General features: G+C 42.2%; 4 protein-coding genes across 9 annotated transcripts; all 4 read left to right on the plus strand.

Annotated features, from left to right (window-relative positions):
- Positions 1-3640: 3640 nt before the first annotated feature.
- LOC120064161 (follistatin-related protein 1-like) lies at positions 3641-48294 on the plus strand. Its single transcript, XM_039014539.1, has 11 exons — positions 3641-3746; positions 3868-3924; positions 27612-27713; positions 35200-35329; positions 38169-38201; positions 38660-38790; positions 40964-41082; positions 42678-42790; positions 45612-45722; positions 45879-45973; positions 46829-48294. Exons 1-11 carry the CDS (start codon positions 3744-3746, stop codon positions 46868-46870), a joined length of 936 nt encoding a protein of 311 aa, XP_038870467.1. The 5' UTR covers positions 3641-3743; the 3' UTR covers positions 46871-48294.
- Positions 48295-49574: 1280 nt separating this feature from the next.
- LOC120064162 (leucine-rich repeat-containing protein 58-like) lies at positions 49575-68655 on the plus strand. Of its 2 annotated transcripts, XR_005478576.1 has the most exons (5): positions 49575-50144; positions 64644-64772; positions 65927-66204; positions 66359-66777; positions 67156-68655. XR_005478576.1 is itself a non-coding variant. In XM_039014540.1 (4 exons), the coding sequence occupies exons 1-4, from the start codon at positions 49684-49686 to the stop codon at positions 66550-66552; spliced, it is 1062 nt and encodes a 353-aa protein (XP_038870468.1). In that variant the 5' UTR covers positions 49575-49683; the 3' UTR covers positions 66553-68655. The 2 variants fall into 2 exon arrangements, 1 of the variants encoding a protein (XP_038870468.1); XM_039014540.1 differs by having other exon boundaries at positions 66359-68655.
- An 8287-nt stretch (positions 68656-76942) lies between these two features.
- LOC120064164 (zinc finger protein RFP-like) lies at positions 76943-106312 on the plus strand. Of its 5 annotated transcripts, none has more exons than XM_039014544.1 (5): positions 76943-77259; positions 83771-83923; positions 101366-101597; positions 101820-104013; positions 104500-106311. In XM_039014544.1, the coding sequence occupies exon 5, from the start codon at positions 104502-104504 to the stop codon at positions 106170-106172; it is 1671 nt and encodes a 556-aa protein (XP_038870472.1). In that variant the 5' UTR covers positions 76943-77259; positions 83771-83923; positions 101366-101597; positions 101820-104013; positions 104500-104501; the 3' UTR covers positions 106173-106311. The 5 variants fall into 5 exon arrangements, with proteins under 5 accessions (XP_038870472.1, XP_038870474.1, XP_038870473.1 ...); XM_039014546.1 differs by having other exon boundaries at positions 101371-101597; XM_039014545.1 differs by having other exon boundaries at positions 101820-106311.
- Positions 106313-106411: 99 nt separating this feature from the next.
- Positions 106412-111549, plus strand: gpr156 (G protein-coupled receptor 156). The gene is made up of 7 exons (XM_039014541.1): positions 106412-106714; positions 107254-107389; positions 107481-107591; positions 107690-107911; positions 108044-108280; positions 108696-108854; positions 109175-111549. Exons 1-7 carry the CDS (start codon positions 106587-106589, stop codon positions 110654-110656), a joined length of 2475 nt encoding a protein of 824 aa, XP_038870469.1. The 5' UTR covers positions 106412-106586; the 3' UTR covers positions 110657-111549.
- Positions 111550-113844: the final 2295 nt, after the last annotated feature.

Raw genomic sequence — 113844 nt, forward strand, 5'->3', positions numbered from 1 at the left:
CTCTTTATGACAGCCCTGTCGATGTGAATGGGGGCGTGCTCGGCCTTCTGTTTCCTGTAGTCCATGATCAGCTCCTTTGTCTGCTGACATTGAGGGAGAAGTTGTTAGCCTGGCACCACACTGCCAGGCCTCTGAACTCCCTATAGGCTGTCTCAAAGCCATGTTACAACCTATGTGTTATGATAATTGCGTTGTTTGCGATATAACCTGTTAGTTCATATGCCTTGACACTGTGATATACTGTATAGGCCTAAGGTCGAGACAATAAGAAGACACAGTGGCAGAATAAATTCAACCACACCTTTGTTTCAACACCAAAGAGCAACCTCGGTGAAGTCCACAAAACATATTGGATGTAACAAACAGTTACATGAACTACAGCATGGTCTATCTAGCAAGTTAATGTTTCCGAAATGTTTTGGACTACTAAACAACTATTGATGTAGAGCCACCGAGAGTTACCACAAGTTGCAAAGAAAACAGGTGCTGCCTCCACTATTCCAGCACCATTTAAACTTCCAGCACCATTTAAACTTCAACATAATCTAATACTAATCACCTATGCTTAGTCTAATATAGTGACAGCTAAAAGAGAAACACCAATGGCAGCTTTCTCTTTCATGTTGTCTAAACGGTCTATGATTTTGTCATGATACAATACGTGCTTTTAGTTTTTGTTGTCCTAGGCTAATTGGCTAAAATTAACATTAGCCTACTACATCTAGCCTAATCTTGAACGTCCATACTTTCAGGCCAGGGGCACAATGTATGAATTTATGGTTGGATCAGAATCACTGTTCTAATCATTGGCCAGTACGGAGAATTACTTAAAACCGCAAGTCCAAATCCCTATCTCCATCCATGGCTAATAAAGGAAAGGGCCCAATAATCAAAGTGAAATGTGTACCATGAACATTGTGCTGATATATTAAAACAAATGCCTGTGCAGGGAAGTCTAATGTATTATCGTTTTTTTCCAGACAATAAAGCTCGATGGCAGACATATTTTTCCTGAAGTATACTACATGCGGAGCCAGCTTGTGTTGTAAGGGCTGTCTATCCCTCTCTCAATGAACAATATGCTGTATAAAGACGTTGATGACTCCAAAGAGGAATTTCACATTTACTGAAATATCATATTTACAGTACCAGTCAAAGGTTTGGACACACCTACTCAGTCAAGAGTTTTTCTTTATTTTTACTATTTTCTACATAGTAGAATAATAGTGAAGGCATGAAAACGATGAAATAACACATATGGAATCATGTAGTAACCAAAAAAGTGTTAAACAAGTCAAACTATATTTTATGGTTTAGATTCTTCATAGTAGCCACCCGTTGCCTTGATATGTTCTTGTTATTATACCTTAGTTTAGTGAAGTAACTGTAAGTCACTCAGGATAAGATTGTCTGCTAAATAACCAACATGTAAATGTAAAAATTAACACTTGCAAAGCACACTGCTGGGTATTATTCTAATGAGCTCCACCCCCAAACAAGACCAAATTTGATCAAAATATGAATTGTTTTTGAGGGTGGATCTCATTAGAATAATAGTCGGTAGTGTGCTTTGCAAGTGTTCATTTTTACATTTACATTTTGGTAATTTACCATACGCTTTTGACCAGAGTGATGTACAGTCAGTGCATTAAACTAAGGTTGATGAAAAGAAACACCACAGTCATATCAGGTAAAACGTTTCTGTAACTGTTCCTGAGCATGTTGTTGTAGTTAAAGAAACACTGGTCTTCAAGGTATATTGTATTTGTTAGAAGATACCTTTTGATGTATCTATGCCCATCTCTGGTTTGTTCCAAGTACATTACTGTAATATTCAGTAACTTGCTACCAGTTTCCTGTAAGTTACTGTAATATCAGAGCAATGATACAGCACAATACTGTAAAATGTACCTACTATACTGTGAGAAAGTAAATGCTACTGTCATTTAAATATTGGCATTTCACTGTACGTACATGTGATTGGTGCAAGCAGGTTGGCTGCTAGTTATTTGTATGTTGCAGTACTACAAATATTGTATTTGGTGTTTATTTAATGTAGTAAATATAGTCACAATAAAGGCACACCTCTAAATATATTAATGAGCCAGCGATTATTTCCCAGCCCACAACATTTGACCGTAATTTATAGAACACTGCAGTAAATAAACAGAAAAACAGTAATACAGTACTTTATTGTTAAATTGTATGGTAATAAAATTACAGCAATTGCTAACAGTTAGTATGTAATTATATATTACATTATACCAATGAATATTTGGGGTTTTATATCACTTGCACTTGTAGAGGCCTTAACAAAGGCTTCTCAACTGGCAGTGGCTAAAGGGCAAAACAGTTCAAAAGGACATAGCTGAACACTCAACCATTAAAGGTTTGAGACTAGCTGCCACTCTGATCAGTCCCCTAAACACATTCAATTGTTTGGGAACTACTTCCACATTTCAGTTACGGATGCAACAAATATAACCTCTTACAAGGCATGCCTCAAAATATATAAATGAGACAGAAACAACACTACCATGGACCCATTAGTGTTGAAAAGTTTTTTGGCACTCCAAAAAAACAGTATGTTACTGTATTCTGTGGGGTTGGAATGGAATTACAGTGAAGTACTGGCAGCACAGTAGCTAGTAAATTACTGTAGATTTACAGGAAAATGTTTTTAGATTCCAAAAATACAGTATGTTATTGCATTACAGTAAATTACTGGCTGCACAGTAGTCAGTAAGTTACTTTAGTTTTACAGGACAAGGTTTTTAGATTCCAAACTTACGGTATGGTGCTATTTTCTTTGGGGTACAGCATTCTGAGTAACGGGTGCAACAAATATAGCCTCTTACACGGCACGCCTCAAAATGTGTTAATGAGCTACAGATTTGTTCCTCGCCCATTTCCCACAATGCAACATTTCCCACAATGCAATCATATTATGCTGCCATAAATATACAGCAAAACAGGTAATACAATGTCTTATTGTAAAATTACATTGTGAAATTACAGAAATTGCAATTTTACAGCATTGTAGAGGAATTGTAGCGGAATACCATTTAGCCCTGATAATGCATTCCTCTTCACAGTACTGTACGATAATATAGAATTATAAGAGCAAAGGTAAGTGTTTTGCTGTAAATGTACAGCAATTTGTTTCAGTGTGGGTACAGTAAGCCATGAGACCATAACCTGCTTTGGTGCGCTCTGCCAGCTGTTGTTTGTCAAGTGTGCTAAGCTGTATCATACAAACCCTGCTAAAAAATAACATTACTCCAATTTGTATAATGATTATATAGATTTACGTCTATTAATTGAGTAGCATTTAGATAACTGTTCAGTAACAACTAGATATCAGCCGAAATAAGACAGGGGAAATAAAAATCATGTAAAATACATCTTAATCTGCTTGTGATCTGGTTATAAGAAGTCCCGACCATATTTCAACCAATAAATACGTCTTCGTCACGTTGTATGTCCACTGGGTACAACCATTTAGCAAGTAGGACATTTCTGAGTTTCGTAGTTCCGACTAATACATGAACGCTCCATAACGTTCCTGCGCTCCGGAGATTTTCATTGGTCACGCCATATCGGGGGCAAGACTCTAGACCAGGAATTCCTCAGCGCTCCTCAAATTTCCTGAAATCACAGACCTCTCGTTCGCCTCGGTTACCGATACATTCTGCGCCCACCTCCTCCTCGCTACAGACGTCTGAACAGAGCCGCTTTTCAAAATGGTAATTTTGTAATATTGCTCTTTATTTCTTTGACAATTTTACTTGACATTAACCAATAACATGCGTTTTTAAACTTTCGTATATTTTCATATTTTTCTCTTCCTTGCCTCTGTCTTCCCAGATGTTGCAAAGTGTCCCCTTCCTCCTATTGCTGGCCATAGCGCTCTGTCAAACCGAGGTAAGTTGGACTTCAGATTGTTTTGTTAAATGGTAATCAATGCAAAACCAAACAACATATTATGATTGACATAGGTTACTTCTATATTAAACGTGAAAGGCTCTGCTCCCTTTACTGGCTTTATGGTTTTATATGGTGCATTTAGGCAGGGCCAGATTATTGCCGGGGCTTACAGGGGCTGAAGCCCCAGGGCCTAAGCCCGTAAGGGGGCCCTTGAGGCAGAGAAAACATTTTCACAGTTAAATTACGTGTTTAATATTGGGCTCATCAAAAAATATCCAAGCCCCTTTAAAATATCTATGATTTTTTAATCCAGCCCTGCTTTTCGTGGCACAGCTGGAGCGCTTAGAATGTAGACTAGTCTAGTTATATTTGTGACAAACATAGGGCCTAATAATTAAAAGCCTGGATTTATTCTAGATTTTTATTTTTCATGATGGACGGAAAGTTTTCTTTTCAACGGAGAAACGATTAACATGGCATTATCCAAGGGACATTGCGCACTAGACTTCATTATGGAGACAATTAGAAAATTGCATTTTAATTGGAAGATCTTCTTCCAAATCCGTTTGTAGATTATGATGGCCACACAGCATATTATTTTATAATCATGGTTTGTAGGACTATCCTAGAAAAGCACAGATATTTATCTTTGATAATTTAGTTTAGCTATGTTCACAGGATGTGAATGTGTCCTCTATATCTCTGATGGAAATAGGGCAAGGATTGATATTTTTGACAGTGTTTTGGACCACACAGATGGAACAGAAAAACACTCAAACACTCAAACACACACAAACACACACACTATCCTGTGAATTTCCTCTTTCAGTGTTTGTTAAGGATACTCTTTATTATCTTTGGCTCCATGGGTATCAAACAGAGTTAACTCCTTACACTCGTGGGAATTGGCCTATATGGATAGGGCTAAATTTAAATGTATTTTGCAGAAGAAATATGGAAATGCATAACAATGGTAGCAATTACACTAAACAAAAATATAAACGCAACATGCAACAATTTTGAAGATTTTACTGAGTTATAGTTCATATAAGGAAATCAGTCAATTGAAATAAATTCATTAGACCCTAATCTATGGATTTCACATGACTGGGAATACTGATATGCATCTGTTTGTCACAGATACCTTAAAAAACGGTAGGGGGCGTCGATCATCTGGATGTGGAGGTCCTGGGCTGGCGTGGTTACATGTGGTCTGCGATTGTAAGGCCGGTTGGACGTACTGCCAAATTCTCTAAAACAACGTTGGAGGTGGCTTATGGTAGAGAAATTAACATTCAATTCTCTGGCAACAGCTTTGGTGGACAGTCCTGGAGTCTGCATGCCAAATGCACGCTCCTCAAAACATCTGTGGCATTGTGTTGTGTGACAATACTGCACATTTTAGAGTGGCCCAGCACTCAAGGTGCACCTGTGTAATGATCATGCTGTTTAATCAGCTTCTTGATGTGCCTCACCTGTCAGGTGGATGGATTATCTTTTCAAAGGAGAAATGCTTACTAACAGGGATGTAAACAAATGTGTCCATAGAATATGAGAGAAATATGCTTTTTGTGAATATGGAACACTTCTGGGATCTTTTATTTCAGATCATGAAACATGGGACCAACAATTTACATGTCATGTTTATATTTTTATTCAGTGTAAAGGGGAACAGTTTGGAGTAATGTTATGTGCATTTACATTGACTATACATTCAGTAACATGATACGAATATTCACAAGGCAATTCGGAGAAGCAGATGGTAATTTTGGTACGCATAGAATGGAGTCATGAGTGCATTCAGATGCGTGGTCCGTGGCAAATTTTCTTCACAATACAGGACAACCCAGCGTATGACGTCATGTCGTCTTGTAACTGAGTGATCATAAACGTTGACACTGTATATTACATGAGTTTTATGATATGGAAATGTGAAGTGCACTTTTGGACTCACGGGTGTTTGACTTGCTTGTATGACATCAAAGCGGTATTTATTATAATCCTCAATGTCTCATCTTTCAAAATACATATAGTCCTCATAATTTACAGCAATTCCCTCACTCAGAAAAAAGTTGCACAATTATCGGGAGGGAGGGTGCAACTTCTTGTCGCGTGAGGGGCTCAAGTTCAGAATGTCTATCAGTCAAAACTCCAGACCAGTGAAGCGGAGACCCTGAGCTCTGACGGCATTTTTAGCATGTTACTATACAGCCACTGCATTCCAATTTAGGCACTTATCAGTGTCCAAATCTGCAACTTTCAACCCGTATATGGGTATGAGTGTAAAGGGTTAATAGACAGCTGAGCTAACTATACAGGGATCAGGAAGACATTTTGCTGTGCTGGGGTTGTGTTTGGGTGGTCAGTGTGTGTGTGTGTGTGTGTGTGTGTGTGTGTGTGTGTGTGTGTGTGTGTGTGTGTGTGTGTGTGTGTGTGTGTGTGTGTGTGTGTGTGTGTGTGTGTGTGTGTGTGTGTGTGTCACTCACCCGGGTGGGTCTCACACACTGTGGTGCTAAGTAATGCCTGAGTAAACACTGAACCTAAAGCGGTTGGAGATGAGGTCTCTTGAAACCACACACGGTTAGAACTGTCACACACACATACACACAGGTTGTCTATTTTCAATGACATCTCAATAAACTGAAAATATATTTATTTATGTAAAAAAGAAAGAAAAAAATTCTGAGTTGACACCAATTAGAATTGTCACCAACCCTGACACACACTTGTAGGCTTCGGGGTTAGATTGTGGAAAACACTTTGGAATTTCCAAATATGTTCAGGATTTACTGTGGAATTCCAAGGATTTTCAGGAATTAGGCTACTTAGGCTACAGGATTACCCTCATTTCTGGATTAAGATTATAGGTCAAGGTTTGGGAGAGGTTAGTTTTTGGGTTGAGGTTTAGCATGGTTGTAGTTCTGTCTCTAGACTTGCGGGAGATTGCAGGGTGAACTAAGTCAGCCTCTACTCATTGTCATTACATGTCCAGACAGTCATCACTATCAGTACCAACAGTACTACCTCCAGGCCCTCTGCTGACCTCTGAGTGCTGCCCCTGTCATTGCCTGCTGAAAAAAGGCCCTTTGTGTGGGTCTTTATTGGATCTGTGACCTCTCTCATTGGTGACATCTGGCACTGAGAAGACTGAGTACAGGCCAGAGTTTGTGGAATGTGGCTGTGGAATATGTGGGAGAGGCATTATAAAGACATATATAATTTAAGGGTAATTACCCTGCTAATATACAGCCTATTGACAGACCCAGTAGGAACGTTAAAGTGGCCTGCTAGTACACCGTCTTAAGGCGGTCTTGGGGATTGTTTAGTTATACAATGTGTTGGTATACAGTTTAAAGTTTACGACAGGCCAATTTATGCTTGATCCGAAAATGTGATCGGAGGCTCTGTATAGAGGGTGAGACACAATTGAGGCGCCTCCGGAGGCATGCAGAGGCCAAATTGAGCTCCGTACCGCATTGCCTTGCGCCTCCCAAATGTTTTAACAATGCAGAGGGCTCCGTATAGCTCCGCATTGACATGATTGGTTGTTGGTAGGTGGGGGCGGTTTGTATAAACACAAATTCATTTCCTTGACAACTTCCTTCACAACAGCTGTACGCTGCTCCGTGAAGCGCAATTAGTATGAATGCAGATGTCAGATTGACCATGCAGCGCCTTTAAGGCAGACTAAAATGTTGCACTGCATGGCGGTCTTCAGTGATTATTTCAAGTCTCAATCACTATTGTTTAGTTAGTTTAGCTGCGGATACTGTACCTCAGGTGTATGTGTTTTGTGTGTGTGTTGCTGTTTGATGGCTCTTTATATTGCTGACATATGAATGTTAAGTTATTAAAATGTGAAAGCTGGCTCCAGATTTATTATGAAGGAGAGAATGCCTGGGTACTTCCTGAGGCAAGACATTGCTGTGTTTGCAGATAGTAGGGCTGGGCTCACGGCTATTCTGTCTGGCTGTGTGAAGACTGAGGAGAGAGATGCATCTGGTGAATAAGATGTGGACGTTTCCCACTTTTCGCTCACACTTTTCTGTTCTCCAGGCATCCTGTGTTATTGCATTACCCATGGTGGCCGGTGTAATAACACAGTAGATCATTCAGTTATTAGAACCACGGCTGGATCTGGCTTTGAAAATACAGGAAAGAAACCGAACAATGGCCCTCAACGCCACGCACAGTATACAACCTCTCTACTCACACACAGTGGATATACTACCTCCCTATACACACACAGTGGATAGACAACCTCCCTATACACACACAGTGGATAGACAACCTCCCTATACACACACAGTGGATATACTACCTCCCTATACACACACAGTGGATAGACAACCTCCCTATACACACACAGTGGATATACTACCTCCCTATACACACACAGTGGATAGACAACCTCCCTATACACACACAGTGGATATACTACCTCCCTATACACACACAGTGGATAGACAACCTCCCTATACACACACAGTGGATAGACAACCTCCCTATACACACACACAGTGGATATACTACCTCCCTATACACACAGTGGATAGACAACCTCCCTATACACACACGGTGGATAGACAACCTCCCTATACACACACAGTGGATAGACAACCTCTCTACTCACACACAGTGGATATACAACCGCTCTACCCACACACAGTGGATAGACAACCTCTGTACTCACACACAGTCGATATACAGTGCATTCGGAAAAGTATTCAGACCCCTTGACTTTTTCCACATTACAGCCTTTTTCTAAAATGTATGAAATAAAGTTTTCCTCATCAATCCACACACAATAACCCATAATGACAAAGCGAAAACAAGTGTTTAGAAATGTTTGTAAATTTACTTAAAAAAACAAACAGATATAACTTATTTCCATACGTATTCAAACCCTTTGCTATAAGACTCGAAATTGAGCTCAAGTGCATCCTGTTTCCATTGATCATCCTTGAGATGTTTCGATAACTTGATTGGAGTCCACCTGTGGTAAATTCAATTGATTGGAAATGATTTGGAAAGGCACACACCTGTCTATATAAGGTCTCTGTCACGCCCTGACCTTAGTTATCTCTGTTTTCTTTATTAATTTGGTTAGGTCAGGGTGTGACGAGGGTGGGTATGCTTGTTTTGTATTGTCTAGGGTTTTTGTAAGTCTAGGGGTTTAGTAGGTCTAGGTATTTGTATGTCTATGGTGGCCTTATTATGGTTCCCAACCAGAGGCAGCTGTTTATCGTTGTCTCTGATTGGGGACCATATTTAGGTTGCTATTTTCCCTTGGGTATTGGTGGGTTTTTGTCTATGTGTAGTTGCCTGTTCAGCACTCATTTGTATAGCTTCACGGTTAGTTTTGTTATCTTCTTATGGCTGCAGGGGCAGTATTGAGAAGCTTGGATGAAAGGTGCCCAGAGGTGCCCATAGTAAACTGCCTGCTCCTCAGTCGCAGTTGCTAATATATGCATATTATTATTAGTATTAGAAAACACTCTGAAGATTCTAAAACTGTTTGAATGATGTCTGTGAGTATAACAGAACTCATATGGCAGGCAAAAACCTGAGAAGAAATCCAAACAGGAAGTGGGAAATCTGAGGTTGGTCGATTTTCAACCCAGCCCCTATTGAATACACAGTGGGATATGGATCTGTTTGCACTTCCTACGGCTTCCACTAGATGGCAACAGTCTGTAGAACCTTGTCTGATGCCTCTACTGTGAAGTGGGGCCGAAGGAGACAGAAATTAGTCAGGTCTGCCATGAGGTGACCATGCTCTGACCAAGCGCGTTCACATGAGAGGGAGCTCTGTTCCATCCCACATCTGAAGTCAATGGTATTCTCCGGTTGAAACGTTATTCAAGATTTATGTTAAAAACATTCTAAAGATTGATTCAGTACATCGTTTGACATGTTTCTACTGAATGTTACGAAACTTTTTGACATTTCGTCTGCTTTTAGTGAACGCGCTTCCTGACTTTGGATTTGTTTACCAAACACGCTAACAAAAATATCTATTTGGACATAAATGATGGACATTACCAAACAAAACAAACATTTCTTGTGGGAGTCCTGGGAGTGCATTCTGACGAAGATCATCAAAGGTAAATGAAGATTTATAATACTATTTATGAGTTTTGTTGACTGCACAATTTGTGAATTGTGAGTGTAGAGAGAAGTGTAGAGAGATCCTTGATGAAAACCTGCTCCAGAGTGCTCAGAACCTCAGACTGGGGCGAAGCTTCACCTTCCAACAGGACAATGACCCTAAGCACACAGACAAGACAACGCAGGAGTGGCTTCGGGACAAGTTTCTGAATGTCCTTGAGTGGCCCAGCCAGAACCCGGACTTGAACCTGATCGAACATCTCTGATCTCTGTAGAGACCTGAAAACAGTTGTGCAACAATGCTCCCCATCCAACCTGACAGAGCTTGAAAGGATCTGCAGAGAAGATTGGAAGAAACTCCCCAGATACTGGTGTGCCAAGCTTGTAGTGTTATACCCCAAAATACTCGAGGCTGTAATCGCTGCCAAAGGTGCTCCAACTGAGGAAAGGGTCTGAATACTTATGTAAATGTGATATTTCAGTTTTTTTCTTTATATACATTTGCAAACATTTCAAAACAGTTTTTGCTTTGTCATTATGGGGTATTGTGTTTAGATTGAGGGGGAAAAACAATTTCATCCATTTTTAGAATAAGGTTGTAATGTAACAAAGTGGAAAAAGTCAAGGGATCTGAATACTTTCCGAATGCACTGAATATTCACAAAAAACAAATGGTTCTGTATAATGCCAAATAAGGGCTATTTGACTTGTAACCACAGTGAATCCCTTTTTGGTGCTATATATATATAACATGTTTTTGAAGGTTCTATAAAGAACCATTCTCATAAGGTTCTAAATGGAACAGGTATGGTGCTATAAAGAACCATTAAAAAAGGTTCTAAACTCAGCAAAAAAAATGAAACGTCCTCTCACTGTCAACTGAGTTTATTTTCAGCAAACTTAGCATGTGTAAATATTTGTATGAACATAACAAGATTCAACAACTGAGACATAAACTGAACAAGTTCCACAGACATGTGACTAACAGAAATGGAATAATGTGTTCCTGAACAAATGGGGGGTCAAAATCAAAAGTAACAGTCAGTATCTGGTGTGGCCACCAGCTGCATTAAGTACTGCAGTGCATCTCCTCCTCATGGACTTCACCAGATTTGCCATTTCTTGCTGTGAGATGTTACCCCACTCTTCCACCAAGGCACCTGCAAGTTCCCGGACATTTCTGAATGGCCCTAGCCCTCACCCTCCGATTCAACAGGTCCCAGACGTGCTCAATGGGATTGAGATCCGGGCTCTTCGCTGGCCATGGCAGAACACTGACATTCCTGTCTTGCAGGAAATCACGCACAGAACGAGCAGTATGGCATGTCAGGATGAGCCTGCAGGAAGGGTACCACATGAGGGAGGAGGATGTCTTCTCTGTAACGCACAGCATTGAGATTGCCTGCAATGACGACAAGCTCAGTCCGATGATGCTGTGACGCACCTCCCCAGACCATGAGGGCCCTCCAGCTCCAAATCGATCCCGCTCCAGAGTACAGGCCTCGGTGTAACGCTCATTCCTTCGACGATAAACGCGAATCCGACCATCACCCCTGGTGAGACAAAACTGCGACTCGTCAGTGAAGAGCACTTTTTGCCAATCCTGTCTGGTCCATCGACGGTGTGTTTTTGCCGGTGATGTCTGGTGAGGACCTGCCTTACAACAGGCCTACAAGCCCTCATTCCAGCCTCTCTCAGCCTATTGTGGACAGTCTGAGCACTGATGGAGGGATTGTGCTTTCCTGGTGTAACTCGGGCAGTTGTTGTTGCCATCCTGTACCTGTCCCGCAGGTGTGATGTTCGGATGTACCGATCCTGTGCAGGTGTTGTTACACGTGGTCTGCCACTGCGAGGATGATCAGTTGTCCGTCCTGTCTCCTTTTAGCGCCTAAGGCACATTCACGCAGATGATCAGGTACCCTGGGCATCTTTCTTTTGGTGTTTTTCAGAGTCAGTAGAAAGGCCTCTTTAGTGTCCTAAGTGTTCATAACTGTGACCTTAATTGCCTACCGTTTGTAAGCTGTTAGTGTCTTAACGACCGTTCCACAGGTGCATGTTCATTAATTGTTTATGGTTCATTGAACAAGCATGGAAAACAGTGTTTAAACCCTTTACAATGAAGAGCTGTGAAGTTATTTGGATTTTTACGAATTATCTTTGAAAGACAGGGTCCTGAAAAAGGGACACTTCTTTTTTTGCTGAGTTTATATAGCACCAATAAGGGTTCCGCTATGGTTACAACCCTTTTTGGGTTCTTTAGCAAGAAAAGTTCTTTATAGAACCATTCTCAATATCAAAGGTTCTTTATAGATCCTTTTGAAGATCCCACATTTTTTTGGTCTGGTTATCCATATTATGTTGTCAAAATTCCATAGGTATTGTTATGTCAATGTACAAGTTCAATCAGGTGTGCTAAATCTTGAACTGCTGGAGATCCCCAAGGAGAGAATTGAGAACCATTGATATTGTCAACCATTCTCAATTAACACAAGGCCATACATGAGTATTACCCAAGACACCATCACTATATATTGTCATATATAACATGCAATCACATAACATAACAGATTAGTTCAACTGGAATGATACTCGCAATTACGGTTGCACAAAAAGCTTTTTTAGCTTTGTGCTAAACACGGCTCAAATTATTCTAATGAGCAGCCGTCCCTATATTTTAATTATCACTAAAAGAGCAAAGAACCCTTTTGTGAACTGCAAAGAACCATTGAAGGGCTGAAATTCCCAAAGAACCCTTGAGGAATCCTCTTTTCTTAGTGTGTACTCTCAAAGCTGAAGGACATGATGTAGGACATAGGATCAAAATGTTAGAATACTGATTGTTTGCAATGAGTTTTTCACTTGATCTACTGTATAAACAAATACATGTTCTTGTGTTTATTGGTCATAGAATCACATAACTAATGTTAGCGACTAGCAATGCACAAAACTACATTTAGCAGGCTACTTTAGAGTTGTAGTAGAGGAACTGCCTCCCAAGCTGATGTGTAATATCCTAACTAGAGCTGACAGTGACAGAGTCGCTGCCTCCAAGTCACCATGCTGTGTAGCTGTTGATGACTGTTCTCTCATTGGAAGGTGCTGCCTGGGCTATAAATACCATGCCAAGGAGGAGTGAACAGAGCTGGAACATGGGGTACAGTACAGCCTGTCCTCTGTCATTTTTACTCAGGAATGCTCTAATTGTTCTAGTTCTACATTCACACGCACGCACGCACGCACGCACGCACGCACGCACGCACGCACGCACGCACGCACGCACGCACACACACACACACACACACACACACACACACACACACACACACACACACACACACACACAGGCAGGCAGGCACGCAAAGACACACACATGGAGAGAGAGAGCTGCACTTCCTAACCTCCTGCCAAATCAAATCAAATGTATTGGTCACATACACATGTTTAGCAGATGTTATTGCGGGTGTAGCGAAATGCTTGTGCTTCAAGCTCCGACAGTGCAGTAATATCTAACAAGTAATATCTAACAGTTTCACAACATATACCCAAAATACACGTAAATCTAAGTAAGGAATGGATTAAGAATATATACATATGGCAGAGCGGCATTGGACTAAGATACAGTGGCATAGTATAGAATACAGTATATTCAGTTGAAGTCGGAAGTTTACATACACCTTAGCCAAATTTATTTAAACTCAGTTTTTCACAATTCCTGACATTTAATCCTGGTAAAAATTCCCTGTCTTAGGTCAGTTAGGATCACCACTTTATTTTAAGCATGTGAAATGTCAGAATAATAGTAGAGAATTATTTATTTCAGCTTTTGTTTCTTTCATCACATTCCCAGTGGTTCAGAAGTTTACATACACTCAATTAGTATTTGGTATCATTTGGAAGTATGCTTGAGGTCATTGTCCATTTGGAAGACCCATTTGCGACCAAGCTTTAACTTCCTGACTGATGTCTTGAGATGTTTCTTCAATATATCCACATAATTTCCCCTCATTATGCCATCTATTTTGTGAAGTGCACCAGTCCCTCCTGCAGCAAAGCACCCCCCACAACATGATGCTGCCACCCCCGTGCTTCACGGTTGGGATGGTGTTCTTCAGCTTGCAAGCGTCCCCCTTTTTCCTCCAAACAAAACGATGGTCAATATGGCCAAACAGTTATATTTTTGTATTTTGTCATCAGACCAGAGGACATTTCTCCAAAAAGTACGATCTTTGTCCCCATGTGCAGTTGCAAACCGTAGTCTGGCTTTTTTATGGTGGTTTTGGAGCAGTGACTTCTTTCTTGCTTAGCGGCCTTTCAGGTTATGTCGATATAGGACTCGTTTTACTGTGGATATAGATACTTTTGTACCTGTTTCCTCCAGCATCTTCACGCGGTCCTTTGCTGTTGTTCTGGGATTGATTTGCACCAAAGTACATTCATCTCTAGGAGACAGAACGCATCTTCTTCCTGAGCGGTATGACGGCTGCGTGGTCTCATAGTGTTTATACTTGCATACTATTGTTTGTACAGATGAATGTGGTACCTTCAGGCATTTGGAAATTGATCCCAAGGATGAACCAGACTTGTGGAGGTCTACAATTTTTGTTGATAGAAATTCAGGAGCCTTTTCCTCCAATTTGCTTTGTTTAAATCCCCAGGTACAATAAATGCAGCCTCAGGATATGTGGTTTCCAATTTGCAAAAAGTCCAGTGAAGATCTTTGAGGGCCGTTGTGGTATTGGCTTGAGGGGAGATATAGACCACTGTGGCTATTTTTGACAAATTTAGGCTGTTACGGTATGTTATCCAGAGCGTTGGTACCTGCAACTGTGCTGTCAGATTGTCCGTTCGTAAATTCAGAGTGTTTCGCGTTCAGAGCGCACGCTGGACGCTCTGGCCAATAAGTAGGGTTGTTCCGAAAGCTCTGACCTCACAACCACAGTCAAGGACCCAAGCTAACTGGCTAACATTGGCTAGCTACTTCCAGACACATAATGAGAGAACACCCCACTCTGACCATTTTACTCACCCTAGCAGAGCTGGTTAAGCAGTTTATGTTATCCAGAGCATTGGTGACTGTAACAGTGCTGCTGGCAACAATTGAATTATGCTTTGTTGCCGACGTTTACTGACACCGGACATATTCAACGGGTGTTGAGAGTTCAAAAATGCATGGAGTCTTTTGTTAAGACATGTAGCTAGCTAGCTAAACAATGGACCATAATCTCAACTCATGACGTTACTACCCTGCATGAATCTGCAGGTAGGTTCTATGGCTATAACTAGTCAAGCAAATGTGTCTGAGATACGAAGAATAAGATCATACACAGCGTTACCTAGCGACCCAGCCAGCTAACGTTAGCTAGCTAACAGTACACTTGAAATGAAACCACGTTCTGTCAAAATTAGAAATGTGTAATATCTGAAACTAAACAAACTAGGCCCGTAGTTTAACAATTGTATTTGTATTTACAGATGGAATACAAGTTTGATATTAAGGCACATGAACTTCACATGTTCGAGAAGGCATTTCTGCCAAGAAACACATTTTGATAAAAATACATGTTTTACGTTCAAACAGTCGTGACTTGCGACATACGCCTAGTTTCCTGAATCGGGTCACATTAGCACATCGTTACAACACTGTATATAGACATAATATGACATTTGAAATGTCTCTATTCCTTTGAAACTTTTGTGAGTGTAATGTTTACTGTTCATTTTTTATTGTTTATTTCCCTTTTGTTTGTTATCTATTTCACTTGCTTTGGCAATGTAAACGTATGTTTCCCATGCCAATAAAGCCCTTTGAATTGAGACAGACAGAGTGTGTGCCAGTGTTTTATGGCCATGTTGTGTGATCTCCTCACTCTTGTCTAGTCATGAAAGGAATCCTCATTAACCAGCTGTACTGCTCTCTTATCCTCATCAGAGACACAGAGACACGGAAACACACGCACACGCGGACACACAGTACAAAGACGTCATGCCTCACTGCCTTCTATGGTTGCTTTATAACACCATCCTCTCTCTCTCTAGCCTCTCTTTTCTGTAGCTAGCTCCATCTCTCTTCATCTCGTGTGTGTGTGTGTGTGTGTGTGTGTGTGTGTGTGTGTGTGTGTCATGGGATAGGACCAGGCACAAAGATAGCACTTGGCAGCATGCCCAAACATCGGGCCCAAATTGGCGGGCAATTAATACCAAGCAGAGCCTTGGGAGACACACAAAATACACACACACACACAGCCTAATTTCAGTGCAGCTTCAATATGAAATGGTTTATGACACAATACTTCAATGTAGAAAATGGACACGGACCTATCCGACTCGGCGGAACACTTGAATTGACACAGTGTATTGAACTTTGATGATAACAGTGGTCTCCAACATGCATCTGAACATTCCAGTCCCCAAAATGTCTGTCCATTCTACATATCCCATCCTATACTGTAGAGGTCTGCAAACAGGCCCACTTCCTTTGCCAAACACACTTCCAGCCATTAGCCCTGACTATGGCCCCATGGAGGGAGTAGTGTCTGGGGCAGGGAAACTACCAATTCCTCTGGTCTGGGCCTGGGTCTGAGCCCTCCCACCCAGACAGACTGGAGGGCTGCCAAGAACAGGCAGGGAGAGAAGTGGGGTGGAGAGAGAGGGAGAGAGAGAGAGGGATTGAGAAGGGAGGATAAGGGAGAGAGGGGCAGGTTGGTGAGCTGGGAAGGAGAGAAAGGATCATTTACAACAGAAAGAAGAGATTTTCACATAAAGAGGGATACAGGAAAGAAGGAAAGGTGAGGGTATGGATAATGAAAGTGGAACACAAAATCAGCACGAGAGAGATGGACAGAGAAAGAAAGAGAAGCCTCCTCCTTGGATTTAGCAATGGAAATGGAGGCAACAGGACAGAGGTGTTATGGCCTGAGCCTATAAGCTCAGGCCATGACAACTTCCTGACTAACACTCTTCTCACTATTTCCTTTGCTATTTCTTTTTCTCTATCCCTTTCTACAGCTCTCTCCCCCTGCTTTTATTTCTCTCGCATTCTCTCTCCCTCCCTCTTTCTCCCTCCCTCTTTCTCTCGCTCTCTCACCCTACCTCTCTCTCTCTCTCCCTACCCCTTTCTCACCCTTTCTCTCTTTCACCCTTGCTCTCTTTCTCTCTCTCAACCAATTATTTTCTCTCTTTCCCCCTTCTCACCCTCTCTCTCCATTTGTCTTTGTTTTCCATTCCTTTTTGACATGATCTTGAATCTCATGGACTTACGGGATATGGAATGTGCAGCTTTATAATGACATCACAAAGGATTCCATTCCAGATACGTATATAAGAAAACGACATCTCCAAGAAACAAATACAGATCAATACAAGATGGTATTTTCTCTCCCTCCATTTGGCTAGAGAACCAGACACAAACACCGGTCTGTGGCCTTGTCCGAAGTCTGTCTTGCCTACTACTTCCTAAAATGACATACTATGTACTAATCGTACTGCATACTATTTAGAACATATTGTTTAGTAAAAATGAATGCAGTAAGCAAAACAATTCAACATACTGTCTCATACATACTGAGATGTGTAGTCTAATGTGCAATTGCGTTGATTCCCGGCATTCTGTTTTAAAAAAGAAAAATTACAGCTTGTCACCTCTGATAATCAGCTGTTGTCAAACATGTGGGTCTGGAAAGACAATTCTTTTCCTCAATAATGTCCAGTGAATTCTACTAGCTGAAAAGCCTAAATGAGTATGACATCCTGGTATTTAAAGCATATTGTAATGAAGACGCTAAGAGTCGAGAAGCAGGTGGCACATTTAATAAACCAACAAACATGGACCAAAACAACATAGTAGTGGCGTCTTAACCTAGACACAGACACAATACTGAATGGGGAAAGAACATAAGGGTGTGCCAGAAATAGGGAAGGTAATAAGTGAGGTAATGGAGTCCAGGTGTGCCTCATGATGACGTGCAGGTGCGCGTAATGATGGATGCCAATACTGATGGTTAGTATACCGGCGACATCTACTGCCAGCGGGGAGGAGCGGGAGTAGACGTGACACATACTGAAAAAAATGTATTTCATTTAAAATGTTTTATTTCATATACCCAAAATGCCTACTATTTAGAACGCAAGTACAAATATTCGGACACGGCCAATGTGTATGGAACAAAGACTACCAGAGAGCCTGTGTGTATGGATGTCGTTTTTCTCTGTAACTGTTCCTTATATCATCCTGTTTCCTCATCACAGCTACATACTGGTCACTCCTCTCTCACTCCAATATAAATGCATGGAATAGGAACCAGGCATTTCATCTCAGAGGAGGATGAGAAATCCCTGTCATGCTGTAGTGTGGTGTCTAATCCACTGCAGGTCATTTCAGTTCACTACTGGTTGCTCAGCAGGGGTTCCCTCCATAACTCCCATAACTCCTTTAAATTGAACTCAGTGGAGTAAAGGGATGATGGAAGCCTGATTAGTTGGAACTTAGGCTGAAAAGTGTGAAGATCCATATGCAGTCTTTGTAGGATACAGGTCTGTTTCAGGATAATTAAAAGTAGACATTTAGAAATTAAGGAGCTGGCATTGAAAAAAAAATATTCCTCCAAATTATTATAAAACGTTCTAATTAAAACTGCTGTAAAGTATTTTTTCCTCTGGGCTATCCTCCAATGTGTCCCTTAGCCGAGGAGAGAGGTGCTCTGCTCTCTTCTCTCTCTCTTTCTCTCTGGCCTGGTTTGGACTGGCCTTTGGACTGGGTCTGAGTTGTGTGCATAGGCTAGGACAACCCTGGGGAGGCTGGGAGTTGTGTAGAGAAGCAGGAAGGGGAGGGATATAGGAAACGGGGACAGAGGAGGGAGTTTGGGGGAACGTCCCTCTTACCCAGATACCCTCTTACCCAGATATTTATGAGATTTTGGCTCCGGAGAAACCCCAGTAGACCTTGACAGAGGCACAGTTGAGCACCCAACCAATCTCTACTTGTTATCTCTTCCCCTCTTGGTCTGACTCTTTTCCTCCCTCCCTTCCTCTTTCTCCCTCTCTCTTCAGATTATTTTGTCACGCTCCCTTTTATTCATATTCTTACCCTCTCTTGTTCCCTACAGTATGTACAGTACCTTTCCTTCATGCTCTTTTTTCCCTCGCTCTCCTTTTTCCACCCCTCCCCTGTTGGAGTTTAATAAGAAACATGTGTCTGAGAGCTATGAATGTTTCATTGGGAGGGGTGTATAGGCATGATGTCATCCATGGTGAGTTGCAGAGAGTCTGTGAGCCATTACGTTTAAACTCCCCTTACACATTTCTGTAAAGGGGTGTATGTGTATGGGCATTGGTTTGTTAATTCAAATTATAAACTGGGTGGTTCAAGCACTGAATGCTGATTTGGCTGACAGCCGTGGTATATCAGACCGTATACCACGGGTATGACAAAACATTTATTTTTACTGCTCTAATTACGATGGTAACCAGTTTATAATAGCAATAAGGCACCTTGGGGGTTTGTGGTATATGGCCAATAAACAGTACCACGACTAACGGCTGTATCCAGGCACTCCGCGTTGCATTGTTCGTAAGAACAGCCTTTAGCCCTGGTATATTGGCCATATATACCACACTCCGTCATGCCTTATTGCTTAAGTATAGCATTGATTATTAACACTAATCTCACTGACCTTTTACTGTGGTTGCTGTTAGCAATACTGTTGTTTAAAAGGTAGTTACAGATTCTGTTGCAGGTGAAAAGAGAGGGAGCAGAGAAGGAGTCGGGGGATGGGTTTTATCCTTGCTTTAAACTGGCTATCAATGTTCTGTATGCTAATGAGTGCAGTGGTGCATCCTGGGATGGGACTAATGGAGGTTGTAAAGTGACCCCACAACAGGAAGCATCAATCCAACTGCTGACTCAGTGGATCATTACACACAAATACGCACACGTGGATGCACATGCATATATACACGCAACGAGAAAGTAAACCAGTCGCAGAAGTAATCCCATTTTATGAAATTAAACCCCCACTTTGAAGTGTGGGTGTACACTGGTTTCTTCTTACTACGTCACCTCCCATTCCATATGCGGTGCTATTATGGTGCTACATTATATCATACTTCCTGCTCTAATGATCTGGGTTTGCATGCACGCAGGCTACCAGGGTTTCCGTTAGCCGGCAATTGCTGATTTTAGAGATTTTTTTTTTAAGCCGATAAATAAAACTGTTGCCGGCCAAAAAATGACCGGGTGAAAAATAAATCCCATTGCAAAATAATGCTTTTTATTCATTGTTGTAAATACCAGTCGATGTAAATACATTTGACCATCATGCTTATCGATCTATAGGTCAATTTGCATAATTTTGTGGAATAAAATTGGCCTGTGTGTATTTTCATCATGTATCATTTATCCAACACAACTATCACACAGGTGCAGCATACAGAGCCTATTTTGAGCTGGATTTCTCCTGCAGATCCTCAGCTTGTTGCTGCTGGAATAGAACATGTGCTTTTAGTGCTTCACCCACCACTTTACAATGTGAGCTTGAGGCAAAATGCATTTTGAAAACACACTTAATTGTTTGAAACCTGAATGGTTGTTTTTTTCATATTATTTTTAAATAGCTTACCGTGAGGAACTATAATTATAATATATTATAATTCGCAATGGATGTTAAAAAAACACTTTGCTACATTTCCGAGCAGTTGGCCAGGTACTGCTATGCGTGCTAAGGAGCGCGCTCCCTCAACATTATCAGGACAGAGAAACCAGACACATGCTCAGGAGTGCGCTCCCTCAACATTATCAGGACAGAGAAACCAGACACATGCTCAGGAGTGCACTCCCTCAACATTATCAGGACAGAGAAACCAGACACATGCTCAGGAGTGCGCTCCCTCAACATTATCAGGACAGAGAAACCAGACACATGCTCAGGAGTGCGCTCCCTCAACATTATCAGGACAGAGAAACCAGACACATGCTCAGGAGTGCACTCCCTCAACATTATCAGGACAGAGAAACCAGACACATGCTCAGGAGCGCGCTCCCTCAACATTATCAGGACAGAGAAACCAGACAGTCTCATTGCTCACACTGAGCACTCCAAATATAAGACAATGAAAAAATGATGGTTATTTATTAAATAAACCAAAACTTGTTTCTCACAAGTGTAGTAGGTTGTGAACTCTGCAAAAAAAGAAAGAAAATCCACTCCTGGAGTGAGAACGGTAAATGTTCATATTAATCATTAATTCATACTTGCATTAACATTACTACAGAGATCACCTCTTCACACATCACGTTTCGTCAATGAACATTATTATGAAGACTGATGCCCCACAAAGCGTGGCTCCTTTGAAGAATCTCAAATATAAAATATATTTAGATTTGTTTAACATTTTTTGGGTTACTACATGATTCCATATGTGTTATTTCATAGTTTTGATGTATTCACTAATATTCTACAATGTAGAAAATAGTAAAAATAAAGAAAAACTCTGGAATGAGTAGGTGTTTCCAAACTTTGACTGGTACTGTATGTATATTACTTATATATTTTATATGGGCATACGGTGCCTTCAGAAAGTATTCATACCCCTCGACTTATTCCACATTTTATTACATGACAACCTGAATTCAAAATGTATTCAATATTTTTTTTCTCACACATCTGCACACAATAACCCATAATGACGAAGTGAAAACATGTTTTTAGACATTTCTGCAAATGTATTTAAAATTAAATACAGCAATATCTAATTTACATAAGTATTCACACCCCTGAGTCCGTACATGTTAGAATCCCCTTTGGCAGTGAATACAGCTGTGAGTCTTTCTGGATAAGTCTCTAAGAGCTTTCCACACCTGTATTGTACAATATTTGCATATTATTATTTTAAAATTCTTCAAGATCTGTCAAGTTGATTGTTGATCATTGCTAGACAGCCATTTTCAAGTCTTGCATTGGGTTTCAGTATAAGTCCAAACTGTAACTAGGCCACCCGGTAACATTCAATGTCGTCTTGGTAAGCAACTCCAGTGTATATTTAGCCTTGTGTTTTAAGTTATTGTTTTTGTCCTGCTGAAAGGTGAATTTGTCTCCCAGTGTCTGTTGAAAAGCCGACTGTACCAGGTTTTCCTCTAGGATTTTACCTGTGCTTAGCTCTATTCTGTTTATTTTTATCCTAAAAAACTCCCCATTCCTTGCCGAAGACAAGCATGGGGTGGCAGGTAGCCTAGTGGTTAGAGTGTTGGACTAGTAACCCGAAAAGTTGCAAGATCAAATCCCTGAGTTGACAAGGTAAAAATCTGTCATTCTGCCCCTGAACAAGGCAGTGAACCCACTGTTCCCTGCTGTCATTGAAAACAAGAATTTATTCTTAACAGACTTGCCTAGTTAAATTTAAAAAAAATACCCATAATATGATGCAGCCACCACCATGCTTGAAAATATGAAGAGTGGTACTCTGTGACATGTTGTATTGGATTTGCCCCAAACATAACTCTTTGTGTTCAGGACGTAAAGTTCAGACCTCTTACCCATCCCCACTTTTTCTTCCAGTTTCTGACTCTTTTTCTGCTGCTCAATTCCTATCACTTCTCCCTCTCTGTCCTCTCCTCCCATCACTCTTTTTCTTCCTATGAAGAGTGGCACTCAGTGATGTGTTGTGTTGGATTTGTCCTAAACATAACACTTTGTATTTTGTATTCAAGACATAAAGTACATTTCTTTGCCACATTGTTTTATAGTTTTACTTTGGTGTTTATTGCAAACAGGATGCATGTTTTGGAATATTCTTATTCTGTACAGGCGTCATTTTTTTCACTCTGTCAATTAGGTTAGTATTGTGAAGTAACTACAATGTTGTTGATCCATCCTCAGTTTTCTCCTATCACAGGCATTATATTTTTAAGTCACCATTGGCCTCATGGTGAAATCCCTGAGAGGTATTCTTCCTCTCCAGCAACTGAGTTAGGAAGGATGCCTGTATCTTTGTAGTGATTGGGTGTATTGGTACACCATGCAAGGTGTAATTAATAACTTCAACATGTTCAAAGGAATATTCAATGCCTGATTTATTTTGTATTTTTACCCATCTACCAATAGGTACCCTTCTTTGCGAGGCATTGGAAAACCTCCAGGGTCTTCGTGGTTGAAACTGTGTCCGATCCCGGGCAGTGTCACAATCGGTCATGACCGAGAGTCCCATAGGGCGGCACACAATTGGCCCAGCGCCGTCCGGGTTAGGGTTTGGCTGTGGGGACTTTACTTGGCTCATCGCGCTCTAGCGACTCCTTGTGGCGGGCCTGCGCCTTCAGGCTGATATCAGTCATCAGTTGAACAGTGTTTCCTCCGACACATTGGTGCGGCTGGCTTCCGGGTTAAGCGAGCGGGTGTTAAAAAGAGCGGTTTGGTGTTTCGAGGGATGCTTGACTCGACCTTCGCCTCTCCTGAGCCCGTTGGGGAGTTGCAGCAATGAGACAAGATCGTGATTGGATATCACGAAATTGGGGAGAAAAATATTTAAAAATCCACTGCTCGACTGAGGGACCTTACACATAAATGTACATGTTGGGTACAAAGATGAGGTAGTCATTCAAAAATCAGGATAGGTAGGTGTGAGTTATTATTTGACTTATTAAGCAAATATTTAGTCCTGAATTTATTTAGGCTTGCCATAACAAAGGGGTTGAATACTTACTGACTCCAGACATTTCATCTTTTCATTTTTAATAAAAATGTATTACATGGCTTATAGAGTGACAGAGAATGGTAGAGAAGAGCTGTGATGTATGAATATACTTCCCTCACCTGGAGATAGAGAGAGATATGAAGGAAAGGATTTGTGAGATTGTAGTGCCTCAAAATGTTTAAAGGCTGATCAATACACATTCATAAGCAAATCATTAATCACACTCAGACAGCTCTGGTTTCCGATTGGCTCAGTTGGGGTTTAATATTGGCCAATCATTAATCCCACCCAGACAGCTCTTGGCTGCTATTGGCTCAGTTTGGACAGATTATGTTTTACGTTATCAGTTCAAATTAACAAAGGCCATTACTTAACCCAATATTTTAAGAGCCTCAGTGTGTGTGTGCATGCTTGCATGTGTATGCTAGTTGTGTACATGAATGTATTTCTTTCTGGTATGACTGTAATCCTAGGTGATGCTTGACCTTCTCCCTGTCAATAGTACAGTAAAACATGCGTCTCTCTGAACCTCGCATCCCCAGTCACCATAGAAACTCCCCATTCAGAGCTGGTAGAACAAAAACTGTTCTCTCTTAGCTAAAATGAAAGGTGGTCCTGCAGGTGATATTTGGAGAGGTGTAGCTGGAGCTAGACTAAACTAAGCAACAGCAGCACATCCATTACTCTGCTAGGGTTATCAGAGAGAAAGACTGCAGGTTTCAACAGGCTCCTCTCTCTGGTCTCTGGCCATCTGTAGCTAACTGTTTGAATGGACCACTACTCCACCAACCCTCAGGGAGGCATTTGAAGAAGTATTATAGTATGACCTCAGCTGTGGTTTGTGTGGAAGGGGGGATGTGTGAGTGTGTTTTAACTTTTACACCAAACAGGGTTGTGTGTTAGTGTATATTTGTGTGTGTGTGTGTGTGTGTGTGTGTGTGTGTGTGCGTGCGTGCGTGTGTGTGTGTGTGTGTGTGTGTGTGTGTGTGTGTGTGTGTGTGTGTGTGTGTGTGTGTGTGTGTGTGTGTGTGTGTGTGTGTGTGTGTGTGTGTGTGTATGCCTTTCCACCAAACGAACAGACTGGTTGTCTCTCAGGTAAGGGTCAGTAGTTGGTACACTACAATAGGCTGTTTAGCCCCCTCCTCTCTCTCTCGGGTAAGGGTCAGTAGTTGGTACACTACAACAGGCTGTATTGCCCCCATATGACCTCCATGTTAGCCTGTCATTAGCTTCCTGAAAGCTGATTGGAGAGATGGCAGGTCACAGGAGCCTTCAGGGATTTCTCCCACATTCCATGACTCACTCACACGCACGCGCTAACACAACACACAGGGGAGGGAGGAGAGCGAAGAACAGGGGACCCGAGGAAGGGGTGGGGTAAGAATTACATAGACCATGGGAACGGGCCCAAAGGAAAACACAGCTCAGACTCCAGATGTGGATACACCCTGTTTTAAACACACACACACTCACACACACAGTGAAAATGAGGAGGGAGGGGGTAGTTGGGAGGGCTGTAAAGCTACTCCCAGAGCTGTGCTTGGCAGCTGGTGATTGGCTGGCCTGTTGCTCATGTGAACTGGACTTGGCAAGTATACTGCCCTTGTTTCAGGAGAGACAAAGGCACAGAAATAGAGAAACAACGGAAAGAAAGAGCAAGAGAAACATTTAAAAGTATAAAGAGAATGAACAAAACCAAAGACTGTTAGTGTGTGTTCTGTATGAGGTCATATCTTCTCCACAGATACATATACAGTTAGTATTTTCCTACTATTCACACACACACACACACACACAGCTCTTCTATCCTTGTGGTGACCTAGAATGTATTTACATTAAGGATCATATTGTCCCTAACCCCTAACCCTTAACTTAACCCTAACTGTAACCCAAACCTAAGCACTAACCCCTTACCCTTATGTTATTTCTAACCCTAATTGTAAACCTAAGCCTAACCCATCAGCTTAAAATTGCCTTTGTCCTCATGGGGATGTGGGAAATGTCCCCACAAGGGAGACATTTTCCTTGTTTAACTATCCTTGTGGGGACTTTTGGAGATTTTCGGTCCCCACAGGGATAGAAGAACCAACCCCCACACACACACTTTTAATGATGCCATCACGAATCAGTACACTACACTCAAGTTTCCGAGTAGCGCAGCGGTCTAAGGCACTGCATCTCAGTGCTAGAGGTGTCACTACAGACACCCTGGTTCAAATCCAGGATGTATCACAACCGGCTGTGATTGGGAGTCCCGTAGGGTGGCACACAATTGGTCCAGGTTTGGCTGTTGTAGGCTGTCATTGTAAATAAGAATTTGTTCTTAACTGACTTATTACTAATATAAGAATTGTCCCTATCGCCACATTGTGTTGGCTAAGGTTTTTACAGCAGGCCACTTCCTGTTTACACTATGTCGTTTCTTGAGGTGAGCATGACGTAGTTGACTAACAGCTGCCACAGCTGTTAACTAACAAACACGAATGATGTGAGAGACCTTCACTCAGGTAGAGTTGGAGAGAACCTGTCTGTGCTCTGTTGGAAGGGAACTGCCTTGGCCCCATTTAAGGACAATTACCCGTTGTCATGGCAATGAGATAGCCACTGTGTCTTCTGGGAGTTTGTAACAAAAACTGTGCCCCTCTAGTAAGGCAGTCATCAGCATGCATGTTTGTATATTTGTTTGCCCCTATTAGGCCAGTAATACCACATATCAGTTAAATTAGTACAGTATTCTCACTAACAGGTGCAACAAATATAGCCCCTTACAAGGCACGGCTCTATATATGTTAAGGAGCCAGCGATTCTTTCCCTTCCCACAACATTTTACCATAATGCACCATAATTCACAGTATGTTGCTGTGAATATACAGCAGAACAGGTAATACAGTGCTTTACTGTAAAATTGTACAGCAGTGTAGTGGAATGCCGTTGAGCCCCCATAATGCGTTGCTCTTTACAGTACTGTACGTTAATATATAATTCCAGTAGATGGCTGTACATTTTTAGCTGTAAATTCACAAGCAATTTGTTACAGTGTGTGTGTGTGTGTGTGTGCTGAATGTTTTGTTGTGGTTCCTGAGGGGTTCTGAGTTATGCTGTCTCTTTCATGTGATTGCGTCAGCGAAACTGATAGTATCCTGATAGGGAGTGTGATAGGAGTCCACTGAACCTCACCCTACATGTGAAACCACTAATTCTATTCTGAAGAACACTGGCTCTTCTGAGAATGGGGCAACAGTGGCGCCTTGTGTCTGAGACATGTAAATGCTGCATTTTGTCCTGTGTGTGCATATATTACAAAATACAACTGCAAATGACCCTAAAGACCAATGTATAATATACTTTTGCAAAGTATTGTACTTAATTACTATACATGTATTTTGTAGAACAGCAACAACATTCTCATTAACGGTTTCAGAAACTTCTTACTTTCTATGACTGTGATATGTTGTTGTTTATATACCTTGGTTGAATGAGTTTTCACTCTGGATAAGAGCATCTGCTAAATTACCAAAATGTATATGTGAAAATGAACAACTACAAAGCACACTGGGTATTGTCATTGGCCTTGTTTCGGGGTGGACATCATTCGAGTAATACACAGCATTCTTTGAAATTATACATTTATACATTTATATTTAGTTAGCTATAAAGAAATAGGATACAAATTACAGCTTTCCAAGGTATCTTCTTACAAAATACATTGGAATGTAGTTCAGCCCAGTGCAATACAACATACAGAATACTCAGAAGTAATTATAATACCTATTTAAATACATGTAACAGAAATACTACCCATCTGTGTGTGTGTTTGTGCTGACAGCGTGCTCATGTGCCAAAGCTGTGTGTTTGTTTTCAGCACTAACAATGTGTGTTTTCTCTTTCCTCAGGAGGTGCAGAGTAAGAGTAAAGTGTGTGCCAATGTGTTTTGTGGAGCAGGAAGAGAGTGTGTCGTCACTGAGAAGGGAGAGCCCAGCTGCTTGTGTATAGAGGTGAGGCGTGTGTGTGTGTTCATTATCAGGACCACAAGTCACCAGAATGTCCTGACAAGGTCGGAAACCAAGAACATTTTTGAAAAGTCAGGACCTTTTTCATGTGACTCGCATCAACAGTGGCGCTCAGCTCAGCGTTTTTTTTAAAGGGTTAGATCAGCTTTAATATTGCAGATAGATTGTGGCTTCTATCAGTGTAATTGTCTGCATATTTTCCAATCCCCCATATATTATTTTAAATATAAACAGTACCAGTAAAAAGTTTGGACACACCTACTCATTCAAGGGTTTTTCTTTATTTTACTATTTTCTACATTGTATCATAATAGTGAAGACATCAAAACTATGAAATAACACATATGGAATCATGTAGTAACCAAAAAAGTGTTAAACAAATCAAAATATATTTTATATTTGAGATTCTTCAAAGTAGCCACCCTTTGCCTTGATGACAGCTTTGCACACTCTTGGCATTCTCTCAACCAGTTTCATGTGGTATTCACCTGGGATGCATTTCAATTAACAGTAATTAACAGCCTTCTTAAAAGTTAATTTGTGGAATTTTTTTCTTTCTTAATGCGTTTGAGCCAATCAGTTGTGTTGTGACAAGGTAGGGATGGTATACAGAAGATAGCCCTATTATGGCAAGAACAGCTCAAATAAGCAAAGAGAAACGACAGTCCATCATTATTTTAAGACATGAAGGTCAGTCAATCCAGAAAATTTCAAGAACTTTTAAAGTTTCTACAAGTGCAGTGGCAAATACCATCAAGCGCTGTGATGAAACTGGCTCTCATGAGGACCGCCACAGGAAAGGAAGACCCAGAGTTACCTCTGCTTCAGAGGATAAGTTCATTAGAGTTACCAGCCTCAGAAATTGCAGCCCAAATAAATGCTTCACAGAGTTCAAGTAACAGACACATCTCAACATCAACTGTTCAGAGGAGACTGCGTGAATCAGGCCTTATTACTGAAAAGAAACAAAAGGCAAGATGGCGGCGACAGAGAGGGCCTCCTCACTTCTAATCGTTCGGAAACTTTGCAGTATTTAGTTTTTTAAATGTATTATTTCTTACATTGTTAGCCCATAAAATCTTAAGTGTTATTACATATAGCCGGGAAGAACTATTGGATATCAAAGCGGTGCCAACTTACCAGCACTACGACCAGGAATACGACATTCCCGAAGCGGATCCTTTGTCCGAACCACTCAGGGCATTTGAACTGATTCCAGAGGCTGACCCAAAACAACGTTGCCGCAGAAGAGGAAAATGGAGTGGCCTTCTTTGTTTATTTATCCACTGGATATCATAAGGTGAATGCACCAATTTGTAAGTCGCTCTGGATAAGAGCGTCTGCTAAATGACTTAAATGTACATTTTTTATTTCACCTTTATTTTACCAGGTAGGCTAGTTGAGAACAAGTTCTCATTTGCAAATGCGACCTGGCCAAGATAAAGCAAAGCAGTTCGACACATACAACAACACAGAGTTACACATGGAATAAACAAACATACAATCAATAATACAGTAAAAAAGTCTATATACAGCATGTGCAAATGAGGTAGGATAAGAGAGGTAAGGCAATAAATAGGCTATGGTGGCAAATTAATTACAATATAGCAATTAAACACTGGAATGGTAGGATGTGCAGAAGATGAATGTGCAAGTTGAGATACTGGGGTGCAAAGGAGCAAGATAAATAAATAAATACAGTATGGGGATATGGTAGATTGGATGGGCTGTTTACAGATGAGCTATGTACAGGTGCAGTGATCTTCTGGTCAGACTTCGGAGGCGCGCATACCACCCACTGCTTAGGAGTATATTACTCGCTAATGTCCAGTCTCTAGATAACAAGGTAAACGAAATTAGGGCAAGGGTTGCTTTCCAGAGAGACATCAGGTATTGTAACATACTCTGTTTCACGTAAACATGGCTCTCTCGGGATATGCTGTCGGAGTCAGTACAGACCTGTGATTTTTTGTGCGTCTCGCCGACAGAAATAAACATATCTCCGGGAAGAAGAAGGGCGGAGGTGTATGTTTCATGATTAACTCATGGTGTAATTGTAACAACAAAAAAGGAACTCTAAGTTTTTTTGTTCACCTGACCTAGAATTCCTCACAATCAAATGCCGACCGTATTATCTCCCAAGAGAATTCTCGTTGGTTATTGTCACAGCCGTGTATATCCCACCTCAAGCCGATACCACAATGGCCCTCAAGGAATTTCACTGGACTTTATGCAAACTGGAAACCATATATCCTGAGGCTGCATTTATTGTAGCTGGGGATTTTAACAAAGCAAATTTGAGAACAAGGCTACCTAAATTCTATCAGCATATTGATTGGAGCACTCGCGCTGGCAAAACACTGGATCACTGCTACTCTGCTACTTCCACGATGCATACAAGGCCCTCCCTTGCTCTCCTTTCAGCAAATCTGACCACGACTCCATTTTGCTTCTCCCTTCCTATTGGCAGAAACTCAAACAGGATGTACCCATGATGAGGACTATTCAACGCTGGTCTGACCAATCGGAATCCACGCTTCAAGATTATTTTGATCACGCAGACTGGGACATGTTCCGAGTAGCCTCAGAGAATAATATTGATTTATACGCTGATTCGGTGAGTGAGTTTATAAGGAAGTGCATAGGAGATGTACCCACTGTGACTATTAAAACCTGCCCTAACCAGAAACTGTGGAAAGATGGCGGCATTCGAGCAAAACTGAAATTGCGAACCACCGCATTTAACCATGGAAAGGTGACTGGGAATATGACCGAATACAAACAGTGTAGTTATTCCCTCCGCAAGGCAATCAAAAAAGCAAAATGTCAGTATAGAGACAAAGTGGAGTCGCAATTCAACGGCTCAGACACAAGACATATGTGGTAGAGTCTACAGACAATCACGGACTACAAAAAGAAAACCAGCCATGTCACGGACACCGACGTCTTGCTTGCAGACAAACTAAACACCTTCTTTGCCATCTTTGAGGATAATACAGTGCCACCGACGCGGCCCGCTACCAAGGACTGTGGGCTCTCCTTCTCCGTGGCCGATGTGAGTAAGACGCTTAAACGTGTTAACCCTCGCAAGGCTGCCGGCCCAGACGGCATTCCTAGCCGCGTCCTCAGAGCATGTGCAGACCAGCTGGCTGGTGTGTTTACAGACGTATTCAATCTCTTTCTATCCCAGTCTGCTGTCCCCACATGCTTCATGATTGCCACCATTGTTGCTGTACCCAAGAAGGCAAAGGTAACTGAACTAAATGACTATCGCCCCGTAGCACTCACTTCTGTCATCATGAAGTACTTTGAGAGACTAGTCAAGGATCATATCACCTCCACCTTACCTGTCACCCTAAACCCACTTCAATTTGCATACCGCCCCAATGGGTCCACAGATCATGCAATTGCCTTCACAATGCACACTGCCCTATCCCATCTGGACAAGAGAAATACTTATGTAAGAATGCTGTTCATTGACGACAGATCAGCATTCAACACCATAGTACCCTCTAAGCTCATCATTAGGCTTGAGGCCCTGGGTCTCAACCTCGCCCTGTGCAATTGGGTCCTGGACTTCCTGACGGGCCGCCCCAAGGTGGTGAAAGTAGGAAACAACATCTCCACTTTGCTGAACCTCAACACAGGGGCCCCACAAGGGTGCGTTCTCAGCCCCCTCCTGTACTCCCTGTTCACCCATGCTGCGTGGCCAACTCGATCATCAAGTTTGCAGACAACACAACAGTAGTATGCTTCATTACCAACAACGATGAGACAGCCTACAGGGAGGAGGTGAGGGCTCTGGGAGTGTGGTGCAGGAAATAACCTCTCACTCAAAGTCAACAAAACTAAGGCGATGATCGTGGACTTCAGGAAACAGCAGAGGGAGCACCCCCTATCCACATTGATGGGACCGCAGTGGAGGTGGAAATTGTTAAGTTCCTCTGCGTACAAATCACGGGACAAACTGAAATGGTCCAACCACTCAGACAGCGTTGTGAAGAAAACGCAAAAGCGCTCTTCAACCTCAAAATGCTGAAGAAATGTGGCTTGTCACCTAAAACCCTCACAAACTTTTACAGATGCACAATTGAGAGCATCCTGTCAGGATGTATCACTGCCTGGTACGGCAACTGCACCACCCACAACCACAGGGCTCTCCAGAGGGTGGTGCGGTCTGCACAACGCCACACCGGGGGCAAACTACCTGCCACTCCTTTGTTGTCTCCACAGAGGAACTCTAGAGCCCTGTCTGAGTCTTGGTGGTTCCAAACTTATTCCATTTAAGACTGATGGAAGCCACTGTGTTCTTGGGGACCATCAATGCTGCAGAAGTGTTTTGGTACCCCTCCCCAGATCTGTGCCTAGACACAATCCTGTATCAGAGCTCCACGGACAATTTCTTCGACCTCATGGCTTGGTTTTTGCTCTGACATGCACAGTCAACTGTGGAACCTTATATACAGTTGAAGTCGGAAGTTTACATACACTTAGGTTGGAGTCATTAAAACTCGTTTTTCAACCTCTCCACAAATTTCTTGTTAATTTGGCAAGTTTGTTAGGACATCTACTTTGTGCATGACACAAGTAATTTTTCCAACAATTGTTTACAGACAGATTATTTCACTTACAATTCACTGTATCACAATTCCAGTTGGTCAGAGGTTTAGATACACTAAATTGACTGTGCCTTTAATCAACTTGGACAATTCCAGAAAATGATGTCATGGCTTTAGAAGCTTCTGTTAGGCTAATTTACATCATTTGAGTACATTGGAGGTGTACCTGGGGATGTATTTCAAGGCCTAGCTTCAAACTCAGTGCCTCTTTGCTTGACATCATGGGCAAATCAAAAGAAATCAGCCAAGACCTCAGAAAAAAAAATGTAGACCTCCACAGGTCTGGTTCATCCTTGGGAGCAATTTCCAAATACCTGAAGGTACCATGTTCATCTGTACAAACAATAGTACACAAGTATAAACACCATGTGACCACGCAGCCGTCAACCACTCCGCAAGGAGATGCGTTTTGTCTCCTAGAGATGAACGTACTTTGGTGCGAAAAGTGCAAATCAATCCCAGAACAACAGCAAAGGACCTTGTGAAGATGCTGGAGGAAACAGGTACAAAAGTATCTATATCCACAGTAAAACGAGTCCTATATCAACATAACCTGAAAGGCCGCTCAGCAAGGAAGAAGCCACTGCTCCAAAATCACCATAAAAAAAGCAAGACTACGGTTTGCAACTGCACATGGGGAAAATATTGTACTTTTTGGAGAAATGTCCCCTGGTCTGATGAAACAAAAATAGAACTGTTTGGCCATAATGACCATCGTTATGTTTGGAGGAAAAAAGGGGGAGGGAGGCTTGCAAGCTGAAGAACACCGTCCCAACCGTTAAGCACGAGGGTGACAGCATCATGTTGTGGGGGTGCTTTGCTGCAGGAGGGACTGGTGCACTTCACAAAATAGATGGCATCATGAGGATGGAAAATTCTGTGGATATATTGAAGCAACATCTCAAGACATCAGTCAGGAAGTTAAAAAATGGGTCTTCCAAATGGACAATGACCCCAAGCATACTTCCAAAGTTGTGGCAGAATGGCTTAAGGACAAACAAGTCAAGGTATTGGAGTGGCCATCACAAATCCCTGACCTCAGTCCTATAGAAAATGTGTGGGCAGAACTGAAAAAGCGTGTACGAGCAAGGAGGCCTACAAACCTGACTCATTTACACCAGCTCTGTCAGGAGGAATGGGCCAAAATTCACCCAACTTATTGAGGGAAGCTTGTGGAAGGCTACCCGAAACGTTTGACCCAAGTTAAACAATTTAAAGGCAATGTTTACAATTACTAATTGAGTGAATGTAAACTTCTGACCCACTGGGAATGTGATGAAAGAAATAAAAGCTGAAATAAATCGTTCTCTTTACTATTATTCTGACATTTTATATTCCTAAAATATAGTGGTGATCCTAACTGACCTAAGACAGGGATTTTTAACTATGATTAAATGTCCGGAATTGTGAATAACTGAGTTTAAATGTATTTGGCTAAGGTGTATGTCAACTTCCGACTTCAACTGTAGACAGGTGTGTGCCTTTCCAAGTCATGTCCAATCAATTGAATTTAGTTTCAATCAAGTTGTAGAAACATCTCAAGGATGATCAATGGATACAGGATGCACCTGAGATCAATTTCGAGTCTCATAGCAAAGGGTCTGAATACTTATGTAAATAAGGTATTTCTGTTTTTTATTTATAATAAATTGGCAAACATTTATAAAAACCTGTTTTCGCTTTGTCATTATGGGGTATTGTGTGTAGATTGCTGAGGATTATTTTGTTTTTTAAATCCATTTCAGAATAAGGCTGTAAGGTAGCAAAATGTGGAAAAAGTCAAGGGGTTTGAATACTTTCCAAACACACTGTTCATATGGGCGGTACCAAAACAAGTGATCTAATGAATATGTCTCTTTGCAGCAAAATCTGCAGAGCTGGGATGGCTGTATCCCCTAAATACAGTATATGACATTCCGTTTTGCGAAATGCACACCTCACAAGACCTCAACTGGCAGCTTCATTAAATAGTACCCACAAAACAACAGTCTCAATGTCAACAGTGAAGAGGCAACTCCGGGATGCTGGCCTTCTAGGCAGAGTTCCTATGTCCAGTGTCTGTGTTCTTTTCTGTGTTCTTTTACCCAAGAGGTTAATCTTTTCTTTTTATTGGCCAGTCTGAGACATGGCTTTTTCTTTGCAGCCCTGCCTAAAAGGACAGCATCCCGTAGTCGCCTCTTCACAGTTGTCGTGTCTTTGGCATCATTAAATTGAAGACTGTTATTTTATCAAATCAATTCTTTGTAATTATTATTACGTGATTAAACTAACCATGTAAATGTAATTAACTAGGAAGTCGGGTTACCAAGGAAAATCTTCAGATTACAAAGTTATAATGTTCCTAATATAACTCTTCAGATATTTTAATATCTGATCAATTAGTCTTCTAATTAATGAATTATTCTTTACCTCACGTTAGTCTCATTCCAAACGTCGTAAGTTGTTGGTTATTTGCACGAACCCAGCCTTCACTATCAATCATCCATACCCATTGATTCTTGAAGAATACAATTTATGCCTCATGAGCTTATTTCAATTGCCATACCTAATCGAAACCCAAAATATAAGTTTGTTTTACTCCAATGTTTGTAAACAAAGTAAATGTAAACAAACACCATATAGCCTCAAACATGGTTATAATTATAATTTTTATATCATGGATGCTCAGTTCTTGCATCCATAGCTCTGTCTATGAATTTTAGAGTGGTACTTCTCCAGCCCCAACACTCAGCTTTTTACGGAACAAGGGCGGGGAAAGTACTTTGTTATTGTTTCTATTGCTGATTGCTGCTTTAAGAGAGTCAAGATCATATATTTATGTAGCTATAACATCTCTCCCTCTCCTTTTCCAGAGCTGTAAGCCCCACAAGCGTTCAGTGTGTGGCAGTAACAGTAAGACGTACCGCAACCACTGTGAGCTCCACCGAGATGCCTGTCTCACCGGCCTCAAGATCCAGGTGGCTCATGATGGACACTGCCAGGGTGTGGAAAACACACACACACGTTCTTGTTTACTTTGTGTGTGTATAGCAGACCTGGGCAGAAAATAGTTGTATTTTGTCGTTTATTTGAAAATACCAACTTTTCAAATACTCAAGGTAGTCGAATATAGAGAATACAGTAAAGGAAACTATTGGCAACTACACTGAACAAAAATATAAAAGCAACATGTAAAGTGTTTTCCATACACACGAAAAGCTTGTTTCTCAAATGTTGTGAACGAATCTGTTTACATCCCTGTTAGTGAGCATTTCACCTTTGCCAAGATAATCCATCCACCTGACAGGTGTGGCATATGAAGAAGTTGATTAAACAGCATGATCATTACACAGGTTCACCTTGTGCTGAGGACAATAAAAGGCCACTCTAAAATGTGAAGATTTGTCATACAAGGCCACATATGTCTCAAGTTTTTAGGGAGCGTGCAATTGGCATACTGACTGCAGGAATGTCCACCAGAGCTGTTGCCAGATAATTGAATGTTCATTTCTCTACCATAAGCCGCCTCAACGTCGTTTTAGAGAATTTGGCAGTACGTCCAACCAGCCTCACAACCGCAGACCACGTGTAACCACGCCAGCCCAGGTCCTCCACATCCGGCTTCTTCACCTCGTCTGAGACCACACACCCAGACAGCTGACAACCGAAGAATTTCTGCACAAACTGCTAGAAACTGTCTCAGGGAAGCTCATCTGCGTGCTCGTCGTCCTCACCAGGGTCTAGACCTGACTGCAGTTTGGCATCGTAACCCACTTCAGCGACAAATGTTCACCTTGCTTATGTCAACGTTGTGAACAAAGTGCTCCATGATGGCAGTGGGGTTATGATATGGGAAGGCATAAGCTACAGACAATGAACACAATTGCATTTTATCGATTGAAATTTGAATGCACAGAGATACCGTGACGAGATCCTGAGGCCAATTGTCGTGCCATTCATCCGCCGCCATCACCTCATGTTTCAGCATGAAAATGCACAGCCCCATGTCGCAAGGATCTGTACACAATTCCTGGAGGCTGAAAATGTCCCCGTTCTTCCATGGCCTGCATACTCACCAGACATGTCACCCATTGAGCATGTTTGGGATGCTCTGGATCAACGTGTACAACGGCGTGTTCTAGTTCCCGCCAATATCCAGCAAATTCGCACAGCCATTGAAGGGGAGTGGGACAACATTCCACAGGCCCCAATCAACAGCCTGATCAACTCTATGCAAAGGAGATATGTCAGGCTGCATGAGGCAAATGGTGGTCACACCAAATACTGACTGGTTTTCTGATCCAATCCCCTAACTTTTTTTAAAGGTGTCTGCTACTAACAGATTCATATCTGTATTCCCAATCATGTGAAATCCATAAATTAGGGCCTAATTTATTTATTTTAATTGACTGATTTCCTTATATGAACAGTAACTCAGGAAAACTTTGAAATTCTTGCATACTGTGTTTATATTTTTGTTCAGTGTATTTCTTTTAATATTCAAATACAGGTCTCAGAGAAACTAATAATATTTTACATTTATTTTGAATACCTCTCAGAAAAACAAATAATATTTGAAGCTATTTGAATATATGCAAGTTATTTGAAACCAAAAAATATATTTATTTGATGGCTGCCAAATATTTCATGGGCCTTATGAAATACTGCATGTATGGTATTTTGTTAATAATTTTAAAAAATAATGATAAAATATTTGCTTAGGATCTCACTTGGTGAAGTCCATAGGACCAAAAATGGATGAATGCAACAGCCATTCCTCTGTCCTTAACAAATACAGTCATTGGTGGTAACTCTACAATATACTCGAAAGGCACTCTCTAAAATATTGGAATAAGGCTTTACACTAAGCAGTGTGTTAATGTAACACTATTCCAGTGTTTATATGAGTCCACAGACTCAACACTGTCAGTGTTAATAATTGTTTTTAAATTACACTGGAGAATATGCTGTGCAGTATGTTGTCACAACGTATTTATACTTATCTGTACACAATATCATTGGTTGATTGGTTTGACTTGATTATCTACACCTGGGACCTGTTCAGGAGAATGGACATTTACAGAATGTTCAGATAGAAGTGTATTGTGTAGATCAAATGTGACTGTCAGATAGATTGGAATAGTATAGGACATAATGTGTGCTTTATTCATCACATTTATATCTGCAACATGCTGTTCCAGATAAAGGCCTGCCATTAGTTGAAGGCAGCAAATCCAATAGTTTCTGAAATCTAGTCACTTCCTGAGATCTATATTCAAATATGTTTTTAATGTAGTCGCTTTCTGAGATCTGTATTCAAATATGTCTTTTTTTAAGTAGTAGCTTTTCAGATCTGTATTCAAATAGTTGTAGTCACCTCCAACGTAACTATTTGTTACTTTCCAAAAAGCATATTTCAAACTATAGTTATCCCAGGTCTGGTGTATAGCACACGACTGACCTCTATTTCTATCTGATGCCTATATACTCTGGTTGGCATGACAGTAAGTCTATGTGCGAACCGACAGGCGACACATATGGTCCCATACTCATCTTTAATTTACCTGACTGATTATCTCCTAGTGTTGAACTTTGAACCTGTACACCCAATGACCTCTACGTGTCTGCCTGTTGGCCTGGACATTGATCAGGTTGATGATAAATCGGTTACTCCTCTGTTGTTGTACGAGTGTCACAGAAAGGCCATCATGTCACAGTGTCCATGGGCATTAATGGTTATTGTGGCAATGTGACAATGACGGTGAAAAACACTAGATAGGGAGAAACGCTAGATACTGAAAAGCACAATGAATTAAAGTTGCTCTCTCTTTGTCATCTGCAGAGAAGAAAGCAGAGCAAGCAGCTGCCAGCCCAGGTGAGTGATTGTGACACAGGGAATCTGTGGGCTTTGGTCCAATCACAGCTCTGTGTCTCTCTGCTCTTATCTCCTCTAGTCCTAATGGGGCTTTATCAGACAGAGTACACCTCTCGTAGTGCCCTATCAGTGCTCTACTGAGCTCTCAGTACTCTAGTAACAAGCACACTTATTTAATGGTGCTTGTCCACTCCCTATCACTAGACTTAACTGAAAGGGAGTGCCAGGTGTTAGGTGTTAGGACAGTACATTTGACCTCATACTGAGCGGGGCGGTACTGGTGTGCTCTGGGCAGAACAGGGATTATGTGGATTCTCTTGATCATCCTAGAGATTGTCAGAAAGGCTAGAGTACCTGCTAGATTGTGGGTTTTGACTGTGTCACATTCTCTCTCTCGCTCTCCCTCTCTGTCTCGCTCACTCACACCCACTGTCTCTCTCACTCATTCCTCTCTCCAGTGGTGTGTTACGTAGCAGACCGTAATGAGTTGAGGCATCGTGTGATCCAGTGGCTGCAGACTGAGGTGGTCCCAGACGGCTGGTTTGTCAAGGGCTCCAACTTTACCGACATCCTGCTCAAATACTTCAAGGTGTGTCTGTGTGTGTCTCTGTGTGTGTGTGTGTGTGTATGTTCCAGTTGTGATATTGGTTCTATGAAGTCCAAAACTATGGACCACATGTAAAAAAAAAAATTAAGCAGTTTTTACCCCTCACATACAGTGCATTCAGAAAGTACCCCTTGAATTTTTCCACATTTTGTTACGTTACAGCCTTATTCTGAAATTGATTAAATAAAAACAATTTCCTCATCAATCTACACACAATACACCATAATACACCATAAAACAGAAATACCTCATTTACATAAGTATTCAGACCCTTTGCTATGAGACTCGAATATGAGCTCAGGTGAGTCCTGTTTCCATTGATCATCCTTGAGATGTTTCTACAACTTGATTGGAGTCCACCTGTGGTAAATTAAATTGATTGAACATGATTTGGAAAGGCACACCTGTCTATATAAGGTTCCACAGTTTGACAGTGCATGTCAAAGCAAAAACCAAGCCATGAGGTCGAAGGAATTGTCCATAGAGTGCTGAGACAGGATTGTGTTGAGGCACAGATCTGGGGAAGGGTACCAAAACATTTCTGCTGCATTGAATGTCCCCAAGAACACAGTGGCCTCCATCATTCTTAAATGGAAGAAGTTTGGAACAACCGAGACTTCCTAGCGCTGGCCGCCCGGCAAAACTAAGCAATTGAGGGAGAAGGGTCTTAGTCAGGGAGGTGACCAAGAACTCGATGGTCACTCTGACAGAGCTCCAGAGTTCCTCTGTGGAGATGGGAGAACCTTCCAGAAGGACAACCATCTCTACAGCACTCCACCAATCAGGCCTTTATGGTAGAGTAACCAGACGGAAGCCACTCCTCAGTAAAAGGCACATGACAGCCCGCTTGGAGTTTGCCAAAAGGCACCTAAAGGACTCTCAGACCATGAGAAATGAGATTCTCTGGTCTGATGAAACCAAGATTGAATCCTTTGGCCTAAATGCCAAGCGTCACGTCAGGAGGAAACCTGGCACCATCCCTACAGTGCAGCATGGTGGTGGCAGCATCATGCTGTGGAGATGTTTTTCAGCGACAGGGACTGAGAGTTGTATGGAGGACTTTACGGCCCAGAAGTCTGTTTTAGCATGGGCAACGCCATTGAGGACTTTTTTTTAAGTAGTCAACTTGATGGGACTTCCTATGGGTTAAGGAAGGATCACATAGGAGGAATTAGCCAATTAATTATACTCATGAGTAAACATTCCATAACTCCACGTGGCAGTAAATCACCAACCTTGGCTTTATACCTGTTCAAACAACACACTCCAGGTGGCAGTATGTACCCTTACAATTTGTTTACCAACCAGAAGTAGTAGAATAAGAATATGGAGATGGCCTCAATGGCGCTGTCCGTGCTCTCACAAACGCCATAATGGGACAGATTCAACGTTGCAATCTCTATATAACTCTGTGATTTTATCCCCATTGGTTACAGTTTCTTCCACACACATGAAAACATGAGAGAGATTCATTTGAAATCAAAAGACCATTGTTCTCATGTCTCTTCCAGTCTCCTCTATGTGCCTTGTGTCTGAGAGTTTCATTATTAACTCTCCACAGAGACAGAGCACAGTGATATAATGGAGGCTTTAGTATAGTCCCACATACCACCACATCTACGCACTAAAGATATAATGGAGAATTTAAGTATCCCTCCACCCCAATATAGAGGTTCACACTGGGGGACCCCCGTGGGGGAAGGGATTAAAGACCATATCTATTTCCAAGGCAACAGGTCCCTGCATCCAAACCCCTCAATCCCCTTATCTGGCAGGGCCATCGCACCCCTCCCCCCTCTCTTTCTGGAGACTGTCTCACTTTCTCTCCCTATTCCCCATGTCTGTCTGTCAATCTCTCTCTTTATAGAATAGAACTCTATGGCTGTTATAGAGTTCCATTTCCATTTGTCCCCCCCCCCCTCTCTGGATTAGCAGACTAGAAGCAGGTGTTTTATCAGTTAATGGGAGATATTGTTAGAAAGTGATTGATAGAGAAACTCTTCTCTACTCCTACTAACTCTGTGTGTGTCTGTGTGTGTGTGTGTCTGTGTGTGTGTGTGTGTGTGTGTGTGTGTGTGTGTGTGTGTGTGTGTGTGTGTGTGTGTGTGTGTGTGTGTGTGTGTGTGTGTGTGTGTGTGTGTGTGTGTGTACACAGAACTACGACAATGGTGACTCCACGCTGGACTCCTCAGAGCTCCTCAAGTTCATCCAACATAATGACTCCAACGTGGACATGCAGTCATATGCAGACCAGGAGAGCAACAAGCTGCTCAGGTCAGTGTGCGTGTGTGAGTGCGTGCTTGTGTGCTATTTCATCTTTAAAAAGCTTATCTATTTCTGGTGTAGTGTTTATGAATACCTCTACAGTATCTATATATTATCCTCAGCTGTACAGTAGAGGGCTTCTGAGGAGCTGGTGCTATATTAAGCCCTACTTTCCCTCTCTCTGAGCCTTAAACCCTGTGTGACCCAGTCTAAACTGCACCGGGGGCCTCCTGTGGCTATTACCCTCACAGACATCTGTTCTGTGCATTATCAGAGCCTGGGTTTCAACTGTGCTGCTCACTGGAGCAGTGCTGCAATGCTTCTTCAGGTTTGGAGAAAATAAACTGATTAAATCAGCCGCTTATATTGCCCACACATGAGTAGGGCCCTGAGTAATTCCTGGCCATGTGACTTGACCAGGGAAAACTCTTGGCCCTGCAAATGAAGGATGGATACACTGTAAAAACAAATGTATTTGTTTCAACTAATTATTGTTAAGTAACTGGTGTCACTGGTGTCACTGACTTTTTTTAGTTTACTCAACTTTTTTGGTCCAAATGTGTTTGTTCAAGTTGTCTCATATGTTCATTCAACTATAAATTATTATTTTTCTAACTAAAAAAGTTTGTGCAACTGGTTACACACACAAACAATGCTTTTAACTTACGTATTTGACATTCGTGATTACATTGTGCATTGATACAGTCATTATTATTCAACATGTCTTTACATGGGATTTGAATTCGCAACATCTTGGTTCATGGCATTCTGATCTTCCTGCTATGTCTCCACGTCTGGGTCATTTATAAGTTCGTCTGACTATTCTCTCATCATTGGTTTGATTGACTTATTTCAGCAATATTAAAGTTTTCTGTCTAGTTGTCTAATGTTGGTGGGGCATATTATTCTGTTTTAATGTTACTCCTGAATCACTATGATAAATATAATAGTTTTTATTGAGTGTATTTTTAACAAAGCTGAGATTGACTTTGATGTCCAAAGTGTAGGACTACAAGTGAAATCAGTTATTGACACAGACATGGTGGCCTACCAGGAAGATTGGAATTCCATGAACCAAGAGGTTGTGAGTTCCCATCCCAGCTAAGGACATGTTGAATCGTAATTGCTGTATAAGAGAATATGCACAATGTATGTTAATGTGTGTCAAATATTGTATGTTAAAATCATTGTGTGTGTGATCAGTTGCACAGCCTTTTTTAGTTAAGATGCCCAAATAATAATTTATAGTTGAATGAACATAAATTATGAGACCATTTCTGAGCAAACACATCATTTTAAGTCAATTTTTTTTTTTTTTTAAGTTGGAGCTAAATTTGAGGCAACTTTCTGAGCGGGTTCAGGTAACACTTGGACTGAAAATTTGAGTAAACCAAAAAAAAAGTTGTGGAATCAGTTACTTAATAATAATTAGTTGAAACAACAGATTTGTTTTACAGTGTAGGAAGATTCTCTATGCAAAATCATCCACTAACTTTTTTATCAGTCAGAAACTATGCCCAATAACCATCTCAACAGCTATACATAACTATGAGTACAGGCAGTGAATGTGAACTTGTGTGTGTGTTTCTTTGTCCTGTTCCCAGAAGCCTGTGTGTGGACGCCCTGATCGAGCTGTCAGATGAGAACGCTGACTGGAAGCTTAGCTTCGATGAGTTCCTCAACTGCCTGAAGCCCGGCTTCAACCCACCTGAGAAGAGTGAGCTCACAGACACATGACCCTTGACCCCATGACTCTATGATGACAACATTGCACACTACTGCTGACATCACACGTTTTTTTCTCAGTTCATTACACAAATACCTCTATATCAACCTCTCCGATACATGCAGTAAACTGCAGTATGTGTTTAAAGTGCATTGAATTTACATTATGTTAATCAAAATATTAAACTTATTCACCACAACCACAAGCATATCTACTGTAACTCACCCTAACATACTTGAAATTCATTGAAGCAAAAACAGCTAAATATGATTTATTTACAGACAAGAGTATTTTTCCTCAGTCTGTTGTACTGTACTGAGTTGAGCAGAGGCCGTGCAACCTGTTATAACACCCTGTCCCGCAGGGACAATCAAATATAATTTTTCATAATTTTCATAAATATTTTAGCTAGCTAGCTATAGCTACTAGAAAGGAAGCTAGCATAATAAGGAAGCTAGCATAACCCATAAATGCGACCTGCACACTGTTCACCAAAAGTAATGTAAATGTTTTTTATTATTCATCCAATCATGAACATATTTGGTGGTGTTGGGCCTCCCTGACACTTTGTTGATCTATTGAGGAACGAGAAAGAATAGCTCGGTTTGAAATTAATTTGGATGTCTATGAAGGAAACATTAATTTTGCCTTACAATTATATATTTCCTTTTTTCTATGTATAAATTGTACATTATTTTGTGTGTAGGATGGACCTAAGAAAGTTTGAAAGACTTATATTTAATCTAACATGTACAGTGCATTTGGAAAGTATTCAGAACCTTTGACTTATTCCACATTTTGTTACGTTAAAGCCTTAAAAAATGTATTTAAAAAAATCTCATCAATCTACACACAATATCCCTTAAAGACATTTTGGCAAATTGATAAAAAAATATATAACAGAAATAACTTATTTATGTAAGTATTCAGAGCCTTTGCTATAAGACTCGAAATTGAGCTCAGGTGCATCCTGTTTCCATTGATCATCCTTGAGATGTTTCTACAACTTGATTGGACTCCACCTGTGGTAAATTAAATTGATTGGACATGATTTGGAAAGGCACACACCTGTCTATGTAAGGTTCGACAGTTGACAGTGCATGTCAGAGCAAAAATCAAGCCATGAGGTTGAAGGAATTGTCTGTAGAGCGAGACAGGATTGTGACGAGGCACAGATCTGGGGAAGGGTACCAAAACATTTCTGCAGCATTGAAGGTCCCCAAGAACACAGTGGCCTCCATCATTCTTAAATGGAAGAAGTTTGGAACCACCAAGACTCTTCCTAGAGCTGGCCGCTCGGCCAAAATGAGCATTCAGGGGAGAAGGGCCTTGGTCAGGGAGGTGACCAAGAACCCGATGGTCAATCTGACAGAGCTCCAGAGATCCTCTGTGGAGATGGGAGAACCTTCCAGAAGGACAACCATCTTTACAGCACTCCACCAATCAGGCCTTTATGGTAGAGTGGCCAGACGGAAGCCATTCTTCAGTAAAAGGCACACAACAGTCCGCTTGGAACTTGACAAAAGGCACCTAAAGACTCTCAGACCATGAGAAACAATATTCTCTGGTCTGATGAAACCAAGATTGAACTCTTTGGCCTGAATGCCAAGCGTTATGTCTGGAGGAAACCTGGCACCATCCCTACGGTGAAGCATGGTGGTGGCAGCATCATGCCTTGGGGATGTTTTTCAGCGGCAGGGACTGGGAGACTAGTCAGGATCGAGGGAAAGATGAACGGAGCAAAGTACAGAGATCCTTGATGAAACCTGCTCCAGAGCGCTCAGGTCCTCAGACTGGGACGAAGGTTCACCTTCCAACAGGACAACGACCCTGAGCACACAAGACAACGCAGGAGTGGCTTCGGGACAAGTCTCTGAATGTTCTTGAGTGGCCCAGCCAGAGCCCGGACTTGAACCCGATCTAACCTCTCTGGAGAGACCTGAAAATAGCTGTGCAGCGACGCTCTCCATCCAACCTGACCGCTTGAGAGGATCTGCAGAGAAGAATGGAAGAAACTCCTCAAATACAGGTGTGCCAAGCTTGTAGCGTCATACCCAAGGAGACTCGAGGCTTTACTGAGTAAAGGGTGTCTGAATACTTATGTAAATGTGATATTTCCGTTTTTATTTTGAATACATTTGCAAAAATTTCTAAAAAACGTTTTTTCCTTTGTCATTATTGGGTATGGTTAGTAGATTGATGGGGGGGGGAACTATTTTATCAATTTTAGAAAAGGCTGTAACGTAACATAATGTCGAAAAAGTTAAGGGGTCTGAATACTTTCCAAATCCACTGTATGCTATTTCAAATGGCCCAGTACAGTGTTTTAACAGAGGGCATCACCCCTTTGTCCACTCACAATGTTTGTATTTGGTGTAAAAAAAAATATTTCTGTACAAAATTCATTAAAAAAATGGTGAGTATTACACTAAGCGGAATTACCCGGAATTACCCGAAATGCTGGGGTTATAACAGGTTAATGATGTAGGGGAAAGTTCAGTATGTGACCTCACAGAGCCTGCCCTGGGACCTCACCAGAGCCAGGGACACAGATACTGTAGTAGAGTGCTCTAACATACTATGCAAACACACTCACACTATCTATGGCTCTGTTGCTCTTTCTGCTGCGGACTATACATAAACTCATCACTACTCAACTGCATTGCCAATGTTTTATTTAGACAGAATAAATTGATTTAACTTAAAAACACAGAATTGTATATCTCTTTGTTAGATGTGGGGTGTATGAGAGGCACCATAACTTCTGTACTCAATCTATTTTTAATCTGAATTCTATGTGCCCCCCCTGCAGAGTGTGCCCTGGAGGATGAGACCTATGAAGATGGGGCCGAGACACAGGTGGAGTGTAACCGCTGTGTGTGTGCCTGTGGTAACTGGGTCTGCACCGCCATGACCTGCACTGGTGAGGAAAGACACACCAGCACACCTGCATAGACACACTGACTCATCTACAAGTCAACTGAACCACATATAGCACAACAGATAAGGACTCAACAACTGTCCTTCTCTCTCTCCAATTGTTCCTGTAATTCTTTCATCCTTTGCATCTCTTTCTCAGACAAGACAGCGGTTGTCAAGGAGACCGGGGAGGCGGGGCAGGAGATGACAGAGGAGGAATGGAGTCTCCGTGTGACCGAGCTTAACAAGCACCAGGTCAGCCTGTCACCAAAGGAAACAGTTGGTCAAAGTTCAACGGACAGACCAGGCCGCTCTCCAATCTCCCCAGACAGATGTGAAGCTCTGGAATTTGTCTAGACAGAGTTATCAACTAGCTGCAATATTATTGAAAGTTTAGAACAAATGAGTTTATTACACCCGTTTCACCCCTTGAAAGATGTGTACTACAGCCCATGAGTAATTATTCTGCATATCTCACAACATTAAGGGTGGTTTGAACAGTCATGACTATGCAAATAGTGTACCTAGACCAGGGCTCTCCAAACCTGTTCTTGGAGAGCTACCCTCCAGTAGGTTTTTGCTCCATTTTCAGTTGTAACTAATCTAATTTAGCTTATCAACTAGTTAATTATTAGAATCAGGTGTGCTAGATTAGGGTTGGAACCCTGACCTAGACCATCAGGAGTGGGAGATATGCTTTGTCATGCCAATACAGCATGTTTAGTTGTCCTGAGAAAGAAACAGTGGTAGAGTTGTTCTTTATTGATGACTAACCTTGTACAGACCATGCGACCCATTATCGGCTGCCAAGGCAGCAACTACTTTTCCTGGGGTCCAGCAACATTAAGGCAGTTATAGAATTTAAAAACATTACAGTATATTTAACAATAGATTTCACCGCACATTAAGTGTGTGCCCTCAGGCCACTACTCTACTACCACATATCTACAACACTGGGTAGAGGAATTTTGGGTATTGAGTCTGTTACTATTTATTTAATCAGAGCTACATGGCATACAGTATATTGCTCTTCTCATGACAATATATAACATTCTCCTCTCACACCATCTCTCTCTCTCTCCCTCTACCCCCTCCCTCTTTCAAATACAGGAAACAGTGGAGAAGATGAAGGCCAGCACAAAGGAGGCCTAAGAGGCCCAAAGAAGAAGGGCTTGAGAGAGTCACTCTTCCTCTATACTTGATGTACCTTGAGGCCCTGTGCTGTTGCTGAATTTACTCATATGTTAATTATAATAGCTTTTTTATTGTCTTTTTGTTGATGTTTGTTAGATGCAGGGGCAGTCTAGAGTATTATTTTAGGAGTTCCTTGTGTTAAGTACTGTCTTTATTTGTGATTGTATTACTGCACCCTGCACTAGGAATGGGGCCATTTTTTACTGTTACATTTTTCTTCTTCTTCCTATGTATACAATATAGATACAGTATTCATTGGTATGGCTCTTGTTAGTAAAATAGCAAGCAGTAATTGTTTGGAATGAGAAAGATGAGATATTAGGAGTGAGCTGTCGGGACACCTTTCTTCATCAAGGAAACAAAATCATCTTGAAAGTCCTTCAAGATGTGTTAGAGAAGTGTAGAGCAAGATGATGACAGTGTCCTATTGTAGGGGAAGGTAGTGGGATGTCATACACTTGACTTTAAGCTTATTTGCTTACAGAACTGCCATGATACTACTTGACCAATGCACTTCCCCCTCCGTGACTAGCAGCGTAGTTTCAGGCCTTAGTGAGTCATCCCATTTAGTTAGTATGCCCTGCTTTTTGACAAATACACTTGCTCCTATGTACAATTTCTTATATGCTTGAGTTGGAGATCATATGTGGTCACAATGGCTCCTGTGCTGTATTCAATCAGCGCTCTCTGGTGCTTGTTTCAGAAACATCGAAGCAATAGTCATCTAGATGTGAAACCCCAAGTAGAATATAGAATGAAAGCAACAAGCACCAAGCACAGAGCTGAACTGAGTACAGCAGGGAGAGAACTGAAACCAAAGCCTGATGATGACTATGATGATGAAATGATGTACGAACCCCTCCAGGTAAAGCATTACTCTGGACCCAGCAACAACACTATACCTGTGCTTATCAAAGATCAGTTATAAGGATTAGCCTTGCTGTCAGCTAACATAACTTAGATGCATCTCTAACTCAGAGTGAATGCGTCTGTCAGATAATGTGTGTGTGTGTGTGATGAGGGAGTGTTTTTTGAGAGTGTGAGGCGGTGAGTGTCATATTTGTTTTATGTTTTATTTGTCAAAATCCCACTCATCCTGAGAATTATTTGTGGTTAAATCAGTGCCTTTAACACCCAAACATAGGCCTGCAGACACACTGTCGAGGTCTTGTGTCCAGCAAGCTTTAAACCACAATTGGATTGGGCAAGACTATAATTGGCAGAATTTTTATAGTAACCTTAGAGCTATGTGGTTTAGTCCTTGTTAAATGTTTGTGTAAAAGTTCCATAACTAGTTTGGTTAATAACTTTTTATTCTCAAAGGAATGCAGTGTATAAGGAGTATATATGCCAATAAAAGACAACCCATACAGTACTACAAATGTCTCAACCTGTGTGTGTGTGTGTGTGTGTGTGTCTGTCTGTGTTTATCTTTTATGTTCAAACAGTAATAAATAAAATCTTAAGACACAAAAAATATAAAATAATCACATTTTTGCATCAGAGCTGTCTATCTGAGAAATGTTGCTGGTGTGGTTTTCTACAGAAAATCTAGCCTACATTCCATTTGTATTGGTCCAAGAGGCAGTGTTCCAATGCCATCTGGTTCATATTGTGGCTGTAATATGATAATCCTTTTTAAAAGTCACTAAACATTGCAAACAGTGTGTTTTTTTTATTCTGCTATGAGGCATTGTGGTTTAAGTAGGATGTGGATGAATTGATGTTGCTTTTTAAACCTACATCAGGTTATACACGTTTTGTATATATATATAATTATATTCTCTCGTATGATGTCTTACATAATGTAGGCTACTAGTGGATGAATGCATAATATCCAGGGGTTCATCACCACCTTCAACTTTCTCCCAGTTTTAGTTTATTATTGACCCATTAGAAATTGAAGCACGACAACCCTGTTTTACCAGCGAACGGGAGACAAAAACGTCGTGATGTTACTCTAACAGATCAGATCTAACTGATATAAATGCATGTAGGCCAATGAACGGCTTCAACAGTTAGGGCGGAGCTACTGGAACAAGCCAACCCCGAAACATGTACTACAAATACTCACTGCTGAATAGTTGCTTTGTCTGTACCAGCCAGGTTCTGGCAATTTACAGTGATCTCTCTCTATTCTACACAATAATCTTGCCAAATGTAAATGACCGACCCATATTACTTTCCTTAAAATACAGTGTCGTGTTGCAACCTGGTCTCAGAGCATTTCGTCAACTGCAACTTTGCATGAACAACATTAGCTTGAGTGCATGATCAACAATAGTGGACTCGACGTTTCCCCTTCAAAATAAAGGTCTCAATTGAAACTGATGCGAACAGATAAAAGCTCTAATATTTGTGTGAACTCTACAGTAGTGTTCTGTGGGTCTCACCGAGTAGGCTGATACGCCATTTCAAGGGTGCACAATCCATAGGTTTGGCTGTAGAGTGCAATTATAAGGTCTAATACATCCACAGTTTGTATTTTTGTAAAATTAACTAACACTTGTCTTTATATAACATTACAACCTTGTTTGGCATGATCTAGTGTAATTGTGGCGTGATTCCACTTTTTTCCTCCGTTTGAATCAGTTTCAATTGGGACTTTTATTTTGAAGGCAATTCCACTATTGCTGCTCACCGTAATGTTGTTTATGACACCCACATGCAACTCGGGCCATTGGCATTGGACTCCTCTCTTTATTTGGAGAACCACAAAGAGTGCAATCACCAGTTTGTCCAGAATATTGAAGAGTAGCCTACGCTGCGAAATGGATTTGCATGAAGGAGCCGCACACGGACATGGTGAGGGTGTTTTAGACTTGTCGCGTCTAAATTTGAACACTTTGAGCTTAGTCAACATCAGCGAGGAGCGAAAGATGGGCACCAAGCAGTTGTATCTAAGCTTCAACCGACTGCCCTCGCTTCCCGGATCGGTTTGCATGTTCTCCAACCTCGAGTTTCTTGACATTAGCAACAACGGACTATCGGTCATCTGTGAAGGCATTACTTGGTTAACGAAGCTCAGAACACTAATAGCCAAGAACAACCGTCTGGACGAATTCTCGCTTCCCAAGGAGTTCGGGTCTTTGCCGTTGGAGGTGTTGAATCTAAGTGGCAATAGGTTTGAGGAAATTCCAGCGCAGTTCCTGAAGTTGCAGGGGCTACAATCACTTTCCCTGGGGGGAAACAGACTCCAAAGTATTCCTGCAGAAATTGAGAATTTAACCAGGTATGTAGAATACATAACTATGCCCGCGGCCTCACCAGCTGCTAACCACAGTAACTAGCTTGTTGCAGTCACCAGTGATTACATCACAAACGTTCACATAATTTGCAACAAACGGCCTGTCACAATGACCAGTTTAGGCCAACTGTAGTCAGTTTCCTGGGCGAACAGCGAGTTCAGCCAATAGCATTTAACTGCAGCCTGCAATTCTGGGTGTTCCAGCATGTGGGCATTCCAATTGGAACGTCCCCTCCATCCCATCCCATTGGTTCCTTTATGAACCCCCCCCCCCCTCGCATTACATTGGTTCCTGCATGAACGCCGCCTCCCCCCGAACATGACATCTTAATGCTTGTGACACTTTTGAATGTTGGTCAAAGGGAAATCAAAATATTATCAGAGTTTTTTTTTATGCCCTTGCCTCATGGAGTCGTTCTTGCTAGCTAGCGGGAGCAACACCGGTAGACGGTGTCCCTCACTCCCGCTTGCTGAACACCTGCCTTCACCGTCATTGCCGAAAAACAGTGCCTGACGGGTGGGGCGAAGGACGCTGTCTACCGGTCGTCCCCGCCTCCCGCTAGCACAACAGGCGGGAGGCTGGGACGACACCATGTACTAGCTAACTATCTACAGTAGCTTGTTAGTGACACTGCATGCTAGCTTGCACACTATGTCGCTCCCCTGTACCGGAGAAAACCGTGCCCGACAGGCAGGGGCTAGGGACACTCCCCAGCTAGCAATGAGGAATCTGCCCGGAAGTGGCCCTCCGGGGGGCCGGAACTGATTGAATCGGCCCGGTGTCGTACTCAGCCCGGAATCAAAATGAATGATTGCCCAGAATCGGCCCAAGTACATCAGGCCGTTTCCGTCTACCCCGATGCAAATCTAAATAAATGTATACAAAATTACCCAATTTAGTAATTTTAAATATTACTATTATACATACAAATTATACTCATCTGACACAAGATGTTTTTTTGTGGAGGAAACACCATACACCTGGTGACGTGTCAGCGTGCATGCCCCTGGCCTGCCACAGGAGTCGCTACAGTGAGATGGGACAAGGACATCCCGGCAAGGGTCTTGAATCAGCTTCTGTAGCAATGCAGTTTGCACTGCGGTGCAGTGTCTTAGACCGCTGCGCCACTCGGGAGGCTCCACCCATAACGCTTTTAAATCGTATAAATCGCCTTGCACAAAGTATCAAAATACTACACAGGACTCTTTAGAGAATTTCAAACAATGAGAAAATGTGGAAAAATAAATCATGAAATGTTAATTCCATAAAGCAGCCAGTATAATCTTCTGCCAGAGAGTAGCCCCAATCGGCCCGAGCCCCAATTAATACATTTGGGCCAGATAACTCACCCCGGAATCGGCCCGAGCTCAATCCCCGCATCCTAGCCATAAGTAATACCGCCAAAGACGGCCCAGACTCAGGCCACATGACGTCGGCCGAGTGCCCCGACTCTCAGCCGGAATCAGCCCAAATCCACTGTGGTAGCTGGGTCTACCGGTCACCCCCTCCTCCCGCTAGAACAGCAGGCGGGAGGCTGGGGAAACACCATGTGTTGGCTAGCTTGCGAGTTAGGATGCTAGCTAGCAAACATTTCCGCCCCCGTCTCCAAACTGCTGTGTACCGGACTAGCTGGTTAAGCTAGCACACTGTGTCCTTAACTCCCGCCTGCCAAACACCTGCCCTCGCCATCGTTAACAGAACTGCAGGAAAACAGTGCCCGACAGGCAGGGATGGACACTGTCTACCGATGTGAGACTAGCTAGCTACCATTGTCACACCTGCCCCTTCTTCTGTGGGGTTTATCGGTGGCTGGCATCCAATGTTATTGTGTGTTAATGCCTTCTATTGTACTGGAGTACACCTACTGTACTGGAATCCCGCCTGCCCTAGCTTAAATTGACCAATAGAAGTATAAAGAGATGCAGGAATGCCCCGACTTGTAGGCCGCAATTGCACCTTTCTCAGTTCAGCGGGTACAGGATAGTTCAACTGCCAATGCTGCTGGGGGTTAGGGTTGTAAAGGATGAACTGATGCCCTTACATCAGTGACTTGTCAGGCAGAGATGAGGGAGCAAGCTATACAACTACTGTGATTATTATTATTTGACCCTGCTGGTCATCTATGAACGTTTGAACATCTTGGCCATGTACTGTTTTAATCTCCAGCCGGCACAGCCAGAAGAGGACTGGCCACCGCTCAGAGCCTGGTTCCTCTCTAGGTTCCTGCCTTTCTAGGGAGTTTTTCCTAGCCACCGTGCTTCTACGTCTGCATTGCTTGCTGTTTGGGGTTTTAGGCTGGGTTTCTGTATAGCACTTTGTGACATCGGCTGATTGTAAAATAGGCTTTATAAATACATTTGATTGATACTATGCTGTCTTGTAGCCCACTACCATGGTAGCTTGCCTTTACAAACATAATGCACTTATTTGATTGCCAGGACTATGGTTAAATGGATTTCAACAGATCCTCACTCCCTGAGCCTAAACTAAAGCAGACTTTATATTGAAACCTAACCTGTGTTTTTCAGGAAATTAAAACTTTATACTATCACAACATCCAGCTAATCAGGCCTTTAGCAACCCTGACTGGTGTGTGAGATATCCAGGAATCTTATATGTTCTTGGGCAGGGGCATGACAGACTGCCATTGCCACACTCAGAGCAGGAAATGTGTGGTTCATATGGTGGGGTACACACTGCGCAGTATACACGGAAACAACCTTTGGGATGACTAACTAGTATTCATAAATGACACACACACAAACACTCACTTGCACATGGTCAAGACACACACGTACGCATACACACTTGTACATAGTCATCACACACACACGAGCACATAGAGAAATTCAAGCCTCTTGTGGTCAATATGTGAAGGATGCCAAGTTTGTATAAAGTGCAGGGACAGTGTGTTCCGATGGTACTAAAAAACAAGGTCATTTGGATTTTTTATTTATTTCTCTCCTTATATCATGTTTACACTGTGCCAGTGGTAGGTTAATATCAGTGGGAACAGTTTAGGATCCTCCTCAGGGTAGGTTCCTCAGTGAATTTCAAAAATAGTGAAACAAAGTTATTCTTTTTAGATAAAACTGTACTAAATACACTGCTCAAAAAAATAAAGGGAACACTTAAACAACACAATGTAACTCCAAGTCAATCACACTTCTGTGAAATCAAACTGTCCACTTAGGAAGCAACACTGATTGACAATAAATTTCACATGCTGTTGTGCAAATGGAATAGACAAAAGGTGGAAATTATAGGCAATTAGCAAGACACCCCCAAAAAAGGAGTGATTCTGCAGGTGGTGACCACAGACCACTTCTCAGTTCCTATGCTTCCTGGCTGATGTTTTGGTCACTTTTGAATGCTGGCGGTGCTCTCACTCTAGTGGTAGCATGAGACGGAGTCTACAACCCACACAAGTGGCTCAGGTAGTGCAGTTCATCCAGGATGGCACATCAATGCGAGCTGTGGTAAAAAGGTTTGCTGTGTCTGTCAGCGTAGTGTCCAGAGCATGGAGGCGCTACCAGGAGACAGGCCAGTACATCAGGAGACGTGGAGGAGGCCGTAGGAGGGCAACAACCCAGCAGCAGGACCGCTACCTCCGCCTTTGTGCAAGGAGGTGCACTGCCAGCGCCCTGCAAAATGACCTCCAGCAGGCCACAAATGTGCATGTGTCAGCATATGGTCTCACAAGGGGTCTGAGGATCTCATCTCGGTACCTAATGGCAGTCAGGCTACCTCTGGCGAGCACATGGAGGGCTGTGCGGCCCCACAAAGAAATGCCACCCCACACCATGACTGACCCATCGCCAAACCGGTCATGCTGGAGGATGTTGCAGGCAGCAGAATGTTCTCCACGGCGTCTCCAGACTCTGTCACGTCTGTCACATGTGCTCAGTGTGAACCTGCTTTCATCTGTGAAGAGCACAGGGCACCAGTGGCGAATTTGCCAATCTTGGTGTTCTCTGGCAGATGCCAAACGTCCTGCAAGGTGTTGGGCTGTAAGCACAACCCCCACCTGTGGACGTCGGGCCCTCATACCACCCTCATGGAGTCTGTTTCTGACCGTTTGAGCAGACACATGCACATTTGTGGCCTGCTGGAGGTCATTTTGCAGGGCGCTGGCAGTGCACCTCCTTGCACAAAGGCGGAGGTAGCGGTCCTGCTGCTGGGTTGTTGCCCTCCTACGGCCTCCTCCACGTCTCCTGATGTACTGGCCTGTCTCCTGGTAGCGCCTCCATGCTCTGGACACTACGCTGACAGACACAGCAAACCTTTTTGCCACAGCTCGCATTGATGTGCCATCCTGGATGAACTGCACTACCTGAGCCACTTGTGTGGGTTGTAGACTCCGTCTCATGCTACCACTAGAGTGAGAGCACCGCCAGCATTCAAAAGTGACCAAAACATCAGCCAGGAAGCATAGGAACTGAGAAGTGGTCTGTGGTCACCACCTGCAGAATCACTCCTTTTTTGGGGGTGTCTTGCTAATTGCCTATAATTTCCACCTTTTGTCTATTCCATTTGCACAACAGCATGTGAAATTTATTGTCAATCAGTGTTGCTTCCTAAGTGGACAGTTTGATTTCACAGAAGTGTGATTGACTTGGAGTTACATTGTGTTGTTTAAGTGTTCCCTTTATTTTTTTGAGCAGTGTATATTCAAATGTCCCCAAATAATTGATTAAAATGCACTGTTCTGAAATTAAGATCTACAGTAGGCTCAGCAGCACTCTGTAGGGTAGCACCATGGCGTAGCCGGAGGACAGCTAGCTTCTGTCCTCCTTTGGGTACATTGACTTCAAGACAACCTAGGAGGCTCATGGTTCTCACCCCCTTCAATAGACTTACACAGTAATTATGACAACCTCCGGAGGACGTCCACCAGCCTATCAGAGGCTATCACCCAATCAAAGGATCAGATAATGAATCTAGTACTGAAAGCATAAGCTACAGCTATCTGGCACTGCATTGCATAAAATGTGGTGAGTAGGTGACTCAAAGGGAGAGAAAGACAATAGTTTACTTTCCACTTAGCTAGTTTAGCCTACTCAAACACCTGGCTCAAACAGAAAATAATGCCATTTTAGCTAGCTGGCTATGGCTATCCAACACTGGAACTCTTCCAAGTCAAGGTAAGCTTTTGGTTTTATTGACGCATTAGTTCTAGTAGCTATATTGACTATGAGGTGACAACGATGTAGGCTATGTGTAGTGGTTAGTGTTCATGAAATGAAGGTTCGCCTGGTCACAGACCGCTGATGTGTTGTGCACTGAAGTCCACAAGCGAAGGGAAAAGGTGTGAGTCTGAGAGCGTGTAGATTCAGTTGAAGTCGGAAGTTTACATACACCTTACAAATACAAATACATTTAAACTCAGTTTTTCACAATTCCTGACATTTAATCATAGTAAAAGATCCCTGTCTTAGGTCAGTTTAGGATCACCACTTTATTTTAGGAATGGGAAATGTCAGAATAATAGTAGAGAATAATTTATTTCAGCTTTTATTTCTTTCATCACATTCCCAGTGGGTCAGAATTTTACATACACTCAATTGGTATTTGGTAGCATTGCCTTTAAATTGTTTAACTTGGGTCAAACGTTTCGGGTAGCCTTCCACAAGCTTCCCACAATAAGTTTGGTGAATTTTGGCCCATTCCTCCTGACAGAGCTGGTGTAACTGAGTCAGGTTTGTAGGCCTCCTTGTTCGCACACACTTTTTCAGTTCTGTCCAAAAATGTTCTATAGGATTGAGGTCAGGGCTTTGTGATGGCCACTCCAATACCTTGACTTTGTTGTCCTTAAGCCATTTTGACTCACCACTTTGGAAGTATGCTTAGGGTCATTGTCCATTTGGAAGACCCATTTGCGATCAAGCTTTAACTTACTGATGTCTTGATGTTGCTTCAATATATCCACATAATTTTCCATCCTCATGACGCCATCTATTTTGTGAAGTGCACCAGACCCTCCTGCAGCAAAGTACCCCCACAACATGATGCTGCCACTCCCTTTCTTCACGGTTGGGATGGAGTTCTTTGGCTTGCAAGCCTCCCCCTTTTTCTCCAAACATAACAATGGTCACTATGGCCAAACAGATCTATTTTTGTTTCATCAGACCAGAGGACATTTCTCCAAAAAGTGCCATCTTTGGCCCCATGTACAGTTGCAAACCGTAGTCTGGCTTTTTTATGGAGGTTTTGGAGCAGTGGCTTCTTCCTTGCTTAGCGGTCTTTCAGGTTATGTCGATTATAGGACTCGTTTTACTGTGGATATAGATACTTTTGTACCTTTTTCCTCCAGCATCTTCACAAGGTCCTTTGCTGTTCTGGGATTGATTTGAACTTTTCGCACCAAAGTACGTTCATCTCTAGGAGACAGAACGCATCTCCTTCCTGAGCGGTATGACGGCTGTGTGGTCCCATGGTGTTTATACTTGCGTACTATTGTTTGTACAGATGAACGTGGTACCTTCAGGCATTTGGAAATTGCTCCCAAGGATGAACCAGACTTGTGGAGGTTTACAAATAATTTTTTTTCCTGGGGTCTTGGCTAATTTCTTTTGATTTTCCCATGATGTCAAGCAAAGAGGCACTGAGTTTGAAGGTAGGCCTTGAAATACATCCACAGGTACACCTCCAATTGACTCAAATGATGTAAATTAGCCTAACAGAAGCTTCTAAAGCCATGACATAATTTTCCAAGCTGTTTAAATGCACTTAGTGTATGTAAACCTCTGACCCACTGGAATTGTGATACAGTGAATTATAAGTGAAATCTGTCTGTAAACAATTGTTGGAAAAATTACTTGTCATGCACAAAGTAGATGTCCTAACTGACTTGCCAAAACTATAGTTTGTTAACAATACATTTGCGGTGGTTGAAAAATGAGTTTTAATGACTCCAACCTAAGTGTATGTAAACTTCCGACTTCAACTGTAGTTGAAAAGGAATTATTTATATATACACAGCGAACAAATTGATCATGCTGTTTTTATGTGGCTGCTATGAAAGTAAACTGTGTTTATGTGCGATCAGGGGTATATTCCGCTGATTCTGTTCAAAAACTTTCCTTAAACGGAAACAAATGGAATGAAACGGGGATTAACATACATGAATTGGTATGTAGAAACTCTTAATTTGCAACTGCACTAATGATTAAACCCCAGCTGAAGGCTCCCGAAGGGCGCTGCGGTCTAAGGCACTGCTATAGGCATCACTACAGACACCCTGGTTCGAATCCAGGCTGTATCACAACAGGCCGTGATTGCGAGTCCCATTAGGCTGCGCACAATTGGCCCAGCGTCGTCCGGGTTTGGCCGGTGTAGGCCGTCATTTTCAATAAGAATTTGTTCTTAATTGACTTGCCTAGTTAAATAAGGGTTATATATTTATATTTTTTATATCAGCTAGATGCAGGCAAGTGTGTGCAAGCAGTATTGAATGTATCACTGTCTGTCACCTTGATTACAAAAAATTTGCTTGACGTGTGCACCTACATTATAAACTTTCATTCGTAGGCTAAATTGTAGCAACCTCATGAAGGGTACAGGGAAAATGTGAGTGTTGTGTAGTAGCCTAAACTATTCAATGTTACATTGAGCTGGGTGAAATGGAATATGAATGACAGTCATCCAACATGCTGTAATAGAAATACCTTAAGGTCATGCTCCATCTTAAACGGCACCGACCGCCACTGATCTGACTATATAGTTAACATCATAAAACTCATAAAGTCACAGAGATCAGTGCGTGCAACTGGGATGTGGGTCATGTCATGAGGTTAAACAGTAGCCCATTTATATGCTTACCAAAGATAAGTGTGTAAATACTTTTAACTTCATCAGGAAGAGACCCACATTGGCTTTAATAGTTGTTGTTCCACCCATTCTGTGCCATTTGAGGTGAGTAACTTGGTGGGGGGGATTTTTTTTGTTTTGATTTCACCTCATTTTAACATTCTCTCATATGTGAAGTTTAAGTAACAGGGTTGATCGTAACAGGGTTGATGATTTTAATCTTCAATCAGCCATAAAACCCCTTGTGACAGGGAAGCTTGTTTTGTGAAACAGCAGGGGACATTTTTAATGCAAGCTTCATTTAATTATATATATTTAAATAATTGTTAACATTTCTATGGGTAACAGGGTTGACGTTATGCTCGTTTTCCACCACAAAACAGCAAAAAAGAGTAGAACCAGCTCACCTGCGTTTACACTATGATTTGACTATTAGATGTTCAATGTTTCTTTAAAAAAAAAATCATAGTTTAGCCATGTTACAGTGAATTCTTTTTTTTTTCTCACATGAAATAAATATTCTTCAGAAATTACTTTGGGGAAATTCCAAGTTAAGTGACAGACTCAGGTTTTTCACTTAAATGTATTTCAAACAAAAACCAATGATTGCAAAGGTGAACAGACCATATAACTATGTACAATGACTACTTTTAACAATTTCCACAAACATTTTATAGAAAAGCATGGTAACAGAATTATGGTTTGTGTTTGTTCCTTCATTCTGTTACCAAACTTTGCATCTGCACTGTTCTTCAACAAAATAACTAGGGATTATTATTATTATTATAACTAGGGATCCTCTAGGATTTTGCCTGTGTTTAGCTCCATTCTATTTATTTTTTTAAGATCCTAAACTCCCCAGTCCTTAATGATTACAAGCATACCCATAACATGATGCCCCTATTCTTGAAAATATGGACAGTGGTACTCAGTAATTTTTGGGGCAAATCCAATGCAACACAACACTTTGTATTCAGGACAAAAAGATAATTGCTTTGCTACATTCTTTGCAGTATTACTTTAGTGCCCTGTTGCAAACAGGATGCATGATTTGGAATATTTGTATTCTGTACAGGCTTCATTTTCCTCTATCAATTATGTTAGTATTGTGGAGTAATTATAATGTTGTTAAAGACCTCTTAAGGATCGGACCCTTTTTCCAATTTTCGCCTAAAATGAAAAATAAATCTGACTGCCTGTAGCTCAGGACTTGAAGCAAGGATATGCATATTCTTGATACTATTTGAAAGGAAACACTTTAAAGTTTGTGTTAATGTGAAATGAATGTATATATATATAGATAGATAGATATCTAAGATATATATATTTATATATAGATATATAGATATATATTTATAGATAGATATATCTATATAGAGATATATATATATATATATGATTGCCTTTGACAATCAACCGTTCTCTGTCGTGGGTGATGTTGGCTTTCGCAACTGGTCGAGCACTGGTACACACTAACGTTACCAAGTGCGCTATTCTTCAGATGTTGCCCTGCCGGAGTTACAATAATAGCGTCACTGCTATTAGCTTCACGACATACTATGGAACGCAGTTTGGGTCTTTGCGTGTCAAAAAAGATGCACGTCAAATAACACTATTTGACCGTCAAATTACACAGTTCTATTATATAATGTTGTGTGTTCTGAATTTGCACGTGCAAGCCAAGCGTCACCACTACTATCAGTAGCACTGTCAAAGCTGTACAAAAAAGTCTGCAAACACCAGCCACTAACGATGTGTTTACAATACCGCGTTGGTAATAAAGCATGATTTGTACGACCGCAACTTCTAGGGTAGCTAGCTTTAGCTTGGTACTTAGCTAGCACCAGTAGAAACTGCAGTAATTTTCACTATTCTTAGCAATGATTTAGGAATCCTTGTGAGTAAGTGTTAGCCAGCTACTTAACCCTGTTGCCCAAAGCTAACGTTATAAGCAGCCAGCTAGCTTCATCTGGCTAGTGAGACTCGACTTGACCGGGTTATGTGTTGTGAAGCTAGCCACAAAAAGGATTTGGCACAATAGTGTAATTTGTGGTTTGCCTTCAAAATACAAGTACCTCTTTGAAAGTGATGCAGAAGGTTACAATTGGTGGAATCATGCCATATTTAGACTAGATAATGTTAAACAAGAGTGGAATGTGAAGCAATGAAGTTGCCTATCAGTCTAATCGGTGACACCCACAGAACACAACTGTGAAGAGTTTACGCAAATATTAGCGTTGTAGCTCTTATCGTGGACTGTGACTGTGTGAAATCACCTCTCCAGTCAGCCTATTGTGTTTGTTGACATTCATATTGCAATGTACAGCTTTACCCAAGGATTGGGGATCAATGAAATAGGGTAATAGTCTACTCAATACCCAATATATTTTCCCCCCAATGTCCTCCTCAGTTATCAGACTCCAAAACATCCACACAGTATTGTTTTTCCTCGGGAATAGTGTTCAATACACATAGGCTGACGATAAATGTGGCTCAATTCAGTTGTTTGAGTCCCACAATAAGAGCTACGATGCTAATGTTTTCTGAGTGTCACTGAGTAGACTGATACCCCATGTCATTGAGCCACAATCCGTAGGTAAGGCTGTACAGTAAAACAATTATGTCCCCAATGCAATTCTAAGGTATAATACATCCAGTGTGATTTAAACAGATTTTTGTCAAATTAACAAATTGTCTTTTGTTGATTTGATATAACAACATTCCAACCTCGTTTAGCAGGATCTATTCAATTATGGCATAATTATACTATTTGTATTCATTTGCATCACTGTCAATGACATCATTTTATTTTGAAGGCTAACTGCAAAGTCCACTATTGTGGCTAATCCTTATTCTGGCTAGCTTCACATAGATGGTTCCGACCACCATTAATCAAATAAGAACTTATAAATTAGGGTTATTTTAGATGATGACACCTAGCTATATCAACTCGGCATAAAAAGAAACGTCCTCACTGTCAACTGCGTTTATTTTCAGCAAACTTAACATGTGTAAATATTTGTATGAACATAACAAGATTCAACAACTGAGACATAAACTGAAAGTTCCACAGACATGTGACTAACAGAAATGGAATAATGTGTCCCTGAACAAAGGGGATGTCAAAATCTAAAATAACTGGTGTGGCCACCAGCTGCATTAAGTACTGCAGTGCATCTCCTCATGGACTGCATCAGATTTGCCAGTTCTTGCTGTGAGCTGTTATAACAAAAATTGTAACCTTTATTTAACTAGGTAATTCAGTTAAGACCAAACCCGGACCAACCCCGGCCAAACCCGGACGATGCTGGGCCATTTGTGCGCCGCCCTATGGGACTCCCAATCACGGCCGGATGTGATACAGCCTGAATTCAAACCAGAGACTGTAGTGACGCCTCTTGCACTGAGATGTAGTGCCTTAGACCGCTGCGTCCATGTGTGTGTGTTAACTATTTTACTGTACTAGAATGCTTAAGAACGCACAAATGTTCAATATCGGTATCGGGTTTTTTGGCAAGGAAAATATTGGATATCGGTATCGGCCAAAACTATATATCACACATTTAGATCTGGTAAAGTAAAAATGCGTTTTCTATTTATTTTTTTGTTCCATCATCTTTGAAATGCAAGCGAAAGACCGTAAAGTAATTTTGCAGTTTAGGCACAATTTATATTTTGGCCGCTAGGTAATAGCAGTAAGTTTCAGATTGATCCAGTGAAGCATTGCAGTACTGGACAATATTTTGTATCAAATCTGCCCAAATGTGCCAAATTGGTCAATTGATACATTTTCAAGTACATAACTATAGAGAACATACAAGAAGTATATGGTAATACAAAATGTAAGTTTACACACTCCCAGGAATATAATGCATGATGGATCATTAGCTTATACACTAACTTTCACACATCTACATGGCCGGGCGAGGTGGAAGATCGCGAGTGTTCAAACTGTAGAACCCAGTTCCTACATTTGAATATAAACGTTTATTTTATATAACAAAACTATGCTACATTTTATCTCTGGGACCCTAGGACAGGGTCCCAGAGACAAATCAGGACAAATCAGGACAGGGTCCCCTAGGACAAATCAGAGCAAGTTTACTGAATGTAAGTACATTATTTACCTTCAGAGGTGAATGTATCAAACCAGTTGCTGTGATTTTTAAATGTTTTTGTTGTTGTGTACTCTCCTTAAACAATAGCATGATATTTTTTCATTCTAATAGCTACTGTAAATTGGACAGTTAACAATGAGCTAGCTAGTTTTATATGGGATTAACAACAATAGTGCAGTTAGATTAACAATAATTTAACATTTATGCCCATATAAGACATGTTTATGTCCTGGAAAGTTTGCTGTTACTTACGTCATGCTAATCACATTAGCACAAGTTAGCTCAACCGTCCCAATAATGCAAAGCCAGAGTAAAATTCAAAGATAGGGTTACAGTCACTCACTCACTGTAACCTTGTCTTGTAAACATACTAACCAACACAAACTACATGTAAAGAGAGCCTCTCACTGACAACTTCAGAGCAGCTGAACATATACATTGTCTCAGATCTACAGTCCTCTAGGCCTCTGTGTGTTAGTGGTGTAACTGTAGAGTGAGTTGTTGAGATGGCCCTGAATGGCTTCTTTAGACCCTCGGGGACAGAGGCGCTGGCTCAGGGCTCATGCCCCAAGGACACATAATGACCTCTCCCAGTCGCTGCTGTGTCATCAGTTCCACAGGCAGACCAGATCATGGGGCAGATGGGCTGACTGCTCACTTTTAGTGTCAGGCCATTACATCTCCCTTTCTCTCCCTGTCTCTCTGTCCCTGCTGCTCCCTCTGTTCTTCTCTCTTTCTCTCCATTTCCCCAGTGTTCCTGTCTTTTCACTTTTTCATCTGTTCAGAGGGATTGGGATTAAGCAGAATGTTTGTGTATGTGTACACCATTTCCATTGGCGATTTGTGGACATTGGACAATAGTAATCTTTTTCTCTCTGCCTCAGTCATCGGTTTTGTAAATTGAACAAAAATATAAACGCAACATGTAAAGTGTTGTTCCAATGTTTCATGATCTGAAATAAAAGATCACGAGTAACCACGCCAGCCGAGGACCTCCACATCCGGCTTCTTCACCTGCAGGAACGTCCGAGACCAGCCACCCGGACAGCCGATGAAACTGTGGGTTTGCACAACCAAAGAATTTCTGCACAAACTGTCAAACCATTTCCGAGACGCTCATCTGCATGCTCTTTGTCCTCACCAGGATCTCGACCTAACTGCAGTTTGGCGTCGTAACCAAATTCAGTGGGAAAATGTGCACCTTCAATGGCCATTAGCATGCTGGAGAAGTGTGCTCTTCACAGATGAATACCGGTATTAACTGTACCGGGCAGACGGTTGCCGTGTGGGCGAGCAGTTTGCCGACGTCAATGTTTTGTACAGAGTGCCCCATGGTGGCGGTGGGGTTATGGTATGGGCAGGCATAAGCTACAGACAACGAACACAATTGCATTTTATCGTTACCGTGCTTTTACACCTGCATTGCTTGCTGTTTGGGGTTTTAGGCTGGGTTTCTGTACAGCACTTTGAGATATCAGCTGATGTAAGAAGGGCTATATAAATAAATTTTATTTGATCGATGGCAATTTTAATGCACAGAGATACCATGACGAGATCGTGAGGCCCATTTTCATACCATTGATCTGCTGCCATCACCTCATGTTTCAACATGATAATGCACGGCCCCGTGTTGCAAGGATCTGTACACAATTCCTGGAAGCCGAAAAATTCCCAGTTCTCCCATGGCCTTCCATACTCCCCAGACATGTCACGCATTGAGCATGTTTGGGATGCTCTGGGTCGATGTGTACAGCTCTGGGTCGACGTGTTCCTGACAATATCTAGCAACTTTGCACAGCCGTTGAAGAGGAGTGGGACAACATTCCACGGGCCACAATCAACAGCCTGGTCAAGGATATGTGTCGTGCTGCATGAGGCAAATGGTGGTTACACCAGATACTGACTGGTTTTCTGATCCACGCCCCAACAGTGTATATGACTACCCCACATTGTCTGCTGCTTAGAACTGTGTATTTAGCCTACACTGCATTTGATTGCTCCAAACCTAAACGCCAGTCTTCACTAGATCTAAACTTCTGTCTGAAAAATAAATAATTGGGACTCTCTAGCAATGCCTCTCTACCTCTGGTGGCCCTTGAACAAAGTCAGAGTGAACCCACACAAACACACACACACAGGCAGGTAGGCAAAAAATCTATTGAAATTCCAGCACCTCTTTGTGCATAGTGTGTGTCTCCTCTTTGAAACAGTTTGTTTAGCAGTTCCATTGCTCCAGCCCATTCCTCATAGTCACATCTACACACACCTGTTATACTCCTTTTTACTATGGACCCGGCTGCTCAATCTTTGATGCCTTGCGCTCACTCTGGTAATGCATTGCTGTCACATACAGCATCAATGTCAACATGTGGGAACCCCATTGTGGTACTGATGTGTCAACATGGCTAGTCATGTGTCCACTTGGAACTGTCCTGTATACAGTATGTTATGGTGTTTTTAAAGTCCTAAACCCCTTCAGGCATGCTTTACTTGTTACCGTAATGTTAATTACCACTCGATATGATGCTAAACATATTAAACCTCTCTCTCTGTCAGTCTTGAGATGCTGTATTTGGGTGGTAACCTGATCACCTCTATTCCTCCTGAGCTGGCCAACCTGCCCTACCTCAGCTATCTGGTCCTGTGTGACAACCGCATACAAGGTGTACCCCCGCAGCTCACCAGGTAACCACAACACAATCATAACACAGCCTCAACCCCATCTAGAGCATACTGCCACAGCTCACCAGGTAACCACAACACAACCATAACACAGCCTCAACCCCATCTAGAGCATACTGCCACAGCTCACCAGGTAACCACAACACAACCATAACACAGCCTCAACCCCATCTAGAGCATACTGCCACAGCTCACCAGGTAAGCACAACACAACCATAACACAGCCTCAACCCCATCTAGAGCATACTGCCACAGCTCACCAGGTAACCACAACACAACCATAACACAGCCTCAACCCCATCTAGAGCATACTGCCACAGCTCACCAGGTAACCACAACACAACCATAACACAGCCTCAACCCCATCTAGAGCATACTGCCACAGCTCACCAGGTAACCACAACACAACCATAACACAGCCTCAACCCCATCTAGAGCATACTGCCACAGCTCACCAGGTAACCACAACACAACCATAACACAGCCTCAACCCCATCTAGAGCATACTGCCACAGCTCACCAGGTAACCACAACACAACCATAACACAGCCTCAACCCCATCTAGAGCATACTGCCACAGCTCACCAGGTAAGCACAACACAACCATAACACAGCCTCAACCCCATCTAGAGCATACTGCCACAGCTCACCAGGTAAGCACAACACAACCATAACACAGCCTCAACCCCATCTAGAGCATACTGCCACAGCTCACCAGGTAAGCACAACACAACCATAACACAGCCTCAACCCCATCTAGAGCATACTGCCACAGCTCACCAGGTAACCACAACACAACCATAATACAGCCTCAACCCCATCTAGAGCATACTGCCACAGCTCACCAGGTAAGCACAACACACCCATAATATAACCACAGGAAACTGCAAGTAAGCATTTCATTAGGCAATGTATACCTTGCGTATCCCTTACATACTAATAAAACTAAACTTAATACAACTACAACTCAATAATAAAAATAATAATAATACTGCTAAGACAGTCATAACCCACCAGCACCACAGCTCAACTGGTTAATACAATACATCCATAGTGGACTACTACAACTTAACCATAACCTAACCACGGTCTAGATTTCTGTTCATAATACTCAAAACGATAACCATGACCTTGTCAATCTCTCTCTCCCCCCTCAGGCTCCACTCCCTGCGCTCCCTGAGTCTCCATAACAACCTGCTGACCTACCTGCCCCGGGAGATCCTCAGCCTGGTGCGCCTGCAGGAGCTCAGTCTCCGCGGCAACCCCCTAGTGGTGCGCTTCGTCAAGGAGATGACCTACGACCCCCCATCACTGCTGGAGCTGGCGGGTCGTACCATCAAGAGCCGGAACGTTCCATACTCGTCCTGCGACATGCCATCTCACCTGTTGCACTACCTAGACCTGGCTAGCAAGTGTCCCAATCCTAAGTGTGCCGGTACGTCTACTACGCATTCATTTCTCATTGGACTGTGTGTCTGTATTTCTGTCCCTGTCTTTTTTTGCTTGTCTGTATATAGTTGATTATGTATAATTGTGTGTCAATTTATTTAAGTGTGCTTATTCTGTCTGTTTCTCTGCTCTCTCACCAGGCGTGTACTTTGACTCGTGCGTGCGCCACATCAAGTTTGTGGACTTCTGTGGGAAGTACCGGCTGCCCCTCATGCACTACCTGTGCTCCCCAGAGTGCACCTCACCCTGCAGCTCCAACCCCCAGAGTGACGCAGAGTCAGAGGATGAGATCAGCGTGCCCGCCTACCGCCTGCAGAGGGTGCTGCTGGGATAGCAGGAAGTGGAAGGGCCTCGAGTCCTAAACATATCAATAGCCTCAGAACCCGTCTTTCTCGCTGTGACTGGACGGTACTGTAGGGATGACATCTGACCCCTCTGGTCTCGTGTGTTTGATGCAAGACTCTAGATGCACAAAGACATACCCTCACACACAAACACACTCACACGTGAGAGATATCCGGTTGTCAATGTGGACCTAAACCAGGACAAATGTCTTTAGGTGGGTATGTCCCCTGGAACCCATTGACTCAGTCACTTTAGCCATCTAAAACTGGGGGACAAATGATGGGAGGGATCTTACCTCTTTTTCTCAGTAACACTACAGATCACTGATGCCTTCAGACTTTGAGCAGTGCCTTTAACAGATGAAGCATTTCACTCCATTCCTGATGGTTTCATGGGTAAACATAGGAGGGCAGTAGAAACCATAACTTTGCCAACTTGCTATGTGAGCTATTGAAAGGTTTTTCATGATTTTAGAACACTATCACACCATTCCTTAGTCAGGATATGAACAATTTAAGATTTCTAATTGCCTGAAAACAGGAAGTGTGTGACCCGGTTCTTTGTAAAAGCTTTGTTTTTCTCTCACACACAGGAAGTCGATCTAGGCCAGGCAGAGTGTGAATGGACGCCTGAAAGGAGAAAATCAAACGTATCTGACAAGATGCAATGAATGTTTGTATTTCCAGCTCTTGGTTTTCTCTAAATTTGACAGATATAGATATATGTATTAACACTTTGTATGTGGGAACATTTAGACAACTTCTACAGAAGGTACATGTTTAAGGTAACCGGAAGAATAATACAGTAGCTGGCCTTTCAATAATGCTGGTCTATTGTTACAGTGCCATGTAGAAGTGCTTTTGAATGTATATGTATATGCCTTATTGAAGAGAGAAGGAATTCTGTTTTCTTTATAAAGTGAGAAAAGAACAAAACAAACATTATTTTTCTTGTACCCTGAAAAATGTAACAATTAACTTTTTTTTTAATTTTCTATTTATGATCTGTTAACACTTTACTTGACACCTAGTGCCATAACTTGTTATGAAACATTCATAACAGCTGACATAACCTGTCGTAACACTGTCATGACACATATTTAGACCTCTTGTGACCTATTGCGTTATTTTATTGCTGGTTATGAACCCTACATAAAATCTACCGCAAAACCATTACACCATAACCTACATCAACAGTATTTTTATGTTTATATAACATTTTCTGAAATGTACCCTATTAAATGATCATTGTAATTGTGCACACATTGATGTCAGACATGCAGCTACCACAATGTTCTGTTGCTGATGACTGGGATCAGATTTCAGGAGCAGGACAAGACCCCCTCTTTTTGACTGATGACTAACATAGGCCTATCATGCACATGCCCTTATCTGGCATATATGAATATGATGGTCATAATGCTTCTTGACAGTGTCAAAGTGTATTTTCTTAGTCCAAGTAAAGTGACACAGTATAGTCATAATGCTTCTTGACAGTGTCAAAGTGTATTGTCTTTTGTCCAGGTAAAGTGACATAGGATGGTCATAGTGCTTCTTGACCGTCATAAAGTGTATTTTCTACATGTTTTTATATGATAGGGGGGAAAACAGGATTCTTTAGAATCAATTTCAACGAAGAATTTAAGAAACTAACTTTCCAACGAAATCAAACTTGGCAGGAAAAAAAAAACATTTGAATAAATTAGGGTTTTGAGCTTATGTAGGTGTCATAACCAGCCATAAAATAATGCAATAGGTGTAAATATATGGTTCATGACAGTGTTATGTCAGTTATTATGACGTAGTTATGACGTTAGGTGTCAAGTAGTGTTACCCATGATCTTAACCACAATGTTGTGAAATTGAAGCAATTTTTCTAACGTACTGCTTTTATACCAATCCAACGTTCTACTGTCAATGCCACTCAATGGTTCACACACTAATACAGTGCTTTCATTGAATATGACTTACTGAATATAATATAGTACTCATACAGGTCGACGATCTGTACTAAAGTATGTGCACTTTTCCCCTATAATATAGACTGTACACAGTATATAACAACATCCCTAATAAAGTTAATTTGAGTGTCTACAAAATGTGTGTGATATCTGTGAAACTTGTTATCCACGATAGTGCAACATTAGCAGGAAATGGTAGTGCAGTCTGTCTAGTTAGCTCTGAGTTCATAGTCAACATCTCATATCTGCTGAAGCTATGATGACATCTTAGCTTCTGTCGTCATTGTTTGCTATGTAGACTATGAGGAAGAATCAGTGGGCCTGTCACCAAACAGTGTCCATTTGTTTGTTTGCCTGCCTGTTGTGAAAATGACTACAATGCATTTCTACTGTATCTTTCTCCAGGACTAACTGCCAAACGGTTGACAGTTGGAACTATGCTAGATTGCTAGGCCGTCTGTGAGTGTGCATGAGCGTGACTGACTGTTTTGTTTTGAGTCATTGGTAGCTTGAATGAGTTGCGTTCAGGACCGGTCTGCTTCATTTGCATATGAACATGATTGCATTACTGAGGGAAATGCAGAGGGACCTCTTCTTTAACCCAGCACTAAGAGATGCCAGGGGAATGCCATTCTGCCTCCTCTCAATCAAAAGATCCCTTTATTTACCCTGCCAAGACCTAGTGATGTAAACATCTCCTACTCTCTCTCAGCCTCTCCTCTTTCATTCTCTTTCTCTCCTCTGAGCAGGCTGACTGGTTCTTTGATGGCTTTGAGGGACAGATGTTTTGTGTCATGTTTGCCCACGTTTTAAACAGTCTCTTAATAGAGCTCAAAGTTCTGTCTCTGTCTGTCTGCCTGGCTCACCAACATACAGGCTCTGTCCAGCCCTCCTCATTCAGGCCTGGGGTGGCTTACATCAGACACCTCACTGGCCTTTTTTTCCCTCCTTTATCTGTACCCCCTCTTCCATCTTTCTCTTTGACACACACACACAAACTCATCACTGTGAGAAGCTGATATGCTTACAGGGTTGTGCTCTCACTATCTTCTGGATAGTAGTATGATATGTATTTGAGTTGAATGTTTATTGATATTTTCCACTGCCATGATGATTCCTTCTCCCAACAGCAGGTGTCTGAGCCCCCTACTCTGTTACATAAGCCAGGTGTGTGTGCGCTGCAACCCGAGACCGAGACACACGCTGAAGCGGCCATGATGAAACTGAGCCAGAGTGAATTAAACAGACAGTTGAGGAGAGGAGCCCTCTGTCACCAGTCAACACAGCTCAGGAGTTCACACTCACAGATCACAATTCAGACATTTGGGATATAGAACAGGAAGTCAAAAATATTGTACTCGAGAATTCGGAACATAACTAAGAACTAACTTCTTGACTGTCAACATTGAATGGAAGATAAAGACCCAAGGATACTGGGGCCAACAGAACTGCCTGCTATAGGTAAAGACTATAGTGTGTGTGTGTGGTATATGTATGCAGGCTAATTCCATCTGATTAATGTCTGGCATTAGGTTTTTGCGCTGCCCTATAGATCCTAGTATAGAGTACAATGCACAGTATAGGGGATCAGTTGCTAAAAGAACAGAGTTGTTTGAAATGGGGGATTTTGATACTATAAGCCTCTTATCACCTTCACTGGACCCTTAACTCAAATCAGCTCCCCTCAACACTATTACTTGGCTGCGTGTGCCTTCACTGATGTACATTCCAGACCTCACACATGATGAACTCCACACATACTCACACACACGCATCGTTCAACACACGAGAGTCACACACTCCGGACCCTGACAATCGGACCTTGTCCTGGGATTAGGGGAGGGGGGACTACGAATCTGCCTACTTACTGCCGCCTATATGGTTTCTCTGGGGGAAGGGAGGTGGTGATGGAGGCACAGCGGGAACAAGAGGGGAGGGGCATGATTGTCTACTGTTATGTAACCATGTTAGATCGCCATGGTGAAGAACAAATCATAGAACAAAAACTCTGATCACACCCCTCTCTCTCCTCAACCACTTTCATCTTACTTCTCTCTGCGACATGATCCTCAACTCTTTCTCTCTTGCTGCTTCTGCCTGCAAACGTCTTGTTCTACTCCTCTCACCCATCTTTTCTTCTAACATCTATTCCATCATTCTAATCACAAAAACAAAAGATTTTGCCCAGTTGCATTTTATTTGTAACTTTTTTGGTCTTTGTTCCACTCATATACAGAACTTCACTGCTGGTTTACATTCACTGTAAGAAGTTATTGTGCTTTTGTTAGTTACAGAGACAGCCCAATCACAGGGTGAACAAAGTGTCTTGAACAATGATGGTGCCCGTTAGACATAACAATTAGCTGTTTTTTTCATGATGTATTTCGTAAAGTTTCATATCTCCAACCTTATCCTGAGGAATATGCGTCCCTCTCCTCCCCGCCCTCCCCCTACCCACTCCCATCTACCCTCTCCTCCCCTCCCTCCTACCCACTCTCATCTACCCTCTCCTCCCCTCCCTCCTACCCACTCCCATCTACCCTCTCCTCCCCTCCCTCCTACCCACTCCCATCCACCCTCTCCTCCTTAACTCAAGCTGTTCCAAATGCTCCGCTGTTATTTCTCAATCAAATATTTAAGCTCCTGGTAACCCAAGTTTGCGCAATCCACCTGCTTTTATGGCCAACCCACTTTGAACCTGATCTTGGGGGAATCTGTAAGTGATCTCCACACAGTGACTGAAACCGAGACTACAATTCCATGGCTTTAGAGCTTCATTAGGGACTAATGTTGTGACAGTTGATCTGAGCGTTGAGGTCAAGACGTTCTGTTTGTGCTAGGATTCGTCTACCGCATGTCTACATTTCATAATTTTGTGTCCAAATGAGGAATTGTCCACCCTTAGAAATATGTTGGATAACTTGGCAATGCATTACAGTAATGCAGTGAGTTGTTGAGATCATGTTGCAGATTGTATGTTAAGTGCATCATAACCTGCAACCATATGACCCTCCATCATTAGCGGTGTTACTCTGAGATAGTACTGGTCCACTGGCATTAAAGGGATCTAAACAGTCTACGGAAACGGAGCCGATGGAGGAACGTCGCTCTCTCTACTTAGTTATATGTACTTTTGGGCGGATGACATTTTTAAGCGCGACGCATAGGGACCTTAGTCAGCTCCGTTTGTGTAGACTGTGTAAACCCCTTAAGAGTGCCATGTCACATGACCGATGGCTAGGTCAGCATGTACAGTATAAAGACATTTCCCTGAAAACAGAGGCGGCAGTAAGTAGTCATTGATGTCAGGGAACAGCGCCACCTGCTGTCCCTTCAGTGGAGAGACACAGGATGATAGGAACACAGGATGTTCTGACCAGATGTCACCGGTACCTCCTCCTCTTAGAGCTGGCAGGGGCAGACTTTGTGATTTGTAGGCCCCATGCAGAGGCTTTTATAGTAAAGATGCAATTTAACTGTAAAAATGTGTTACCTTCTAATGTGCCATGACAACAACCAGGCATTATGTTTTCAAACAAATCACTTCAAAAAGTAGGTTACCTTCGCACCCACGTTCATCCAAAATAATTCCAGAATACGAAAAGTACACTGTGCACCCGTCAACTTTCCTTCAATTCGCAGGTGGCTGAAACTGTATCACCAGAGAAAGCATTCAAGCTAGCAATACAGCTCCCCTCTATCTTACTATACGTAGCCCATGTATCTGATGCTTTCTGGCTAAAATCTTTCTTGCCAGACTCTGGCCTTTGGTCTGATGAGGCCAAATGTGAGATTTTTGTTTCCAACCTCCGTGTCTTTGTGAGACACAGAGTAGGTGAACTGATGTTCTCCACATGTGTGGTTCCCACTGTGAAGCATGGAGGAGGTGTGATGGTGTGGAGATGCTTTGCTGGTGACACTGTCAGTGATATATTTAGAATTCAAGGCACCATTAAGCAGCATGGCTACCACAGCATTCTACAGCAAAATGCCATCCCACCTGGTTAGTGGGACTTTCATTTGTTTTTCAACAGGACAATGACCCAAAACACACCTCCAGGCTGTGTAAGGGCTATTTGACCAAGAATTAGAGTGATGGAGCTGCTTCAGATGACCTGGCTTCCACAATCACCTGACCTCAACCCAATTGAGATGGTTTGAGATGATTTGGTCTGCAGAGTGAAGGAAAAGCAGCCAACAAGTGCTCAGCATATGTGGGAACTCCTTCAAGACTGTTGGAAAAGCATTCCTCATGAAGCTGGTTCAGAGAATGCCAAGAGTGTGCAAAGCTGTCATCAAGGCAAAGGGTGCCTACTTTCAAGAATCAAAAATATAAAATATATTTTGATTTGTTTAACACTTTTTTGGTTAATACATGATTCCATATGTGTTATTTCATAGTTTTGATAGCTCTACAATGTAGAAAATAGTACAAAAAAATAAAGAAAACCCTGGAAGGAGTAGGTGTGTCAAAACTTTTGACTGGTACTGTATATAAAAAAACATTTAATTTGGCCTTATTTCTATTACCCCATAAAAATGTATTGAATAACAGATTCATACATGGAAAAACTAAAATGTAATCAAATGGAAGTATGTTTTGAAGTGTCTGTTCTATATCTGAGAGATATAAGAAAGCTCAGAAAAAAAGTATCATGTTTTTTTTCAGTGGAATTAATTACCTGTAGACCTTTTTTCGGACTGGTACCTTCAGACGAGTCCCGTGACACTCGTAGAGCAATTTCCTCTTCTGCCTAATGGTAAGTCCACCAGTGAGAGCCGGGTTCACACACACACACACACGCACACACATACTATCAGTTTGAATAGGCCCGATGCTCCCTCAGATAGCTGGGATCAGCCCTAGGCTAGCAATAGTTTCCAGACCTCCTGATAACGACCACAACAGCCACTGGGAAAACAATCTATGTGATGACTCAATGTGGAAAATGGATTGGATTTACAAAAAGTCCTCAATTTAAGGGCATTTAGTATTTTTTTTCACCCAACTTTTGAGAGAGAGAGAGAGTTCCTCTGTCCAGTGTTTGTGTTATTTTGCCCATCTTAATCCTTTCTTTTTATTGGCCAGTCTGAGATATGTTTTTTCTTTGCAACTGCCTAGAAGGCCAGCATTCCAGTCGCCTCTTCACTGTTGACGTTGAGACTGGTGTTTTGCGTGTACTATTTAATGAAGCTGCCAGTTGAGGACTTGCGAGTGGTACACAGCGTTGTATGAGATCTTCAGTTTCTTGGCAATTTCTTGCATAGAATAGCCTTTATTTCTCAGAACAAGAAGAGACAGGCAAGTTTCAGAATAAATTTCTTTGTTTCTGAGCATTTTGAGCCTGTAATCGAACCCACAAACATTAACAATGTCTACACTGTATTCCTAATCAATTTGATGTTATTTTAATGGACAATTATTTTTTCTAAGTGACCCCAAACTTTGGAACGGTAGTGTAAATGTCAACCCTGTGACACTCATCTTTTCACATTGCACCCAATGCATTTGTGACGCTCATCTTTTCCCATTGAATGCAATGTATTGACATAAACATCAACCTTGTGACACTCATCTTTCCCATTGTCTGCAATGTATTGAAAAAAATGTCAACCGTGTGACACTCATTTTTTCCCAATTGACTGCAATTTACTGAGAAAAAAATTCAACTCTGAGAATCTCATATTTTCCCATTAATTGCAATGTATTGAGAAAAACTTAAACTTTGTGACACTCATCTTTTCCCATTGACTGCAATATACTGAAGAAAATGTCATCACTCTGACACTCATTTTTTCACATTGACTGCAATGTATCGGCTACTGTGACATTTGACCTTTTTTTGCAAAAATGTGCCTTCATGATGTTTTCAGGCTGATAATGGGCTGGCCACAAGTGTTGAATTGGGTGGAGATGTGGTGACTGAGAGCCCATGGCGTATGGTTTACATTGTTTTCATGCTCATCAAACCATTCAGTGACCACTTGTGCCCGATGGATGTGGGCATTGTCATTCTATGGAGGCATAGCCATAGTAGTCAAAATAGTGCTAATAGGGTTACGTGATAAATTAACTCAGGAACCACACCTGTGTGGAAGTACCTGCTTTCAATATACTTTGTATCTCTCATTTACTCAAGTGTTTCCATTATTTAGGCAGTTACATGTACCTGTACACCTTATATGAATCTACCCTCTCTCAACTCTGTCTCTCCCCCTAAACATAGCTGTCACTAATTTACCTGTGACACTCCCTTGTCAGGAATGAACTCGCGTGCAGGCTCACACCGTAAATCCCCGTGACGTTATAATAACACCTTTACGCCTCGCAAGGCTGATTGAACAAGCGCTGAAATATTTACATGGGGTCCGGCTGCAGAGCGAGCTGGAGAGGAGAGAAACGTTTTACTGGAGCGTTGATCTCTCTTTTTTTTAAAAAATCTTTTACAGTCATTTGCAAATGTGTCATCCCTTTACAGTAGGTCTAGGCCTACAAGCAAAATCGCCATCCCCCCTCTTCATATATTTCAAGCTCGCGCGTAATGGAGTGATATTGTTGAAAACACTTCTGTTTCTTTCCACTGTACTATGGGGTATACCAATATTATTTATTTGCACAGTAAGAGGACGCGCCCGAGCCTCTCTCCTGTGCAACCCTGTCCCACGCGCCACCCAGTCCCCTGTGACTGTTCAATGTCACCTGCTGCCCAATGCGCAACAATGGTGAGCTCATATGTTTGAACAAATAGCGTGAGGCGCAGTGGTTATACCATGGAACTCCCAATCAGATGGTAGAGAAAATAATGTATTGTCATTGGACACATGAAAGCAAACTGTAAAGACAACACAGCAATAATCATCCATTTTCTTAAAGAACCATTCATAACCACCCACTTTGATAATGTCAATAGGAGACTTTGGCTATTTCTATATCTGTTAATTGGTGTATTGACTGGGAATTTGTCTTCAAATGTTGATATTTGGTTGTGTTGACAACCAAACACAATTCAATATCACTAAATATCATTACATTTGAAATCAACCAGAGCATGAAAACCTAGGCCTATTTTATGATTTATTTTTTGTTTAATTCTGTGTTGAATTGAAACAATAGCTGATGACTTTGCAAATGCTATATTTACATTTAAGTCATTTAGCAGACACTCTTATCCAGAGCAACTAGGGTTAAGAGCCTTACTGAAGGGCACATTGTACATATTCAACATATGTTATACAAGGTTTGTCTATTTAGACATTTGGTTACCATGATGACATAATCATGTGATTGAAATTTCAAATCAAAATACGTTGACAAATTACGCTAAAACAACATTGATTCAACCAGTTGTGCCCACTGGGATGTTCTCTCTCTGCAAAACAATATGCGCCCGGAAGCACAGGAAGGCCAGAAAAATCATTAAAGACTCCAGCCACCTAAGCCATAGACTGTTTTCTCTGCTTCCGCAAGGCAAGCGGTGCTGGAGCAAGTCTGACATCAACAGGCTCCTGAACAGCTTCTATCCCCAATCCTGAACAGCTTCTATCCCCTAGCCATAAGACTGCTAAATAGCTAATAAAATGGCTACACGGAATATCTGCATTGACCCTTCTATATGAATTTTTACACTGTCTCTATGCACACGTACACACTCACTCTATTCACACTCCCCTTACAGAAAAAACACATAATTTCACATTTGTAGTTTCATGTTATCACATGTTGCTTTACATGTTCTTACATGTTATCACATTAACTTCAAATAAGATCACATGTGATCACATGACAACATGTGTTTTTGGAACACTACATGCGATCACGTTATATTCATGTGTTTTTTTTATAAGGGTCTACACACACACACACACACACACACACACACACACACACACACACACACACACACACACACAAACACACACACACACACACACACACACACACACACACACACACACACACACACACACACACACACACACACACACACACACACACACACACACACACACACACACACACACAATCATCATATAAGCTGCTGCTGCTCCGTTTATTATATCCTGATGCCAAGTCACTTTAGCCCTATACATATTTAATCCTATCATTCCAGTATCCCAGCATATTGTAAATATGGTTTTGGCACTGACCCTGTATATACTGTACTTTACTTACTGTACTTTTTCTTGTTCTTATTTCTATTTCTCGTGTACTTTTGTTCTACTTTACTTTTTATAAAATGTTTATAGTACTACTGATATTGATTACTGCATTGTTAGGAAAGAGCAAGCAAGAAAGGCATTTCACTGTATTTGTGCACCTGACAATAAAAGCCTGAAACTTCCGCAGCGCGCTTCCCGCTAATTAATTACAGCGAAACACACACACACACACACACACACACACACACACACACACACATTTCCCTCAATCTCCCACTCTATCTACCCTGCTCATGAAAACTTGTTGCAGACTATACATTTTCTCCCTGACACCAGGAAACATTTTGGGATAGGCCTACTTTGGAGAGTTCTCAGTTGTCATAAAAAGGATTATTTTTCTTCTGGTTGGATTTTTGGAAGGGCTTTACTATAGGTCCCAGTCGTGGAGTTAACTTTCCGGGACAGTTTGTTTCACTTCGTGAGACTCCAGCGATGGTGCGAGGACAGCGGCTAGACGGAGGGACTCTCCACGCACCCCTCTGACATCCCTCACCGGTTATTTAGGGACTCCGTCAGGTTGGTCTGCTGTTGTGTTAAGTCGCTTCTCAGAGACCTCTGTTCATATGATTGATGCGGTATTATCGTGAGGATGAATCATAGCCCTTTAACGCCGAAATTAGCTGCTATTCTGTGGGATCGTGCTATTGCAATTTCAAAATACCGACACAGATGTGTTAATACAATAACGACTGATTAAGATGTGCGTTAAAATGACATATTTTGAAAATTAAAAGTGATTTTAAATGTTTTTCATGACAACCTATGATAAACCAGTGCATGTGAAATAAAGTAGACACTGCCATTCATTGAGTTAGTAGGCTTTTGAGAGTGAAAGTTAGCACTTAGTCAAATTCAATTTGTTCTTTTGATTCATTGTTTTTAGCTGAGATTTAAATATGTTTTGGCAAGAAAGACAAAGAAGTCAGTTTGAAAACATGCTTATGTTCAAGCAGTTTAAACTACAACACATTTAGGCTTTTATTTCAAGTTTAATAGGGGAGACAAGGGATGAATGTAACACAAGACAGCTGTAACACTTTCAATATCTTCAAGCAGAAACAAGCTAGAGTGATGTAACTCACTTTGCACATGCATATCAAGATGGAAAGTTATAAACCAAAGTAGGAAAAATAATAATTGGCAAAAATCTCATAGAAGATCAAGTTATAGGGATAATTCTTAAGAGCCTCATATGGAGTGTGCACCATATGGCTAGTATACTATGTCTAGCCACTGGCTTGAGGCAAGGGCAAGCTATGCCAATAACTGCATTGTTACACTTGATTTGATCATCTTAGAATAAATTGCTAAACGGATTACAGTGTGAGGTGGAATGTTTCAATATTGCTCCTGCAGAACACTGGCCGCGCTTTGTCCAGCGTTGCTAACCACATGCAGTTCACCCGCTGCTCCCCGCGCCACCCCTCTAATCTTAAAAGGGAAAGAGGGGATTGGGCCAGGCAAACTGACGGTGACAATGAATGGATTAAAAACAATTGAAAGTGGTACTGGGTGGACAACACGAGGGTCAAAGCCACAGGGTTACACCTATCCATGACAATCCTACTGGTAATTGGTCCCTGACTGATCTTGATACCACATAATCTCTCAGGTGAATGGAGTAGATAGTGAGGCCTAGTGAGGCCACAAGTGAAAGTTGTCAGAAAATAGAAACTATAAGATTTTACAGTAAAGTTGTCTTCTCCGCCTAAGGCCACAGGTAGCTCAGGAATTACTTGTGATTAAGGCGACATGAGTTTAAAGGACACATGTAGAGACAAACACACATTATAACCATCATGCACTGTCAAAACATGTCCGTCAACCTGCTGCCGGGGTCGGGAACAGGCCTCATGCTCGGTGCTCACGCTGACCCCTGTGGCTAAGTGTTGACTGACCTTTGTTGGCACACGTTTCAATGTGGTTGAAACCGGTGGAGAGGATTTTGAAAAAACTGCGTAAAAGCCTCTCTAGTCCGGATGTGCCTGCAGGAATCCGTAAAGCTGTGATCTAAACTGGGACAATTACGAAAGGATACGAGAAAGGAAACTACAGACATTTCCCAGACCCCCAGAAAAGAAACGGAAGAAGTCCATTGTTCATTTTGACAAGACACTTACAACTTGTGTCATCCTAACAGGCCTACGTACGACTTAATTAAATATCTATTACTGAAGATTTTCTCCAGAAAAGATACATATGCTGTGTGATATAAGGTATGGGTGTTTGTAGGCCTGCAGGCTTTAGTAGCATTATAGTAACTTGTGTCTTAAACTGGTAGCTTCTCAGAGTTGTTGACTAGCGAGGAAGCATCTAAATGCTGATCATCCTTGTTTTACTCAATAACTTATTTAACCACTGAGATTGAAAAACAAAGACCTAGGATTAAGACCAATCAAAGGCACACCGTAGTGAAAGTGCTCTGTCATCAGCCTGCGACTACTGATACTGTGAGATGGTTACAGCCCTGGGGATATCTTAGTCAGCCCACAGACAGTGACATGGTGTGACACACACACACACACACACACACACACACACACACACACACACACACACACACACACACACACACACACACACACACACACACACACACACACACACGTAAGCTCTCTATACACAAAATATGACAGACAGATAGACGTACATATACATGTAGCTCATGAGTCAGTGTGGTTGTTAAAATGGTAACGTAGAAGACAGATCGTATGATCTACACACACATTGTATGATGTCATGGTCGATTGTACATAATTATATCCGCGACATGTCAGTGCAACTCATTGCCTAACGACTCAAACAGAACTTTTACACTGCTCTATCGTTCGCTACATACTTCAGTCTGAGACTGCCATCATTGAAGTCGTTTGTGGTGATGTCAAAATGAGGGGTGTTGTACAAAACAAAGTCATCAGCGATTGGATCATCTCTAACCAATCAGAGTATCAAAGCCAATGACACATTTTCAAAAAACGTTGTGTTCTGGCTCGGCCCAACCCACAGGTTTATGGGACCAATCAGACGGTCTAAAATGGATTTTCGTTCTAGTAATCGTCAGGGAGGTACTCAGATCCAGACTCATTGCGGAGAAGAAACTAACGGACGTGTGTCTGTTGCGTAGCGTTTGGCCAGAGCAAGGCGTTTGGGTAGCCAGGCAATGCAACCCAGATGCAACCTCATAAAAAAGTACAATATAAACCTATAGTGCTTCTAGGTGCTGTACATTGTGATTTATGAATGTATTTGTTGTTTATTTGTCAGGGACTAGACAGCTCACTTATATGCAGAACCACTGGCTTACACTGTAAATTACCTGTCAAGCTCATTAACATTTGTGGTTTCCAGGCAGGTCACAAAAGCTCTGATCAACTCAACATTCTATGCAATACCTATAATCTCACTCAGATTGTCAACAGTGTAACTAGGTTGAATATAAAATATCCTCTGAAATCCTCTTTGATTGATTTGATCTTAACCAATACTCCCCATTGATTTGATCTTAACCAATACTCCTCATCATTTTAATGCTTCTGGTATTTTTGCAAATGACATAAGTGATCACTGTGCTATTGCCTGTGTGAGAGATGGTAAAATTCCTAAGAAATCTCCACGTGTCATTACGAAAAGAAACTGGAAGCGGTTTGATATTCAAGGTTTTTTACATGATGTATCTAGCATTGAATGGAATAGAATGGAATTAATCCCTGATGTTGAACTAGCCTTTTCTTACTTCCACAACGCATTCCATCATGTATGCAATAGGCCCCTTTAAAAAAATTCAGGATTAAGGGCAGAGAGAACCCTTGGTTTACTGAGGAACTTACAAAAATCATAAGGGAACGAAATGCTATGTGGGCTAAAGCAAGAGGGACTGGTTTGGCAGATGATTGGATGGCTTTTAAACGTCTTCGAAATATGGGTGTGGCTATGATCCGCAAATTGAAAGCAGACCACTGCCTGAAATCTACTTCACATAATTTAAATATTCCACCCAAATTCTGGCAAGTAGTGAAAGGTTTGGAGTGCAAAAAAGATACACAGCTTCCTAAACAATTGTTGGTAGACACACAGATTGTAACTGAGAGAACCTTCATTCTGAAAGCCTTGAATCAGCATTTTTTAGATGCAGGCAGTTTATTTGAAAAGGTCAAAGGTATAATTGAGCCCCCTATGAATTTACCTGACACCCCTGTGCACTCCTTCACCAGGTTCTCCTTTTCATCCTTCTCTGTTTCAGAAGTGTGTAAAGCCCTGAAAGAAATTGATGGGAAAAAATCCTCTGGCCCTAATGAACTAGACCCCTGCTTCCTATACCTAGCTGCAGACATCATTGCTCCCCCTTAACATGTATTTTTAACCTCACGCTTGATGTTAAGGAAATCCCCAAGTTATGGAAATCTGCTTTTGTACTGCCTCTCCTGAAAGGTGGAGATCCCTTGCTACTTGACAACTATCGACCCATATCAAAATTGTCTGTACTGTCAAAGGTACTGGAGTCCTTAGTTAGTAGGCAGCTAAAGGCCTACTTCCAAGGAAACAACATCTTAAATGGAATGCAATCAGGTTTTAGGTCTGGCCGCAGCACTGTTTCAGCAACATTGAAGGTTTTAAATGACATCCACTGTGCTCTAGATAAGAAGTTACATTGTGTGTCTGTCTTTATTGATTTGTCGAAGGCTTTTGACACCGTGGACCATGCTGTGTTAGTGCAAAGGTTAAAATGTTGTGGAATTACTGGTCATGCTCTAGATTGGTTTATAAATTACCTATCAAATCGTACACAATGTGTAATGGTGGATGGTTGTAAATCTGAGTCTATAGAGGTGTGCTCAGGGGTTCCGCAAGGTTCTATTTTGAGTCCACTGTTGTTCATTTTGTTTATCAACAACATTGGGTATCTTATTGAAACAGTGGATGTTCATTTTATTTAGATTATACTGTTCTTTATTCAAGTGGTAGTAGTTTATCTTTAGCTTTTGAAAATGCCCAAAGAGCATTTAACATCATACAACAGAATCTGTATGATTTAAAGCTGGTTCTAAATTTGGGTAAATTCAAATGCCAGGCATGTTACTAATCATGTCATTGCTACATTGGCTGGACATACTATAGAGCAAGTTAAAGTGTACAAATATTTGGGTGTGTGGGTTGATGCAAATTAATTACTTAAAAATCATACAATGTGATTTTCTGGAGTTTTACAGACCTCTACATGCTTTGTAAGTAGGAAAACCTGCAAAATCGGCAGTGTATCAAATACTTGTTCTCCCCACTGTATATGCAGGCCTCAGCCACTACCCTGAGAGCACTTGATTCAGTGTATCATGCAGCCCTCAGGTTCATTACAAATCAAAAACGTCTAACACATCATTGTGATCTCTACAGCGCTGTTGGCTGGTCGTCATTGACCTTGTGTAGGCTTAAACACTGGTATACACTGATTTATAAGGCCATATTGAGTAAAATTTTATCTCTGTTCTTTTTTAGTCAGGTCGGTAAATAAATATCAGTTACGGTCCCATTCTCATTTGCTTCTAACAGTACCAGGAATGAGAACAGGTCATGGTAGAAATAGTTTCAGTTACTCAGCTCCGTGGTCCTGGAATTCTGTCCTGAACATTTTAAAATGTGATGATCTAATTTCGTTGGTGGAGTTTAAACACTTGATCGATGTATATATCATAGAAGAGTGTAATTGTCTTTAGGACAGCTGTTTTTAGTCAAGACTTTCGTGTTTTTTACGTAAAATGTTTTTGTTGTACTGTATGTGTGTTTATAGTTTTGTTTAAGGTTGTGTTAGTGTATGTAAGTTGTTTTGTCTGAAACATTGTTCCTCCTGCTGCTATTGGACCAGGTCTCTCTTGGAAAAGAGATGTTATCTCAAAGAGAAAAACCTGTATAAATAAAGGTAAAATAAAAAAGAACATTATGATATTACAGTGAAACTAGTACACAATAAATACCCTCAATATACTCCCTAACCTTAATAATAACCCTGAACCTAAACCTAACCTCTTACCCTAACCCTAATTCCAACCCCAAATTTAAAATATTCTTTGTGCTCATGGAGATGTCGGAAATGTCCCTACGAGGGAGACTTTTCCTTGTTTTACTATCTTTGTGGGGACTTGGTGGATTTTAGGTTCCCACAAGCATAGAAGAACCAACCAACCAACCAACCAACCAACCAACCAACCAACCAACCAACCAACCAACCCCACACACACACACACACACACACACACACACACACACACACACACACACACACACACACACACACACACACACACACACACACACACACACACACACACACACACACACACACACACACACACTAAATCTAGATGATTTGGTCTGAAGTGTGGTCATGTATTGTGTTGTTCAGCTCTGTGCTGTCTTGTGGAGACTGAGGACAAGCAGAAGCTTGCAAGCTTCCTCTCAAATTGGCCAGATCCTGTACTCTTTTGGGTTTGGGCAGACCTCGCTGTAGCATTCTAAGCATTGTCTTTCCCTGTAGCTTTCTTGCAGTTTCTGTGGGAATTGTTTGTCCAATCTGCCCTTATTAACCTTAATCACGAGACTGGAATAGTTGTGTCATTTTTCTGTTACACTGATATATGAATCTTATGTTTTTATATTTTCCCCACTCCAAGTTCACTGTCTGTTTTCCATGAGCAGTGTCACAGGCCCCTGCTAAAACCACTTCTGTTCACTGGGAATATTCATAATGGCGCCACCCTGTGGTGAGTGCTGAGCAGTGATCCTGTACTCTGTGAAGTGAATAGGAGAGACTTGGGTATAGTTGTTCTATCTAGACTTCTGCATTCCTGTATATTAAAACAATGTGGTGTTGGTGGGAGAATGGGAATGGAGAAAGAGAGTTTGTGTGTAATAATACACATGTAAGTGTGGTATTAAAGACATGTCTGTATTTCTCCCCTCAGTGTATGTATAAGTATCTGAATGCAGTATTGTAGTGTGCTGAGATAGTTCATGACAACGGTATCTTATTCTTCAGGATGTGTGTGTGAGGGCTGACGGTGTGGGTCCAGCCATGGAGCCAGAGTTGAACTGCAGCTCTCACTGTGACTCCGGACTCTGCCTCATCCACCCTGGAGTCAATACACAGGAGGACCTGGAGATACTGCAGAGACTATGTACCCTCAGCACGGTAAAGTAAACATGCACACACATGCACACAGGTTCAGGGTTCAGAGTCAGGTTTTGCATCGTTCCGCAACGAGCCATTGTTTACAGACAGATGGCTCGTTGCAGAAGCTTCCGTAGCCTGGCGTCCTTTATCAACTTGGGGGACCGAGTGGCACAACGGTCTAAGGCCATGACCGGGAGTCCCATAGGGCAGAGCACAATTGGCCCAGCGTCGTCCCGGTTAGGAGAGGGTTTGGCTGGGGTAGGCCGTCATTGTAAATAATAATTTCTTCTTAAATGACTTGCCTAGTTAAATAAAGGTTAAAAAAATATAATAAACCTAAACTATTTGGTTTCAACAAAATAACATTTCCTGCCACCAGAGGTATATCCATTACCTCTAGAAACAATACTTACTATTCGTCGGGTTGAACGTGTCCTGAAAACATGTTTTTATCCAGGGTCTGCTATTTTCTACCTGTGGGCTCCAATTGTAGTCCATTCTAGACCACGCAGTTACGAGAGTAAGCTACCACGTAGTCTCTCGTATCAATCAGTAACTTTCCACACACCTAGTTCCTCTTTACCCTTCCTTGACCCCGAACATACACATTCCTTATACATGTAAAGTAATCAATAACAGTCCCTCCTTTTTGAATAGTAACTCCATACTGTTCAACATTACACAAACTTATAAAAAATGACTTATAAATGAACAGAAGAGAAAACATGATTAATATTCTCAATTGATTTGTATGTTTACACCTCCAAGACTTATGGCCTCTGACTATGTAATCTTCTTCCATGGCTTAAGGCCCTGGTCTCAAACTTATAATCACACTATACACACTCTTACCCCCACCCCCCTATCTGCCATTACCCTTCCTGTTGTACAACTGATAATGAATTTCAGCTGGAGCTTGTGACTTTCTCTTCCTCCTTCGGGATCCTAAGGGAGTGATAGCAAAAGTCTTGAAATGAACAAGAAAACACAAAATATAACAAGTATTAGTAATGCGTTAAGCTATGCATAATAATTTATGGTAATAACCGAAGTTTGATAACATGACGATTTCCACTCTCCCTTAGCCTGACTCTAGACCTTCGGGATACTGTTCTGCTGGGGTCCACAAAAATGAAGGCTCTATACACCTCCTCATGCTTATAGGCAGACTTCCCCTGTCAGGCTGCAGGTTTACAGGTGTTCCCACGCGATGTCATCCTCACTTCTCCCTCTGTTTTCCCAGACAAGTCCTAGCCCCTCCTGAGTCTAGGATGTACAATGAATCTCTGTGGCTAGGCAGGTAGTGTTATCGTCCCATCCCGAGTCCTGAACCTTTGGTACTCCTCCACACATCTCCCGGTCTTCTTATCAGTAGGGAGTATACATTCTTGCACCTAGCCTCAGTCCACTGTAAATTTTCCGGACTCATACACAAAGAGTTCTTTGAGAATAAGCAACCAATTCATACTCAAGTGAATATCATGATGCAAAACATAGAGAGAATACAATAATATAAAACAGGGAAGCTATAAGACCTGTTATAAGGCAATAGTTCACAATCTATAGTATTAGCTCTATCATATGACTCCTATCTCACCCTTATGGAAACATTCTGTCTCAGAGACAGGCACCCTTTGTACTTTGCCTCCGGCCACAAATACATTTGCACATAAATAATTTCATCTAACCAGTGGCGTGCCGTGGGCCTGGGGCCTGGGCCTTCAGTGAGGTCCTACACAGTCCCACCCAAATTAATCCACCTCTTATTACCATCATTATGATGCCATGGCTCTAGACACTATACATTTAGACAGAAACGCAGTATAACCAGGCGTTGCGTCACCTTGAAATTGACAAAAATGTACATTTTGGGGTAAACAGTGTTTTTTCAATATTTCTGTAACGGCGTTCCTCCTCCTCTTCATTCGAAGAGGAGGAGTAGGGATTAAACCAAAATGCAGCGTTGCGATTTGACATGATATTTAATAAACAAAACAGAAAACACGACGAACACTTGAATAATTACAAAACAATAAAACGATGTAGACAGACCTGAACGTAAGAACTTACATGTAACACGAAGAACGAACAAACAAACCGAGACAGTCCTGTGTGGCGCGACAAACACAGACACAGGAGACAACCACCCACCACAATCAATGTGAAAACACCTACCTTAATATGGCTCTCAATTAGAGGAAATGAAAACCACCTGCCTCTAATTGAGAGCCATATCAGGTCACCCTATAACCAACATAGAAACACATAACATAGACTACCCACCCAAACTCACGCCCTGACCGTCAAACACATACAAAATAACAGAAAACCGGTCAGGAACGTGACATAACCCCCCCCTCAAGGTGCGTACTCCGAACGCACCACCAAAAGTCTAGGGGAGGGTCTGGGTGGGCGTCTGACCACGGTGGTGGCTCAGGCTCTGGGCGAGGTCCCCACCCCACCATAGTCAATCCCAGCTTACGTCTCCCCCTTCGAATGACCACCCTCATTTTACACCCACTTAATTTAAAGGGTAACCTTAAGATAAGGGGCAACCTTAAGACACAGGTGCAACTAATAAGACAAAACAAGGTATGACGTAAAGGTAACGTAAGGGTAATGGCGGACTGAAGGGATTTATGTAGAGCACCTCAAGATAAAACATAATATTCGAAATATCTGCTAAATTAGACTAAAATATTAGCACTACTTAATCTGGTGAGTGATAACCTTCAATCTGGACAATAACACAAAACAAATCCTAAAACTAGAGACATTTATCGACAAATATTACGAAAACAGGCAACAACCAAACATGACGGAGAGTAAGACAGGGGAACCGATTACAAAACGAAAACGTGACTCTTCTACAGACACTGATGATTTAATATTCTCACCACCGGGAATGGTAAAGGTCGAAACCGATCTGTTAAAATCAATAAATGACAAACTGGGTATACTTGAATTAGTTAGTAAGGATATAAAAGAGTTGAAGGCAAGCCTAGAGATGAGTGATGAAAAAGCTGCGACATTGGAGAAGCAAACACACGCGCTAAAAGGGACAGTCAATAAGATTGAAACCGAAATGAATGGAATTAAAAAGGAGAACACCGTTCTGAAGGAAACCTTACTGGACATACAAACTAGATCCATGAGAGAGAATTTGGTACTTACAGGTATCCAAGAAAAAGAAGGAGAAGTTCCTGAATCTATAGTTAGAGAGTTCCTCCTTACAGCGCTTCAGATTCCACGCGAAGTTATCGACAAAATCCAACTTGAACGCGTTCACCGCTTCGGACAGAGAGGGCAGAGGTACGAACGCCCAATCGTTGCCAAATTTGCTTCATTTAAAGATAAAATAATGGTTAAAAGCCTGGGTAAAAGACTTGCTGGGACCAAAATTGGCATGAATGATCAGTTTCCGAAGGAAATTGCAGAACGGCGCAAAGTTCTGTATCCAATTTTCAAAGAAAATAGATTAAAAGCGAAACGAGTAGCTCTCGTCATTGATAAACTATATATTGATAACCAGTTGTTCAGAGACACAAAGACTACTCCATGGTTATTTTAAAAATTACAAAGTTCTCATAGACGAGGGAAATAAACACAATTCAAGCCCGGTTACTGATTGTAACAATACAATAAAAAATATAGCTTTTCTATAAATCTTCACATATAACTAATTGAACACACAAGCACTAATTCAACATAGTGAAGATAAAAACTAAGTAAACAGAAGGCACAGTATGTGTGGATGGTATGGTTTGTGTTTATTTTTTATTTTATTTGTTATGTTTGGAAAGTTGAGTGAGTGAGTAATGAAATGGTTGCATATCCCAGAGCCAATGTATTGCTGTGAGCCGGGTATGAGAGGGCTTTCAATGTTGTTCAGATGATGGATATACTTTTATAATGAATTATACGTCTTATTTATTTATTGTCCTATCATGGAGAACTACATTTTTTATTTATTTTTTTATAAATTATATCTAATTATTTATTATCCTATTTTAATGGTACGGTCCATGGCACTATACCCTAGACACCCACCTGAATGACCCAGATACTAAGGAGAAGTCCCTAACTGTTTTATGTGCCCGCTGTAAGCGGTCTGTATGCAGCTAAAATGAGGTCAGAGACCAAGAGCAGCACTGCCCCCTCAAGATTCTGAGCCTGCTTGGCAGGGTTGGTCCTGCAAAGCCAAAGCCCCATAAAGGGAGAGCATAATATACAAGGAAATTCTCAAAGCTGCTAATGAGAACCTTGACGACCTTGTACCTAGCCGGTGGGGATTCCGGTGGGGTGCCCCCACCCAGGCAGTGGCAGTGCTGGCAACACTAGCTGCAGTAACCCATGGGGAGGGGGTCACACTCGGACATTCAGAGAGGGGGTATATTATTGTGGCCCTGGCGGCACAAAATCAAAGTCGGACTGCATGGAGATGCGTGGGGACATGGTCATGACGGGTGGCCGTATTGTGGGTGTTTCAGGAATAAGGTGTACATTTGACCTCCATTATCTAGGATATGACAATGGTAAATAAATCTCTCAATTTTTGCTAATTTTTTGTGCGGTCTTGCAGGCCTTCTCATGCAGCTGCAACTGCAAGTGCATTTGTAAATCATGACCCATCTTGAGTTGGGCTCTGGGATGGTGCAATTGTTGAGAAAGTGAGCTTATGGTTGTGTGGGGGTAAGGGCTGAGTGTGTGTGGGTGTATGTGTGTATCCCACAACTGTTGCGAAGGAAGAAGTAAAAGATGTTAGGGACAATAGAGGATGATCCACAGATATATATAATACAAATCGAGGTGAGGGCAATGGAAATGCATATGGCAATTGATCTTCTTCAATTCGGTAAATGGCACTGTATGCTCTTTTCAAAGAATGGATCCCAGTCGGTTCAGGGCTATGGGATACAGGGGGTCGAGGGTGGTCTGCCGGGCATTGGGATGACAAGCCATCTCGAGATGAGGCCTTTTAGCGGGTGGAATAGTAGGGACCAATTGGAGGTTTACTTAGTAGAAATGCAAATATCATGGTACAACTATATAGACACTCAATCATTATGTTACTTTTTAATAGTACGTTTACAAAAATATATTCTGATTAAAAGAATGAAAGGTGTGTCTCATTATGGTAAGTGGTGAAATAAGTATAGCCAGTTACAATTGTAATGGCTTAGCAGATAATAAGAAAAGACGATCAGTATTTACCTGGCTAAAAGAGAAGGATTATAATATCTATTGTTTACAGGAAACCCATTCAACAGTTTTAGATGAAGTTTTGTGGAAAAAGAACTGGGGGGGCAAAATATATTTCTCCCATGGGCAAAGAAATTCAAAAGGGGTGATGGTTTTAATTAACAATAATTTTGATCCAAATGTGCAAATTGTCCAAACAGATCCTCAAGGTAGATGGATTATTTTAAATATGTTATTGGACAATAAACAAATATGGCTTGTTAACCTATACGGTCCGAATAATGATGATCCAAGCTTCTTTGAAAATATATATAAGAATTTATCAACTCTACAAGCAACACTAGACTCTATTATTATAGTGGGAGATTTTAATACGGTCTTAAATACCTCTATAGACCGGAAAGGAAATCACACTACAAACTATCACCCTCAGGCACTTAAGGAAATCATGAATGTCATGGATATATTGGAATTAGTGGATATATGGAGACTTAAATACCCTGATTTAGTGAGATATACATGGCGGAGGCTGAATCAAGCTAGTCGTCTTGACTACTTTCTTATACCATTCTCTCTGGCACCAAAAGTTAAAAAAGTGTTGATAGGGGACAGAATGCGGTCGGATCATCACATAATTGGCATATATATTTCTCTTACAGAATTTCCACGTGGGCGAGGATATTGGAAATTTAATCAAAGTCTACTAGATGATAAATTGTTTAGAACTAGGACAGAAGATTTTATAACTGACTTTTTCAGACATAACATAGGTACAGCAGATCCCCTTATTGTATGGGACACTTTTAAGTGTGCCTTTAGAGGCCATGCAATTCAGTACTCATCTATAAAACAAAGGGAATTTAGATCAAAAGAGTCCATATTAACAAAGGAAATTGAAGGACTAACAGTACAGTTAGATAGCAATAAAAACGGTACCATAGAGGCACAGAATAAGTTAGAGGAAAAACAAAAAGAAATGGAGGAACTTATTCAAGAAAGATCCAGTGTAATATATTATAAAAATAAAGCGAACTGGATGGAATATGGGGAAAAATGCACCAAATTCTTTTTCAATCTTCAATATAGAAATGCTACCAAAAAAAATTTATTAAAACTTGTTACAAATGATGGAGTCACGCATGATTCACCAAATGATATTTTGAAAGAGGAAGTAAAGTACTTTAAGAATATGTTTTCGTTTCAGGCTCCTCCATCTCCACTAACTGAAACTAATTGTATGGATTTTTTTCCTATTAATAATGTAAAATTAACATCTGTACAGAAAGACTCATGTGAAGGCCAAATTACAGAGGAGGAACTGCTTGATGCAATTGGGGCCTTTAAGGATGGGAAAACTCCAGGGCTGGATGGCATACCAGTGGAAGTATACAAAACTTTTTTTGATATACTCAAAGGACCATTATTAGCTTGTTTTAACCACTCCTATATAAATGGTAGATTATCAGACACGCAACAAGAAGGTCTGATATCGTTATTACTGAAACAGGACCCAAGTGGTATATATAAAGATCCAGTCCAATTAAAAAATTGGAGACCTCTTACACTTCAGTGTTGTGATGCAAAAATCCTAGCAAAATGCTTGGCGCATAGAATAAAAAAAGTTTTGTCAGATATTATTCATCCTAATCAGACAGGTTTTTTACATGGACGATACATTGGAGATAATATAAGGCAAGTACTGGAAACAATAGAACACTATGAAATATCGGGGACACCAGGTCTGGTTTTCATAGCTGATTTTGAAAAGGCTTTTGATAAAGTACGACTGGAGTTTATATATAAATGCCTAGAATATTTCAATTTTGGGGAATCTCTTATAAAATGGGTTAAAATTATGTATAGTAACCCTAGGTGTAAAATAGTAAATAATGGCTACATCTCAGAAAGTTTTAAACTATCTAGAGGAGTAAAACAAGGTTGTCCACTATCGGCATATCTATTTATTATTGCCATCGAAATGTTAGCTGTTAAAATTAGATCAAACATTAATATTAATGGATTAGAAATCCGTGGCTTAAAAACTAAGGTGTCATTGTACGCTGATGATTCATGTTTTCTTTTAAAACCACAACTAGAGTCTCTCCACGGCCTCATAGAGGATCTAGATACCTTTGCTATCCTCTCTGGATTAAAACCAAATTATGATAAATGTACCATATTACGTATTGGATCACTAAAAAATACACATTTTATATTGCCATGTAGTTTACCAATTAAATGGTCTGACGGAGATGTGGACATACTCGGTATAAAAATCCCAAAAGAAAGAAATGATCTCACTCCAATAAATTTTTATAGAAAGTTAGCAAAAATAGATAAGATCTTGCTACCATGGAAAGGAAAATACTTGTCTATTTGTGGAAAAATCACCCTGATTAACTCTTTAGTCATATCACAGTTTACCTATTTGCTTATGGTTTTGCCTACACCTAGTGACCTGCTTTTTAAATTATATGAACAAAAAATATTCCATTTTATTTGGAACGGCAAGCCAGATAAAATTAAAAGGGCCTATTTATATAACGAATATGAATTCGGAGGGCAGAAATTATTAAATATTAAAGCATTAGACCTCTCACTAAAGGCATCAGTCATACAAAAGTTATACTTAAATCCAAACTGGTTCTCTAGTAAATTGGTACGAATGTCTCATCCTATGTTCAAGAAGGGCCTTTTTCCCTTTATTCAGATTACACCTGCTCACTTTCGGTTGTTTGAAAAGGAAATAATCTCCAAAATATCCTTATTTTTTAAACAAGCCTTAGAAAGTTGGTTGCAATTTCAGTTTAATCCACCTGAAAGGACGGAACAAATAGTACAACAAATATTGTGGTTAAATTCAAATATAGTAATTGATAAAAAAACTGTATTTATCGAAGAAATGTTTAAAAAAGGTATAATTTTTGTGAATGATATCATAAATAGGACTGGTGGAGTTATGTCACACATGCAGCTAACACAGACATATGGAAATGTCTGCTCTACCCAAAATTACAACCAATTAATTGCAGCATTACCACAAAAATGGAAGAGGCAAGTAGAAGGGGAAAAAAGTAAGGAACTTGTATGTCGGCCCTGTATTAAAGAACATAAATGGTTAAAGAAAAGTGTGATAAATAAAAACATATACCAATTTCATTTAAGGACCAAAAAACTGACAGCTGTGCCATATAAATTGCAAAATAGTTGGGAAGAGATTTTCGATGTACCCATTCCATGGCACATGGTTTATGAATTGATACGCAAAACAACGCCGGATTCAAAACTTCGAATTTTTCAATTTAAATTACTGTACAAAATTCTTGCAACTAATAGAATGTTATATATATGGGGTATACAATCTTCCCAGCTCTGCAGATTCTGTTGTGAGGAGGCAGAGTCATTAGATCATTTATTTTGGTATTGTCCATATGTAGCTCGTTTTTGGTCACAGGTCCAGGAATGGCTGAAGAATTGCAACATTTGCCTAGAACTAACGCTACAGATAGCAATACTGGGGGATTTGAAAAGCCATAGTCAATCAATCAATAATATAATAATTATTTTAGCAAAAATGTTTATTTTTAATTTACAATCTGTAGAAGCTATGAGAATAGGAAGGTTCAAATCTTTTGTGAAGCATCACAGCACAGTTGAAAAATATATGGCAAATAAAAATCCGAAATGGATGATGTTGGAAGATAGATGGGAAGGGTTGAGTGGAACTGAAGGGTGGGACTAATAACAAGATAAACAATGTAGGGCATACGGGATCTGTGAAATGTGTATAGGTGCGGAGCTTTTGTGAAATAGCACAGTTACAAGTGGAAATAAAATTGGATGGACAACAGAAATAGAGGAAGGACTAAGAACAAACAAGAGAGAACTATTATAAAGTAGTCTGTGTCTGTAAAATAGGTATAAGATGTATAAATTGAAGGTAAAAGCAGAAGTGTTTATTAGTTTACTCCAATTGGGGGAGCGGTGGTAGGGTTGCGGGGAATAATAATAAAGGTATATTCTTTAAAAAAGTATGTATGTCTATATAGGTATGTGTATGTATATATGTATATATGTATGCATGCGTGTATGGATATATATATTTACCCAAAAAAATATGGGGGATTGGAAATGATGCAGACAATTACATTGGAAGCAACATTCTTTCCGCAATATTAAGCTGATCCACCCCAAAAAAAAAAAAAAAAAAAAAAAAAAAAAAAAAAAAAAAAAAAAAAGATAAGGGGCAGCACCGGGACAAGGGGCAGCACCGGGATAAGGTAGCTCAGGACAGAGAGATAGCTCAGGACAGAGAGGTAGGTCAGGATAGAGAGGTAGCTCAGGATAGAGGGGCAACTCCGGACTGAAGGGCAGCTCCGGACAGAGAGACAGCTCTGGACTGAGGGGCAGTTCTGGATAAATAGCAGCTCTGGGCTGAGGGGCAGCTCATGGCTGGCTGACGGCTCTGGACGCCCATGGCTGGCTGACGGCTCTGGACGCTCATGGCTGGCTGACGGCTCTGGACGCTCATGGCTGGCTGACGGCTCTGGACGCTCATGGCTGGCTGACGGCTCTGGACGCTCATGGCTGGCTGACGGCTCTGGACGCTCATGGCTGGCTGACGGCTCTGGACGCTCATGGCTCGCTGACGGCTCTGGCAGATCCTGTCTGGTTGGCGGCTCTGGCAGATCCTGTCTGGTTGGCGGCTCTGGCAGATCCTGTCTGATTGGCGGCTCTGGCAGATCCTGTCTGGTTGGCGGCTCTGGCAGATCCTGTCTGGTTGGCGGCTCTGGCAGATCCTGTCTGGTTGGCGGCTCTGGCAGATCCTGACTGACGAATGGCTCTAGCGGCTCCTGACTGACTAACGGCTCTGACGGCTCGGGACAGACGGGCGGCTCTAATGGCTCGGGACAGACGGATGGCTCAGACGGCACTGGGCAGACGGATGGCTCAGATGGCGCTGGGGAGACGGATGGCTCAGATGGCGCTGGGGAGACGATGGCTCAGATGGCGCTGGGGAGACGGATGGCTCTTGCCGGATGAGGCGCACTGTAGGCCTGGTGCGTGGTGCCGGAACTGGAGGCACCGGGCTAAGGACACGCACCTTCAGGCTAGTGCGGGGAGCAGGGACAGGGCACACTGGACTCTCAAAACGCACTATGGACCTGGTGCGTGGTACCGGCACTGGTGGCACCGGGCTGAGGGCACGCACATCAGGACGAGTACGGGGAGAAGGAACAGTGTGTACAGGGCTCTGGAGATGCACAGGTGGCTTAGTGCGTGGTGCCGGAACTGGAGGCACTGGGCTGGAGACACGCACCATAGGGAGAGTGCGTGGAGGAGGAACAGGGCTCTGGAAACGCACTGGAAGCCTGGTGCGTGGAGTAGGCACTGGTGGTACTGGGCTGGGGCGGGGAGGTGGCGCCGGAAATACCGGACCGTGCAGGCGTACTGGCTCCCTTGAGCATTGAGCCTGCCCAACCTTACCTGGTTGAATGCTCCCCGTTGCCCGACCAGTGCGGGGAGGTGGAATAACCCGCACCGGGCTATGTAGGCGAACCGGGGACACCATGCGTAAGGCTGGTGCCATGTAAGCCGGCCCGAGGAGACGTACTGGTGGCCAGATATGTAGGGCCGGCTTCATGACATCCGGCTCAATACTCAATCTAGCCCTACCAGTGCGGGGAGGTGGAATAACCCGCACCGGGCTATGAACACGTACAGGAGACACCGTGCGCTCTACTGCGTAACACGGTGTCTGCCCGTACTCCCGCTCTCCACGGTTAGCCTGGGAAGTGGGCGCAGGTCTCCTACCTGCCCTAGGCCCACTACCTCTTAGCCCCCCCCAAGAAATTTTTGTGGTTTCTTCTCGGGCTTCCTTGCTAGCCGCGTACCTTCATATCTCCGGTCTTGAGCTTGATTCTCCGGCTTCCAGCCACGTCTCCTTGCTGCCTCCTCATATCGCCGCCTCTCTGCTTTCGCTGCCTCCAGCTCAGCTTTGGGACGGCGATATTCTCCCGGCTGTACCCATGGACCTTTTCCGTCCAATATTTCCTCCCAACTCCAATAATCCTGTGTAGCAGGCCACTGCTCGAATTCACGCTGCTTGGTTCTGGTTCGGTGGGTGGTTCTGTAACGGCGTTCCTCCTCCTCTTCATTCGAAGAGGAGGAGCAGGGATTAAACCAAAATGCAGCTTTGCGATTTGACATGATATTTAATAAACAAAACAGAAAACACGACGAACACTTGAATAATTACAAAACAATAAAACGATGTAGACAGACCTGAACGTAAGAACTTACATGTAACACGAAGAACTCACGAACAGGAAAACAGACTACACAAAACCGAACGAACAAACAAACCGAGACAGTCCCGTGTGGCGCGACAAACACAGACACAGGAGACAACCACCCACCACAATCAATGTGAAAACACCTACCTTAATATGGCTCTCAATTAGAGGAAATGAAAACCACCTGCCTCTAATTGAGAGCCATACCAGGTCACCCTATAACCAACATAGAAACACATAACATAGACTACCCACCCAAACTCACGCCCTGACCGTCAAACACATACAAAATAACAGAAAACCGGTCAGGAACGTGACAATTTCCCTATTTTTCTTCACCTTTTCATTGTGCAGCTCCGTTGCCATGCGCGCTTGTTCGTTGAGCTGTAGATCCACTCGGGTGTCCCCAAAAGTTTTCAAAAGCACCATTGCTTGTAAGTGCCCAGCCGTACTTTGGTGTCTCGTTGCTGCCTTGGTTAGACAACTCAAGTTTGCAAAGCCAGTGTGGCTCCAAACACCAAATCGATCACTTGCAAATAATAGGCATTCCCAGCAGTACAGTTTGCAGTGCTTCTCGGAGCCTGTGAGCCATTGATAGCGCTCGTAGTTGGAACTTTGAAAGTGGCGAACGAACCCCTTTCCCGCCTGTAACAGGCTTTGTAGCGTCGGCGTCGGGCGACCTCTCCTTACAATGTCTAACTTTTCTTGAAAAGTTTGTCTTGAGAATGGCGTTATAATTATATCCTCGACCAAATCGATATCTTCTCCTCCTTCCGCCATTGTGGGTTGAAAAAACAGCTTAGTAGTACGCAAATTAATTTGTTTATCAAATTCAGTTTCCTAGTTCTGAGGTTCTGCATAGACCTGCCCATAGGACCTGCCTCTCAATATTGGTAATCCAATCAAAAGACGTGCACGCACTACGCCTGCTAGCTGGCTCCTGTGTAACACTGGAGCCAGCCAGCAGGCGTACAATAGCCAACTCTAAAGCTGATTGGTTGACACTAAATTTTAATTTCCATTCACTTTAAGCTACAAGCGCCCGCACTGTTGATTCTGAAGACCTGAGGGCAGATTTTAGACCCCTGGCAACACATGATGGCTGAATATGATTGGATAAAAGATCTAACATAAAGACCAGCCCTCCAAATCTCAACCTGGGGCTGGAAGCAGTGCAACCAAGAGGAAAGCTATGAAATGAAGAGTATAACTCTTACTCTGGGGAATAATTTAATACATATTTGTGGGAAAATATATTTAAAAAAATATTATATTCTGATGATGTTTAGGCCAGCAGAGAAGGCCTTGCTGGCCCTGACGGCCCACCACTGCATCTAACCCATAACACGTTGATCACTACTGCTAGGCCACTTATATAGTTATCAAATCAAATTTAATCAAATCAAATTTATTTATATAGCCCTTCTTACATCAGCTGATATCTCAAAGTGCTGTACAGAAACCCAGCCTAAAACCCCAAACAGCAAGCAATGCAGGTGTAGAAGCACGGTGTCTAGGAAAAACTCCCTAGAAAGGCCAAAACCTAGGAAGAAACCTACAGAGGAACCAGGCTATGAGGGGTGGCCAGTCCTCTTCTGGCTGTGCCGGGTGGAGATTATAACAGAACATGGCCAAGATGTTCAAATGTTCATAAAGGACCAGCATGGTCAAATAATAATAATCACAGTAGTTGTCGAGGGTGCAGCAAGTCAGCACCTCAGGAGTAAATGTCAGTTGGCTTTTCATAGCCGATCATTAAGAGTATCTCTACAGGCAGGCAGAACAGATGAAACTGGAGCAGCAGCACGGCCAGGTGGACTGGGGACAGCAAGGAGTCATCATGCCAGGTAGTCCTGAGGCATGGTCCTAGGGCTCAGGTCCTCCGAGAGAGAGAAAGACAGAGAGAAAGAGAGAATTAGAGATAGCATACTTAAATTCGCACAGGACACCGGATAAGACAGGAAAAGTACTCCAGATATAACAAACTGACCCTAGCCCCCCAACTCATAAACTACTGCAGCATAAATACTGGAGGCTGAGACAGGAGGGGTCAGGAGACACTGTGGCCCCATCCGACGATACCCCCGGACAGGGCCAAACAGGAAGGATATAATCCCACCCACTTTGCCAAAGCACAGCCCCCACACCACTAGAGGGATATCTTCAACCACCAACCTACCATCCTGAGACAAGGCCGAGTATAGCCCACAAAGATCTCCGCCACGGCACCACCCAAGGGGGGGCGCCAACCCAGACAGGAAGATCACGTCAGTGACTCAACCCACTCAAGTGATGCACCCCTCCTAGGGACGGCATGAAAGAGCACCAGTAAGCCAGTGACTCAGCCCCTGTAATAGGGTTAGAGGCAGAGAATCCCAGTGGAGAGAGGGGAACCGGCCAGGCAGAGACAGCAAGGGCGGTTCGTTGCTCCAGAGCCTTTCCGTTCACCTTCACACTCCTGGGCCAGACTACACTCAATCATATGATCCACTGAAGAGATGAGTCTTCAGTAAAGACTTAACCTGTCTAGCCCCCGGGTTCCGCTAGCGGAACCCCCCCCCCACATTCCACTGAAAAGGCAGCGCGCGAAATTCCAAAAATATTTTTTAGAAATATTTAACTTTCACACATTAACAAGTCCAATACAGCAAATGAAAGATAAACATCTTGTGAATCCAGACAACATGTCCGATTTTGTAAATGTTTTACAGCGAAAACACCACGTATATTTATGTTAGCTCACCACCAAATACAAAAAAGCACAGACATTTCTTTCACAGCACAGGTAGCTTGCACAAAACCCCCAAATAGAGATAGAATTAGTCACTAACCAAGAAACAACTTCATCAGATGACAGTCTTATAACATGTTATACAATAAATCTATGTTTTGTTCGAAAAATGTGCATATTTCAAGTATAAATCATAGTTTTACATTGCAGCTACAATCACAAATATCACCAAAGCAGCTAGAATAACTACAGAGAGCAACGTGAAATAGGTAAATACTCATCATAAAACATTTATGAAAAATACATGGTGTACAGCAAATGAAAGACAAAGATCTTGTGAATCCAGCCAATATTTCAGATTTTTTAAGTGTTTTACAGCGAAAACACAATATAGCATTATATTAGCTTACTACAATAGCCAACCACACAACCGCATTCATTCACCGCAAAGGTAGCGATCGCAAAAAAACAGCAAAAGATATAAATGTATTCATTAACCTTGACAAACTTCATCAGATGACAGTCCTATAACATCATATTACACAATACATATATCTTTTGTTCGAAAATGTGCATATTTAGCGGTACAAATTGTGGTTTTACAATGTGAATACGTAGTCAAAATGCACAAAATTGTCCGGAGAAATCTTGGACAGTCACCTAATCTAATCAAATAATTCATCATAAACTTTACTAAAAAATACATGTTGTACAGCAAATGAAAGATACACTAGTTCTTAATGCAACCGCTGTGTTAGATTTTTAAAAATAACTTTAGTACGACATACAGCTTACGTTATAGCGAGACAGCGCCCAAAATAAGGGCGGAAAATATGACTAAACATTTTCAACAGAAATACGAAATAACATCATAAATGGTTCCTACTTTTGATGAGCTTCCATCAGAATGTTGTACAAGGGGTCCTTTGTCCAGAATAATCGTTGTTTGGTTGTAGAATGTCCTCTTCTCCTGTCGAATTAGCAACCAAAGCTAGCCATGTGGCGCAAACGTACCCAACTTCACATGACGCAAAGAAAAGAAAATTACGAAAATCGCAATTAAACGTTCAATAAACTGATATAACTCGGTTTAAAATAACTACTTTATGATGTTTTTATCACATATATCAAATAAAATCAGAGCCGGAGATATCTAACGTCTATACCGAAAGCTTTTCAGAACGCAGTCTGGGGTTCCTTCTCGCGCCTTCCAAGACAATGAAAATTCCAGACACGTCATTCCAAAAGCTCTTGTTCGGCCTCAGATCAAGCTAGACACCCCATTCCACCTCTCACTGCCTGTTGACATCTAGTGGAAGGCGTATGCAGTGCATGTAGATCCATAGATTTCAGGCAAATGAATAGGAAGGCCCTGGAACAGAGCCTCGATTTCAGATTTTTCACTTCCTGACAGGAAGTTTGCTGCAAAATGAGTTCTGTTTTACTCACAGATATAATTCAAACGGTTTTAGAAACTAGAGAGTGTTTTCTATCCAATAGTAATAATAATATGCATATTGTACGAGCAAGAATTGAGTACGAGGCCGTTTAAATTGGGCACGATTTTTTCCCAAAGTGAAAATAGCGCCCCCTATCCCAAAGAAGTTGAGACCGAGTCTGCGTCTCTCACATGGGTAGGCAGATCATTCCATAAAAATGGAGCTCTATAGGAGAAAGCACTGCCTCCAGCTGTTTGCTTAGAAATTCTAGGGACAATTAGGAGGCCTGCGTCTTGTGACCGTAGCGTACGTGTAGGTATGTACGGCAAGACCAAATCTGAAAGATTATAAACATACTAAAACGTGCTCAAGTCAATTAGTCCGTTTCCAACAGTCCCTCATCTGGAACAGTGATCACCCCCCTCTCTCCCGGCTCTCATTCGTCTGGCGTATCTTCATTTTCTTCTTTGGATAGCTTTACAGTTCATCCTCCCAATGGCACACATGTAACTCACGCATGTCAAAGTGAATGGCCCTTGATAATGTCCCCGATTTCAATATCTGGGGAATAATCTGATTTTCCCAAGCAGACAAAGCACACGAATGTCTCACCACCAACCTTTACGGTCCATTCTGTATTGTCCATTTCTGTCTTGTCCATTTTACAACCAGTACACCAGCAGCATGAGATAAGTTTGGACATGATCTCTCTCCATGCTCACTCCACGTGGACGGTCTCAGGACTCATGCTGCGCTCCTGAAAGAAAAGGCATTGATAGCTTCGACTGGATGCTGTACACCGTTTGCTGGCTCGGACTCATGTCTCAGGTAGAAGTGGTGGAGGACAGGGTCATAGTGAACACCATTGTCGCAATTTCTTCAGCCAGTTAGAGGGGGTAAGGCTCACACTGTTCTCGGTCGAATAATCCCTTCCATGCATCTAGAATCAGTCTGGGGTCGCTATCGCCATAACCTTGAGAGAGGACAGACCAAAACAACAGTTTAGGGCATTTCTGATTCAGGAAATCCAGACAAACTGTTCACTGTATGACTAATTATTACATTCCCAATATCGTTAATACAAATGTCTAAGACAAATGTCAATGAGAATAACAACACACTGTTGAAACCATTTTGCAAATTGGCTTATACTCCCCTATCATATTGGCGATCTCACAGCAGAGTTACAGGGTCAGGGAGTTAGAGGGGTAACCTTTTGAGAGAATCCCTGACCATACAGCAGACTCAATCTGGTGAGATTTGTATTGAAGCAAAGACAAAAACAATACAAACAAAACAACAACAGCAATACACTTCTTCATATTTACCAGCATTTACATATTATACTTAAATCTCAGGGTGATCACGCCTCACCAGAAAGTCAGAACAGAGGTCACCATTAAGTGAGTCTGTTCTTTCCCTTTTCTTTCCCTGTATTTCAGACTAATTATTTAAAGAAAGTTCAAACATTCTGTGTACCAGGTTTGCATTGGGTTTTTCAGTACATTTCAGTACATGTTGCCCTTTGCCTCCCTCCTTAGGCCATTCATATTCAACAGTAACATATACGAACAGAATATGAACTTTATGCACTTCCCCTTTTCTCACTCAGTAACTTTCCACGTCACTCAGTAACTTTCCACATACCTAGTTCCTGTTTACCCTTCCATGACCCCTAACATACACATTCCTTACACGTGTAAAGTAATCAATACATTCTAGTATGGTAACATGAATAAGTATATTTCAAGCTATAATCCAACAGAATGTTCTTGATGTCTTGTACACCCAGTGTAGGAAGATCTGCTCCTTTAAGAGATGGAGAAGAAAGCTCAAAGTCTTTCAATATGGTGTTGGGAGGAGCCTGTTGCTGAAATGAAACTAAACAGCAGAGCTGAATGTTGAGGACCTGAAGACATTTCCTCCTTATACATTTCTCTGAACACTTGCCAGTCCCCTGAACTCAGTCTTACTTTGGGATTCAAGAGAAAAAGAAGATAATTCAACAATACACATCATCTCAGGTAAGAAGAGACAGAGAAAATCTTAGAATTTTTGTATTTTATCGTAGCTTCTCTTGTATGTAGTGTGTTTGAAGTTTATTTTTGTTAAAGAGTATGTTTAGAAACGATAGCATTCAAGAATAGAAAAGAAAATACATAAGCATAATTCTGGTGTGAATGCCAAGATAACACAGATTGTTGATTCATTCAGGAAAGTTGATTTCACTTTCTGTTTGTTCCCAGGCATGGCGTCAGCTAACAATCCACAGTCTGAAAGGCAGTTAATATGCAGTATCTGTGAGGAGGTGCTCAAGAAACCAGTCACAACCCCATGTGGGCACAACTTCTGCATGGATTGTATCAGAGAATACTGGAAAAACAATGTCCTGTGCCAGTGTCCACAGTGCAAGGAGAAATTCCCTAACATATCTGAGCTAAAAGTCAATACTCAATTATCTAAAATGGTTGATGAGTTCTGGAATCCATTTGTGGTAAACACCACAAGCCCCCGGGACCAATGCCTGGACCATCCTAGAGAGGTGTCCCATGATATCTGTGTTGGGAGGGAGATCAAGGCTGTGAATTCTTCTTTTGAGGCCTCTTACTGTGAGACTCCCCTGGAGCCCAATCAGAGAGTCGCAACCTTGAGGAGACAACAGCATGTAGAGAATCCTGAAGAACATATGTGTGAGAGGCATGGGAGATGTCTGGAGTTCAAGACCGACTACAATATCCACAACACTGTCGCTCTTGAAGTGGAAACCAGAAAGAATAATGTACAGTTAGGAAAGGCTGAAGTGCAGCAGATGATTCAGGGCAGACAGCAGAAAATGATTGAGATCAGAAATAGAATACAATCTAGCGGAATAAATGCAGAGCAAGAGGTAGAGAACAGTTGTCAGACCTTTAGAGCTTTAATGCGCTCCATTGAAAGAAGCCAGGCTGAACTCAATGAGGTGATTTCAGAAAAGCAAAAGGAAACCAAAAGGCTGGCTGAAGGGCTCATTAAAGAGCTGGAGCAGGAAATCACTGACCTAAAACTCCTCCAGAGCTCACCATCCCTGTGCACCTCTCCACCCACCAAGGACTGGTCTGAGATCAGGGTTCAGAGTGTTGAGAATGTCGGCATGGTGAGGAAAGCTGTGAAGAGAGCTGGCTCTCAGTTTGAAGATGCACTGAAGAGTGAAATGAAGAGGTTGTGTGAGGCTGAGCTCAAGGTTATTCAGCAGTGGTCAGTGGATGTAACTCTGAACCCTGATACAGCTCATCCCAATCTCACTCTCTCTGAAGATGTGAAACAACTTAGACATCCCGGTAGACGACAGAACTACCCTGGCAATCCAGAGAGGTTCTTCTATATTGCCAGCGTCCTGGGAAAGGAGGGCTTCTCCTCAGGAAGATTCTACTACGAGGTGCAGGTGAAGGGAAATAGTCTCTGGAGTGTAGGAGTGGCCAGAGCGTCCATTAAAAGAACGATTCATGCAGCAAAGCCTGAGAATGGACTCTGGACTATCCAGCTGGGGAAAGGGAATGTCTACAGGGCCTGCACCACTGACCCTACCCCCCTCTCCCTGAGTGAGAAGCCCCAGAAGGTGGGGGTCTATGTGGACTATGAAGATGGTGAGGTCTCCTTTTACAATGCCCAGGCCAGGTCTCATATCTACTCGTTTACCGATTGTTCCTTCACTGAGAAACTTTACCCGTACTTCAACCTTGGGGTTTGTGGCATTGACAAAATGTCAGCACCGTTGATCATCTCTCATGTGAGCCAATCAGATTGAGATTTAACTCGTATCGATTACATTCTAAAGAAAACTGAACATTCCATGCATTGATTTATATTGAATATTTAGAGAGGTATATATTGTATCTTACCAGGAAATCTAGAATCACATTTGCTGGGCTTTATTGTGATGTCCATTACGATTGTATGATGACATACTGAAAATGCAGCTCATTACTAATCCTGCCCCACTATGTCTCTGTATCTAATTTATGTGGAAATATTAAATTGAATCCTCTTTGCATTGAACTGATCTGAAATGTACATACTTTTTTCAATGGTTTTGTTATTTGGGCAGGTCCTCAGTAAATCTTCTGGGCTACAGCACAATAAAAGCTTTGTGAACTCCTACATAATATGAACAGGAAGTGTGAATGTATTAGATACATGGCAACCATAATACATGGTTCAGCTGAGAGAGTCCTGTCATGTTACGGGTTAATTCAGCCATGTACTGTACCTTTAAGAGCAGCTGCATTTCAGCTTAGCAGTAAGGGACCAGGACAAGCCATGGTAATGTCACCTTCTAAAATGAGACTAAACTAGAGAACTTTGTGCTTTAGCATGACCAAATTCCCTCACAAATCTCTCTACACAGCCTAGTAGAGTACAAAATATATCGTCTTTGACATTGCTGTTCTTCTGAATACAGAGGTGAGTGGAGGTTCTTTCATTTGTGCTGTGTTGTCTGTTGTGTTAGGTTGTTTATTCAAGTTTCAACACCTGTCCCTCCCAGCCCAGTTATAAATATAATCAAGGGGAAGAATACAGTTATATATATATATTTTAAAATTGTATTACATTACATTTAATGTGTATACAGTAGGCTGGATTTAGAGACAGATTGAATTTGACAGGTGAGGATGTCGTCACTGTCCCTTTTAATTTCTTTATCTGTTAGGCTGTATTAGACTTCTCAGCACATGTTAATAAATGCATATTTCTGAATTAAATATAAAATCATATGATTGGTACCATTGGTTACATGTATTGAGAAAGCTATTTGGGTGTGCTGTAACTGCACAGAGCGTGGTGGTCTACTGTAAGCTAGAAAAAAACATTCCAGTAAAAGAATTCCAAGGTCGAGAGCCAACTGATTCCATGAAGTCCCATGTGGTTTATTTTTGGATCTCTTCCCAGACATGGCTTCCGTCAGCAGCCTGCTGTCCGAGGAGCAGTTCCTGTGCCCCATCTGTCTAGATGTGTTCACCAGCCCAATCACCACCCCGTGTGGACACAACTTCTGCAAGGACTGCATACATGGCTACTGGCATATCACCAGCCCGTGCCAGTGTCCCATGTGTAAGCAGAAATTCAGCAGAAGACCTGAGCTCAAAGTCAATACTTTCATAGCTGAGATGGCTGATCAGTTCAGAAGGTCAGTTGAAATTAGGGCTACTGCTACTAGTACACAGGACCAAACCCAAGCAGCCCAACCTGGAGAAGTGCCCTGTGACGTCTGCACTGGGAGGAAAATCAAGGCCTTGAAGTCCTGCCTGGAGTGTCTGGCCTCTTACTGTGAGACTCACCTAGATCCTCACCATATACTGGCCACCTTCAAGAAACACAATCTGATTGAGCCTGTGATTAACATAGAGGACAGAGTGTGTAAGCGGCACCAGAAAATTCTGGAGCTGTTCTGTAGAAGTGACCAGACGTACATGTGTCAGGTTTGCACTGAGAAAAGACATAAGAAACACAATGTTGTCCCTTTGGAGGAAGAAAGCAGAGAGAGGAGGGCTCAGCTGGGGAATATGGAAGATGTAATGCAGCAGATGATTCAGGGTCGACTGCAGAAAGTGAAGGAGATCAAACACACAGTACAATCAGGCAAAATAAATGCAGAGAGAGAGATTAGGGAGAGCTTGCAGATCTTCACTGCTCTGGTGCGCTCCATTCAGAGAAGCCAGGCTGAGCTCATTGAGGTGATTGAAGAGAAGCAGAAAGCAGCAGAGAGGCGGGCTGAAGGGCTCATTAAAGAGCTGGAGCAGGAAATCACAGAGCTAAAGAGGAGAAGCACTGGGGTGAAGCAGCTCTCACTCACTGAGGACCACCTCCACCTCATCCATAGCTTCCCATCCCTGTGCACCCCTCCACCTGCCAAGGACTGGTCCGAAATCAGAGTTCAAAGTGTTGTGTACGTAGGAACAGTGAGGAGAGCTGTGAGGAGAGCTGGATCCCAGTTTGAGGAGACACTGAAGAATGAAGTGAAAAGATTATGTGAAACAGAACTTACAAGAACTCAGCAGTGTGCTGTGGATGTGACGCTCGACCCTGATACAGCTCACCCTAAACTTATCCTCTCTGACAACGGTAAACAAGTGGCCCACGGCAATACAGCGCTGAATCTCCCTGACAACCCCGAGAGGTTTTACCCTGGTATCAGTGTCCTGGGGAGGGAGGGCTTCTCCTCAGGGAGGTTCTACTACGAAGTGCAGGTGAAGGGGAAGACAGAGTGGGACATAGGAGTGGGAAGAGAGTCTGTCAACAAGAAAGGAGGGAATACCCTAAACCCTGTACATGGCTACTGGACAGTAGGCCTGAGGAACAGGACTGAGTACTGGGCTCTGACGACCCCTCCTGTCCCGCTGCCACTGGTCGATAAGCCCCAGAGGGTGGGGGTGTACGTGGACTGGGAAGAGGGGCAGGTGTCCTTTTACGATGTGGATTCCAGATCTCATATCTACTCGTTCACCGGTTATATCTTCACAGAGAGACTCTATGCATACTTCAACCCCCGAAAGAATAACGGCGGGGTCAACTCAGCGCCATTGGTGATCTCGCCTGTCAGTGACGTTACCTCCTCACCTTAACCTTTCACATATCACCTCTTCTTAGAATAGGACACTGAGTGTTGTGTCAGCTTTATTTGTTAAAGAAGCTTGTGACAAAATATATTTTCTCTATCTCTTGTATTGTGTGGTTGATTTAATAAAGATGTAATTAATATTAATAAAGGTTCATAAAAGTTGTCTGTTTTCTGTGCCTTGGGCTTGCAAATTTGTATGCAATATATTCATGAGGCGATACAAAAAAAAACCCAGGTTGAAGGTTTTGGGCATACTCCAATCATTCCAGAATGCAAATGATAGCAACTAAAACACATACAATACTCTTAACATGATCAACACATACACAAACACACAAACACAAAGTTACTGTATTTACTCAAGTGTTTCCCATTAGTGTAGATATTCTAATTGAAATGTGATTGACATCTACTGTAGATGGGAGTGGAGCTGCAGAGGCAGTCTCTCTCCCCAGTGCTCTGTGCAGTGGTCTGGACTATTCTCTCCTGTGGCATCCTGCTGGCGTTCTGCTGCCTGCTCTTTACCCTGCGCTTCAAGAACAACAGGTATACATATACCCACACTACAGTGCCTTCAGAAAGTATTCAACTCCCTTGACTTTTTCCACATTTTGTTGCGTTACAAAGTGTGATTATAATGGATTTAATTTGATTTAACAACTAAAACTTAAAATAAAAATAAAAATATATATATGTATTTAAATAAAAATACGTTTTTGCTCAAAACTTTGGGGGCAAAATAAAATCACCTGAGGGCCGAATTTGGCTTTGGGCCGCCTATTGGGAACCCTGCTGTACAGGCTTCCTTCTTTTCACTCTGTCATTCAGCTTCATGTTTAATTAATTATTATTATTAATTTTTTTAAGAATTCCACTTTGACATTATGGGATATTGTGTGTAGATTAGTGACCCCAAAAAATGGAATTTAATACATTTTAAATTCAGGCTGTAACACAACAAAATGTGGAAAAAGTCAATACTTTGAATACTTTCTGAATGTACTATAAAAGCATATATAAATGCTCAAATCGATACACAGATGTGAACATTCTAACTTTTGTGTTTGTTCCTCTCTCTGTCTCAGGATAGTGAAGATGTCTAGTCCTAACCTCAATGTGCTGACTCTGTGTGGGAGTGTCCTCACCTACAGCAGTGGATTCCTATTCGCTTTTGAGGAACGCACCCACCTACAAGTTGGAGGAGTGAGAGCTATACTACAGGTAAGAACACACACACACACACACATTGCTCTAATGGTGCCGTGCTGTGTGATATTATGGGATGTCCTGATGTTATTGTGGTGTATCCTAGGCCAGGATCTGGATGTTTTGTATCGGCAGCACTCTGGTATTTGGGCCCATCCTGGGGAAAACATGGCGTCTGTACAGAGTATTCACCCAACGCGTGCCTGACAAGAGAGTGGTAAGCAGGCTGCTGCTCTCACTGTCTCTCTGGTTCAAGTGTGTAGTAGAGTGGGTGTGTTGCACGGTGTATTACTGAACTCTATGTGCGTGTTTCAGATCATCAGAGACATCCAGTTGATGGGCTTGGTAGCTCTGTTGATTCTGCTGGACCTGCTGGTTCTGACTGCCTGGAGTCTAACCGACCCGGTCAAATGTGCACTGTCCATTGGGGCTATGGTCAAGGTGGTGGAGAGGGAATTGTCCTACTCTCTGTCTCAGCTGGACTCCTGTTCCTCTCTCTATTCAGACCTGTGGTTTATCCTCCTCGCTGTGATGAAGGTAAAGCATACAACTGGAAGAAAGGCTCAGATAAACATGAGAGCACATTATAGCTGTTTCCTCTGAGTTTGTGTTGGTTTGTCATAGTAAACATGTCATGAACGTTATGTGGTTATGTTGCGTTCTCTCCAGGGTGGCCTGCTCCTGTATGGGACCTACCTGGCCGGTCTGACCAGCAACGTCAGCCTCCCTCCGGTCAACCAGTCCCCCACCATCATGACCGCGGTCAGCCTGGTCACCCTGTCCACGGCGGTTGCAGTCCCAGTGTCACGGTTCCTGCAGACCTGGCCTAACGTGGTCTATAGCGTGGTAGCTGGAGCCATCTTCATCTGTACCCTCGCCACCAACTGTATGCTGTTTGTACCTCAGGTGAGAGAGACAGTTACCACACATCACAAAAAGACGGACAGAGCAGAAACCCCTGTCATTTATGACAGGCCCAATTCGAGTGTCTACATGAGTGTTTCCCATACCTCACCGTAGTGTGTGTGTTAACAATGCTGTGTGACTCAAACAAACACACACATTGATCCATGAGTTCACACGCTACAGCCTCCGCCAACAAGTTAATGACTCCCCATAAGTAACTGGTGGTGAGCTGATGTTATGATACAGGAATGCATCCTGGACGGAAAGAAAGGAAGTACAATGAGCAACACACACACCTGGAGATTCAATGGTATGCTCAAAGACTGGCACATTTGTCTGACAGTTATCTGACTATCCATCACAATCCCCCTCTTCCTCTCCCCTCTTTCCACCCCTCTTGGTCCCATCTTCCCAGTTAACCCAGTGGCGTCGGTTTGAGGAGGAGCACAACAACCTTAGCCAGATGGCGAAGTACTTTAGCAGCCCCAGTAAGAGTGTCCACTCTGTCTACAGCCAGGATGAAGTCTACTATCTACTGGGGGAGAACAACTCTATGAAGAGGCTCCTCAATGAGGTAGTCAGTGTGTAGGCTATGTATTCTTTTAACCCTCACTCGCCCCCTAACGGTTATAAAAGGTAGTGAAATACTCTCCTTACTGACTAAAATGGTCCCTACATGGTCCTGTATTCAGAATAATCTCTGTGACCCCTCAACACTATAGTATATACCTAAACTTGTTTACTTTGTATTCTGAATACCCTTCTACTCATCACTAACTTCACCTATAACCTTTAACCCGACACCAATCTTTAGGTTAACCTTTAACCTGACTCTTGTTGTTGATGTTTTTTGTTTTGAGGGGGATTTAAAAGTTTGTTGTTGTCATTTGGCAGAAGAATGCTGTAATTGACAGTCTGCAGGAGCAGGTGAACAACGCCAAAGACAAGCTATTGCGCCTCATGTCCAATACCCACCCTCACGAGGACCAGGAAATGGACTCTTCCACCACCAACCTCCACTCCTCCTCCACCCAGACCACAGTGGTGCCGTCCGACTGCTCTCCAACTCCCCTGCCACAGAGGGACGTAGCAGAACCTACCCCCTCTTCTCCTCCCTTCTCTCCACCTGCTCAGTCTGCTCCTCCCACTACTTCTGCTCTCTGTACACCTCCTTCTGAATCGACCTCTGCTCCTCTCTCTTCTTCTCCCCCTCCTGCCCTCTCTTTTCCCCCAGGGGATTGTGTGAGTGTTAAACCGTGCAGTGTAGAGTTTGGCTCATACATCCAGGGTGCAGGGATGGAGACAGAGGCAGGGGGGTGTAAGGTTGAGGGGACTGTGTCCCAGCAGCAGTGTGGAGCGGAAAGGTCTCACCTCCCAGTCTCCCCTCAGCCCTCTGTTTCTTCCAAGATAGGAGTCAGAACACCAGGGGAGATGGGAGGGACACAAACCACACCCTCCTGTCAGTCAAACTATGTCACTTCCTCATCCACTCTCCCCCCGGTGGGTTTGGCCCCTGCTCAGTCGGAACTGTCAGGTTGCCATGGCGATACCACATCACCATGGATGGCAGGTGTCAGGCAGGCAGGGTTTGTGAGCAGTGAGCAGCTGCAGGAGATACTCCAGGAACTGAGCGTGGACGCTGTCATGGAAACGGCCCTCCGCTCACCAAATCACAGCAGGGGGTTCAGGAGACCCTCTCAACCCTCCTCGACCAATCCCTCTGTTCTCTCTCCTCTCTCCCTCTGCACTCCTCATTCCCCCAATCCCCCTCTCCTCTTCCGCTACCCTAGTATCTCCCCCTACGTAATGAGGAAACGCAGACCTCCATTCCATTCCCCAAGAGGGGGGCCTCCACCCTGTTACTACCCAGGCTCCGAGCCTCCTGGTTGGGGAAGGAGGAGCGACACGGGGCTCTCACAACCAGACAAGCACCCCTCAAAAACACAACCTCTGCTCAATCCTGTCGCCACAGAGACTAATCATCTCCACCTCGACGACAGTGATGGAGAAGAAGGGCTAGAGGCGTGGCACAGGGTAACAAACAGGTGCGGGAGGTGCGGCTCAAGGCGGGAGCACCGGCCACCACCCCTTCGAAAATGCCCTCCAGATGGTGACGGGGGTGGTGAGGGAGGGCCAGACAGAGACCGTGGCAGGGACTCGTATGGTTACTGGGACTCAGACTCCAGCAGCTTGGCTGACTACTCCTACTACCATCGTCCCTACTGCGACGCCTGCCTGCAACACGGCTCCTACCCCTCCAGCGACAGCTCCTCCTCAGACTCCTCGGACAGTGAGTATGGCGGCTTCACCAGCCTCTGCCGCTCCACACATCCGGTGGTCAACTTCAAGGAGGACCTCAAACCGACCTTCGTATGAGCCTGTCTGGAACCTAGACTGAACCGGTGCTGCGGAAGAATCATTCAAGTCAAACTGTGTTGTAATTTACTTTCAATGGCCAGTTCACGGCCGAACAATTGAGTTTACACACTGTTGTAACACTATTTAGAAGTGGTAAATTGAGCAGGAACTAATGCTAGAAAAGCTTGCCTTGTACCCATCCAAGATGGCTAATTTGAAGGAAAAACATCTGATTTTGAATTCAACAATGAATCTTCCTTATCTATGTGTGGAGTACGAGTACCCTAGCAACACATTACCTCACAGCAATCACATTACAGGCTTTTTAATTGGTTGCAAGTGCTTTAGAAATGGGACCAAGATGCAGTGTGTTGTTCAATGGGTCGAGTTTGTTGTATGGTGATTGGGATCTGATTTTAATTTATTGACTTTGTCTTTAACTTATTGCACTGACTGCCATTGTCTCTAGGTCATGTTAAAGAAAATGTATATTTGTAGCTAAATAAGATACAATATTTAGATCATATAGATTGTTGCATGTTACAAAAAAACACTGGATTTTATTGATCTGTTACCATCTCTTTTAATCCCCCCTACCTTGAATAGAGCCCACCAGGGATGGAGTGCAGGGTCACCATTGTAAAGAATACTATTATATCCATTTTGTCTGAGTTTTTATGATCTTTATGCTTTTGTTTACCTTTTTATACATCAAAATCCCTCAATGCACTACGTTGGTAATGTTATTGATTTGAGTGTTATGTGTGTGTGAGTGCGTGCGTGCATGTGTGTGGCGTGCATGTGTGTGTGCACAATGTACTGAAATCATTGCATTTTAATTGGAAGCTCTGCCTCCAATTCTATCAATTGTAATTCTCTGTGAGCTGATTGATTATTAAATTACCTGTTGGCATTTGTCCTCCGGTCCCCTCTGGTCCCAATTCACCCAGTCTGCCTGTAGATTACTTCTGTCTCTCAATGCTTCTCATAAGAGGATGCAACTCTATTCATTTTCAGAATGAATGAGTTTAGGTAATTTGATTTTTTTCTCTGGTGTTAATGATACAGTATGTACCGAAGACGTAGGGAGTCAGGAAGCAGGTGCAGTCGGTGAGTTTAATAGGAACGAACATAGAGTGAATACAAAAACAGGAGTAGCGTCTGAACATGAAAACAAACAATACTGCCTGATGGGTGATACAACGGGGGAGCGGGAGTAAACGTGACACAGTAACTGCATAGTATAAAAGCTGATGACCTTATAGACTTTTGTAAGCGCTCTAAACTCATAAATCCAATGCTAAACAGTGAAAATGCCACCATAAGACTGTTCGCTGTTGGATTATTTGGCACTGAACTAGCTCATAAGACCATTAAGAATGAATAAATAACATTCTTTATGTTGCATTATTCCCTTATAGCACCAACCTGAGATAGACAAAAGAAGAGCAAAACATTTAGAGAGGTAGTGCTTTTTTCTCTCGCATTCAATCATCTCTCTCCTTTCATTCCTTAAGGCTCTTTCATCCCAGTTTGTCTTTAATACACTGATTTGTGTGTGTGTGTGTGTGTGTGTGTGTGTGCTCCCACGCCCCGGGAAGTGTTTGCTTAAAGAGAAAGCAGCATCTCCCATTATTTCTGTACTACTGCCTCTGTTTCTGATGCTGGTCTTCTTTTTCCTGCATCGTCACTGCTGAAAGACCACACCGGGGAAAAAACTCCCTTTGATACAGCATCCTCAGATGAACATAAAATACATAAAAGAGTACACATAAACAGCACATAAGCCCCTTTAACTTCTTAGACAGCAGATGACTTGAGTAGGGTTCTCCTGTGGAGCAACCATCAAGGATGACTCATTTCTATCCTTCAAGATGGTTTTATGTTCAAGATCACATATTGTGTATAATAGTGTACCAATCACGGTGACCTGGGCTCTAAAGCCTTAATGAGGATAAGCATAATGTGTGTGTGTGTGTGTGTGGCTTCACATACTGTTGGCCTACTAATGTAATGACATTGTAATGACATAATAATAGCCAATGATCCCTTACCCTCCGACCACACACACACACACACACACACACACACACACACACACACACACACACACACACACACACACACACACACACACACACACACACACACACACACACACACACACACACACACAAACAATGACAAACATTATGTGTGGAAATCAATACCCACAGCTGGAAAATCTGCACACCCAGTCAGAGAGAGATGCAGAAAGGGTAGGAGATACAGTGTGTGTGTGTGTGTGTGTGTGTGTGTGTGTGTGTGTGTGTGTGTGTGTGTGTGTGTGTGTGTGTGTGTGTGTGTGTGTGTGTGTGTGTGTGTGTGTGTTTCTGCAGGTGGCCCAGTCAGACCCAGAGCAGGTCTAATTGCTGTGTGTGAGTGTTGTCTTTTATTGGCATAATTACTGCTGTTTAATCTTTCCTCTGGCTGGCACACACACGCGCTCGCACACACACACACATATTAGAGAAATGGTTTAGTATCAACTGAGAGTAAAATGGAACCACTCTCCTTTGACTGTCATGGGTTGTGTTAAAAAGTATCAGTTGTCGCCTGCCTCATGCTATTGGGTAGATTGCAAGAGTTGACATAGCAACAGTGAGGGAGATCTTTTACGTTGGCCCAACCCGTCACGTCATCGTGACAAAGCGGGGAGGAAGGAGCGCCCTTCTCAAATCCAACAGTAATCTGCACCTGCTCGGTCATTTTGTCAACAATGCAGCATGGTGGATCATCCAGAAACATAAAACATATGTTTTCCATCAAATAATGTTCGCATTTTCTATCTAGTTTTCATTGGGAAGGAAGATAAAGCGCTTTTATCGAAAGCATTAACTTTTGCATGGGAAAACACAAAATCCTACTCATTACTTTGCTTGTGCTTCAGCACTTCTGTTTTGACCCGACTTCCCTGTTCGCTCACGCCCGGGAGGCTGCCCGGTTTCAAATCAAATGCAATCAACTTTTAACGGTGCACGCGTCCTCGGGCGTCTGGGTGAGATTAATTGAATCCCCGCATTGCAAAATGCTACCGGTGCACGGTCGGTAGCAGCTGTTTAGCCATTGGTGCAAGTAGTGTGTCCCTCAGTTGGATTGGCTGAGACTGCTATCAATCCCTCTGACTACCCCGCCCATTTTCCCAGTGCCCATAACGCACGGACACG

This window comes from Salvelinus namaycush, chromosome 19 (genome assembly GCF_016432855.1).
Source record: "Salvelinus namaycush isolate Seneca chromosome 19, SaNama_1.0, whole genome shotgun sequence".
Taxonomy (NCBI): Eukaryota; Metazoa; Chordata; class Actinopteri; order Salmoniformes; family Salmonidae; genus Salvelinus; species Salvelinus namaycush.

Bases quoted from the DNA above. Each gene is read 5' to 3' on its own strand.
- LOC120064161 (XM_039014539.1), top strand. The intron at 38,202-38,659 runs GTGAGTGATTGT...TCCTCTCTCCAG, and splicing joins GCAAGCAGCTGCCAGCCCAG to TGGTGTGTTACGTAGCAGAC. The intron at 42,791-45,611 runs GTGAGCTCACAG...CCCCCCCTGCAG, and splicing joins CTTCAACCCACCTGAGAAGA to AGTGTGCCCTGGAGGATGAG.
- LOC120064162 (XM_039014540.1), top strand. From the start codon at position 49,684: ATGGATTTGCATGAAGGAGCCGCACACGGACATGGTGAGGGTGTTTTA. The intron at 64,773-65,926 runs GTAACCACAACA...CTCCCCCCTCAG, and splicing joins GTACCCCCGCAGCTCACCAG to GCTCCACTCCCTGCGCTCCC. The intron at 66,205-66,358 runs GTACGTCTACTA...CTCTCTCACCAG, and splicing joins TCCCAATCCTAAGTGTGCCG to GCGTGTACTTTGACTCGTGC.
- gpr156 (XM_039014541.1), top strand. From the start codon at position 106,587: ATGGGAGTGGAGCTGCAGAGGCAGTCTCTCTCCCCAGTGCTCTGTGCA. The intron at 107,912-108,043 runs GTAAAGCATACA...CGTTCTCTCCAG, and splicing joins TCCTCCTCGCTGTGATGAAG to GGTGGCCTGCTCCTGTATGG. The intron at 108,855-109,174 runs GTAGTCAGTGTG...GTCATTTGGCAG, and splicing joins TGAAGAGGCTCCTCAATGAG to AAGAATGCTGTAATTGACAG.